The following is a 144179-nucleotide window of genomic DNA, read 5'->3' on the forward strand; positions in this document are numbered from 1 at the left end:
TGACATATCCACCTTACTCCAAGGGCTTTAAGGAAAACAATGATTATCATGAGACTCATGAGAGTTGGCAACACTGAGTTTCATAGAATCCCAGGCCCAAAAAGGACAGTCTGACCCCCTCTATAACACAGGCCAGAGAAGTTCCTTGAAAAAATTCCTAAGGATTATCCTTTAGAAAAACATCCAACCTTGATTTAAAAATGGCCAGGGATGGAGAATCCAATATGACCCTTGGTACGTTGACCCAATGGTTAATTCTCTTCACTCTTAAATATTTACACCTTATCTCTAGTACATTGAAAGCCTTTACAGGTAACACTTTATATCTCAAATGCTTTAACAGTCCCTCCTCACCACTTTTTTCTGTCTTTAATAAAAGGTTGAATAGATGTGAATGACGGTTGTTACAACTGCAGTCAGCGGTAGTAGCTTGATGTGGACATTCCAACGGTGCCTTGTGGAGGCACCTTAAAGAACTGGCTGCAAGTAACTTGCCAAGAGTCACCTAGGAAATCTGTGGTGGAGAAGACAATCAAACGATGGTCTCCCAAGTTCCAGACCAGCACTCTAGCCATTGGCTCACACCAAAGATTTTATTTGCCTATCTGAAGAGGAAGGGCTGAGGAGGTAGCATCAACAAATAGTGCATAATCCAAAGGGATAGCCCTAGGACTAGACATGAAGATCAGTTATCTCTATACTCTCTTGCTCTCCAGAGGACTTTGGCTAGTAGTCACATTGCTTATCACCTTTCTTATATACAGGAAAGGGAGGCTAGTTGCAAGCTTTCCATTCTAACTGCTCTAGTAAATGCCTGCTAGTCTATTAATAGTGTGTGTGAGCCCATTCGGGTTGTTTTTTCCCTTAAAGCTTCAGCTCCTGGAGTCATGAGATCATGTGAGAACTTCAGATTTCTTTTATTTATTTTTTAAAATATTTTTAATTGCTCCTTGTTGCAGAGATAAGCTCATTATTTTTAAGACAGACTCATGATTTTGAGAGCCTTGACGCATGGTTTTTGGATTAGTGGAATTGGCCATACAGACCATTTAGACTGTGGAATTATAGGTCCAAATTCCAGCACGGACAACTCAGACCTTCACCTTTCCCAGACAGATAAATGGTGTCCCATGTACTTTAATGAGTGGGAGTAGTTTGGATGAGACCTTAAAAAGGAGGTCATCTCTCCTCTGTATGAACATTAGAGATTTTATCACACTTTTTATAAGAGAGGAATGATATCTTTAGCCAGAATTTCCCCTCTTTGGGGAGTACTTTGAACTGGTTGGTTCCTGCCTTCCACCCCAGAAGTGGCTGCATTTCATTGGTGGCTACATGGTTAACATTTGCTGCTGGTACTTACACAAGATCAAAGAGTTTCTGTTCCAATACGGTTTCAGAGTAGCAGCCATTGTAGTCTGTATTTGCAAAAACAAAAGGAGTATTTGTGGCACCTTGGAGACTAACAAATTTATTTGAGCATAAGCTTTCATGAGCTATGATCCAATGAAGTGAGCTGTAGCTCACGAAAGCTTACGCTCAAATAAATTTGTTAGTCTCTAAGGTGCCACAAGTCCTCCTTTTCTTTTTGTTCCAATACGCCGTTAAAACATGCCCATAATTTGCCAAATTTTTCATTTTGGTGACTCAAATTTTCCACAGTGGCTACCTTCTGGAAGGTCAATTTTTTGCAAAGTTTGGACAAAATCCCATCAGCAGTTGTTGAAATATTTGTGGGGGGGAAACACTTTTCTGCGTGTAAACTGCCCCCCCCCATACTACCTTTATAGGTCAGGACGGCAGTCAAAACAATTGTGGCTTGATACTTGCCATGGCTTGCCGTCTAGAAAGGACAAATGCTTTTGTTCCATTTTGATTTACCAAAGTTATGGAGAGCCATTTTCAAGGCTTTCTGTGCAACGAAAAGGGCTAGAAACATGGTAAATGAAACCTGAAGTTAGCCTTGGCATTTCTAGCATCCTGTCCCCGCAAGCCAGTGGCTGGAGCACGGCTATGGGCTTCAGCACAGATGATCAGCACAGATGTGAGCTTAATTATAAATATGGCCCTACCAAATTCACAGACAAGAAAAACATGTCACGGACTGTGAAAATGGTCTCACCTGCATGAAATCTGATCTTTTGTGTGCTTTTACCCTAAATTATACAAATTTCACAAGGGAGACCAGTATTTCTCAAATAGGGGGTCCTGACCCAAAAGGGAGATGCAGGGGGGTCACAAGATTATTTTAGGGGGTTTGGGGTATTGCCACCCTTGCTTCTGTGCTGCCTTCAGAGCTGGGTGGCTGGAGTGTGGCGACTGTTGGCCAGGCACCCAGCTCTGAAGGCAGAATCCTGCCAGCAGCGGTGCAGAAGTAAGGGTGGCAATACCATACCATGCCATCCTTACTTCTGCGTTGGTCCTAGGGGTGGCTCAGCCTTCAGAGCTGGGCTCCCAGTGAGCAGCCGACGCTCTACAGCTGCCCAGCTCTGAAGGCAGCGCTGCCGCCAGCAGCAGTGCAGAAGTAAGGGTAGCAGCACTGCAACCCCCCCTTACAATAACCTTCTGACCTCCCCCCAATACAACTCCTTTTGCGGTCAGGACCCCGAGAATTACAACACCATGAAATTTCAGATGTAAATAGCTGAAATCATGAAATTTATTACTTTTAAAATCCTATGACCCTTGAAATTGACCAGAATGAACCATGAATTTGGTAGGGCCCTAGCTATAAACTCTCACCAAACATCAGCAAGCAAACAAGGTCTCCCTTCCAAGCCCTAAGCAGCCCCGACCCTACTTTGCTTCTGAAAGCAGACATGTTCAGGGTAGCACGGCCGGAGATAGTAAATGAGGTGAAAAATTACAAATCTTTATGTAGTTACAAGAATCCCTGAGAGGCCATCATGAGGGCCCTTATTCACCATTGCCCTACACTGTGTGCAATCCTTCCTCCCTGTGCAAAGAGGGTGTCAAACGGTACCGAAGAACAATGGTGGCATTTTACGCTCATTTTGCACTTTAGCAAATGATGTCATAAGGTGCAAAGTCCTCAGTGGAGCACAGGATCGGGTCCAAGAGGTGACTATAGCTGGACTGCTTGGTAATAGTGACCATAATATAATTAAATTTAACATCCCTGTGGTGGGGAAAACACCAGAGCAGCCCAACACTGTAACATTTAAACCCCCATGAGTTTTTAATTAGTCATCCGGATTTGGGCAGAAAGATTTATCGCCAACTGGAACTTTTTCACAGGATGGAGCTTCTCTGTGCGGGCCAGCTGCACTGGTGACCCCCCCCCCCCCCTCCCTCTCTCTGCACCTAGAAGGCAGGGAGCAGGTCCCCACCCTATTTGCTGTTGAAACCCGGTATGGAAAAGGTTAAGAATTACCCGATTAGACAATAGAGTAGTGATTTTCCACCGCTGGTGTCTGGTTTATGCAGTGTATTAACCATCACCTTGTGCAAAAGCTTTTGGCACAGGAATGCTTTAATCCTCCTGCATTTCGTCCTCCCTCCAGACTGCCGCAGGGAAAGGAAACCAAAAACAATTACATTTCTTGGGGCACTGCATTCTGTTAAGACTCTGAGCCTTGTTGTTTCTGGCTGCTCTTGAACTAAGAAAAAAACCCACGAGATCTCCTGTCTCCTCCCCGCGAACTTCCTTCACAGGAAGACAGCTAGATCCTCATTGATAACCAGCCCCCCAAGAAGCAGCTGCCTTTCTGTCCAGGCCGAAGATGAAGGCTTTTCTTCTCGTCCTGCTGGTGGCAGTTCTGCATGTGGAGCAAGGTGAGATGCTGCTCATGATTCCTCTGTGCCAGACAAAGAGCCAGGGAAGCGGCTAGAAATGGCAGGGGCAGAGGGGGATTTTTGCAGCACCGTGGGCAAAGAATCTACCTTTAAGTGGGAGCTGGCACTTCTGCAAACCTCCCTTTGCAGCCAGCTGCTTGGTAGTGCGAAGCAATGGCTGGTGTGTTGGCTGTCTTTTGAGCACTAGTTTGTGTGGATGTAATAAAAATAGCTCAGTACAGGCACAACAAATTATCTCCATTTCATGATGCTCAGGGGGATGCAGTGCTCTGCATGCAAGAGGGAGCACAGTTCTGTGGATCTGATTTCCTTCAAACAGCAGCATGTCTTTGAAGGCCTAGAGGGGGATGGGGGGGGGGGGGGTGACTAGCCCTAGAGACCTGTCTAGTCATCTCTTAAAGAAATCTTTTATACAGGTATTCTCTGAGCTAGGCTCTTTTATTCAGGGCAATCAGTGCTTCTCAGCATTACTTTCTTGCATCCATAATTTTTGCAAGTTCTTTTACTGTAATCAGCTAAAAACATAAGGGTCTGCTTATGATGTCAGATACAGTGGAGTAAATCAGGGGTAACTGCACTGAATTCAATTAATTTGGAGGAATGCATAAGTGAGATCAGATTCAGGCCCTACGATTTTACAATGCTGTAGTGGAATCCAGTAACACTGGAGGGGGGATCACAGCAGTAGGTTCCGGTTGGAGGAGCCACTGGTTGATTCTTTATGGAGGATAATTTTACTCCTCCAACTCTTCCTGAGCTCATCTGGTTTTAAAAATAAGGAGGTCTGGGGTGGTTTGATATTTGGATGGGAGACCTCCCGGGAGAAAAGATGTTTGTGGAACGGGATTTTATTTATTTAATTCTTTGCCACTAAACCTAGGAAGAACAGGCTCAGTTATTAACCAACGAATGTTCACTTGTTCGAAGGATTCCCCATTTATATTCTCCCAGATGTTGTTGTCTTTTGATCATCTATATAAATGTATTAATTCCCTCTTTTATTGTTTACTTACATTAATGTACATAAATAAGTCACCCCAAGACCTGCATAAGGTGCCAGGGTAAACTACAGCCTGAGCCCAAGGGAACAGACCAGCTCCAGCCACCTGGGTTTCTGGTTCAGAAATCAAGAACACTTCCAGCTCCATGGGGTCCACAGTGAAAAACAACAAGTTGGTTTCTTGCTGCTCTTAAAATAATCTTAGCTGCCCCCTCTAGATACTCACTCTGGATCCCAAGCCGCAGTCTCTAAGCACATTGTGATGTCAATGAAGTAGACACAGGGAGTGTGTTATTTTCCCAGTCCCAGTCTGTATGTGATCAAATTAAGCCCAGAGCATGAGAGAAATCTGATGGCCCTTGTGCCTGGACAGTAGACACCCTTTGCCAGTCAAATGGGGTTATTACAGGTAGCTTTGTCCCCAGAGCTTTGTTCTCAATATTCCTTTTGCCACACAAGGAGCCTCTCCCAAGAAAAAAGAAAAGGAGTACTTGTGGCACCTTAGAGACTAACAAATTTATTAGAGCATAAGCTTTTGTGAGCTACAGCTCACTTCATCGGATGCATTTGGTGGAAAAAACAGAGGGGAGATTTATATACACACACAGAGAACATGAAACAATGGGTTTATCATACATACTGTAAGGAGAGTGATCACTTAAGATAAGACATCACCAGCGGGGGGGGGGGGGGGGAGGAAAACCTTTCATGGTGACAAGCAAGGTAGGCTATTTCCAGCAGTTAACAAGAATATCTGAGGAACAGTGGGGGGGTGGGGTGGGGGGGAGAAATAACATGGGGAAATAGTTTTACTTTGTGTAATGACTCATCCATTCCCAGTCTCTATTCAAGCCTAAGTTAATTGTATCCAGTTTGGCCAATGTACATGGCAGAGGGGCATTGCTGGCACATGATGGCATATATCACATTGGTAGATGCGCAGGTGAACGAGCCTCTGATAGTGTGGCTGATGTGTCCAAACTGGACAGTCTCTACGTAAAAGAATGAATAGACACAAATCAGACGTCAAGAATTATAACATTCAAAAACCAGTTGGAGAACACTTCAATCTCTCTGGTCACTCGATTACAGACCTAAGAGTGGCTATCCTTCAACAAAAAAGCTTCAAAAACAGACTCCAACGAGAGACTGCTGAATTGGAATTAATTTGCAAACTGGATACAATTAACTTAGGCTTGAATAGAGACTGGGAATGGATGAGTCATTACACAAAGTAAAACTATTTCCCCATGTTATTTCTCCCCCCCCGACCCCACTCCCCACTGTTCCTCAGATATTCTTGTTAACTGCTGGAAATAGCCTATCTTGCTTGTCACCATGAAAGGTTTTCCTCCTTCCCCCCCCTTCCCCCCCGCTGCTGGTGATGTCTTATCTTAAGTGAACACTCTCCTTACAGTGTGTATGATAAACCCATTGTTTCATGTTCTCTGTGTGTGTATATCAATCTCCCCTGTTTTTTCCACCAAATGCATCCGATGAAGTGAGCTGTAGCTCACAAAAGCTTATGCTCAAATAAATTTGTTATTCTCTAAGGTGCCACAAGTACTCCTTTTCTTTTTGCGAATACAGACTAACAGGGCTGTTACTCTGAAATCTCCCAAGAAACTCCCTTTGCTTTAGCTGGCTACACACTAACCTGCCTTGAAGACATCACGTGGTGTTTAAGTGCTGAGTACTGTTGAAGGAGAGCAGTGGCTGCGTGGAGAACACAGACAGAGCTGGCGTGGACACTAACGGCTTGATCCAAAGCCTAGTGATGTCAGCGGGAGTCTTTCCACTGACTGCACTGGGCTTTGGGTCGGGGTTTGAAAGCCTTGGCCGAGCTCTGCTCTTTGCAAGGTCAGATTCCACAGGTCTTATCTAAGGCATTTCCTAAGGGTTGTGTTGTACCTCATGAGTTGGTCAGCATCTCTAGTAGCTGAGCACCAAAAGCTTCTTCCCCTGGCAAATTGTTCCATTATCTGATTGGTGGCAATTGGTTTTTGCTCTTGCATTGCTTAGGTTCTTTGTTCTGTAGTTTCAGTCACTGACTCCTTAAATAATTCTTCCCTCTTCATTACGTTTTCTATTTTTAGACATTTTTCATGAACCCGTTGTTTCTGTTTTTTGTCTGTAATGTACTAACTAGTACTGGCATTTGACTTGGTGCCGTGTGATATTTTGATGAAAAAACTAGACTGATATAACATTAGCATGGCACACATTGACTATGGCTATGTCTACCCTAGTGTGCTTACAGTGGCACAGCTGTACCGATGCAGCTGTGCCTCTGTAAGATCTCTCGTGTGGCTGCTGTATGCTGACTGGATAGAGCTCTCCTGCTGAGAGAATTAAACCATCCCCACTGAGTGGTTGTCGCTGTGTTGGTGGGTGAGTGACATAGCGGTGTCCACACTAGAAGTTAGGTCAGTGTAACTGATGTCTCTCCGGGGATGGGAGGGGGGTTCACACTCGTGAGCAGCGTAAATTTTGCCGACATAAGTGGTAGTGTAGACCTGGCCTAAAAGCTGGCTCACTGATAGGTGTCACAATGTAATTATCAATGGGGAATCGTCAATGAGTGGGTGTGTCTCCAGCGGGGTCCTGCAGGGATCAGTTCTTGGCCCTACGCTATTTAACATTTTTATCAATGACCTGGAAGAAAACAACATCATCACTGATAAATTTACAAGTGACAGAAAAACGAGGGGAGTGGTAACTAATGAAGAGCACAGGCCACTGATAGAGAGCAATCTGGATCGCTTGGTAAGCTTAATAATGGGCTCTTCAATCTTCAAGAGAAACCGATAACAAGATCCATTGTGTGGAAGTTGAAGCTGGACACATTCAGACTGTTAATCAGGCAGACATTTGTAACAGTGAGGGTCATTAACCATTGGAACAATTTACCAACGGTCATGGTGGATTCCCTATCACTGGCAAATTTTAAATCAAAATTGGGTGCTTTTCTAAAAGCTCTGCTCTAGGAATTATTTTGGGAGCAGTTCTCTGGCCTGTGTTTTATAGGAGGTCAGCCTAGATGTTTAAAATGATCTTATGAATCTAGGAATCTAGTATAGACATTGTTTATTGTACGTATTACAGGAGGAGGCAGAAGCCACAGTTATGATTCGGGGCCCATTTTGCCGGCTTACAGACACACTAAAAAGCAGTCCCTGTCCTGGTGAGTTTACAGTCTAAAGTAAGACACAGTGTAATAAGGGGGTTGAACACATGATTGGATGGGGGCTCGGTTAGGGTTACTCTGCTAGGAATGCAGATTAGCCAAATAACAATTGCACACTTTCAAATCAAAGGACATTTTAAAAATGCACCTATAAATATATCAGAAATATTGAGATTAATAATTGCTATGGGCAGAAATACAACAGTGTTGTAAATTGCACCTAACTACTCAACAAGAGTATTTGGAATTATCATAAAGAATTCATTTTCACTCTTCTTTAACCGTGTTTGCCAGCATAGCTCTGGGAGAGGGAGTGGAGCTGGATTCTCTTCTGGCTCACACATCTAGGCAGAATTGTTTAAGTGAGATCATAAAATGGTTATTAGTGAGAGGAAGGATGGTCCGGCTGATCGGGCCCTAGAGTAGGACTTGGGAGACCTAGGTTTAAATTCCTGTTCTGCTACAAACTTCCTGCATGTCCTTGGGCAAGTAACTTAGCCTCGCTGTGTCTCAGTTTCCCCATATGTAAAAACAGGGGTATTGTGAGGGTAAATACATTGAAGATTCTGAGGTTCTCAGATGCTATGGTACTGGGGGGGGCGATATAAGAACACCTGTGAAGAGCTAGATTAGTGATGGAATGATCAAGGTAAAACTTGTGGCACTGATGATTAAAAATGCAAACTGAACTAAGATCATCTGCCTTAGAGTCACTAAGGGCTTGGCTACACTTGCGAGTTAAAGCGCATTAAAGCAGCCCTGGGTGCACTAGCTCACTACCCGTCCACACTGGCAAGGCCCGTAGAGCGCTCTGACTCCACGGCTAGAGCGTTCCTGGTACTCCACCTCGGTGAGAGGAATAATGTTTGCTGAGCCTTGGCTACAATGCCCAGGTATCAGTGTGGACGAGGTGTTGCATTATTGCCCCTGATCAGCCTCCGGAAATGTCTCATAATCCCCTTAAGTCAAGTGGCCACTCTTGTCATTGTTTTTGAATGCTGCAGAAATGCGGATATGCCCTTTGAAAGCTCCATTTCTGACAGCCGGCTGCTTATCTGCTCTGAGACAAAGCAACCATTAGTGTGGAATGCTGTGTGTGAGAGAGAGAGGCAGTGGGAGGGGGGGACTGCTGCTTTCTGAATTTATAAGACAGCACGCTGACATGCTCTCAGCCCCCCAAAAACCCAATCTCTCTCCCCCCACATACACACAACACACTCCCTGTCACACTCCACCCCACCCCCCACCCCCATTTGAAAAGCACGTTGCAGTCACTTGCATGCTGAGATACCTGCCCATAATGCACCGCTCCCAATGCCGCTGCAAGTGCCGCAAATGTGGCCATGCCAGTGCACTTGAAGCTTTCAGTATGGGCAGACTGCAGCACTTTCCCTACTGCGCTCTACGAAGGCTGGTTTAACTCAAAGCACTCTACATCTGTAAGTGTAGCCATGCCCTGAGGGACAATCAATGTGGAATCTTTGTGATGCCATTTGTACTGACTCAGAATTGAACCATCAAATCAATTCACTGATTCATGGGCTCCATAGAGGACCGTGCCGTCTGAGGCTGTGTCAATGGGAGGCTTTCCTCTGGCTTCCATGGGATTTGAATCCGACCTGTGGCTCTGAAATCCTGCCAGGTAGCTGCAGTTTAAACTGCTCTGCAGACTTGCTAGGAAAGCAGACCCTTCCTTCAGGATCAGGCCGTGACATTTTGACCCGATGATGCCATGCGTGTAACTACATATTCTTGCTATGAAATGATGGGGGTAGAGCTGTTTGAAAACGGGTCTTGGCTTATTCTAGCTGCATTCTCCAGACCTCCCACTCATGTAGTTCAATTAGTGTCTCTTGATAAAGCATCTGTTGATTTTTCTGCTTTGACCCTGGACTCCTAGGAGCCTTAGTAATGAACCAGGACTGCATTACGCCAGGTGCTGTATAAACACAGCACAAAGATCTTACACTCTGGGTGCTCAGTAATAATAAACAGTGAATTATGCAAAGTGCATGTAGCCGTTCGAGTGCAGCTGGACCAATAAGCCAATAATCCCAATGTCTATATTAAAATGACGGAACCGTCAAGAAGCACCCGCACCTGTGTTCAGCTGCTGATCAGAGCCCAGGTCTCTTGCCTTTGCTCACTTTACTGAGGAGCATTTCAATATCTCGCCCGTCTTTTCATCAGATGTAGAAGAAGCAGAAGAGAAGGTGCTGGCTTCACAGAGGGTCTGGGAGACGTCATGCTGATGGAGGGTGTGACAGGTTCCCCCTGGGGTGCCACTCGGAACTGGGGTACCACTGACCCGCCAAGCTGGGCTCCCTTTACACTGTACTGCTGTGACCAGCCTGCCAAGCCCTCTTCCAGGCTCTGGCCTGAACTTTCTCCAGCACACATATAGGTGGGGACACACCCAGAGGCAGTTACATGCAGATGCTGCAATCAACTCTGCATGGGAAGGCTCCAGCTAAGGTACTGGCCACATGCTCAAGCATGCACCCCCTCTGGAGTGTAAACCCAAAATTATACCGCCTTGCGCTGCACAGGGAACTGTACAGCATAAGCTCATGAAATTCACCACCTCCTTCAATGCAGAGAGGAGTATACAACAACTTTTTGCCCCAAGTTATGACTCCCTCAAACTGGTTTTAGACAAAGCAAAACCAAGTTTATTAACTACAAGGGATAGATTTTAAGTGATTATAAGGTATAGCAAACAGATCAAAGCAGATTACCTAGCAAATAAACAAAAATGCAATCTAATCTTAATATACTAAATATGAACAGAATATGAACAGCAGATCCTCACTCTAAGTGATGATACAAGCAGGCTGAAGATTCTTAAGGGGAAAGCTGCACTTGCTTACAGCTTAGAATCCCCCAGGTGTTCCATTCACAGGCTAAAAATCCCTTTAGCCTGGGTCCAGCACTTCCCCCAGTTCAGTCTTTGTTCCTCAGGAGATCCAGGAGTCTCTTTGGGTGAGGAGTCAGTGAAGAACCACGATGATGTCACTCCACGCCTTAAAGAGCTTTTGCATATGGCGTGAACTCTTTGTTTGAAAGCTTAGTTCCCACGCCAGTCTGTGGAAAAACACTGATATCCCAAAATGGAGTCTAGCACCAGGTGACCTAGTCACATGTCCCTGTAGTGTCATAGCGGCCACGAGTCTGAGGCTGTCCGCAGCGTCCTCAGGAAGGCCTCCAGGTGGGAGATGAGCCTTTTCTAAGGCCTATTGTTGTCTCTAATGGCCCTTCCGCACCCAGCTTTTCAGAATGAAAGCATCTGGTCTAGTGGGCGTTCCCCAGGTGTAAACACATTTGTAATACAGCTACATACTCACTATTCCTAACTTAAGATACAAAAATGATAAACGCATGCAAATAGGATAATCATATTCAGTAAATGGATCCAAGGATCCAATGATCTCTCACATGACCTATCTGGCATAAAAGACATTATAATTATGCCATAATCATATCATAATATTTCTATGAAGGATATGGGGTGCAGTGTCACAGAGGGCAGGCTAGATCAAGGTGACTGGTGGGGGAGAGCCCAGTGTTCACCACCTATCGCATGTATGCGGTGGGGCCAGTGGCCTAATCATGCTCCCGCTCTCACTGGAACTGTGGGGTGTTAGTGGGTGTTGTAGCCAAAGCCAAGATTGGAGTGTGCCCTGCCCACTGCTAGGTGGGTGTGCTGACAGAGCTGGAGAAGAGGTTCTCTGCTCCCCACCTTTGCTTAGCTAGCTGTCAACTTTAAAAAACAATGAGCAGTTGCAAAGAGCACTTTACTCCCCACCTGGCCCCACTGGAGTCGTGTGAGTAAGGCACTCCCCAGTGTAGATGGAGCATGTGCTTGTAAAATCCGTGTTGCATCCTCTTCTAGTGTCTGGGCCGCAGAGAATAATAGCCCACTACAGCTTCTAGTTGGAGTTATTTGTTCTCTGCCAGTGGTCAAGGTCTGTGTTGTGCTGCTGAAAGGCCTGGGTTCAAACTCTGCTGGTGACCCTTGGAGGTGGAGGGATTGTTATATAAAGGTGGCAAAATCAAGCCCTGGGATGAACTTAATGCTTCAGATCTTGTTCTTCGTTAACCCATCCCCTCCTTCTCTTTCTCACCTTTACGCATCACTTCCTGTCCAATTTGCACTATAAACTCTCTAGGACAGTATTGGGCAACCTGCATCCCGTCAGGGTAATCCGGTGGCAGGCCACCAGACAGTTTGTTTACATTTTCACGGCTGCCTGAAGGTCCCAGTGGCTGCAGTTTGCCACTCCCAGCCAATGGGAGTTGCCAGAAGCGGTGGCCAGCACATCCCTGCAGCCCATGCCGCTTCCCGCATCTCCCATTGACTGGGAACGGTGAATCGCGGCCACTCGGATCTGCAGGCAGCCATGCAAATGTAAACAAACTGTCTGGTGGCAGATTACCCTGATGGGCCGCAGGTTGCCCACCACTGCTCTAGGAAATGCACCTTGCCTCTCCATTTGTTTCTATAAAGCATCTAGCATGTTTCTGACACTGTAATAATAATAACCAAGCCTGTTTGGTAAGTCAGAATGAATTCTTTGGTCTTCCATGTGATACCCATCTATAAATAACACATCATGTCATTCAGATTTCATTTGTCAGAGCCAATGTGAGCTCATATCACGATGACCACCCACCATCGATTGGTACCTGTCTCTTTGCAAATTAGTCCTTAAAAAATTTTGGACCTGCTCTAGCCAGGAAGCAGTTGTTTCCCCCATCCATATTAGCCCAGGTGCACTGTGGATTTTTGTGCCTTCCTATGATGCATCAGGCAATGATTACTGCAGAAGGTAAGATGCTGAACAACTTGAACATATGGTCTGATCTGGGATGGCACATCTTCTGTATGTAACACTTATTAGGGGCTTATTCCTTCACCCACTCACTTCCCTGGTCCTTCTCGCATGAACAGAGAGCAACAATATCCAAAGTCCAAAGGTGCAAATAATTCAATGTTTATTGGGGTGAACTTCCAGCAAGCATGATTCCAGTTTCCTTCCTTAGTGTCCCCCTTCCCAGCTCTGACACCACAGAGCCTTACACCTGTATTTATCCCTGTTCCCATTCCTGCCCTTAGCAAAACATGATTCCAATTTCCCCACCCCCATTTCCTGTTCCCATTCCCGCCCCCCACACACCCACTTCCTGACTGACTGCAGACTATATAGTAAAACTTGAGTTCTGCTTAGCTACATCTTCACCAATCATTTTCCTGAAATTTAACTAACTAATCTTAACAGATTATAACATGATTATTTAACCAATTATATCCCACCACATTAATTAATTTACACCCAGCAAAATTAATTATACAGCAGACAGAAACAATCACAGAACCAGAGATTATACAGACAAACAATAGGGAAATGAGGACTACAATGATAGAACAACACAGAAATTTCACATCCCAGCTATTGATAAGTGAGTTCTTGCCAGGCAGGATGCTCTCAAACTAAGTTTCCTTGTACAACCTCTAGGCTCTTCCCTTTCTCTGGAGGCGATGGGTGTAATCAGGACAGGATTGTATCCTAACAGCCCCATAGCACCTTCTTTCAATGTGACGAGGTTGGAATGTGAGGAGGTGACCGGTCGCTTCCCAGCTTATGGCTGCCTCTGTTGCTTAGCCAAAGGCCTTAGCCTAAGAACAGGGTCTCAGATGGTCACAGTGAGAAAAGGCCTTTACACCGGCAGACAGTGATTTTGATTCTCTCTTTTATACGTCTAGAACGAGCCAAGTGATAAGAATACACCTACATTCTTAAGAGTCTAGGCCTTTACAGACAGACCTGAATATCTGTATCCTAACAACACTGACTATGTAATAGAGACATGGTAATCAGAGAGGACTGAACCTAGGTTCTTGAGCTCCAAACTGTAGGCCTGTATCACTCAAACTAAAGGAGAACACTTTTAGCCATAAGAAGGTTTCAGAGTAGCAGCCGTGTTAGTCTGTATTCGCAAAAAGAAAAGGAGGACTTGTGGCACCTTAGCGACTAACAAATTTATTTGAGCATAAGCTTTCGTGAGCTACAGCTCACTTCATCGGATGCATTCGGTGGAAAATACAGACTTGATTAGCAACATCTTCCGAGCAGGACACTCATTTTGACAGGATTGTTTAACGTTTGTAATTGACAGAGAAGGCAGGAAAATAAAAAAAAACAAAACCTCAGAGATGTTCCAATAAGCCTCTTTTACAGACTAGCCTCCTTTTAATCTGGGTCCAGCAATCACTCACACCCCTATGGTTACTGTCCTTTGTTCCAGTTTCTTTTAGGTATCCTTTGGGGGTGGAGAGGCTCTCTCTAAGAAGAAGGTTGTTGAAACTGCTTGGACCAACCCGTAGAGGGAGGCATGCTCACTCTCTTAGCTAGTGTCATAGAATCACAGAAATGTCGGGCTGGATGAGACCCCAAGCGGTCATTAAGTCCAGCCCCCTACGCTGAGGCAGGACCAAGTAAACCTAGACCATCCCTGACAGATGTTTGTCCAACTTGTTCTTAAAAACCTCCAATGACTGGGATTCCACAACTTCGCTTGGAAGCCTCACAGTTCAGGTTTTCTAAACCTTTTATCATTTTTGTTGCTCTCCTCTGGACTCTCTCCAATTTGTCCACCTCTTTTGGTGCCCACAACTGGACACAGTACTCCAGCTGAAGGCTAACCAGTGCCAAATAGAACAGGACAATTACCTCCTCTGTCTTACCTACAAGACTTCTGTTACTAATATTAGCCTTTTTTGAAACTGTATCACTTTGTTGACCCATATTCAATGTGTGAACCACTATAACCCTCAGCTCCTTTTCAGCAGTGCTACTACCTATTGTTCCCTATTTTGTAGGTGTGCATTTGATTTTTCCTTCCAAACCGTAGTACTTTGCACTTAACTTCCTTGAATTTCACTTTGTGGATTTCAGATCAATTTTCTAACTTGTCAAGATATAAGGGGACTCGGCCCTCTGCGGGGTGGTGGGACACCATCCCGCCTCACTACACCCTCTCTGCTGGGTGGGGGGAATACTCAATCTATGGCTCAGACCTTCAGGCAGGGCCCCACAAGCAGTACATTATAAGCCCAGGCCCTGGGTCAGGACGGGCAGCAAATAAATAGTCACAGGTTCAGGTCCTCAGACAGGGACTGAGCAAATAGTTCAATATAAGCCTGGACCCTGGATCAGGGCAGGGCCTGCAAACAGACAGTCAGAATCTCAGGCCCTCTGGCAGGGACTGAGCAAATAGTTCAACAGCAAACCCCAGGCTCCTGGCTTTGAGTGACAGGGAGAGGGGAAGACGGCCACCCTCGAGGTGGGTAGCAGGGGGGATGCAGGCCCACCCACTCCACTGCATCCCAGACCAGGGACCTAGAAGTGGCCGAAGACCTGCTGCTGTGTCAGTGGGGATCCTGGCTGCAACACACTGACATGGGTTGCGGCAGTGCTGCAGCCAGACTAGGGTCGGCTGCCCCCGGGCTACTTCCGGACTCCCCCTCTTAGGTACCTGGGTCAGGGTGGTGTCCTCAGAGGGTTCCAGCACCATGGGTTCCTCTGGATAGCTGGCGATGAGTAGGCTTGGCAGCTCCTCCATGCACCTATCGGCATTAGGCATTGGCCGGTCTGGCCAGTCCTCGGATCGTCCGTGGATTGCCGGGGTCTCCCAAGCCAGAGCCAGGCCACAGGCGTATAGCCTCTCTGGCGGCTACGGCCCAAGTGAGCTCTGGGGTTGGGCTTTTATACTTCCTGTCCTGCGCCTTGACCTCTGGGGGTCGGGTGCAGGATCCACTGGCTCTGCCCACTTTGGTGTCCAGGGAGGTTCTTCTCTCTGTGGGCTGGTGGGGCACCGCACTGCCTCGCTATACAAGGGCATTTTGAATTCTTATACTGCCCTCCAAAGTGCTTGCAACCCCTCTCAGCTTGGCATCAAATGTAATAAGCATACTCTTCACTCCATTGCCCAAATCATTAATGAAAATATTGGACACTACTGAACCCTGTACTGGCCTCTGCGGGACCCCACAGGATTCACCTTCCCAGTTTGACACGGAACCACTGATAACAGTCTTTCAGTCAGCTGTGCACCCGCCTTATCGGAATTTAATTTAGAACACCTTTCTCTACTTTGCCTATGAGAATGTCATATAGGACTGGGTCAAAATCAAGCTATATCATGCCTACCGCTATCCCCCGATCCACTAGGCTAGTTGTCAAAGAAGGAAATTAAGTGGGTTTGGCATGATGATTTCTTGAGAAGTCCATGCTTATTTTTTCTTATAACCCTATTACCCTGTCTGTAACATTATGCCTTTGGAAAGGAAGATGCTGAGAAGTTATTTACAAATTGGTGTCACAGAGGGTGTTGGGGGAACTTTTCAGAGGCATAAATAGCAGTTGGATGCCCAGCTGCCATTTCTGCCTTTGAAAATTTCCTCCTCTGTGTTTTGGGTCCAATCCTGAAGTCCTTACTCAGTCGATACACAGGGAAACCTATCATTTGGCCTGAAATAGTGGCTGAGAACATCAGGATATGATCCACTTTGGTGCTCATTAGCAGCAGGCGACAGGGATGGGGACTGTAGACCAGGAACAAATAACATATTCCTGCAAGCCTCTAACACGGGCTGTGTTTTCCTTTTGCAGCTCACTCGCTGGTGTGCTTCACCTGTACGGATGCATCCTCCAACTGGGGTTGTCTGACATCAGCTGCATGTCCCAGTGATGCAAACTACTGTGTGACCACATATGTTGGTGCAGGAATTGGTAAGTTTGGGCATGTTCTGCCTATTGTCTTTCCATAGCTCTTTCCCAGTTGATATCCTGCTCCCGTTACAGATCACTGGGTTTTCCTTCCTCCTTTCGCTGGAAAGATGGGACATTGCTGATGTGTAATTGGGAATCACTCCTTGAAACTGAATGGCAGGAGAACTTTGCTGGGATGCGCTAACTGGGCAGGGGCCCCCATACTCACTACTGAGGTTTGCAGAGGAGTGAATGACTGAGAGGAGGGCAGTGCAGGCAATGTCAGGCTTCCTGTACATCAATATGGGGGCTCCATATCTACCCCTCCAGCATTGTCTGAAGTCATGAAATGAGGCTCTTTATAGCCCAGTCCTGAAGCTGCTCCCCAGCCATGCAATGCTTTAAGCACCAAACATCTGATGTGCTGGTGCAAGGTTCCACTACTGGCATCTGCACATGAGAGAATTAGCTCATTCCAATCCCAGTGCCTGGCTGGTTGTGCATGCACAAAAGGAGGCCGGGTTGAAACCTTTTGGGGAATATTGGTGTCTGCTTCTTAATGAGCTCTGCTGTGACCTAACTACTACCAGCTCTTTAAAGCTCTGGGGCTCAAGAGCAAGAGAAAGGACTCAGTCAATTCTGTGCTGCATGGGCAGCCCCACAGCCCCCACTGAACTCCCAAAGCCCTGTCCCAGCATGTAATGGGCAGTGTGACAATCTGGAATGGATTCTCAGGGTTCTTTGGCTGTCCCCATGTCCTGGCCAGGAATCTGAAGGGGATGTTCCCAGATTGTTACATACGGGTCTGTAACTGCTAGGAAGAGACTAGTGCTGCTTTTATGGTATATAATAGCAGTAGTGACCTCTAATGGCTGGGCATTCACTGGCAGAGATAAGGCTGTGAGGCCATTAACTGCTGAGAAATGGCCTCCTCATCTCAGGATTGCGTAGTTACATCGGTACAATTATCTCGTTTGCAGAGCTAAGGAGCTCCTGTCCGAACTCTGGGAAACATTTTAATCTTGAGTCTCTTTCTTTTTCCGGTTCAGGCGGACATTCCAGGCAGAGCATCTCCAAGGGGTGTTCTTCAGTTTGCCCCAGCGGTGGGATAAACATAGGGATAGCAGCCGCCTCTGTTTCCTGCTGCAGTTCATTCTTGTGCAACACCAGTGGGGCCAGCAGTGTGAAAGTCAGCTACTCGGTGCTGGCCATGGCGATCTTGGCCAGCTTCGTCTATATCAGGGCTGGACTGTGATCGGATCAGGAAAAAAGAACTTGACGCCCTGATGAACCTGCTCAGGCTTCTCCAATGAGACACCAAACCCCCCTCTGTGCAAAGCTATACTGGGGTTACCAATGGTGCCCTTTCTTCCAAACTCTCTCTCAGATCCCATTAGACAATACCTGCCCTCTTGCCATTCACAAGGAAATCCTGCTGCTGTCACTAGGTGCCCCTCTGTGCCTCTCAGCAGATCTGGATTGCTGCTCCCATGGGTTTGGGTGTAGGAGGCCTGGGAAGCTCAAATGAACAGTGCTGCCCCACTGGGGAGATGCCCGCTTGCACTCCTGACCGATCAGGAAATACTAGATAATGTTGGCAGGGTTTCTGCTTTTATACCCGTAGTCCCAGTTGATGGGGCTGATTAAAAAAAAAAAGTCAGGGCTAACCAGGAAATGTTTATCCCAAACCACCTCCAAAGCGGAATACTTAAACACCCCTGCCTCTTGCTACCGCAGAGACATTTCCCATCCACGTCACGCTCGGGATCAGTGCCAGACTGACTGCTGGGAAGGCATGATCCAAAAAGAAACCTCAGACACATTCACCCCTGGTTGGATTCTGGTTTTTCACATTGTTTTCTTTATTCTGCTCCTTGGCTGACTTTTCTTATGTAAAATGAATGCAGTGTTCGCACCGTGAGCATCACACCTGAATAAACACGTTCCCGTTCTTGCCTGAGCCCAGATGTATTGTGTGTCTCTTTGCTTGCTGGAAAAACGGGGGGTGTGAGGTGCCCTTAGCCGAAAGATCTACTCATGGGTGCGGCACAACTGCTCCTTGGGACAGCGGCTCTGTGGTTCTCATCAGCGCCCTCTCTCTTGTCACTTTTCATCCTAACACAGACCTTTACTTCCCATGCCTGCCGCCATCCCCCCTATGGTATGGGCCCTCATGAACGAACATGTGTTCTTCCCAGCTGTGGTGGCTGTAACTTGTCCCAAAGACCAGATGCTGCCTTGTATTGTTTCATTCCCTAAAAGCCCTTTCGGATTCAGTCCGTATGACTGAGGCTGGACAGGATGAAGCGTGAGTGTCTGGTCAATCATAGACGTGCCATATGGGACAGGAGCAAACACTATGGGAGCAAAACCGCTGCGGGGTCAGTCTGTAGGTTAGATATTAGCGTCTCTGATTCCTGCCTTCCATCGTCAGTGAGTGATGACGGAAAAGCCTGTGTCTATATTTAAAAACAGCCTTCATGAGCAAGCTACTTTAACCCCTTGTCGTCATTCCAGAGCACCCCCGTGCAGCCAGGTGTGGTGTTGCAGGTGAGCCCTTACTTTGTTTTCCCCTCACCCAGGGTAGTGGCAAGTCCAAACAGCCGTTAAATGCTAAACAGCACCTCCTAATGGAGGGTGTTATTTATTAACAGAAAAGCCCAGGGAGAACATCAACAAAACTTTCACCCCAACATCCTGGCGGGAGACTGGGTTATCTTAGTCCATATCCCCAACCTGATTCCTATGTTCTCCTCTTCCCTTGGTGCCAGTCTCCGTCCTCGGGTTGTGCCTCTTGCCTCTGCTGGAGGAACGTCCTTCTCTGGAGCCAGTGGGTCGGAGAAATCCGTCCATTGTGACCCTTCTCCAGGTAAAGCAGGTGATCCATGCGAGGCTGGGCTTCCAGCCGATGTCTGGGTGACCACTGGCTGAGACCAGGTCCTTTTGGGTGCCTGCAGACTGCCGCCCTCTATCTAGGAGGTGCCTGTCTCCATTAGCGCCTTTGAGAGGCTTGCTGTCCCGATGGGTTCCCCAGAGAGCCCTCCTCAGCCCTCTGGCTCAGGTTTCTCCTGTGAGCTGCCCTCCCGTCTCCCTTTGGAGCTGCCCTCTAACTAAGCCTGGGTAACCTTTATTAATTAACCACCTCAGGCAGCCAGTCACCCCCCTCATGGGGCCTTCATCAGGCAGTCGGGGCAGACTGGGCCCTGGTTCCCCATAAAGAGCAGCTAACCCCATGACACCCCTTGAGCCAATTCCCCTTGCATCTAACAATGCAGTGGACCTGATCCTTCCTTGAATAAGTCAGGGTCTTCAGGATCAGGCCCTGGTTAGGAAAGGAACAAAGAAGGGATAAGTGGAGGCCAGTGTCAGGCAGTTTGTGCAGGGTGGCCACTGAGGACCCCCAGAATACAGGACATCCCCTTGGCTGCATGGGTCCATCCCCACCGGTGTGACCCAGTCCCTGCTTCTGTGACCTCACATGCACAGGGCATGCAAGGTCATGCTGAATGGAGGATGCCTTTTTGCAGGGTGCGCCACCCCGCCTTCATTGATGTAACTTTGCATGCACGGTGCATGCAAGGTCATGTCACATGAAAGATGCCATTTTGCAGAGTGACACAGGTGTGACCTCGCAAATGTGGTGTCTCTGAGGTCATGCTGGTGGGGACATAGATTCATAGATACTAAAGTCAGAAGGGACCATTTTGATCATCTAGTCCGACCTCCTGCACAACGCAGGCCACAGAATCTCACCCACCCACTCCTATGAAAAACCTCACCTATGTCTGAGCTATTGAAGTCCTCAAATCATGGTTTAAAGACTTCAAGGAGCAGAGAATCCTCCAGCAAGTGACCCGTGCCCCATGATACAGAGGAAAGCGAAAAACCTCCAGGGCCTCTTCCAATCTGCCCTGGAGGAAAATTCCTTCCCGACCTCAAATATGGCGATCAGCTAAACCCTGAGCATATGGACAAGATTCACCAGCCAGATACTACAGAAAATTCTTTCCTGGGTAACTCAGATCCCACCCATCTAATATCCCATCTCAGGGGATTAGGCCTATTTACCCTGAATATTTAAAGATCAATTAATTACCAAAATCACATTATCCCATCATACCATCTCCTCCATAAACTAATCGAGTAGAATCTTAAAGCCAGATAGATCTTTTGCCCTCACTGCTTCCCTTGGAAGGCTATTCCAAAACTTCATTCCTCTGATGGTTAGAAACCTTCGTCTAATTTCAAGTCTAAACATGCTGGTGGCCAGTTTATACTCAGTTGTTCTTGTGTCCACATTGGTGCTGAGTTTAAATAATTCCTCTCCCTCTCCGGTATTTGTCCCTCTGATATATTTATAGAGGGCAATCATATCTCCTCTCAACCTTCTTTAAGCAAGCTCCTGGAGTCTCCTTTCATAGGACAAGTTTTCCATTCCTCGGATCATCCTAGTAGCCCTTCTCTGTATCTGCTCCAGTTTGAATTCATCCTTCTTAAATATGGGAGACCAGAACTGCACACAGTATTCTAGGTGAGGTCTCACCAGTGGCTTGTATAATGGTACTAAAAACCTCCTTATCCCTACTGGAAATGCCTCTCCTGATGCATCCCAAAACCGCATTAGCTTTTTTCACAGCCATATCACATTGGCAGCTCAGAGTCATCCTATGATCAACCAATACTCCAAGGTCCTTCTCCTCTTCCGTTACTTCTAATTGATGCGTCCCCAGCTTATAACTAAAATTCTTGTTATTAATCCCTAAATGCATAACCTTACACTTCTCACTATTAAATTTCATCCTATTACTATTATTCCAGTTTACAAGGTCATCCAGACCCTCCTGTATAATATCCCGATCCTTCTCTGAACTGGCAATACCTCCCAGCTTTGTATCATCTGCAAACTTTATTAACACACTCCCACTTTTTGTGCCGAGGTCAGTACTAAAAAGATTAAATAAAATTGGTTCCAAAACTGATCCCTGAGGAACTCCACTGGTAACCTCCCTCCAGCCTGACAGTTCGCCTTTCAGTAGGACCCGTTGTAGTCTCCCCTTTAACCAATTCCTTATCCATTTTTCGATGTTCATATTGATCCCCATCTTTTCCAATTTAACTAATAATTCCCCATGTGGCATGGTATCAAACGCCTTACTGAAATCTAGATAAATTAGATCCACTGTGTTTCCTTTGTCTAAAAAATCCGTTACTTTCTCAAAGAACGAGATCAGGTTGGTTTGGCACAGTCTACCTTTTGTAAAACCATGTTGTATTTTGTCCCATTTACCATTGACTTCAATGTCCTTAACTATTTTCTCCTTCAAAATTTTTTCCAGGACCTTGCATACTACAGATGTCAAACTAACAGGCCTGTAGTTACCCGGATCACTTTTTTTTCCTTTCTTAAAAATAGGAACTATATTAGCAATTCTCCAATCATATGGTATAACTCCAGAGTTTACAGATTCATTAAAAATTCTTGCTAATGGGCTTGCAATTTCAGGTGCCAATTCCTTTAATATTCTTGGATGAAGATTATCTGGGCCCTCCGATTTAGTCCCATTAAACTGTTTGAGTTCCTCTTCTACCTCAGATATGGTAATATCTACCTCCATATCCTCATTCCCATTTGTCATGCTACCTTTATCCCTAAGATCCTCTTTAGCCTTATTAAAGACTGAGGCAAAGTATTTGTTTAGATATTGGGCCAGGCCTAGATTATCTTTAACCTCTACTCCATCCTCAGTGTTTAGCAGCCCCACTTCTTCTTTCTTAGTTTTCACCTTATTTATATGGCTATAGAACCTTTTACTATTGGTTTTAATTCCTTTTGTAAGCTCCAATTCTACTTGACTTTTAGCCTGTCTCACTTTATCCCTACATGTTCTGACCTCAATAAGGTAGCTTTCCTTGCTGATCTCTCCCATTTTCCACTCCCTGTATGCTTTCTGCTTCTTCTTAATCACCGCTCTGAAATGCTTGCTCATCCAGCTTGGTCTACAACTCCTGCCTATGAATTTTTTCCCCTTTCTTGGGATACAGGCTTCCGATGGCTTCTGCAGCTTTGATTTAAAGTAATCCCAAGCCTCCTCTACCTTTAGATCCATAAGCTCTTCAGTCCAATCCACTTCCCTAACTAATTTCCTTAATTTTTGAAAGTCAGCCCTTTTGAAATCAAAAATCCTAGTTGCAGATTTATTTTTGTTAATCCTTCAGTTCAGTTTGAACTGAATTAGCTCATGATCACTTGAATCAAGATTATCCCCCACAACCATTTCTTCTATGAGGTCCTCACTACTCATCAATACCAAATCTAAAATGGCATCCCCTCTAGTCAGTTCAGCAACTACTTGATGAAGGAATCCATCAGCTATCGCATCTAAGAAAATCTGAGCCCTATTATTATTACTAGCACTGGTCCTCCAGTCTATATCTGGGAAGTTAAAGTCTCCCATGATCATGCAGTTTCCATTAGTATTTACTTTATTAAAAACATTAAAAAGGGCTCTATCCATATCCAAATTAGATCCAGGCAGTCTATAGCACACCCCAAGCACTATCGTAGTGGAGGCTCTACTAGTTTTCTTTCCCAATGTAATTTTTGCCCACACGGACTCTGTCTTATCCATTGCATCGCTTCTTATTTCTTTACATTCTACCTCATCATTGATATACAATGCTACTCCACCCCCTTTACCTTTGTTTCTGTCTTTCCTAAACAGCACATACCCTTAAATACCTGTAGTTCAGTCATGACTACTATTCCATGTTTCTGTTATCCCTATAATATCTGGTTTCACTTCCTGCACCAGTAGCTCTAGTTCCTCCATTTTATTACCTAGGCTCCTTGCATTGGTGTACAAACTTAATTTTTGCTGTTTGGCCTTGTTCACATTCTGTACCTGATTAGGCACAGTCATTCTACAGCCAGTATGATCTATTAGACTGGTATCCACACTGCCCTTCCTCCTTATGTCCATTCTCCTACCCACGGCTGTATCCTTTCTTACTTCATCTTCTTCCCTCTCAATGCTAAAATCTGGCGTGGAGATTACCTGGACATCTCCCAACCATCTCCCCCAGATTCCTAGTTTAAAGCTCTCTTAATCAGTTGTGCCAGCCTCCATCCTAGAAGTCTATTTCCTTCCCTACTCAGATGAAGTCCATCTCGAGAGAACCGTCCTCTGTCTGTGAATGCCTCCCAGTGGCATACATCCCAAAGCCCTCCTTATAGCACCACTGCCTAAGCCATCTGTTAACAGTCATAACCTTGTCACACCTTTGTTGCCCTTCTCTAGGAACAGGCAGAATCCCACTGAAGATCACCTGAGCCTTGATTTCCTTAAGCGTCTTCCCCAGCCTAGCATAGTCTCCCTTAATACTTTCCAGCGAGAATCTAGCCATAACATTTGTTCCCACATGAAGGATAATTAGGGGATTCTTTTCCGCTCCCTTTAGGATCCTTTTCAACCTCAGGTCTACATCCCGTATCTTAGCACCTGGAAAACAGCACACCTTTCTATTCTCTGGATCAGCTCTAGTTACAGGCCTGTCTATTCTTCTCAATAAAGAGTCCCCGATCACATAGACCTGTGTTTTCCTAGTGACGGTGCTATTCTCCAATCTCTCCCCTGTTCCCTCTGGCTGCAAGTTCTTTCCATTCCTATTTCTCTTATAATCCTCTTCAACCCATCGTGTATCCTCCTGGGGCTCATATTTGGTGTAGTCTCCATTGACTCTTCCCCTTTTCCTATAGGACTAGCCTCTTTTCTCTTCTTTCTTGCCCTTCCACCTTCAGCAACTGCCTGCTGATCCCCTTCTTCATTTTCCAACTCTGCAAACCTGTTCCTAAGCTCTATTTCTCCTTCACTAGTCCGTCTTTTCCTCTGCCTGGTTCTTTTAGTCACATGCTTCCACTGACCACTTTCCTCACCCAGTCTCCCCTCAAAATTTCCCAGCCCTGCTTCCATCTATAAGTCTGAGCTTTTCCCTTCAGATATCTCATGTCTTTGCTCCATCATCTGCTCAAACCCTTTCCTAAACTCAACCAGACTTTCCACCTGCCTCTCCAAACCTCGGATCTTCTCCTCCATCAGCTCTATCAGACGGCATTTCATGCAGAAAAAACTCTTACCGGTTCCCCCCTCCAGGATCATGTACATACCACAGCTTCCACATCCAGTCATCCTCAATGTGTCTTCCATTACATGAGTCACTCCCACTGCTGCCTCTGTATATGTCACAGCCTTCCCTCCTAAATCCTGTTAATCTGGGAAACACAAACCACACCAAAGCACCACCACCCACAGCAAAAACAAACCCCAAACAAGCACCACAATACAAACTCCCCTTGCAAACTCCCACTCAAACTCCCCTGTTTACAGCTCTGTTTGCTAGCTCCTGTGCCACTGCAGCTGGGACAGAACAGCACACTCTGCAAACTGCCTCTTCAGTGCATCCATGATGAATCTGGACAAAAAGGACATGGGGTTTTATATCAGTACTAGAGAGGGAAAAACTTTACAGAAACAAGACTGACCAGCTTCAAACTGGCTGAATGGCTTGACTTGGTTTCTGTTAAATGTAGTATAAATGAATTTCCTGAGTTTCTAATATTTGGGTTTTTTTTTTTATAACTACAGAATTGTAGCAATAGTTTTTAACCCTTACGAAACTGATATGCACTTTCAACCTTTACTGCAGCTTAATGAAGATATCTGCATAGAAATTCTAACTCACCCTTGGCTTTCCTGACGGCTCAGAAACAATGGAAGAAGGCAGAGGATCTTCCAGGGCGAAGGCTCAGATGGGAGGAGTATAGATAATTTTGTGGTTAAATCACTGGCTTGGGGATTCAGAAGATCTGGGTTCAACTCCTGGCTCTGCCCCAGACTCCCTGTGTGACCCTGGGCAAGTCATTTCACCTCTCTGTGCCTCAGTTTCCCCATACAGATGATGATACTGGTTGAGCAAAGGCCTTTTCTCTAAGTTGTTCAAGGTAACGCAAGTCCAGCTCACCCGGTTATGTAAAATTGTTTAGGAAAGCCTGTACAAATTGAATTGTTTTGAGTTCATTACATGGAAGAAGTGGGATGGGTGGACTGGAAAGAGTGAACGTCACCTTCAAGTGTGCCACCCCACCATCTCCTGTTGCTCCAGGACCCACCAAGACACTGTTGGACCTTCGTCATCCTGATCCTGAATGGCCTCCTGATCAGACTGAGCCAGAGAGCCTTCAGTATCTCCACCAGCTTCAGCTAATTCCCGAACAATACCAGGGACATGAGACTCAAGCTCCTGCTGTCCTCCAGGGTTAGTTTCCTGTCTCTCCTTCTCTCTTCTGTTTTCTATTCCATGCTTTTTGCCTGCTGGCTGAGCTGGCCAAATCTATGCCAACTTTTGCAATATTACTGCGAGCCTGTGACCATTAAGACAAGCGGAAAGCAATGCAACCCTGCCCTCCCAACCAAATATCAGATTCTGATAGCACCAGTAGCTCCAAAACAACTACACTAACTGTTACTCTTTTCCCCAAGAAGAACAGCTATCACTGCCCCAAACGACTGCCAAGAAGAAGCCTCTCTCTGTATAAAAGGCTCCATATAGCTCAAGGAAAAGGGAATAAGGGGTATTGGTTGTTCCCAGTACTGCAAACCCCAAATGCTCAAAAATCATAAGTCAGGCTCATCAAAAAACATGAGACTGGCTTTAAAATCATGAGATTATGTAAACATACCAGATTTGAGGTTCTTTTTATTTGTCTTCCACTTTTGGAGCCTTTAGGGTGCAATGGGGTCACGTTTTGAAACTTTCTCCACAGCCACTAGGGCTAGAAACTTGCCTTTTCTTTAAGAATGTAGGCTGAAATCATTACATATCCACCTGAGTCCAGGAGCTCGGACTTTGAGGAAAACAATTATTATCATGAGACTCATGAGAGTTGGCAACGCTGAGTTTCATAGAGTCCAAGGCCAGAAAGGGACCATTGTGATCATCTAATCTAACAAAAAACAGAGAAGTTCCTTGAAAAAATTCCTAAGGATTATCCTTTAGAAAAACATCCAATCTTGATTTAAAAATGGCCAGGGATGGAGAATCCAATATGACCCTTGGTACGTTGTCCCAATGGTTAATTCTCTACACTCTTAAATATTTACACCTTATCTCCAACACAATGAAAGCCTTTACATGTAACACTTTATATCTCAAATGCTTTAACAGTCCCTCACCACCATTTTTTTCTGTCTTTAATAAAAGGTTGAATATATGTGAATGATGGTTGTTACAATCACAGTCAGCGGTGGTAGCTTGATGTGGACCTTCCAATGGTGCAATTTAAAAAACTGGCTTTAAGTAACTTGCCAAGAGTCACCCAGGAAATCTGTGGTGGAGAAGACAATCAAATGATGGTCTCCGAAGTTCCAGACCAGCACTAGCCATTGGCTCACACCAAAGACTTTATGTGCCTAGCTGAAGAGGAAGGACTGAGGAGGTAGCATCAACAAATAAAGCATAATTCAGAGGGAAGGCCCTAGGGACTAGACATGAAGATCAGTTATCTGACTACTCTCTTGCCCTGTGTAGAGGACTTTGGCTACTAGTCATATTGCTTATCACCTCTCTTAAATACAGGAAAGGGAGGCTAGTTGCAACCTTTCCATTCTAACTGCTCTAGTAAATGACTGCTTGTCTATTAATAGTGTGTGTGTGCCCCTATATGGGTTGTATTTTTTCTTAACACCCCAGGTTCTGGAATCATGAGATCATGTGAGAACTTCAGATTTCATTCATTTATTTTTTTAAATATTTTTAATCCAACCTCGAGAGGGGCCCTATACTAAATTGAGGGAAGAAATAAGAAACTGTCCAGGAGAGCCTAAGCCAGAAAAGTCTGTAGCCATGATAGAATAGAGATCAACCATTAAGAATGCAGCAGGGGAGATACAGTCAGAGCAGACACAAATAATTCCTGCGAGTTCTTCAGACTTAGAGTTGATGGTAAAGTCATTAGGCCCAGTGAATATGAAAAGTTTAGCTACATGGCTGGTACAGTGGGCAGAATTAGGAGGAACACAGAATTTAAATATGAATGAATCTTAGAGGTTAATCAGGGCAGCTACCACTCGAGAGATTAGACAGGCAGTAGATTGACTGAAAAATGCTTTGGACCGGCAGCCAGAAGCACACCATCTGATACCACGATTTATTATGTTGTAGGGAAAAGAGAGAGGTCAAAGACCCATGAAGGTGTTATCCAGTGCAGATTACATGAAGCCTGGAGATTCACCCAGGAATTACCTGTTAAGAAGAATAACTGGAGAAATAAAACCGGTGACTAATCCCAGAGCGGAGATCGCCAGACGTGTCACAGTTGATTCTTTGATGGCAGTTAATTTGAATCAGAGGGAATTTTGGAATGATGTGTTTGAAGGACTGGACAGAAATTTATGAGCGATGTCTACTAATCTGGAGAACCAAGCAGCCCAGGATGAGGGGTTCACTGTTATGGATGCACTGAAGCACAGGATAGTATCCAACAAATGATGAAAGGGGGAAACCAGGTAGAAGGATTGAAATCTAGAGTACCTTTTGTTGAAGCAATAACATATTCAAATGAGAGTGCTTATAGATCAGGATACTGTGAGAGAGGAAGAGACCGTGGTAGAGGACAAAACACCCCACCCCAAGGAGGTAGGGTGTGGAATTATCAAAATGAGCCCTAGAAGTGAGTAGATATGATTCGGAATATCGCTTGGAGGTATTTGAAATTGAGGGGAGTAGACATGGAGACATGGGATGGGAGACGTACTGATGAATTGATCAAAGAAATGCAAAGGATGGAAGAAGAAATGTTTAAGGAGCAGAAAAAGGTTGCAGCTCTGCAAGCTGAGGGTTCAGAGAAACCTGCTCTATAGGGAAGCCCTGATGACCAGTCACTCCCACTGGAAATACGTCCTCCGGAGTGGGAGATGGTAACTAGATTAAGATGGGATTCAAACGGGAGGCCTAGGACAACTGTCATTGTCAGATAATGGACCCAAAGATGCCCCATTGGATAGGAAATCTATCTATGATTGGTTGAAAAAACACCAAGGAAAATTAAGAGTAAGACATATTAAAGGTCATCAAAAGCGAGAAGGGAATGACAAATATTGGAATGATAAAGCAGATGCTTTAGCTAAATTAGCAGCAAAGGAACCTTTGGGAGTTATGGTAGTTACTAGAGCTCAAGCCATAAAACAGGAGGTTAAACCTGAGGAAAGGTGTGGAAACTGGAATATGCAAGGTGGATATGTGGTGCATAAGAAAACAGAAGAAGTGGGTACCTGACAAACTTCAAAGAGAAGAGATTATTACACTGTGTCACTCTATGGCCGACTAAGAAATAGAGAATACTCTCTTTAAGGTAAAACAAATTGGAATATGGTCTAAGTTGCGAGAGGACATAGAAAACTTTGTTAAAAACTGCATAAGGTGTGCAGCAGATGGGAATAGATCACCAAAGAATTGTGGAGCCATGGACTAGAATACAGGTTGATTACATTGATAAATTGCCTAAGACCCAAAGGGGGAATCAGTATTTATTAGTGCTAGTAGATTCCTTTTCTGGATGCTTGGAGGCAATTCCCACCAGAAATCATACTGCAGAAACCACTGCCAAAAAGTTGTGGGAAGTAGTGTTTAGTAGATCATAGAATCATAGAATGTCAGGGTTGGAAGAGAACTCAGGAGGTCATCTAGTCCCATCCTCTGCTCAAAGCAGGACCAATCCCCAACTAAATCATCCCAGCCAGGATTTTGTCAAAATGGGCCTTAAAAACCTCTAAGGATGGAGATACCACCACCTCCCTAGGTAACCCATTCCAGTGCTTCACCACCCTTCTAGTGAAATAGTGTTTCCTAATATCCAACCTGGACTTCCCCCGCTGCAACTTGAGACCATTGCTCCTTGTTCTGTCATCTGCCATCACCGAGAACAGCTGAGCTCCATCCTCTTTGGAACCCCCTTTCAGGTAGTTGCAGGCTGCTATCAAATCCCCCCTCACTTTTCTCTTCTGCAAACTAAATAACCCCAGTTCCCTCAGCCTCTCCTCGTAAGTCATGTGTCCCAGCCCCCTAATCATTTTTGTTGCCCTCCGTTGGACTCTGTTCAATTTGTCCACATCCCTTCTGTAGTGCAATACTCCAGGTGTGGTCTCACCAGTGCTGAATAGAGGGGAATAATCACTTCCCTCTATCTTCTGGCAATGCTCCTACTAATATAGCCCAATATGCCATTGGCCTTCTTGGCAACAAGGAAACACTGTTGACTCATATCCAGCTTCTCATCCACTGTAATCCCCAGGTCCTTTTCTGAAGAACTCCTGCTTAGCCAGTCAGTCCCCAGCCTGTAGCAGTGCATGGGATTCTTCCGTCCTAAGTGCAGGACTCTGCACTTGTCCTTGCTTAACCTCATCAGATTTCTTTTGGCCCAACCCTCCACTTTGTCTAGGTCACTCTGGACCCTATCCCTACCCTCCAGCATATCTACCTCTCCCCACAGTTTAGTGTCATCTGTGAACTTGATATGCAATTTGATTTGCTTACTGATGTCTGGTGAGAGTTTATAGCTAGGGCCCTACCAAATTCACAGTCCATTTTGGTCAATTTCAGGGTCATAGGATTTTAAAAGTAATACATTTCATGATTTCATCTATTTAAATCTGAAATTTCAGTGTTGTAATTGTGGGGGTCTTGACCCCAAAAGGAGTTGTGGGGGGAGATCACAAGGTTATTGTGGGGGGAGCATGCGGTGCTGCTACCCTTTCTTCTGCACTGCTGCTGGTGGCGACGCTGCCTTCAGAGCTGGGCAGCAGGAGAGCACCGGCTGCTGTCCGGGAGCCCAGCTCTGAAGGCAGAGCTGCCGCCAGCACCAGCGCAGAAGTAAGGGTGGCCTGGTATGGTATTGCCCCCCTTACTTCTGCGCCGCTGCTGGCAGGGCGCCGCCTTCACAACTGAGTCCCTGGCCAACAGCCGCCACTCTCCAGCCACCCAGCTCTGAAGGCAGCACAGAAACAAGGGTGGCAATACTGCTGTTGGATTAAATGGGGCCAAAGAACCGAAGAAGAAAATAACAACAAGCCGTCACTGCTGTGCCATCTGCCTGAAGGACTTATCATTTCAAACGTGAAAACAGTGATTGATTATCACTTCAAATGTGAAAACAGCATGACGAAGCAAACCCTGTGGATTTGAATGAGGATGAATTCCTATAAAGACAGACTCTAAAAACTGAGAACTTTGAGTCTGGTTCCGCAACCACCCTCCAGAAGCATCGAATATGCATCTGACAAGACTTGGTATTTACTTGTGATTATAAATTCGTTTTCAGGATGGGTTAAAGCCTTCGCCACAAGGAACAACAGCTGCCAAAAAGCTGTTTTCAGAAGTGGTATGCAGATATGGAATGCCTGCGTTCATTGACTCGGATAACGGAGAGGCATTTGTAGGGGACTTGTGCTCTGGGAATTACTCATAAATTCCACATACCCTACAGGCCTCAATCTTCTAGCGAAGTGGAAAGAATGAACCGCACTATCAAAGAAGCCCTGAGAAAGGTCGTAGATAACACTGGCAGAAACTGGCCTGAGAAGCTGACACTTATTCTGGTTGCCATTCGTAGCACTGATAGGCCGAGGACTAAAATCCAGCTGCACCAAATTCTCTTTGGGCAAGCGATGAAATTGGTTATCGACCCAGAGCAACCTGTGGAATTGGCAGGGAACAACCCCACTGGGACTCATGAGCACTGGCAATGGCTGAAGCAGCTGCAGGAAGATAAAAGCACCCTACAGTACAGAGTGAATCAAGCTATTAAGCGAATAAAGAAAAAAAAATGGATCAGCAAAAAGCTGGGGACTCTCAACTGTGGGAAGCAGGAGATCAGGTAGTGTATTTAAAATTGGGCAAAAGGGATCACACACTGGAGTCAAAGTGGACTGGTCCCTACTCCATAGTTGATCGCCCCAGCCCTCTCATTTACCGCATTGATAAAGATGGTAAATTGAAGTGGGTTCATGTTTCACAGATTAAATTGCTTGCTTGAATTATGATTTAGGCACAATGCCCCGATGCCGACTGGATACCAGGCCCTGTGGACGTGGTGTGTTTTTATTGTCATTTGCACAGGATTGCTGGGTGCCGAATTGCGCTGCAGCTACTCCCCCGGCTGTGGGTGCGCGTTCTCCAGCAGGTCCGGATTGCACATTCGGTTCTTCGGGAAAGCTGTGAGAAATGACATCGGAAAAAAGCCAAATGGCATTCCAGTCAGCATGGGGAATGAAGCCACAAGTGGCGCGGTGTTCCTTGATTTGAATTAATTTACTCGCGTACACAGTCACAGCAGAGGAGCAGCAACAGCACCCATGTTCCAGTACCCCTGGGAGAAGGTCGAACAATCCTAGCTGTTACACTGTTAGGCAATGGCTCAGAATCAAAAAACACCCCATGGATTCCCTTCTATGCCCCGGCCATCCGGATAACATGAATTGATCTGAATACCAGCATTACTTTAAAACCCCTAGGAAGCACTCATGTCTATGTGGGGGAGGGAGAATTGGGATGACAGGCAAACATCTCAGTCCCCAGGGGGAGGGAAAGTAATTGGATAGTGGGGGTACAAGCCGAAGGCTATTTTGGAGATACCACCATGATTGCAGACTACCCCTTACTCCCCTACATTTGACAGATTTCAGAGGAGCAGCTATGTTAGTCTGTATTTGCAAAAAGAAAAGAAGGATTTGTGGCACCTTAGAGACTAACAAATTTATTTGAGCATAAGCTTTCGTGAGCTACAGCTTATGCTCAAATAAATTTGTTAGTCTCTAAGGTGCCACAAGTCCTCCTTTCTTTTTTCCCCTGATTTCCTGTAAAATCAGGAACCTTGGTAACAGTTATTGTGGTATATTGCCCGGAATACACACACACACGGGCATTCCAAAATAATTGTGCGTAACAGTAAAAAAAAAAAAAGTACGTATTTATAAGTAATACACTAAAGTCCATGAAGAAACCTGCATTATTCAAGGTCCAGACCACACCGGTGACGGTTTTAGTAAGCCCCCTTCTGGTAAACATAAAAATTAACATGGATTGTACATAGTTAAATGTTTCTAAAATAAAGCCCAAATGTATACCTTACTCCCTTCCCATTCTTTCAGCGTGGATAAGAACACACCAGCATTCCCCTCCCACTAAAGCCAAAAAAGATCTTATGGGTACAATGATGGGGAGATTTGGGGTGGGAGCAGGACTCATGAATTTAAAAGCAATTAAAAATAAATTAAGTTCTCTGTCCCACCTACAGGACAGCCTAATACAGAAACAATACATGCTAATGTGGATCTAGTTGAAATAGATCTTGATAATTTAAAAGCTAAATGGAACCTATGGTAATGGCTCAATGCTACCACCGGGCTGTTGCATAAGAAACAGATGAAAATGCAAAACCATACTGCTATAGCCAGAACAAGATAACAACAAGAAGTCACTGCTGTGGCATCTGCATGATGGATTTATTATTTCAAACGTGAGAACAGTGATTGACTATCACTTCAAGAAGCAGAATAGAAGGTGCTGGCTTCCTGGAGGGTCTGGGATCTGCTTGGGGGTAGGGCTAGATCAAGGTAACTGGTGGGGGAGAGCCCAGTGTTCACCACCTATGACATGTATGCCATGGGGCCTGTGGCTTAATCGTGCCCCAGCTCTCACTGGAACTGTGGGGTGTCAGTGAGTGTTGTAGCCAAAGCCAAGATCAGAGTGTGCCCTGCCCACTGCTAGGTGGGTATGCTGGGAGAGCTGGGGAAGAGGTTCTTTGCTTCCCACCTTTGCTAGGTTAGTTGTCAACTTTAAAAAATGATAAACAGTTGAAAGAGCACTTTAATCCCCGCCTGGCCTCACTGGAGTTGTGTGAGTAAGGTACTCCCCAGTGTAAGTGGAGTATGTGCTTGTAAAATGCGCTTTGCATCCTCTTCTAGTATCTGCAGAGGACAACAGCCCACTACTGCTTCTAGTTGGAGTTATTCCTTCCCTACCAGTGGTCAAGGTCTGTGTTGTGCTGCTGAAAGGCCTGGGTTCAAACTCTGCTGGTGACTCATGCAGGTGGAGGTATTGTTACATCAAAGTGGCAAAATCAAGCCCTGGGATGAACTTAATGCTTCAGATCTTGTTCTTCCTTAACCCATCCCCTCCTTCTCTTTGTCACCCTCACACAGCACTTCCTGTCCAATTTGCACTATAAACTCTCTAGGACAGTGGTGGGCAACCTGCGGCTCATCAGGGTAATCCACTGGCGGGCCACCAGACAGTTTCTTTACATTTGCACGGCCGCCCGCAGCTCCCAGTGGCTGAGGTTTGCAGGCAGCTGTGCAAATGTAAGCAAACTATCTGGCGGCCCGCCAGCGGATTACCCTGACAGGCTACGTGTAGCCTGCGGGCTGCAGGTTACCCACCACTGCCCTAGGAAATGCACCTTGCCTATCTATTTGTTTCTATAAAGCATCTGGCATGCTTCTGACACTAATAATAATTTGAATTTTTCTTCTGAACTGTAGTACTTCACACTTAACTTCCTTGAATTTCACTTTGTGGATTTCAGACCAATTCTCTAATTAGTCAAGGTCATTTTGAATTCTAATCCTGCCCTTCTAAGTGCTTGCAACCCCTCCCAGTTGGCATCATCTGCATGTATTACATCTGCAAATGTAATTGTAACCCTTCTGCCCAGTTGGCAGCAACAAGGGCTGGGTTCAGTAATTAGGGATTCCATTTCAATACACAAAGCAAAACCGGCTTGAGCCTCCACCCAGTGACCTGGGACAAATATATACCGCCCCCACTGGCGCCTCCAAGAGGCACCCCTCTCGCAAGCACAGAGTCTGAGTGTAGCAAAAGCCTTTTAATAACAGAGAGAAACAATGTGGCATTATGTTGGGGAAACACCACCAACAGGATTCATAACACAACCCATGAGCAAAAACCCACCCCAAGCAAATTGGGGCATGTCCTTTCCCTTTGGTTCTTGAGTCAAGCAACCCAAAATCACCCAAAGTCCCACAACCCAAAAGTCTCTGTCCCTGGTCAGTGCAGCCCCAGAGTTCAAAAGTTTATCTGCAGAGTTTTACCTCCCAACCTGAGGTGGAGATGGGGGGGGGGGTTTAGGGGTACCTTACGTGGTCCAAAGCTGATTGCCCCACCTCTCCATGGGGCTCTACCAGCCCCGCTCCACCAGCCATCCCACGAGTCGCTTCGTTCTGCTCTGCTCTGCTCTGGCAGCTTCCACTCCATCAACCATCCCTTGAGCTCCTCCAGCCATCTCACAAACTATTCCACTCCACTCCACCAGCCATCCCACAAACTGCTCCACAATATAGCTTTAGCCCCCCCCCCCCACTTAACACAACAGTTAGTGATTTCAGCTTGTAGTAGGGGAGCCTCAGTGCTGGTGCACCATTGACCCAAAGTGATTTCAGCTTAGCAGCCTGTAACTAGACTCCTCTTAAAATCAAAACTAGTTCGGATATTCACAGTAGAGAGAAGATAATACAATTAGCATGTAGAACCCTCACCAGGAGACCCATATCAGGAGATATTAATACCTATTCCCAACCTCTCTCCATTCACTGGGCGTTGGAACCCATGACCCTTGCCTAGCGAGTGCTGCTTAGTTGATGGTGAGTCCCTCCATCATAACAAAAGGCCAAGTACAGTTCCACAGTCCTTGATTCACATAATCAGGATAATAACAGTTTATTCCTGCCCCAATAACCAAGAAACTGGGGCTCCTACAGCAACCAAAGTGACCATCTAGGCAGGGTGGGTGGGCCTATGCAAATGAGATCAGCCCCTGAAGTTGTTTTCCACAACCCACCATGACTCACCACCAGATGTCAGGCTAGAGCTCATCCTGACTCTGCTTACATCATAATCATACTCATGTAGCTCCCCTTCTCCACCCAGTTACCTTCTTTAATGCCAATCTGTTTACAGGTTTTGATAGACAGGTCTGGGTTCTTTTGGATCCCACCACTCACTCAGCAGGGTGTATCTTCTTTATTTTTCCCTGTGAATTTATTTGGCGGTGCCTCCACCCCCTTCGGTCCTTCCTGGCAGGGTCCCCAAGGCAGTTTGGGAGGAAAATTCTAACCACAGGGTAACCCCCACTTACTTGCCAGATAGTTGGAGACTCCCAAGAATATATTCAACACAGTCATTATATTAAACAGGAGACAAATATAACATAACAGGGTAAAACATTATTCTTAGGGGCACTGGTGCCCACACTGATAATATCCATGACTTTCCCCAGTCACGGGACCTGATGTAGCAAATGTAAGATCAGTGTCCCATTGGTACGTGTACTTTGTTGGGGTCCTTGATGACCTATGACCACGATATCTTATCTGCATGGTTTAGCATGGTGGCTGACTGGGTTCAGTACAGCCCAAAGGACTCACAAGTGGGAGAAGGTGGCAAGTCCCTCCACAGGTTTAATACACAGCAGGTTATAAAATCCTCAACCCCTTACTCCCTGTCTTGAGGACATAGTTCAGGGAGTAGGGGGTCCCCAAAACAATTTCCCTGACTGACTGACTAAAAGATGGCGCACTCACAAACTCCATGAATGATCCTCAGGTTCAGAGGTGACTCTGGACTCCTGGGTCACTGCAGAGGGGCTGATCTCTGCTGGCAGGGATCCTCTTCAGGCAGGAATCAGGCTGCTTCTGGTCCCAGGATTTCCCCTCACCACAAAGGGGTGCAAGGCTCAAGGTGCAGATTACACAACTACACTAAAATCCACCTGTCGTCTCCTACTCCAGAATCCAGACATTCCCATCAGGCAGCAGCCCTGGACTAGCAGCCAGAGCAGAGCTGACCATGTGGTGACGGGTCTCACTTAGGGAGCTGGAGGGCGAACTCAGCCTGGCTGGGGATGTTTCCCAGCAAAACTCTACAAACTGGGAGTCCTCAGTGGAGAGGGAAAAGCCCAGCGGAGGGATCTTGCTGTCAGGTCCCTAGAGGCTAGTTCTCAGGGGGAACCCTGCATGCAGGCTTGGGATTCATCAGCTCCCCACACAGCCAGTCCTGTCCTTGCCCTGGCTGGCTCCAGACTGACTCTAAAAATGGCTTCTCTCCTTCTCTGAGCTCCCCGGGAAGTGCATCTCACTCCCTAGTGCTTGCCGGGCAGATTATGAGTCTGCCTTGGCTCCCCCTCCCTACCAGGGACAGCGGGCCGCTCCCGGAGCTGCCAGCAGACAGAGCCCCAGGAATCTATGAAATCTCCTTGGGGCTTACACTCAGGACTGCCCTCTGCGGGACCCCCCGGGTTCGCCTTCCCAGTTTGACACGGAACCACTGATAACAGTCTTTCAGTCAGCTGTGCACCCACCTTATCGGAATTTAATTTAGAACACCTTTCTCTACTTTGCCTATGAGAATGTCTATATAGGACTGGGTCAAAATCAAGCTGCATCATGCCTACTGCTTTCCCGCATCCACTAGGCTAGTTGTCAAAGAAGGAAATTAGGTTTGGCATGATGATTTCTTGAGAAGTCCATGCTTATTTTTTCTTATAACCCTATTATCCTGTCTGTAACATTATGGCTTTGGAAAGGAACATGCTGAGAAATTATTTACAAATTGGTGTCACAGAGGGTGTTGGGGGAACTTTTCAGAGGCATAAATAGCAGTTGGATGCCCAGCTGCTATTTCTGCCTTTGAAAATTTGCTCCTCTGTGTTTTGGGTCCAATCCTGAAGTCCTTACTCAGTCGATACACAGGGAAACCTATCATTTGGCCTGAAATAGGGGCTGAGAACATCAGGATATGATTCACTTGGTGCTCATTAGCAGCAGGCTCATTAGGGATGGGGACTGTAGACCAGGAACAAATAACATATTCCTGCAAGCCTCTAATATGGGCTGTGTTTTCCTTTTGCAGCTCACTTGCTGGTGTGCTTCACCTATAGTGATGCGTTCTCCAGCTGGGGTTGTCTGGCCTCAACTACATGTCAAAGTAGTGAAAACTACTGTGTGACCACGTATCTTGGTGCAGGAATTGGTAAGTTTGGGCATGTTCTACCTATTGTTTTTCCATAGCACTTTACTTGAGGACATCCTGCTCCAGCTGCAGATCACTGGGTTTTCCTTTTTCCTTCCACTGGAAGGATGGGACATTGCTGATGTGGAATTGGTGAATCACTCCTTGAAACCGAATGGCAGGAGAACTTTGCTGGGACGCACTAAGGGGGTGGGAGCCCCTGTGCTCATTAGTGAGGTTTGCAGCCGAGAGAGTGACTGAGAGGAGGGCAGTGCAGGCAATGTCAGGCTTCCTGGACGCCAATGGGGGGCTCCATATCTAGCTCCAGTGTTGGCTGAAGTCCTGAAATGAGGCTCTTTATAGCCCAGTCCTGCAGCGGCTCCCCAGCAGCGGGTGCTGCTACTGCTGAAGTGCGCGAGGGCTCAGACTGAGTTCCCACCCGCTCCTCGGCGGCCCTGCAGGGGCTGCCATGGGTGTCAAAGGGAAGGAGGCTGCCTGCCTGAGTGGCTGCCAGCCTTGAACGGCGTGAGGGAGCAGCTAGAAAGGGCTCAGTGGATCCTCTACTTCTCAGCCATGGTTCTCAGGGAGCAGCCTCCTCTGCTCTGCTGCATTCTTGTGGCATCCAGCCCACGCCCCTTTCCCTCCGGTTTGTTGGGGGCAAAAGATGCTGCCTTTGTCCCTGAACTGCAGGGGAAAGGACGTCTCCCAACTGTGCCCCTCCTGCGCCCGATTGCACCCAGCAGCAATTATACACAAGTGTAAATGTCATTGCCAGGCTCTGCATTTTGAGCGGACTGCGAGTAGCCAGTTCATGGGGAGGCGCACTGATATCACTTGCCATGTGGTTCAGTTAACAAAAGTAGTGCCAGGCTATTGAGTTGTGCAGGGATATCGCCCAGGGGATGTGACCAGTTGTATTGCAGGCTGTTGTAACTGCCCTGCATAACTGATCTTATGGGCCTTGCTTTCCCAGTCTGGCCTTCTTTCACGCCTGGGGAAGCCAGGTGATGGTTTAAGCACCAAATATCTGACGTGCTGGTGCAAGGTTCCACTATTGGCATGTGCAAGTGAGAGAATTTGCATGCTCCAATCTCAGTCCCTGGCATGTACCAAAATACAGCTGGGGGTATATAACCCTCTGAGATATGCAACACTGTGAATGATTTCCAGCTTCCTTCTGCTGCTGGATCACTTGATGATTCCCTAATCTGTTCATTCCCTCTGAAGCACCTGGCATTGACCAATGTCAGAAGACAGGATACTGGGCTAGATCGAACTTTGGTATGATGCAGCATGGCTGTTCTCATGTTCTTAATGAGCTCTGCTGTGATCTAGCTACTACCAGCTCTTTAAAATCCTGAGGATCAACAGCAGGAGACAGGACTCAGTCACCTCTGTGCCGCATTCCCACAGCCCCCACTGAACTCCCAAAGCCCTGTCCCAGCATGCAGTGGGCAGTGTGACAATCTGGAATGGATTCTCAGGGTTCTTTGGCTGTCCCCATGTCCTGGCCAGGAATCTGAAGGGGATGTTCCCAGATTGTTACATACGGGTCTGTAACTGCTAGGAAGAGACTAGTGCTGCTTTCATGGTATATAATAGCAGTAGTGACCTCTAATGGCTGGGCATTCACTGGCAGAGATAAGGCTGTGAGGCCATTAACTGCTGAGAAATGGCCTCCTCATCTCAGGATTGCGTAGCTACATCGGTACAATTATCTCGTTTGCAGAGCTAAGGAGCTCCTGTCCGAACTCTGGGAAACATTTTAATCTTGAGTCTCTTTCTTTTTCCGGTTCAGGCGGACATTCCAGGCAGAGCATCTCCAAGGGGTGTTCTTCAGTTTGCCCCAGCGGTGGGATAAACATAGGGATAGCAGCCGCCTCTGTTTCCTGCTACAGGTCATTCTTGTGCAACATCAGCGGTGCCAGCAGAGTGGAAGTCAGCTATCCGGTGCTGGCCATGGCAATTTTGGCCAGCTTTGTCTATATCAGGGCCAGACTGTGATCGAGCCAGGAAAAAAGAACTTGATGCCCTAAAGAACCTGCTCAGGCTTCTCCATCGAGACACCACACCCTCCTTTGTGCAAAGCTCTATTGGCGTTACCAATGGTACCCTTTCTTCCAAACTCTCTCTCAGATCCCATTAGACAATACCTGCCCTCTTGCCGTTCACAAGGAAATCCTGCTGCTGTCACTGGGTGCCCCTCTGTGCCTCTCAGCAGATCTGGATTGCTGCCACGTTTTTGGGTGCAGGAGGCCTGGGAAGCTCAACTGAAGAGTGCTGTACCACTGGGGAGATGAAAAATTATAAATGAAATGAGGTGAAAAATTACAAATCTTTATGTAGTTACAAGAATCCCTGAGAGAGGTCATCACAAGGGGCTTTATTCAGCATTTCCCTACACAGTGTGCACTCATTCCTCCCTATGCAAAGTGGGTGTCAAATGGTACCAAATAACAATGGTGGCATTTTACACTCACTTTGCACTTTAGCAAATGATGTCATAGGGTGCTAAGTCTTCAGTAGAGCACAGGATCGAGTTCAAGAGGTGGACTGCTTGGTAGTAGTGACCATAATATAATTAAATCTAACATCCCTGTAGCGGGGAAAACAACAGAGCAGCCCAACACTGTAGCATTTAATTTCAGAAAGGGGAATTGCACAAAAATGAGGAGGTTAGTTAAACAGAAATTAAAAGGTACAGCACAAAAAGTGAAATCCCTGCAAGCTGCATGGAAACTTTTTAAAAACACCATAATAGAGGCTCAACTTAAATGTATACCCCAAATTGAAAAACACAGTAAGAGAACCAAAAAAGTGCCACCATGGCTAAACAACAAAGTAAAAGAAGCAGCGAGAGATAAAAAGGCATCCTTTAAAAAGTGGAAGTGAGGAAAATAGAAAGGAGCATAAACTCTGGCAAATGAAGTGTTAAAATATGATTAGGAAGGCCAGAAAAGAATCTGAAGAACAGTTAGCCAAAGACTCACAAAGTAATACCAATTTTTTTTTTAATATATCAGAAGCAGGAAGCCTACTAAACAACCAGTGAGGCCACAGGATGATTGAGATGCTAAAGTAGCACTCAAGGAGAATAAGGCCATTGTGGAGAAACTAAATGAATTCTTTGCATCGGACTTTACAGATGAGGATTTGAGAGAGATTCCCACACCTGAGCCATTCTTTGTAGATGACAAATCTGAGGAACTGTCCTAGATTGAGATGTCATTAGAGGAGGTTTTGGAACAAACTGATAAACTAAACATTAATAAGTCTCCAGGACCAGATGGGATTCACCCAAGAGTTCTGAAGGAACTCAAATGTGAAATTGCAGAACTACTGTAACCTATCATTTAAATCAAATGATTCAAATGTACCAAATGACTGGAGGATAGCTAATGTGATGCCAGTTTTTAAAAAGGGATCGAGAGGGACCCCAGAAATTACAGGCCAGTAAGCCTGACTTCAGTACTAGGCAAACTAGTTGAAACTATAGTAAAGAACAAAATTGTCAGATACGTAGATGAACATAATTTGTTGGGGAAGAGTCAACATGGTTTTTGTAAAGCGAAATCATGCCTCACCAATCTACTAGAATTCTATGAGGGCATCAACAAGCATGTGGACAAGGGGGACCCAGTGGATATAGTGTACTTAGATTTTCAGAAAGCCTGTGAGAAGGTCCCTCACCAAAGGATCTTAAGCAAAATAAGATGTCACGGAATAAGAGGGAAGGACCTCTCATGGATTGGTAACTGGTTAAAAGATAGGAAATAAAGGGTAGGTATAAACAGTCAGTTTTCAGAATTTTTAAAAACATCTATAAACTTTAAATCCCTTATCTTGAAGAAAACTCCAAAACTTGGTGTGGTAGATCCAGCATACAAAAGAAGTGTTAATGTTATGATTTCTGTTTGTAAGTTATCTACACAAATGTCTTTGCAGGCATAAAGTGAGTGTGCTGTACATAGGCCAGCACCTGCAAGGCCTTATAGAAACAAGATAGACTAGTCACCTGAAAACCTTGGAAATAATCGTCAATAATTTGGAAGAGAGTCAGAGTATTCAGTCAAATGGGAATGTATCTGATGACCTGTCCACTGAAGAAAGAGGGCTATTGGAAGTGACAGAATCATCCAAATGCTTGATCTTAGCTAGGGTGGGAGAATGTGTGGCACTGCACCCCATATTCTTCACAGTGACATTATGATGAGATGATTATGCCATAATTAAAATGTATTTTATGCCAGATAAGTCATGTGAGGTGTCATTGGGAAAAGTTATGATTTGCTGAATAGGATTATCCTATTTGTATGCATGTATCATTTTTGTATCTGAAGTCATGAACATCGACTATGTATCTGTATTTCAAGTGTAATTACACACAAAGAATTGCTTCAAACCCCTCCAGTGTTCCACAGGCTATAGTTTGAGAACCACAGTATTCAAAATATAGGGTGTATCCGAAGCTGATTTGCCCGTGTACAAGATGAGGTTCAGTTGTGTGAATGCGGGGAACACTGGTTATAGTTTACAACAATTGGTCTTTTCTTAATCCTTCAGGTTACTTGCGCCCTACCTGTGGCAGGGCCACAAATAGGGTCAGTGACCTATCTGAGTAATTTTCTATCCCATTCACAAGATCTGAGAACAAATGTTGAGGTAATAGGGAGAATGGGAAGTTAGGTCAGTCCCTAGCATATGTGAGCTATTACGATATCTAGCAATTTCCTGTTTTTCCAGGGAGCCAGTGTTCAGGAGTGTCCAACCTGCTTTTTTGCCTGGCACATCCTGGAGACTGAGTACATGATGGGAATAGAGTGGTGCTAACACTTCAAAGAGATTGTGACCCACATTCCCTTTCTGGCTTTCCTATAAATCTGGTTACAAGTGTAGTTACCCTTAGACAAGATGCTTTCAGTCTAGATAGTGGGTGGAGAAGGGCCTATTCAGGGCAATGGGCCATTAGGAAAAAACAATAGGCATTAGGAGAAGCTCATCTGTCACCAGGTGAGCCTTCCTGAGAACACTCCCAACAGCCTGTGAGTAATGGGTGCTATGACTCTGCAAGGACATGTGATCAGACCACATATCTCTGGACTCTATCTTGGGATGTCATTATTTTTCCACAGACTGGTCTGGGAACAAAGCTTTGAAAAAAAGGGTTCTTGCCATATTCAAAAGCTATATAAGGCAGGGAATGACATCATCAGGTGTTCTTCACTCCCCACACAAGAAGACTCTTGGAACAAAGACTGAACTGGGGGAAGTGCTGGACCAGGATAAAGGGATTTCTAGCCTCTGAATGAAACACCTGGGGATTTCAAGCTGTAAAGCAAGTGCAGCTTGCCCCTTAAGAATCTGCAGCCTGCTTGTATCAACCCTTAGGCTGAGAATCTGCTAATTCATATCCAATTTGTTTAGTATATTAAGCTTAGTTTGTGTTTTTTGTTTATCTGCTAGATAATCTGCTTTGAGCTGTTGACTTTCACTTATAATCACTTAAAATCTCTCTTGGTAGTTAATAAACTTGTTTTTGTTTTATCTAAACCAGTGAGTTGAAGTGAAGTGTATGCACATCTTAGCTCAAGGGGCAAAGGCTGATTGCATATTCCGCTCCACATTGAGGGAGGGGGCGAACTTTATGAGTTTACACTCTACAGTTCCCTGTGCAGCACAAGATAGTATAATTTTGTGTTTATACTCCAGAGGGGGTGCATGCCTGAGGAGCTGTGAGTTGCCTTAGCTGTAGCCTTCTGATGCAGAGGCTGGTCAGAGAGTCTGCATGTAACTGCAGCTGGGTGTATCCCTACCTGTATGTATGCTGGTGAAAGTGCAGGCTGGAGGGCTTTGCAGCTTGTCACAGCAGTACAGTATGAGAGGGAGCCCAGGCTGGTGAGTCAGGGGTTCAGTAATACCTCAGTTCCAGGTGGCACCCCGGGAGGATCTTGCCACAGAACGATTTTGAAAATTTTTGCTCCTATGAACAATTACCTTCTGAAGGAACTAACACACCTTACTAAAGGAGTTGAACTGATTAGTTACCTTTGAAGAACTTAAATAAAATAAAGAGACATTTGAAGGTTTTGTCCTCAGAGATTTCATTCAAGCCCTCTGTTTTGAAAGATGCATGTGATGAAGCATCAACATTCGGTTGTGCCAGCAAAATAGCCAAAATACTGCACCCAAAAATATCAATAGTCATGGAGCACTTGCTCATTGACACTTTGGAATGCGGGTACCAAACAGAGGTCTCAGATTCATCATGAACTGATTGATGAAACCAGGGGTGAATTGCAAAGGAGATTCTCTGAGAGGAACTACAAGTTTTACAAAAGTTTGTCAGCAATCTGTTCCACCAGCTCTCCAGATGTCTTGAAATTGAAATCACTGTGTGCTTTGATTGACTTCCGTGGATTAGATATTGAGAAAGCAAAAGTTGAAATGGCTGGATTTAAGCCACTGATAAATAAGAGAGATTGCAAAGAATGTGATGAAGGTCTAGGTACTGGCAAGGAATTAAAGGAGGCTTTCCCATGTATGTTTGAAATGTTTATAGTGGTCTTGTTGTTTGGAGCATTAACTGCAGCATGTGAGAATTCCTTGTCTTGTCACAGGTCCTTATGCATGGCAGATTCTTCCCTGAACTGATTTGTAAGGCTGCAGCCTCTCCACCTACCAGGCTCATTGCTGCCACAGCACCTACAATACACTAGCCAGTTTGCGATGGCTTGGCTGAGCGGTGGCTGGCACCTCCGGCAGAGAGAACAGCTCTTGACCCCCAGGCCTGCCCATGCGTGATCACAAGCCGACATCACTTGTGACCAGCGGCCGAACTGTGGGACATCTGTTTTGTGTTGCATGTTGTGCTGTAATTGATTAGGACGGTTATTAACTATGAACCCTATTGCTAGGGATGTTTACTCACTCTGTCAAACTAATAGATCAGCAGGAGTCATGCCCAGTGGTGAAAGCAGGAGTCAGTAGCCAGGAGTTGGAGCCAAGGATCAAAACCGGTTACTTGGAGTGAGACAAGGAAGGAAGTAGAAGCTGCTGGGCTTAATAGCCAGTCTTCAGACTCTTCCCACCAGTGGGGCGGGGTAGCCAATCAGGCAGCCTACCGCACGCCAGCTCATGTGCTCATTAAGTCGCCCAGAGCCTGGCCCTGCGGCAGGCCCTGAGTCAGTCGGTTACAGAAAAGAGGAAGGTCCTAGTCAAGGGGCTTGGGGATTTCGGGAGAAGGTCCCTGCCAGGGGTATCAGGAGGAGGGAAGTGTAGAGAAGGAAGAGTGGTCCCCGCTTCGTCTGCCCCCAAATTCTATTAATGCCTCCCCTGGCCCCAATGCAATTAATGCTGCTGTCCCCCACCCCAAGTCAATTAAGTGGGATGAGGGCTGCCCGAGGGCTCTTTTCTTGCTGTGGCTGCCCTTGCCCCCCTTAGTACCTCCTCCAGCATCATCCCTGTGTCTTGATTGGGGTCCCTGGGTGCTACCGTAATTTAAATCTTAAATAGCTCACCCAAGAAACTACATTAAAGTTGCAAAGTCAAGCACTCGAAAACTAGCAAATGCCAAGTAGGTTTTTAGTTGCCCTAGCAACTTAATTCTCCCCCTGTGTGTCCATCCCTGGATGTACTGAATGAGGCACTTCTCCTGTGGGAAAAAAACCCTGGGCTGCCAGTAGCATGCCAGGTGTGCTGTGACTTGGAGTCAAGCAGTGTAGGTGCTGCAGCTGCTAGGCTGTATAGCTGCTAGCCCTGGTGGGTCCCAATAACCGCTCTGAGGAATGGCTACGGGAAAGGGTATTTTACTAGGCCTGGCAGGAAAGGGAAGGTTGCAAATACCCTTTGTGCAGTTACAGTTCACAGTGAGCAAGAGCAGTTCTTGTTTGAGTCCCTGGGACAGTCCACTCAAGTCAGGTCTCATCAGACCAAGTGCATGTGGTGCCCTCTCCAGTCCAGTCTGTTTTCAAGCAAATAGGAGCCCCCAGGTTTCCAGGCCAGGTTCAGTTAGTGTCTCTCATTGGGGCCCCTCTGCACTGGCTCCTTGCCCAGCTGCTGCTGGTGCCCCGTAAGCCCCACACAGACCAGCACCCGACTGCAATGCCCGGCAGGCAGCTTGTTCCACACCTAGCTCTGCAGACAGTTCTTTGCATCCTGCTTCCCTGCAGCTCCCGGTTAGCCATGCGGCTGCTGCCTCCCATAAGTGCCCCATCATTTTCTGCTCAGGGTCCTTCCTCCTACCTGGCCTGGAGAAAGGGAAGTGTCATGGGGAAGGGACTGATGGGAGTTGTAGTCCCCTGGAGTAGCAGGTTCATCACACCTAACTTTCGCGTGCTTGACTTTGCAAACTAAATAAAGGAAAGGTCACAGGAACCCATTTTAATGGACAAGCCTCAGGCAACAAAAATACGGAGGCCAGTACATCTGCCCCCGGTAATTCAGCACTAAATAATAATAAATGATGAGAGAACTGTAGAAACTTAGAATCTTAGAATCATAGAATATCAGGGTTGGAAGGGACCTCAGGAGGTATCTAGTCCAGCTCCCTGCTCAAAGCAGGACCAATCCCCAACTAAATCATATTCTGGGACATTTTGAACCAGACTGGAGAAAGCCAAGAGAAGTATGCAGTCTCTTGGGAAGGAAATGGGTTTAAATTAGGAGTTCCCGCCCGGGCTGGGGTTTGACAATGTCAGAATGTTCTGTAAAAAGAAAAGGAGTACTTGTGGCACCTTAGAGACTAACACATTTATTTGAGCATAAGCTTTCGTGAGCTACAGCTCACTTCATCGGATAAAGTGAGCTGTAGCTCATGAAAGCTTATGCTCAAATAAATGTGTTAGTCTCTAAGGTGCCACAAGTCCTCCTTTTCTTTTTTGCGAATATAGACTAACACGGCTGCTACTCTGAAACCTGTCAGAATGTTCTGTGGGAACATGTTGATTTGGCTGAAACTTCTGAGAGAAACCGGCCTGACTTCCTGCCAGCTCACCACTCAGCTCTTCAGCAGCTCGCCTGTAGGGAAGTATTGGAACTGGGGTTTCCCAAATCCCCGGGCAGCCATCTCCCCAGGCTGTCTGCTACCCATCCCTGAGGGAGCTGGCTCCCCTATCACCGGACAGCTGGATGGCTCTGTGGTTCTCCTGACTCCCTACCTGGTGGGCTGCCCCGATCCCTGGAGCCCCATGCTTGCTGACTCCCCAGGTGCTGCCTGGGGACTGCCAGACTGCCTGAGTTTCCTCACCGCTTACTCCCCAGACAGCCAGATTCCTGGTCTGCTCAACAATTCCCACCTGCCCTGCTCCTTGAAACTCCTTGCTGCCTGTCTTCCCATCCGCCTGCCTGGCAGGCTGCCCCACTCCTTGAGCTCCCCAATTCCCAGTAATGCCTGCCTCCCGCTCTGCGGGGCTGCCCCACTCCTTGGTGCCTTGGGCTGCACAGCCAGCTGGGCCGATGGGGAGTCGGGCAGCTGGAGGCATCATGGAGCCAGGGCAGTCCAGCACCCTGCCAGGCCGGAAGGTAGGTGCCCTAGGGTGCTGGGAGTTCAGGATGCTGAAGAGCGGGCTAGCCAGGCATTCTGGGAACGTGTTTTGCTTTTTAAAAACTATTTTTAAAAGTCTGATACATGTTAGACTTTTCAGTCCCCTCCCTACACACCCCCTTGAGCTTTTAACTTTTCATCCAGATTTGGGACAGAAAGATTTATCACCAACTGGAACTTTTTCAGAGGAGGGAGCTCCTCTGTCCTGGCCAGCTCCACTGGTGAGCCCCATCCCTCTCTCTGCGCCTAGAAGGCAGGGAGCAGGGTCCCCACCCTCTTTGCTGTTGGGACCCGGTATGGAAAAGGTTAAGAACCACCGGATTAGACAATAGAGTAGGGATTTTCCACCGCTGGTGTCTGGTTTATGCAGTGTATTAACCATCACCTTGTGCAAAAGCTTTTGGCACAGTAATGCTTTAGTGCTTGTGCATTTCCTCCTCCCTCCAGACTGCAGCAGGGAAATGAAACCTAACACATTTACATTTCCTGGAGAACTGCATTCTGTTAAGACTTTGAGCCTTGTTTCCGCTGGCTGCTCTTGATACAAACCCACGTGAGCAAACTCCCCTGCACATCCCACACCCAGCCATCAATCTCCTGTCTCCTCCCCACTAACTCGCAGTCTTTCCATGCGCTGCCTTCACAGGTAAACGCCAAGATCCTCATTTATACCCAGCCCCCCAAGAAGCTGTGACGGCAGGCTGAAGATGAAGGCTTTTCTTCTTGCCCTGCTGGTGGCAGTTCTGCATGTGGAGCAAGGTGAGATGCTGCTAATGATTCCTCTGTGCCAGACAAAGAGCCAGGGAAGCGGCTAGAAATGGCAGGGGCAGAGGGGGATTTTTGCAGCACTGTGGGCAAAGATTCTACTTTAAGTGGGAGCTGGCACTTCTGCAAACCTCCCTTTGCAGCCAGCTGCTTGGTAGTGCGAAGCAATGGCTGGTGTGTTGGCTGTCTTTTGAGCACTAGCTTGTGTGGATGTAATAAAAATAGCTCAGTAGTGCAGGCATAACAAATTATATCCATTTCATGATGCTTAGGGGGATGCAGTGCTCTGAATGCAGGAGGGAGCATGGTTCTGTGGATCTGGATTTGTGCTTGTTCCAACAGCAGCATGTCTTGAGAGGCATAGAGGGGGATGAGCGGGGGCTGACTAGCCCTAGAGAACTGTCTAGTCATCTCTTAAAGAAATCTTTTATACGGTTATCCTCTGAGCTAGGCTCTTTTATTCAGGACGATCAGTGCTTCTCAGCATTGCTTTCTTGCAACCATAATTTTTGCAAGTTCTTCTACTGTAATCAGCTAAAAACATAAGAGTCTGATTATGATCCCAGATACAGTGGAGTAAATCAGCAGTAACTGCACTGAATTCAATAAACTGGCGCAGTGGAACATCGCCACAAGTGAGATCAGACTCAGGCCCTGCGTTCTTACAATGCTGTAGTGCAGAGGTGGGCAAACTACGGCCCGCGGGACCATCCTGTCCAGCCCTTGATCTCTCGGCCAGGGAGACTACCCCTGGCCCTTCCCCCGCTGTCCCCCATCCGGCGCGGCAGCAGTCAGGCCCACCGCTCCTGTTGGGCAGCGTGGCAACGTAGCTGGCTCCGGCATGATAAGGAGGCGGAGAACGGGGGGTTGAATAAGAGGCAGGGGGTCCCAAGGGCCAGTCAGGGGACAGGGAGCAGGGAGCAGTTGGATGGGTCGGGAGTTCTAAGGGGGGCAGGAAGTGGGAGGGGGTGGATAAGGGGCAGGGGCCAGGCTGTTTGGGGAGGCACAGCCTTCCCTACCCGGCCCTCCATACAGTTGCGCAGCCCCGATGTGGCCTGCGGGCTGTGGTTTGCCGACCCCTGCTGTAGTGGAATCCAGTAATAGTGTAGGGGGGTCACAGCAGTAGGTTCTGGTTGGAGGGGCCACTGGTTGATTCTTAGTGGAGGATAATTTTACTCCTCCAATTCTTCCTGGGCTCATCTGGTTTTAAAAATAAGGAGCACTGGGGCGGTCTGATACTTGGATGGGAGACCTCTAGAGAGAAAAGGTGTTTGTGAACAGGCTTTTATTTATTTATTTCTCCCCCCCCACTAAACCTAGGAAGAACAGGCTCGGTTATTAACCAACGGATGTTCACTTGTTTGAAGGTTTTCCCATTTATATTCTCCCAGATGCTGTTGTCTTTTGGTTGTCTATACAAATGTATTAACCCCCTCTCTTACTGTTTACTCACATTAACGTACATAGATAAGTTACCCCAAGATCTACACCAGGGGCCAGAGTAAACTACGGCCTGAGCCCAAGGGAACTGACCAGCTCCAGTCACCAGGGTTTCTGGCTCAGAAATCAAGAACACTTCCAGCTCCATGGGGTCCATAGTGCGAAAGAACTAGTTGGTTTCTCGCTGCTCTTAAGATCATCTTACCTGCCCCCTCTAGATACTCACTCCAGATCCCACACCGGAGTGTCTAAACACATCATGATTTCGGCGCAGAGGTTGGATGGGGAAGAGGTTCGGGGGGAATGTCAGGGGACAGGGAACGGGGGGGGGTTGGATAGGCATGGGAGTCGCAGGGGCCTGTCAGGGGACAGGGAGCGGGGGGGGTGGAAAGGGGGTGGGGTCCTGGGGGGCGGTTAGGGGTGCGGTTCCCGGGAGGTGGCAGTCAGGGGACAAGGAGCAGGGGGGATTGGATGGGTTAGGGATTCTGAGCGGGGCAGTCAGGGGGTGGGAAGTGGGAGGGGGCAGATAGGGGGCGGGGGCCAGGCTGTTTGGGGAGGCACAGTCTTCCGACCCAGCCCCCCTACTGTTTGGAAACCCCGTTGTGGCTCTTAGGCCAAAAAGTTTGCCCACCCCTGTCCTAGAGCAACAGGAATATTCCTTTTGCCATGCAAGGAGCCTCTCCCAAGGAACTCCCTTTGCTTTAGCTGGCTACTCACTAACCTGCCTTGAAGACATAATATAGAGTTTAAGTGCCAAGTACTGGGCTGTTGAAGGAGAGCAGTGGCTGCGTGGAGAACACAGACGGAGCTGGCGTGGGCAGTAATGGCTTTGTCCAAAGCCCAGTGATGTCAGCGGGAGTCTTTCCAATGATTGTACTGGGCTTTGGGTCAGGGTTTGAAAGCCTTGGCTGAGCTCTGCTCTTTGCAAGGTCAGATTCCACAGGTCTTATCTAAGGCCTTTCCTAAGGGTTGTGTTGTATCTCACGAGTTCTTCAGCATCTAAGTCACAATGTAATTATCAATGGGGAAACGTCAATGAGTGGGTGTGTCTCCAGTGGGGTCCTGTAGGGATCAGTTCTTGGCCCTATGCTATTTAACATTTTTATCAATGACTTGGAAGAAAACAACATCATCACTGATAAATTTAGAAGTGACAGAAAAACTACATCCGATGAAGTGAGCTGTAGCTCACAAAAGCTTATGCTCAAATAAATTTGTTAGTCTCTAAGGTGCCACAAGTACTCGTTTTCTTTTTGCGGATACAGACTAACACGGCTGCTACTCTGTCATCACATGATATAATCTTTAATTGAAATTTAATCTTTAATTCCTGGAGACTCCCGGACAATCCTGGAGAGTTGGCATCCCCCATTCCTCCTTCCCCAGTTGTCCTTCACCCATTGCCATTCCATTTGCTTTTAGTCTTCTTGAGAAGATTGGCCACAGTCCTCTATATAATTATATATTCCAATCTTGCTAGGGAGAATGGTAAATAATGAAGAGCACAGGTCACTGATAGAGAGAAATCTGGATCGCTTGGAAAGCTGGGCACAAGCAAACAATCTGCGTTTTAATATGGCTAAATGTAAATGTATGCATCTAGGGACAAAGAATGTCGGCCATATTTACAGGAGGGGGGACTCTCCCTGGGAAGCACTGACTCTGAAAAAACTTTGTGGGGCCATGCTGGATAATCTGCTGAACATGAGCTCCCAGTGTGACACTGTGGCCAAAAGGGCTAATGTGATTCTTGGATGTATAACAGGAATTTTGAGTAGGAGTACAGAGGTTATTTTACCTCTATATTTGGCACTGGTGCGACCGCTGCTGGAATCCTGTGTCCTGTTCTGATGTCCAGAATTCAAGAAGAATATTGGTAAATTGCAGAGGGTTCAGAGAAGAGCCATGAGAATGATTAGAAAAAACCTGCCTTATAGCAGTAGACTCAAGGAGCTCAATCTATTTAGCGTAGCAAAGAGAAGGTTAAGGGGTGATTTGATCACAGATTGTAAGTGCCTACACAGAGAACAAATACTTAATAATGGGCTCTTCAATCTAGCAGAGAAAGCGATAACAATATGCAATGTCTGGAAGTTGAAGCTGGACAACTTCAGACTGGAAATAAGGCATACATTTGTAACAGTGAGGGTCACTGACCATTGGAACAATTTACCAAGAGTCATGATGGATTCTCCATCACTGACAAATTTTAAATCAAAATTGGGTGTTTTTCTAAAAGCTCTGCTCTAGGAATTATTTTGGGGGGCAGTTCTCTGGCCTGAGTTTTATAGGAGGTCAGCCTAGATGTTTAAAATGATCTTATGAATCGGGGAAGCTAGTATAGATATTGTTTATTGTACGTATTACAGGAGGAAGCAGAAGCCACAGTTACAATTCAGGTCCCATTTTTCCAGCTTACAAACATTAAAAAGCAGTTCCTGCCCTAGAGAGTTTACAGTCTAAAGTAAAAAGAAAAGGAGTACTTGTGGCACCTTAGAGACTAACAAATTTATTAGAGCATAAGCTTTCGTGAGCTACAGCTCACTTCATCGGATGCATTTGGTGGAAAATACAGAGGGGAGATTTATATACACGCACAGAGAACATGAAACAATGGGTTTTATCATACACACTGTAAGGAAAGTGATCACTTAAGATGAGCCATCACCAGCAGCGGGGGGCGGGGGGGGAGGGAGGAAAACCTTTCATGGCGACAAGCAAGGTAGGCTATTTCCAGCAGTTAACAAGAACATCTGAGGAACAGCGGTGGATTGGGTGGGGGGGAGAAATAACATGGGGAAATAGTTTTACTTTGTGTAATGACTCATCCATTCCCAGTCTCTATTCAAGCCTAAGTTAATTGTATCCAGTTTGCAAATTAATTCCAATTCAGCAGTCTCTCGTTGGAGTCTGTTTTTGAAGTTTTTTTGTTGAAGGATAGCCACTCTTAGGTCTGTGATCGAGTGACCAGAGAGACTGAAGTGTTCTCCAATTGGTTTTTGAATGTTATAATTCTTGACGTCTGATTTGTGTCCATTTATTCTTTTACGTAGAGACTGTCCAGTTTGACCAATGTACATGGCAGAGGGGCATTGCTAGCACATGATGGCATATATCACATTGGTAGATGCGCAGGTGAACGAGCCTCTGATAGTGTGGCTGATGTGATTAGGCCCTATGATGGTGTCCCCTGAATAGATATGTGGGCAGAGTTGGCAACGGGCTTTGTTGCAAGGATAGGTTCCTGGGTTAGTGGTTCTGTTGTGTGGTGTGTGGTTGCTGGTGAGTATTTGCTTCAGATTAGGGGGCTGTCTGTAAGCAAGGACTGGCCTGTCTCCCAAGATCTGTGAGAGTGATGGGTCATCCTTCAGGATAGGTTGTAGATCCTTGATGATGCATTGGAGAGGTTTTAGTTGGGGGCTGAAGGTGATGGCTAGTGGCGTTCTGTTATTTTCTTTGTTGGGCCTGTCCTGTAGTAGGTGACTTCTGGGTACTCTTCTGGCTCTGTCAATCTGTTTCTTCACTTCAGCAGGTGGGTATTGTAGTTGTAGGAATGCATGATAGAGATCTTGTAGGTGTTTGTCTCTGTCTGAGGGGTTGGAGCAAATGCGCTTATATCGTAGAGCTTGGCTGTAGACAATGGATCGTGTGGTATGATCTGGATGAAAGCTAGAAGCATGTAGGTAGGAATAGTGGTCAGTAGGTTTCCGATATAGGGTGGTGTTTATGTGACTATCGCTTATTAGCACCGTAGTGTCCAGGAAGTGGATCTCTTGTGTGGACTGGTCCAAGCTGAAGTTGATGGTGGGATGGAAATTTTTGAAATCATGGTGGAATTCCTCAAGGGCTTCTTTTCCATGGGTCCAGATGATGAAGATGTCATCAATGTAGCGCAAGTAGAGTAGTGTAATAAGGGGGTTGAACACACAATTGGATGGGGGCTCAGTTAGGGTTACTGTGCTAGGATCACAGATTAGCCATGTAGCAATTGGACAGTTTCAAATCAAAGGACATTTTAAAAATGCACCTATAAATATATCAGAAATATTGAGATCAGTAATTGTTATGGGCATAAATACAACAGTGTTGTAAATTGCACCTAACTACTCAACAAGAGTATTTGGAGTTATCATAAAGAATTCATTTTCACTCTTCTTTAACCGTGTTTGCCAGTGTAGCTCTGGGAGAGGGAGTGGAGCTGGATTCTCTTCTGGCTCACACATCTAGGCAGAATTGTTTAAGTGAGATCATAAAATGGTTATTAGTGAGAGGAAGGATGGTCCGGCTGATCGGGCCCTAGAGTAGGACTTGGGAGACCTAGGTTTAAATTCCTGCTCTGCTACAAACTTCCTGCATGTCATTGGGCAAGTAACTTAGCCTCGCTGTGTCTCAGTTTCCCCATATGTAAAAACAGGGGTGTAAAAACTCCGGCAGGAATGTGGAAGTGGCCCTTTCAAAGCTCCAATTAGGAGTTTGCCGGCTGCTTATCAGCTCTGGGAAAAAACAAACAGCTAATGTTTGCTTTGAGTGAGCGAGAGAGAGGTGGGGAGGGAGAGGGGTCTGTACTTACAAGACAGCATGCAGACACACTCAGCACCTCAAAAACCCACTCTCTCTCCCCCACATACACACAACACACTCTCTCCCTCCCCTCCCCATTTGAAAAGCAGGTTGCAGCCCCTTGAACGCTGGGATAGCTGCCCATAATGCACCGCTCCCAATGCAGCTGCAAGTGTTGCAAATGTGGCCACGCCAGTGTGCTTTCAGCTGTCAGTGTGGACAGACTGGAGCGCTTTCTTTACTGCGCTGTACGAAGGCTGGTTTAACCCAAAGCGCCCTACATCTGCAAGTGTAACCAAGCCCTTAGAGTCACCGAGGGACAATCAATGTGGAATCTCTGTGATGCCATTTTTACTGACTCAGAATTGAACCATCAAATTAATTCACTGATTCATGGCCTCCTCGGAGAACCATGTCATCTGAGGCTGTGTCAATGGGAGGCTTTCCTCTGGCTTCGTGGGATTTGAATCCGACCTGTGGCTCTGTAATCCTGCCATGTTTAAACTGCTCTGCAGACTTGCTAGGAAAGCAGCCCCTTCCTTCAGGATCAGGCAGTGACGTTTTGACCTGATGATGCCATTGGTGTAACTACATATTCTTGCTATGAAGTGATGGGGTGGAGCTGTTTGAAAACCCGTCTCGGCTTGTTTTAGCTGCATTCTTCAGACCTCCCACTCATGTAGTTCAATTAGTGTCTCTTCATAAAGCATCTGTTGTTTTTTTCTGCTTCGACCCTGGACTCCTAGGAGCCAGGACTGCATTATGCTAGGTGGTGTATAAACACAGCACAAAGATCTTACACTCTGGGTGCTCAGTAATAATAAACAGTGACCCGTAAAGTGCATGTAGCCGTTCAAATGCAGCTGGGCCAATAAGCCAATAATCACAATGTCTGAATTAAAAAAATGACAGAACCGTCAAGAAGCACCCGCACCTGTGTTCAGCCGCTGATCAGAGCCCAGGTCTTCTGCCTTCGCTCACTTTACTGAGGAGCATTTCAAAATATTGCCCGTCTTTTCATCAAATGAAGAAGAAGCAGAAGAGAAGGTGCTGGCTCCATGGAGGGTCCTGGAGCCACTTGGGGGTAGGGCTAGATCAGTGGTTTCCAAACTGGGGTTCGCAAAATGTTATAGGGGGTTCTTGGGAAAAAATTCCCTAATGGCGGACAGAGCTGTCCCTATGAACCCAGAGCAGTATGGGGCTAGTAGCCTGGAGTCCCTGGACTTCCAAGAGCTAAGCAGATCAAAGCAAATATATCTATCATGCATGAAATTTAAACTTCAAGACTCCTTATAAGAAATGGAAAGGGAGGTGGATATTTTTTGCTGTTTTTAGAATTAAATAGGCAGCTAGTTTTGTTTTTAAAATTATTATAAAGAACAAGTTTAAGCTTTGTTGTAACGTGTGTTGTTTGCCTGGACTGCTCAAGACCTGAATGCTTGTGTAGGAGGAATTCTTTGAGTTGGCTTCTTAAATACCTTTATGCTGTTTCACATCTGATACTCCTTGATGAAAAATAGGAGCCTTGTCTTAGAACAGGCTTATTCAAAGTGATACAAGTTACAAAAGTGAGATATTGGAAGAGTTTCAGAGTAGTAGCTGTGTTAGTCTGTATTCGCAAAAAGAAAAGGCGGACTTGTGGCACCTTAGACACTAACAAATTTATTTGAGCATAAGCTTTCGTGAGCTACAGCTCACTAGAGTGTTGCTGTTTTCATAATGTAATAAAAATACTGTAATTATAAATAATTAATAAGTAATATGTAATAAGCATGTCATAAAAACAAATTTTTTATTTCCAAGATCACTGCTTTTATAATTTATACTCAGGTAAAAGAGAAAATCCCTGGAAATATTCGTTTTTAGGAGAGGGTTCGCGAGACTTAACATTTTAGTGAAAGGTTTCAGAGTAGCAGCCGTGTTAGTCTGTATTCGCAAAAAGAAAAGGAGTACTTGTGGCACCTTAGAGACTAACAAATTTATTAGAGCATAAGCTTTCGTGAGCTACAGCTCACTTCATCGGATGCATTTGGTGGAAAAAACAGAGGAGAGATTTATATACACACACACAGAGAACATGAAACAATGGGTTTATCATACACACTGTAAGGAGAGTGATCACTTAAGATAAGCCATCACCCACAGCAGGGGGGGGAAAGGAGGAAAACCTTCCATGGTGACAAGCAGGTAGGCTAATTCCAGCAGTTAACAAGAATATCAGAGGAACAGTGGGGGGTGGGGTGGGGGGGAGAAATACCATGGGGAAATAGTTTTACTTTGTGTAATGACCCATCCATTCCCAGTCTCTATTCAAGCCTAAGTTAATTGTATCCAGTTTGCAAATTAATTCCAATTCAGCAGTCTCTCGTTGGAGTCTGTTTTTGAAGCTTTTTTGTTGAAGTATAGCCACTCTTAGGTCTGTGATCGAGCGACCAGAGAGACCGAAGTGTTCTCCAACTGGTTTTTGAATGTTACAATTCTTGACGTCTGACTTGTGTCCACTCACTCTTCCACGCAGAGACTGTCCAGCCCGGCCAACGCACATGGCAGAGGGGCATCGCCGGCACATGATGGCATATATCACATTGGTAGATGCGCAGGTGAACGAGCCTCCGATAGTGCGGCTGATGTGATCAGGCCCCATGACGGTACCCCCCGAACAGACATGTGGACAGAGCCGGCAACGGGCTCCGCTGCAAGGACAGGCTCCCGGGCCAGCGGCTCCGCCGCGTGGCGCGTGGCTGCCGGCGAGTATTTGCTTCAGACCGGGGGGCCGTCTGCAAGCAAGGACCGGTCTATCTCCCAAGATCCGAGAGAGCGATGGCCCGTCCCCCAGTACAGGCTGCAGATCCCCGATGATGCGTTGGAGAGGTTTTAGTTGGGGGCTGAAGGCGATGGCTAGTGGCGTTCTGTTGTTTTCTTTGTTGGGCCTGTCCTGCAGCAGGCGACCTCCGGGCACTCCCCCGGCTACGCCAATCTGCCTCTTCACTCCAGCAGGTGGGTACTGTAGCTGTAGGAATGCATGACAGAGACCCTGCAGGTGTCTGTCTCTGTCTGAGGGGCCGGAGCAAACGCGGCTATATCGTAGCGCTTGGCCGCAGACAATGGATCGAGTGGTATGACCTGGATGAAAGCTAGAGGCATGCAGGCAGGAACAGCGGCCAGCAGGCTTCCTGCAGGACAGGCCCAACAAAGAAAACAACAGAACGCCACTAGCCATCGCCTTCAGCCCCCAACTAAAACCTCTCCAACGCATCATCGGGGATCTGCAGCCTGTCCTGGGGGACGGGCCATCGCTCTCTCGGATCTTGGGAGATAGACCGGTCCTTGCTTGCAGACGGCCCCCCGGTCTGAAGCAAATACTCGCCGGCTGCCACGCGCCACGCGGCGGAGCCGCTGGCCCGGGAGCCTGTCCTTGCAGCGGAGCCCGTTGCCGGCTCTGTCCACATGTCTGTTCGGGGGGTACCGTCATGGGGCCTGATCACATCAGCCGCACTATCGGGGGCTCGTTCACCTGCGCATCTACCAATGTGATATATGCCATCATGTGCCGGCGATGCCCCTCTGCCATGTGCGTTGGCCGGGCTGGACAGTCTCTGCGTGGAAGAGTGAGTGGACACAAGTCAGACGTCAAGAATTGTAACATTCAAAAACCAGTTGGAGAACACTTCGGTCTCTCTGGTCGCTCGATCACAGACCTAAGAGTGGCTATACTTCAACAAAAAAGCTTCAAAAACAGACTCCAACGAGAGACTGCTGAATTGGAATTAATTTGCAAACTGGATACAATTAACTTAGGCTTGAATAGAGACTGGGAATGGATGGGTCATTACACAAAGTAAAACTATTTCCCCATGGTATTTCTCCCCCCACCCCACCCCCCACTGTTCCTCTGATATTCTTGTTAACTGCTGGAATTAGCCTACCTGCTTGTCACCATGAAAGGTTTTCCTCCTTTCCCCCCCTGCTGCTGGTGATGGCTTATCTTAAGTGATCACTCTCCTTACAGTGTGTATGATAAACCCATTGTTTCATGTTCTCTGTGTGTGTGTATATAAATCTCTCCTCTGTTTTTTCCACCAAATGCATCCGATGAAGTGAGCTGTAGATCACGAAAGCTTATGCTCTAATAAATTTGTTAGTCTCTAAGGTGCCACAAGTACTCCTTTTCATTTTAGTGAAAGGGGTTCACAGGTTGTTAAAGTTTGGGAACCACTGGGCTAGATCAAGGTGACTGGTGGGGGAGAGCCCAGTGTTCATCACCTATGCCATGTATGCTGGAGGGCTTCTGGCCTAATCATGACCCCGCTCTTTAGGGGGCTTATTCCTTCACCCACTTACCTCCCTGGTCCTTCTCGCATGAACAGAGAGAAACAATACCCAAAGTCCAAAGGTGCAAACAATTCGAAGTTTATTGGGGTGAACTTCCAGCAAGCATGATTCCAGTTTCCTTCCTTAGTGTCCCCCTTCCCAGCCGACACCACAGAGCCTTACACCTGTGTCCCTGTTCCCATTCCCCCCCTTAGCAAAACATGATTCCAATTCCCGCCCACATTCCCTGTTCCCATTCCCCCCCCACACCCCCACACCCCCACTTCCTGACTGACTGCAGACTATATAGTAAAACTTGAATTCTGCTTAGCTACACCTTAACCGATCATTTTCCTGAAATTTAACTAACCAATCTTAACAGATTGTAACATGATTATTTAACCAATTATATCCCACCACCTTAATTAGTTTACACCCAGCAAACTTAATTATACAGCAGACAGAAACAATCGCAGAACCAGACAGAGATTATACAGACAAACAATGGCAAAGTGGGAACTATAATGACAAAACAATACAGAAGTGAGGATTTCTCATCCCAGCTATTGATAAGTGAGTTCTTGCCAGGCAGGATGCTCTCAAACTAAGTTTCCTTGTACAACCTCTAGGCTCTTCCCTTTCTCTGGAGGCGATGGGCGTTATCAGGACAGGATTGTATCCTAACAGCCCCATAGCACCTTCTTTCAATGTGACGAGGTTGGAATGTGAGGAGGTGACGGTTCGTTTCCCAGCTTATGGCTGCCTCTGTTGCTTAGCCAAAGGCCTTAGCCTAAGAACAGGGTCTCAGACGGTCACAGTAAGAGAAGGACCTTACACCAGCAGACAGTGATTTTGATTCTCTCTTTTATACGTCTAGAACGAGCCAAGTGATAAGAATACACCTAAATTCTTGGAGTCTAGGCCTTTACAGACAGGCCTGGATATCTATAGCCTAACACCGCTCTCACTGGAACTGTGGGGTGTTAGTGGGTGTTGTAGCCAAAGCCAAGATTGGAGTGTGCCCTGCCCACTGCTAGGTGGGTGTGCTGGGAGAGCTGGAGAAGAGGTTCTCTGCTCCCCACCTTTGCTTAGCTAGCTGTCAACTTTAAAAAACGATGAGCAGTTGTAAAGAGCATTTTACTCCCCACCTGGCCCCACTGGAGTCGTGTGAGTAAGGCACTCCCCAGTGTAGATGGAGCATGTGTTTGTAAAATGTGTGTTGCATCCTCTTCTTGTGTCTGGGCCACAGAGGATAACAGCCGACTACTGCTTCTAGTTGGAGTTATCAGTTCCCTGCCAGTGGTCAATGTCTGTGTTGTGCTGCTGAAAGGCCTGGGTGCAAACTCTGCTGGTGACCCGGGGAGGTGGAGGGATTGTTATATAAAGGTGGCAAAATCAAGCCCTGGGATGAACTTAATGCTTCAGATCTTATTCTTCCTTAACCCATCCCCACCTTCTCTTTGTCACCTTTACGCATCACTTCCTGTCCAATTTGCTCTATAAACTCTTTAGGAAATGCACCGTGCTTCTCTGTTTGTTTCTATAAAGCATCTAGCATGCTTCTGGCATTGTAATAATAATAATAATAACCAAGCTTGTTTGGCAAGTCAGAATGAATTTTCTGGTCTTCCATGTGATACCCATGTGACATCTATAAATAACACATCATGTCATTCACACTTCATTTGTCAGAGCCAGTGTGAGGTCATATTTTGACTGCCACCCACCATCCATTGGTACCTGTCTCTTTGAAAATTAGGCCTTATGAAATATAGGCTCTAGCCAGGCTCTAGCCAGGCAGGAGTTGTTTCCCCCCATGCATATTATCCCCTACTATGTAACCTAAATCTCCCTTGCTGCAGATTTAACCCATTACTTCCTGTCCTACCTTCAGTGGATATGGAGAACAATTGATCGCTATTCTCTTTATAGCAGATCTTAATATGTTTGAAGACTGTGATCGCTCCCCCCTCAGTCTTCTTTTCTCAAGCCTAAACATGGCCAGTTTTGTAAAAGTTTGTAAAAAGTTCAGGTTTTCTAAAAAGTTTACAAAAAAGTTTGTAAGGGCTTGGCTACACTTACATTTTATAGTGCTCTAACTTGCTGGCTCAGGGGTGTGAAAAATCACCCCCCTGAGCGCAGCAAGTCTGAGCGTTTTAAAGCGCTAGTGTAAACAGGCTCTGAGCACTGAGAGCTAATCTCCTCGTGGAGGTGGAGTACCAGGAGCACTGGGAGAGCTCTCTCCCAGCACTCGCGCCGATCACACTCGCACTTCAAAGCGCTGCTGCGGGAGCGCTCCCTCAACAGTGCCTTGAAGTTTCCAGTGTAGCCATGCCCTAAAAAATTTACAAAAAAAGTTTGTAAAATGTTCAAGTTTTCTAAACCTTTTATCATTTTTGATGCTCTCCTCTGGACTTTCTCTAATTTGTCCACATTGCTTGGTGCCCAGAATTGAACACAGTACAGCATTGGAGGCCTCACCAGTGCCATGTACAACAGGACAGTTATCTCCTCTGTCTTATATACAACACTCCTGCTAATCCACCCCACAATGATATCAGCCTTTTTTGGAACTGTATTACATTGTTGACCCATATTCAATTTGTGATCCACTATAACCCCCAGCTCCTTTTCAGCAGTGCTTCCACCTAGCCAGTTGTTCCCCATTGTGTAGCTGTGCATTTGATTTTTTCCTTCCAAACTGTAGTACATCGCACTTAACTTCCTTGAATTTCACTTTGTGGATTTCAGACCAATTCTCGAATTTGTCAAGGTCATTTTGAATTCTAATCCTGCCCTCCAAAGTGCTTGCAACTCCTCCCAGCTTGGAGTCATCTGCAAATGTAATAAGCATCCTCAGTACTGGCCACTGCGGGACCCCACAGGATTCGCCTTCCCGGTTTGACACTGAACCATTGATAACAGTCTTTCAATCAGTGCACCCGCCTTATAGGAATTTCATCTAGAGCACCTTTCTCTTCTTTCATTATAAAAATGTCATATAGGACTGTGTCAAAATCAAGATATATCACGCCTACTGCTTTCCCCTTATCCATTGGGCTTGTCAGAGAAGGAAATTAGGTTGGTTTGGCATGATTTGTTCTTGAGAAGTCCATGCTGGTTTTTCCTTATGATAATTTGTGTAACATTATGGTTTTGGAAAGGAACATGCTGAGAAAGTATTTACAAATCGGTATCACGGAGGGCGTTGGGGGAACTTTTCAGAAGCATAATTAGCAGTTGGATGCCCAGCTGCAATTTCTGCCTTTGAAAATTCCCCCCTCTGTGTGTGGGTCTAATCCCGAACCTTAATCGATGCACAGGAAAAACTATCACTGGGTTCAGTGAGAGTTTGGCCTGAAATAGTGGCTGAGAACATCAGGATATGATCCACTTTGGTGCTCATTAGCAGGTGACAGGGATAGGGATCGTAGACCAGGAACAAATAACATATTCCTGCAAGCCTCTAACATGGGCTGTGTTTTCCTTTTGCAGCTCACTCGCTGGTGTGCTTCGCCTGTAGTGATGCGTCTTCCAACTGGGGTTGTCTGACACCAACTACATGTCCCAGTGATGCAAACTACTGTGTGACCACCTATCTTGGTGCAGGAATTGGTAAGTTTGGGCATGATCTGTCTATTGTCTTATCCTAGCGCTTTCCCAGACGATGTGCTGCTCCCATTCCAGATCACTGGGGTTTCCTTCCTCCTTCTGCTGGAAGGATGGGACATTGCTGGTGTGGAATTGGTGAATCACTCCTTGAAACCAAATGGCAGGAGAACTTTGCTGGGATGCGCTAAGGGGGCGGGAGCCCCCGTGCTCATTAGTGAGGTTTGCAGCCGAGAGAGTGACTGAGAGGAGGGCAGTGCAGGCAATGTCAGGCTTCCTGGACGCCAATGGGGGGCTCCATATCTAGCTCCAGTGTTGGCTGAAGTCCTGAAATGAGGCTCTTTATAGCCCAGTCCTGCAGCGGCTCCCCAGCAGCGGGTGCTGCTACTGCTGAAGTGCGCGAGGGCTCAGACTGAGTTCCCACCCGCTCCTCGGTGGCCCTGCAGGGGCTGCCATGGGTGTCAAAGGGAAGGAGGCTGCCTGCCTGAGTGGCTGCCAGCCTTGAACGGCGCGAGGGAGCAGCTAGAAAGGGCTCAGTGGATCCTCTGCTTCTCAGCCATGGTACTCAGGGAGCAGCCTCCTCTGCTCTGCTGCATTCTTGTGGCATCCAGCCCACACCCCTTTCCCTCCGGTTTGTTGGGGGCAAAAGATACTGCCTTTGTCCCTGGACCACAGGGGAAAGGACGTCTCCCAGCTGTGCCCCTCCTGCGCCCGATTGCACCCAGCAGCAATTATACACAAGTGTAAATGTCGTTGCCAAGCTCTGCATTTTGAGCGGACTGCGAGTAGCCAGTTCATGGGGAGGTGCACTGATATCACTTGCTATGTGGTTCAGTTAACAAAAGTAGTGCCAGGCTATTGAGTTGTGCAGGGATATTGCCCAAGGGATGAGAATATTAGGCTCTGATAGAGGCCTCCCTACAGGATGGGGGAGCAGGCAGATACCAGAAACAGTGTTCGTATATAATACTCTAAATATTTGTATTGATCACAATATAAACCCCACTCAGTCCACATTCACACTCCTTTCATACTACACCAGAATCAGAAGATCCGAAGGACATCCCGATGGCCAGCTGAAATTGAGTCCGATCACAACGCATGGGCAGGCTGCATAATCCAAGACATTTCATTTCCCCCAATTCTTGCATAACTGCAGAGCTGGTGTTATTCCCTTCCTGCTAATTCTTCCTATTCCCCATGGACATAAAAGTTGTTTTTGTGCAGAGAATTCTTGACCGCTTATAACCTTGAATCCTTGCTTCAGTGCCAGCACTCAACTCACGTTCTCATGTCAAACACACAGCATTTATACTAGGCCCATATGGCTTATCGGGCATTATAACATATACATCACAACAAGACCAGTTGGATTGCAGGCCGTTGTAACTGCCCTGCATAAGGTCTTGCTTTCCCAGTCTGGCCTGCTTTCACGCCTGGGGAAGCCAGGCGATGGTTTAAGCACCAAACATCTCACGTGCTGGTGCAAGGTTCCACTATTGGCATGTGCAAGTGAGAGAATTTGCACGCTCCAATCCCAGTGCCTGGCTGGTTGTGCATTCACAAAAGGAGGCCAGGTTGAAGCCTTTTTGGGTATATTGGTGTCTGCTGCTTAATGAGCTGTGCTGTGACCTAACTACTGTTGTAGGAACAGCAGTGATCTGTATGCTCTGTGTGATTATGCTCTATATAACCTCTATGCTCAAAAGGTCTGTTACACTTCCCCCCCTCCCCGTTTTGTCTCCTCTCCCTCTTTGAATAACTGTGAAGTGGCTTTCTCCCTCCCCCTTCCTCCTTGAATGCTTGTGGGATGAATGGGCTGGTTGAACAGCTGGAAGATCAGAAGAGTTCCTAGGTAGACAAGGTGTCTGGGACTCTAATTAGGCAGCGATCACACACCCAATGCATGAACCTTGCTTGGATACTGTCTGAGGTGGAGTGTGAGCAACCAGATGCGGCCAAGTCATCTCTAGTCGAAGGCCATGAGGAGCAGGTCCTTAAAAGGGGAAGGGATCATGTGCTCAGGAGTGCACTCACCAGCCTGTACCTCCCGAGAAGGCCCTTCGCCCGGACCGCCTGGCCAGTGGTTCGCCGCATTGCATTCCATCATACCTCGGGAAGACTGACCTTCATACACTTACTTTGAAGAATCCTGACATCTCCAGTGATGTCTGTCCTGGGAGTGTGAGTATGCGAGTGTGAGTGTGACACTCCTCCCCCTGCCCCTTCTTTTGAGCTTAGCTATCAATATAATAAACATGCTGCTTTCTGCCAAACTCTGGTGGGTCATTAGTCCTCCCTAAGCTGACTAGCTGGCCCAAATTCGGGTAACAACTACTACCAGCTCTTTAAAGCTTTGATGCTCAAGAGCAGGAGACAGGACTCAGTCACCTCTGTGCTGCATCCCCACAGCCCCCACTGAACTCCCAAAGCCCTGTCCCAGCATGCAGTGGGCAGCGTGACAATCTGGAATGGATTCTAAGGGTTCTTTGGCTGTCCCAAGTCCTGGCCAGAAATCTGAAGGGGATGTTCTCAGATTATTACATACGGGTCTGTAACTGCTAGGAAGAGGCTAGTGCTGTTTTCATGGCATATAATAGCAGTAGTGACCTCTAATGGCTGGGCATTCACTGGCAGAGATAAGGCTGTGAGGCCATTAACTGCTGAGAAATGGCCTCCTGATCTCAGGATTGCGTAGCTACATCGGTACAATTATCTCCTTTGCAGAGCTAAGGAGCTTCTGTCCGAACTCTGGGAAACATTCTAATCTTGAGTCTCTTTCTCTTGTTTCTTTTTCCGGTTCAGGCGGACATTCCGGGCAGAGCATCTCCAAGGGGTGTGCTTCAGTTTGCCCCAGCTTTGGGATAAACATGGGGATACTAGCTGCCTCTGTTTCCTGCTGCAGTTCATTCTTGTGCAACATCAGCGGGGCCAGCAGCGTGAAAGTCAGCTACTCGGTGCTGGCCATGGCGATCTTGGCCAGCTTCGTCTATATCAGGGCTGGACTGTGATTGAGCCAGGAAAAAAGAACTTGATGGCCTGAAGAACCTGCTCAGGCTTCTCCAACGAGACACCAAACCCCCCTCTGTGCAAAGCTATACTGGGGTTACCAATGATGCCCTTTCTTCCAAACTCTCTCTCAGATCCCATTAGACAATACCTGCTCTCTTGCCGTTCTCAAGGAAGTCCTGCTGCTGTCACTGGGTGCCTCTCTGTGCCTCTCAGCAGATCTGGATTGCTGCTCCCATTGGTTTGGGTGCAGGAGGCCTGGGAAGCTCAAATGAACAGTGCTGCCCCACTGGGGAGATGCCCGCTTGCACTCCTGACCCATCAGGAAATGCTGGATAATGTTGGCAGGGTTTCTGCTTTTATACCCATAGTCCCAGTTGATGGGGCTGATTTAAAAAAAAAAAGTCAGGGCTCACCAGGAAATGTTTATCCCAAACCACCTCCAAAGCGGAATACTTAAACACCCCTGCCTCTTGCTACCGCAGAGACATTTCCCATCCACGTCACGCTAGGGATCAGCGCCAGACTGAGTGCCAGGAAGGCATGATCCAAAAACAAACCTCAGACACATTCAACCCGGTTGGATTCTGGTTTTTCACATTGTTTTCTTTATTCTGCTCCTTGGCTGACTTTTCTTATGTAAAATGAATACAGCGCTTGCACCGTGAGCAACACATCTGAATAAACACATTCCCGTTCTTGCCTGAGCCCAGATGTATTGTGTGTCTCTTTGCTTGCTGGAAAAACGGGGTGTGTGAGGTGCCCTTAGCCGAAAGATCCACTCATGGGTGCAGCACAACTGCTCCTTGGGACAGCGGCTCTGTGGTTCTCATCAGCGCCCTCTCTCTTGTCACTTTTCATCCTAACACAGACCTTTACCTCCCATGCCTGCCGACATCCCCCCTACGGTATGGGACCTCATGAACGAACGTGTGTTCTTCCCAGCTGTGGGGGCTGTAACTTGTCCCACAGACCAGATGCTGCCTTGTATTGTTTCACTCCCTAAAAGCCCTTTTGGATTCAGTCCGTATGACTGAGGCTGGACAGGATGAAGCGTGAGTGTCTGGTCAATCATAGACGTGTCATATGGGACAGGGGCAAACACTGTGGGAGCAAAACAGCTCCAGGGTCAGTCTGTAGGTTATATATTAGCGTCTCTCCGATTCCTGCCTTCCATCGTCAGTGAGTGATGACAGAAAAGCCTACGGCTATATTTAAAAACAGCCTTCATGAGCAAGCTACTTTAACCCCTTGTTGTCATTCCAGAGCACCCCTGTGCAGCCAGGTGTGGTGTTGCAGGTGAGCCCTTACTTTGTTTTCCCCTCACCCAGGGTAGGTGGGAAGTCCAAACAGCCTGTTAAATGCTAAACAGCACCTCCTAATGGAGGGTGTCATTTATTAACAGAAAAGCCCATGCAGAAAATGAACAAACTTTCACCCCAACATCCCGGCGGGTGACTAGGTCAACTTAGTCCATGTCCCCCACCTAAGTCCCATGTTCTCCTCTACACAGGGGTTCCCTTGGTGCCAGTCTCTGCCCTGGGGTTGTGCATCTTGCCCCTGTTGGAGAAACGTCCTTCTCTGGAGCCAGTGCGTCGGGGAAGTCCGTCCGCTGTGACCCTTCTTCAGGGAAAGCAGGTGATCCATGCGTGGCCGGGTTTCCAGCCTATGTCTGGGTGACCACTGGCTGAGACCAGGTCCTTTTGGGTGCCTGCAGACTGCCGTCCTCTGTCTCATCTCCATGAGCTCCTCTGAGAGGTCCTGATGGGTTCCCCAGAGAGCCCTGCTCAGCCCTCTGGCTCAGGTTTCTCCTGCAAGCTGCCCTCCGCTCCATAGGAGCCTCCCATCTCCCTTTGGGACTGCCCTCTAACTGAGAATGGGTAACCTTTCTTAATTAGCCGCTCGGGGCAGCTGATTATCCCCAGTGGGGCCTTCATCAGGCAGTCAGGGGCAGACTGGGCCCTGGTTCCCCGTAAAGAGCAGCTAACCCCGTGACACCCCTTGAGCCAATTCCCCTTGCATCTTACAGTATAGCGGGCCTGATCCTTCCTTGAATGAGTCAGGGTCTTCAGGATTGGGCCCTGGCTAGGAAAGGAACAAAGAAGGGATAAATGGAGGCTTGTGTCAGGCAGTTTGTGCACTGCTGTCATTGCAGACTTTGGGGTTTCAAGAAATTGGCCACTGAGGCACCCCTAGAATACAGGACATCCCCTTGATTGGATGAGACTACCTCCGCTGGTGTGATCCCGTCCCTGCTGCTGTGACCTCATGTGCACAGGGCATGCAAGGTCATGCTGCATGGAGGACGCCATTTTTCAGGGCGTGCTGTCCCGCCCCCATTGGCGTGACTTCGCACGCCCGGTGCATCCATGGTCATGTCACATGGAAGATGCTATTTTGCAGAGTGACACCAGTGTGACCTCGCAAATGCAGTGTCTCTGAGCTCATTTGCTGGTGGGAACAGAACAGCACACTCTGTGAAGAGCCTCTTCTGTCCGTCTATGATGATACTGGACAAAAGCACATTTGGTTTTATATCAGTACTAGAAAGGGACAAACCTTATAGAAACGAGATTGTCCAGCTTCAAACTGGCAGAATGGATTGCCTTGGTTTCTCTTAAATTTAATATAAATGAAGTTCTTGAGTTTCTAATATTTGGGTTTTTAAAAATAACTACAAAACTGTAGCCATGTTTTTTAATCCTTAAGTTACTGAGATGCACCTTCAATCTTATCTCCAGCTTAATGAAGATAGTTGCCTGGAAATTCTAACTCACCCCTGGCTTTCCTGACTCCTTGGAAACAATGGTATAAGGCAGAGGATTTTCCAGGGCAGTGGCTCAGATTGGTGGATTAAAGATGATTTTGTGGTTAAATCACTGGCATGGGACTCAGAATATCTGTGATCAGTTTCTGGCTCTGCCCCTGACTCTTTGTGTGACCTTGGGCAAGTCATTTCACCTCTCTGTGACTCAGTTGATGATGATACTGGTTGAGCAGAGGCCTGTTCTCTAAGTTGTCCAATGTAACAAAAGTCCAGCTCAACCAGTTATGTAAAATTGTTTAGGAAAGTCAGTGAAGACTGATAGAAATTGGATTGTTTTGAGTTAGAAGTTGGGGGGCAGAGTCACTACATGGAAGAAGTGGGATGGGTAGACTGGAAACAGTGAACGTCACCTTCAAGGTGGTCACCCCCACCATCTCGTGATGCTCCAGGACCCACCAAGACACGGTTGGACCTTCGTCATCCTGATCCTGAACGGCCTCCTGATCAGACTGAGCCAGAGAGGCATCACCATCTCCGCCAGCTTCAGCTAATTCCCAAACAAAACCAGGAACGTGGGACTCAAGCTCCTGCTGTCACATTCCCCCTCCAGGGTTAGTTTCCTGAACCCTCCTTCTCTCTTCTGTTTTTTTTTTCCGTGCTTTTCGCCTGGTGGCTGAGCTGGCCATATCTACGCCACCTTTTGCAACACTACTGCGAGCCTGTGACCATTAAGACAAGCTGAAAGCAATGCAACCCCACCCCCCAAATCTAAATCAGACTCTGATAGCATCAGTAGCTCCAGACCACCTACACTAACCTTTACTCTTTTCCCCAAGAAGAACAGCTATCACCCCCTCTAAAAGACAGCGAAGCAGAGTTCTCTATCTGTATAAAAGACACAATTTAGCTCAAGGAAAAGGGAATAAGGGGTATTGGTTGTTCCCAGTACTGCCAACCCCAAATGCTCAAAAATCATGAGTCAGGCTCACCAAAAATCATGAGACTGGCTTTAAAATCATGAGATTGTGTAAACATACCAGATTTGGGGTTCTTTTTATTTGCCTTCAGGGTGCACTGGGGTCATGTTTTGAAACTTTCTCCACAGCCTCTAGAGCTAGAAACTTGTTTTTTCTTTAAGAATGTAAATCATCACATATCCACCTGAGTCCAGGAGCTGGGACTTTAAGGGAAACAATAATTATCATAAGACTCATGAGAGTTGGCAACGCTGAGTTTCATAGAGTCCAAGGCTAGAAAGGGACCATTGTGATCATCTAATCTAACAAAAGCCAGAGAAGTTCCTTGAAAAAATTCCTAAGGATTATCCTTTAGAAAAGCATCCAACCTTGATTTAAAAATGGCCAGGGATGGAGAATCCAATATGACCCTTGGTATATTGTCCCAATGATTAATTCCCTTCACTATTAAATATTTACACCTTATCTCCAGTACAGTGAAAGCCTTTACATGTAACACTTTATATCTCAAATGCTTTAACTGTTTTTCGCCTGTCTTTTCTACCTTTAATGAAAGGTTGAATAGATGTGAATGACGGTTTTTACAAACGCAGTCAGCGGTGGTCGCTTGATGTGGACATTCCAATGGTGCCTTGTGGAAGCACCTTAAAAAACTGGCTGTAAGTAACTTGCCAAGAGTCACCCAGGAAATATCAAACAATGGTCTCCCAAGTTCCAGACCAGCTCACACCAAAGACTTTATTTGCTTAGCTGAAGAGTAACTTTGAAACTCCCCTTTCTGTTTTCTTGGCAAGTGCTCACTTATCATCTGGCCAGGTGACAATGGCTGCTCCATGGAGCAAACATCCCCTGCCTGGAGCAATGGTGAGCTACTGGAGCTGATCAGTGTTTGGGGAGAGGGGGCTGTGCAGGGATCCCCTTCCCACAAGACCGATTGTCAAACTGGAGAGAGCTGCACTGTGGGATAGCTGCCCTAAAGCGCTGCTCTCATTGGTGATGGAAGTGCTGCAAATGTAAACACTCTCGGACGCCTGAGGAATGAAGTGAGTACCCAAATCAGCGCTTTCCTTTCACTGGTTCCCTATCACTGGTGAAACTGGCAGTGCAAAAACTCTGCAAGTGTAGATATACCCGCCCTGAGAGAGGCCAGACAGAGCTAGAAGAGTACCCAGAAGTCACCTACTACAGGACAGGCCCAACAAAGAAAATAACAGAACGCCACTAGCCATCACCTTCAGCCCCCAACTAAAACCTTTCCAGTGCATCATCAAGGATCTACAACCTATCCTGAAGGACGACCCATCACTCTCACAGATCTTGGGAGACAGGCCAGTCCTTGCTTACAGACATCCCCCCAAACTGAAGCAAATGCACTCCAGCAACCACACACCACACAACAAAAACACTAACCCAGGAACCTATCCTTGCAACAAAGCCCGTTGCCAACTGTGTGCATATATCTATTCAGGGGACACCATCATAGGGCCTAATCACATCAGCCACACTATCAGAGGCTCGTTCACCTGCACATCTCCCAATGTGATATATGCCATCATGTGCCAGCAATGCCCCTCTGCCATGTACATTGGTCAAACTGGACAGTCTCTACGTAAAAGAATAAATGGACACAAATCAGACGTCAAGAATTATAACATTCACAAACCAGTCAGAGAACACTTCAATCTCTCTGGTCACTCGATTACAGACCTAAAAGTCACAATATTGCAACAAAAAAACTTCAAAAACAGACTCCAAAGAGAGACTGCTGAATTGGAATTAATTTGCAAACTGGACACCATTAAATTAGGCTTGAATAAAGACTGGGAGTGGATGTGTCATTACACAAAATAAAACTATTTCTTCTTGTTTATCCCCCCCCCCCAACTGTTCCTCACACGTTCTTGTCAACTGCTGGAAATGGCCCACCTTAATTATCACTACAAAAGGTTTTTTTTCTCTCCTGCTGGTAATAGCTCACCTTACCTGATCACTCTCATTACAGTGTGTATGGTAACACCCATTGTTTCATGTTCTCTGTGTGTATAAAATCTCCCTACTGTATCTTCCACTACATGCATCCGATGAAGTGAGCTGTCGCTCACGAAAGTTTATGCTCAAATAAATGTGTTAGTCTCTGAGGCCTTGGCTACACTTGCGAGTTACAGTGCAATAAAGCCACCTAGTGCGCTGTACCTCACTCCCCATCCACACTGTCAAGGCACGTACAGCGCTGTGTCTCCACGGCTACAGCGCTGCTGGTACTCCACCTCCCCGAGAGGATTAACAGCTCTTGCACATTGGCTGAGACGCTGCAGCTCCAGTGTAAACGGGGAGTAACGTTATTACGCAGTGAGTGACCTCCGGAAGTGCCGTTTCAAAGTTCCTTTTTGGGGAGGCTTATCAAAAAAACAACCACAGCTCCTGTTGGCTTTGAATGAGTGAGAGGCAGGCAGGCCGTTTGGAGCACCGACAGCTTGTGTTTGCTTGAAGAGAGAGCGGGTGCGGGGGGGTTGGGGTCCGTTTTGGCGAGCAGCTGCTTATCTTGTCTATGAGAAAAAAAGAAACAGCTGCCGTTTGCTTTTCGTGAGTGAGAGAGAGGCGGTGGAGGGAGGGGAGTCTGTACTTACAAGACAGAATGCTGACACACTCTCAGCACCCCAAAACCCTCTCTCTCTCTCCCCCCCACCGCTCCCTGTCACACTCCACCCCACCTCCATTTGAAAAGCAGGTTGCAGCCACTTGAATGCTGGGATAGCTGCCCATAATGCACCGCTCCCAATGCAGCTGCAAGTGCTGCAAATGTGGCCACATCAGCGCGCTGGCAGCTGGCAGTGTGGCCAGATTGCAGCGCTTTCCCTACTCAGCTGTACGAAGGCGGGTTTAACTCACAGCGCTGTACATCTGTAAGTGTAGCCAAGGCCTAAGGTGCCACAAGTACTCCTTTTCTTTTTACGAGAGGCTTTGTTCTCCATTGCCCTGCACAGGGTGCAACCATTGCAAAGTGGGTGTCAAATGGTACCAAAGAACAATGGTGGCATTTTACACTCACTTTGCACTTTAGCAAATGACTTCATAAGGTGCAAAAGGCAACCCATGAATCAGGCCCTAGAATTTCCTGCCATCTAAAAGTCATTAGAGAGACAAGATGGGTGAGGTAATATCTTTCATTGAACCAACTTCTGGTGGTGAACGAGACAAGCTTTGGAGTGACACAGAGCATGTCTTTATAGCAGAAACATGATGATCTTTTTCAAGTTCTAACATTATAGAATGAGAAATTTGTCAAACGACTGTAATTGCAAGGTTTCCACGCCTCTAAGTGTCAGCCATGCCAAGGAGCACAACTTTTAAGCAAATAATTATGTGCAGGCCAAAGAATCATAGAAATTAGAGGTGGAAAAGATGTATTAATTCATCCAAGCTTGTCCCTTTGCTATTGACAAGAGGAATAAAATACAAGCACACACAATAGCTACACTTGATTGCAAATGTTTCAAGGGATCAGTTTCCATCAAAAAATGCAGTTTCATTGAAATGATTTGCAGGTATATGTCAACTTTGATGAACTTTTTGAAAGGAAAGAAAAGGTTTAAATGTTTCATTAGCCAATGTTGAAACGCTTAATTTCATTTCAGCTTTTATCTTACAGTAAAATATTACTTTTAATGTCATACTTATATACTTTATTTATTATAATAGATATAGTATTTGATATTTTAGTTCACTATGCAAGTCTAAATGAAATGAATCAAAATTAATAAGTCAAAATGAAATGTTTTGATGGTCCTGAATTATTTTTTTCCAGAATTTTCATTATGCAGGAAATTTCTAAATTTTAGCTTTCTGTTCTGCTTCAGAACAATCATTTTTTCGGAAATGTTGGAATTTCCAGTGGAACAGCAACTCCAGGTCCCAACCAGCTCCAAAATAAAGCTCAGTTGTAGTAGGACGAGAACCATAAACAACATTGCTTCAGGCACTTGAGGTCAAGGGTAGTACAGCAATTATTTCAAGTTTCGGCCACAAATAAAACTGAAGAGAGGGGAGTAATTGAAAAGAAAAATGAATTTATATCCCCATATACTTTTGGGTTTTTTTTGTAAGCAGTTACTTTGCATCCTTCCCGGCCAGCCTCTCCACTTCCACATATAGATTTCTAAGACTCATTGGGTGAAATTCTGACTTCACTGAAGTCAATGGCAAAACTCACCTTCACGTCACTGGGCGCAGAATTTTACCCATTGTGCCCGGCATATGTATTGGACTTCCAAAGGTCATCCTGAGCTTCAAACGAAAAGGCAGGGTGCAATCCTGGTAAGGGCCTGGTACGGTTATGAAGCGGGCCTATCTGTAAGGACAGTAGGAAGTCTGCCATTTAAATCACAGGTCTGAAGTTCAAGAGACCAGCATTCAGTTTTCTGCAACGGATTCCCTAGGTAACCTTGGAAAAGCCATTTAATCTTCTCAGTTAAATGAGGATAATGGTCCTTAACTGCTTCATGGGGAAGCCTGTGACTGAGGCCAAGTTCATTTGTGTCTGGAAAGTGTTTTGACGTCAGGAGATGGGCAAACAACTGTGAGCAGTCTGGGAAGGGAAGTGAAAATCGGTTCAGTCTGGGGAAGGACTCAGTGATTAGAATCCTAGACTCCAGATAGAGCAGGTCGGGTAGGCTGCTCCTGAGGGTTTATACTTATCATGTCTGCAAATTGACATGGGGTCAGCAGGGCTTGAATTAGGATTGCCACCTGTCCAGGTTTTCCCAGGAGCGTCCATTTTCTGAGGTAGCTGCCCTGGGGTGTCTCAGTATACCTTTGTACAGGCTCAGGATCATCCCAGATATCTGGTATTTTTGTACCACCGAGGGGGGCGACCCTCACACAAACTGGGGCAGGGAAAGGGTTGTTTTAATCCTTTTGCCACCCCCAAGGGCCACAGTTGGGTTGGAAATTCTTCCCTACGGGGGCCCCAGGGGCAGCCACAGCCAGAGAGCAAAGGTCCCTGATGGGGGCCAGAGATGTGCCACAGGATGGGGCTTCAGCATCGATAACCTTGGCCTCCCACAGATCCCTGGTCATCCACCAGCTTTGAGACCCAGCTGGACCCTGTATCCCTTTTTGTATGTGTATGTGGGAGGGGTAAACATCACTCCTCAATGGAGCAATCTGCAGGGATCTCCATGAGGGAATCTTTGCAATAGCCCCCCCTCCCATCCTATGGGTTTCACTTGGGATGGGGTAGTCTGGGCCATTATGTAATATTTGCGTGATGGTTACACTCAAATGCCCCCATCAGGACTGATGCCTCATTGTGCTGGGTGCTATAGAAACATGCTCCCTGCCTCTTGTACAATCTAGGGCCTTGATCCTGCAAGGACATCCCATATTGGCAGATCCCTGAGTTCATTGCAGGACTAGAGTCTGTGACAACAATAAATAGACAGGATGGGGGAGAGGGAAGCAGAGTCACTATAGTACAAGTTTTATCTCAGCATGCCTACACATTGTTTTTAATAAACAAATGCACAACAGTTACGCCTGACAGCCTCTCCTGAATTAGCTGCCTAGTACTTGTGGACATAATAATAACACAACCCCTCTATTTCAGTGATTTGGTAATAAACCTGAGGACAGCACCGTGTCCTCCGCTTCACACCTGACAGCAAGAAAAATAATGAAGTGTCACAATCCATCCTTCCTGTGGTTGGCAACAAAACTCATGTGATGGTTTGCTAAGGATAAACTAGAGGCAGGTGTCAGGCACGTGGAACAAATGCCTTGATGGCAAAGGAGCAAAAAAGCTTGGGTGTGACTCATTTGTGAGGCTCTGGGAGCTGCTGTATCTTTTTAAAGATAACTCAGTTTTCATAGTAGGCAGGGCCGGATTAACCTTTTGTGAGCCTGGCACCAAACATATTTGTGGATCTCTATGGGAAATGATTGTAAAAGACAGGAGATTGACACCAAAGTTGTCTTTGACACAGCACACAGCTTCACAGGCTATATTTACAGAATTTACAAGGTTAAGTTGCAGATGGAGGCGGCTGTGACTGGAGCACCAGCAATGGAAGCCCTAGGGCAAAAAGAACACACACCCGTGTACGTCAAATACACGAAGCAAAAATACAAAATATACACAGTGGGTAAAACCAGCTCACAAAAGCCAACGCTGACCAAAACACCAGCCATGTGCTGCTCCCACCAAAAGGGAGCCATCACACTCTCTCACCCTTCACATTTCTTATAGGAACTACCAGGGCTTGAATTACATTTTTGTATGAAATTGGGGAGGATTTAAAACATTTTAAAAATTAAAAAAAATATGAAAAGCTTTAATACATTTTATTTACAGCATCATTATTCATACTCATCTTGCTTGGCCTTCCTTGCAAGCAGAGAGGCAGAGACTAGAATCATAGAATCATAGAATATCAGGGTTGGAAGGGACCCCAGAAGGTCATCTAGTCCAACCCCCTGCTCAAAGCAGGACCAAGTCCCAGTTAAATCATCCTAGCCAGGGCTTTGTCAAGCCTGACCTTAAAAACCTCTAAGGAAGGAGATTCTACCACCTCCCTAGGTAACGCATTCCAGTGTTTCACCACCCTCTTAGTGAAAAAGTTTTTCCTAATATCCAATCTAAACCTCCCCCATTGCAACTTGAGACCATTACTCCTCGTTCTGTCATCTGCTACCATTGAGAACAGTCTAGAGCCATCCTCTTTGAAACCCCCTTTCAGGTAGTTGAAAGCAGCTATCAAATCCCCCCTCATTCTTCTCTTCTGCAGACTAAACAATCCCAGCTCCCTCAGCCTCTCCTCGTAAGTCAGATGACAGAACGAGGAGTAATGGTCTCAAGTTGCAATGGGGGAGGTTTAGATTGGATATTAGGAAAAACTTTTTCACTAAGAGGGTGGTGAAACACTGGAATGCGTTACCTAGGGAGGTGGTAGAATCTCCTTCCTTAGAGGTTTTTAAGGTCAGGCTTGACAAAGCCCTAGCTGGGATGATTTAACTGGGACTTGGTCCTGCTTTGAGCAGGGGGTTGGACTAGATGACCTTCTGGGGTCCCTTCCAACCCTGATATTCTATGATTCTATGATTCTATGATTCATGTGCTCCAGACCCCTAATCATTTTTGTTGCCCTTCGCTGTACTCTTTCCAATTTATCCACATCCTTCTTGTAGTGTGGTGCCCAAAACTGGACACAGTACTCCAGATGAGGCCTCACCAGTGTCGAATAGAGGGGAACGATCACGTCCCTCGATCTGCTCGCTATGCCCCTACTTATACATCCCAAAATGCCATTGGCCTTCTTGGCAACAAGGGCACACTGCTGACTCATATCCAGCTTCTCGTCCACTGTCACCCCTAGGTCCTTTTCCGCAGAACTGCTGCCGAGCCATTCGGTCCCTAGTCTGTAGCGGTGCATTGGATTCTTCCATCCTAAGTGCAGGACCCTGCACTTATCCTTATTGAACCTCATTAGATTTCTTTTGGCCCAATCTTCCAATTTGTCTAGGTCCTTCTGTATCCTATCCCTCCCCTCCAGCGTATCTACCACTCCTCCCAGTTTAGTATCATCCGCAAATTTGCTGAGAGTGCAATCCACACCATCCTCCAGATCATTTATGAAGATATTGAACAAAACGGGCCCCAGGACCGACCCCTGGGGCACTCCACTTGACACCGGCTGCCAACTAGACATGGAGCCATTGATCACTACCCGTTGAGCCCGACAATCTAGCCAGCTTTCTACCCACCTTATAGTGCATTCATCCAGCCCATACTTCCTTAACTTGCTGACAAGAATGCTGTGGGAGACCGTGTCAAAAGCTTTGCTAAAGTCAAGAAACAATACATCCACTGCTTTCCCTTCATCCACAGAACCAGTAATCTCATCATAAAAGGCGATTAGATTAGTCAGGCATGACCTTCCCTTGGTGAATCCATGCTGACTGTTCCTGATCACTTTCCTCTCCTCTAAGTGCTTCAGGATTGATTCTTTGAGGACCTGCTCCATGATTTTTCCAGGGACTGAGGTGAGGCTGACCGGCCTGTAGTTCCCAGGATCCTCCTTCTTCCCTTTTTTAAAGATGGGCACTACATTAGCCTTTTTCCAGTCATCCGGGACTTCCCCCGTTCGCCACGAGTTTTCAAAGATAATGGCCAAGGGCTCTGCAATCACAGCCGCCAATTCCCTCAGCACTCTCGGATGCAATTCGTCCGGCCCCATGGACTTGTGCACGTCCAGCTTTTCTAAATAGTCCCTAACCACCTCTATCTCTACAGAGGGCTGGCCATCTCTTCCCCATTTTGTGATGCCCAGCACAGCAGTCTGGGAGCTGACCTTGTTAGTGAAAACAGAGGCAAAAAAGCATTGAGTACATTAGCTTTTTCCACATCCTCTGTCACTAGCTTGCCTCCCTCATTCAGTAAGGGGCCCACACTTTCCTTGGCTTTCTTCTTGTTGCCAACATACCTGAAGAAACCCTTCTTGTTACTCTTGACATCTCTTGCTAGCTGCAGCTCCAGGTGCGATTTGGCCCTCCTGATATCTTTCCTACATGCCCGAGCAATATTTTTATACTCTTCCCTGGTCATATGTCCAACCTTCCACTTCTTGTAAGCTTCTTTTTTATGTTTAAGATCCGCTAAGATTTCACCATTAAGCCAAGCTGGTCGCCTGCCATATTTACTATTCTTTTGACTCATCGGGATGGTTTGTCCCTGTAACCTCAACAGGGATTCCTTGAAATACAGCCAGCTCTCCTGGACTCCCTTCCCTTTCATGTTAGTCCCCCAGGGGATCCTGGCCATCTGTTCCCTGAGGGAGTCAAAGTCTGCTTTCCTGAAGTCCAGGGTCCGTATCCTGCTGCTTACCTTTCTTCCCTGCGTCAGGATCCTGAACTCAACCAACTCATGGTCACTGCCTCCCAGATTCCCATCCACTTTTGCTTCCCCCACTAATTCTACCCGGTTTGTGAGCAGCAGGTCAAGAAAAGCGCTCCCCCTAGTTGGCTCCCCTAGCACTAGGAGCAGGACCAGTTGTGCCCCCAAAAGACCGGCCCAACCCTCCAAATCCAGACCCACATCCTCTTGCACAAGACCTTGTCATTACTTCTATTGAGTGTAGTAGTCTAGGATGGTCAAGAAGGATGAGGTTTTAGGGTAACTAGATCCCAATCCATTAACTGCTTTGAATTCAGGAATTTGCATTGTGTTCCATGATGAATAGGGCATTAGTGGAGCTCAGAACTCAAGAAAATCTTGAATTGCCCATACACTAATGCTAAGAGCCTGGGTAATAAACAAGAAGGATTGGAATTGATCATTGATGAGCATACATTTGATCAAGTTGGCATTACTGAAACCCGGTGGGATGATTCTGGAGTGCTACCGTGAATGGTTATAACCAATTTAGGAAAGATCAAGTGAGCAAAAGGCATAAGGAGCGGCACATTGTAAAAAATGGCATTATCTGTTTCCAAGTCACTGATAACTCAGAAGACAATGATCTGCAATGCCCATGGATCAATGTCCTAACAGATAAATCACAAGATGGGGTATTAGTTGATGTCTGATACAGACCCTCAAATCACACTTGGGAGCAGGATGACTGCCTCTTCACATGCCTATCTATAATGTGGGGGTGGGGAAAAGCTGTGTGAATACGGGGGACTTCAATCTGAGTGACAGATGCTGGAGGTCTCATGGTGCCAGTACTAGAACATCCTTGGAATTTTTAAATATTATAGATGACAATTTCCTAACTCAAAAAGTGTTGCAGCCAACATGGGGGAAATCTACATATTATCTTGTCCTAACAGAGAGGAACTGATCATAGAATCATAGAAGATTAGGATAGGATGAGACCCCAGGAGGTCATCTAGTCCAACCTGCCGCTCAGAGCAGGACCAACGTCAACTAAATCATCCCAGCCATGCTTTGTCAACCGGGCCTTAAAAACCACTAAGGATGGAGATTCCACCATCTCCCTAGGGAACCCATTCCAGTGCTTCACCACCCTCCTAGTGAAACAGTGTTTCCTAATCACAGGTTTCAGAGTAGCAGCCATGTTAGTCTGTATTCGCAAAAAGAAAAGGAGTACTTGTGGCACCTTAGAGACTAACAAATTTATTAGAGCATAAGCTTTTGTGAGCTACAGCTCACTTCATCGGATGCATTTGGTGGAAAAAAAAAAAACAAACAAACAAAAAAAAACAAAACCTTTTTCCACCAAATGCATCCGATGAAGTGAGCTGTAGCTCACGAAAGCTTATGCTCTAATAAATTTGTTAGTCTCTAAGGTGCCACAAGTACTCCTTTTCTTTTAGTGTTTCCTAATATCCAACCTAGACCTCCCCCACTGCAACTTGAGACCATTGCTCCTTGTTCTGTCATCTGCTGCCACTGAGAACAGCCGAGCTCCATCCTCTTTGGAACCTGCCTTCAGGTAGTTGAAGGCTGCTATCAAATCCCCCCTCACTCTTCTCTTCTGCAGACTAAATAAGCCCAGTTCCCTCAGCCTCTCCACATAAGTCATGTGCCCCAGCCACCTAATTATTTTCATTGCCCTCCACTGCACTCTCTCCAATTTGTCCACATCCCTTCTGTAGTGGGGGAACGCAAAACTGGATGCAATACCCCAGATGTGGCCTCAACAATGCTGAATAGAGGTGAATAATCACTTCCCTCTATCTGCTGGCAATGCTCCTATTAATGCAGGCCAATATGCTGTTAGCTTTCTTGGCAATGAGGGCACACTGCTGACTCATATCCACCTTCTCATCCACTGTAATCCCCAGGTCCTTTTCTGCAGAACTGCCGCTTAGCCAGTCAGTCCCCAGCCTGTAGCAGTGCATGAGATTCTTCCTTCCTAAGTGCAGGACTCTGCACTTGTCCTTGTTAAACCTCATCCGATTTCTTTTGGCCCAGTCCTCCAATTTGTCTAGGTCACTCTATACCCTAACCCTACCCTCCAGCTTATCTACCTCTCCCCTCAGCTTAGTGTCATCTGTGAATTTGCTGAAAGTGCAATCCATCCCATCATCCTGATCACTAATGAAGATGTTGAACAAAACTGGCCCCAGGACTGACCCCTGGGGCACTGCGCTTGATACCGGCTCCCAGCTATTATTATTATTATTATTATTATTATTATTACTATAGCACTTTTATCAAAAGTGCTTTACAATAGTTAGCTAATGGTACAAACAATGTTTGGAAAGATCATTAAGTGGTTTGCCAAGACCCGTAGCAATTTTCAAGTGGTCTGCAAAAAAAAGAAAGTGTGAGAACCACAGTTCTATAAGGTGCTTGACTTGATACCACTTGACATTTTGATTTAAAACAATAGAATGATATAAAATTAACATGGCACACAATAAATGGACTAAAAATGAGCTAACTCTAAACAGGGAATCCTCATTGAGTGTGTCCGTTTCCAGTGGGATTCTACAGGGATTGATGCTTGGCCCTAAGCTATTTAACATCTTTATCAATGACCTAGAAGGAAACATAAAATCATCACTGATAAAGTTTGCAGATGACACAAAAATTGGGTGAATGGTAAATAATGAAGAGGACAGGTCGCTGATTCAGAGCAATCTAAATTGCTTGGTAAACTGGGTACAAGCAAACTACATGTGATTTAATACATCTAAATGTAACTGTATACATCTGAGAACAAAGAATGTCGCCCATACTTACTAGATAGGGGACTCTTTCCTGGAAAGCAGGGAATCTGAAACAGATTTGGGAGTTGTAGTGGATAATCAGTTGAACATGAGCTCCCAGGGTGGCACTGTGACCAAAAGAGCTAATGCAATCCTGGGATGCATCAACAAGGGAATCTCAAGTAGGAGTAGAGAGGTTGTTTTACCCCCTGTATTTGGCACTGGTGTAACTGCTGCTGAAATCCTGTGCCTAATTCTGGTATCCACAACTCAAGAGGGTTGTTGATAAATTGGAGAAGAGCCGTGGGAATGATTAGAAAACATGCTTTATAGAAATGAGCTAAATAGATTGAGCTCCTTGAGTCTAACAAAGACAAGGTTAAGGAGTGACTTGATTATACCCCTTACTTACAATACTTACATGGGGAACAAATATTTAATAATGGGCTCTTCAATCTAGCAGAAAAAGAAACAACTCGATCCAATGGCTGGATGTTGAAGCTAGACAAATTCAGACTGGAAATAAGGTGTACCATTTTAACAGTCAGGGTAATTAACCATTGGACCAATTTACCAAAGGTTGTGGTGGATTCTCCATCACTGGCAATCTTTAAATCAAGATTGGAAGTTTTTCTAAAAGATCTGTGCTAGGAATTATTTTGGGGCAATTCTATGGCTTGTGCTGTTAAGAAGGTCAGACTAGATGATCACAGTCGTCCCATCTGGCCTTAGAAACTATTAAAACCACTGTCCTCTACTAGCTGGAATTAGAATGGCTCAGCTTTGTGTCACGGGCCCTATACTGCTCATGGGAATTCTCCTTGGTCTCAAGTGGCAGGAGCCTGAGTTTCTGGAGGAAGATGATCTGACTCTCTGTTGTTGCCCTGAAGTTCTGAGTGGCTGCTGCAAGCATCATAGCACCTATCTTGAAGTCCTTCCGGGGTATCAGGGGTTGGCTACAGCAAAGGTAGTACAGGGAAGTTGTTTGACTCAACTGCTCTGCCATATACATTGTAAGACTGATTTTCAGAGAGCTGCCTCCCTGCAGCTGCAACTATATGCACCCATGGCATGTGTGTACTCAAAGGGGGGGGGGCACAACTGCACATTCATGGCAGTGCAGCTCACTGAGTCCCAGAAGACAGCCTCTGTAGGACTTGTGGAGTTGGTGTTGTGTATAGCTCAGTCTGAAGCACTAAAGAAGCCCAGCCTCCTGCATCCATGAGACACTTTTCCCTGCAGAGGACCTTGTTTGTGATTCTAGTGGTTACCTTTGCAGCAAACCTGAGTGGGACTCTCTAGATGTCAGGAGTGGAGAGGATGGGACGGGCTGGGAGCTAAGCTGATGATGCAAAACATTTGAAGTGGCTTCTTGTTGTTCTTTTCAAATACACACGCATTTGATATGTGCAGAATAGACAGTATTGGGCTAGGCTGGCAGGGCACGGTGACTCACTGCCATTCGTAGGACCCAGCTGCCTTGATCTGAAATCCCCAGACCAGCGTCATGGGGCAGCACCATCGTCAACCCCTTGGGAAAAGGCTCAGTCGTTCCCAGGTTGGTATCGAGCTGTGTTACAAAGTCTCTGAAGGGTGCGGCTCGCCAGGACTTTGGAGAACAAGATGGGTAACAAATATCTCTCCAGTGTTGTCTTTCTATCATCCATTCATCTATCAGATCGATCAATCTTAGTTCATCTACCATACCCATCACTGGGGTTTATGAGCTCTAATGAAAGGTTCCCAGAGACAAACAGATTAATTCCCATTGGTACAACTAAAAAAACCATTGGATCTGCAAAAATACTTGCCAGTTGCTATTTATAAGTCTCAGGGAGCCTCTGTCACTTCCTCAATCAAAAGCTCATATAAGTGCCCTCTCACAGGGAGCATCCTTACCAATGTAAATATTAACTTGCTCTTTCACATAGCAAATAATGAAGTCACATTAAACTCTGGGCAGCTTTCACCAGAGCTCTTCCCTTATCACTGCAAGTCTGCAAGGAGAAACTGTGGAAGGCTTGAAACATAGGAGAGAAAATCAGGGTTGCGTCTGCACTAGGGAATTGGGGGGAAAAAACTCTCACCAGGATGCTACTTGCAGTTCAGCTGCTTCAATGAGAGCCCCTAGTATAGACAAGTCTCTGCAGGAATTATTACTACATGGTGATTGTCATGCTATATAGGCCACCTTTATGCTCGAGCCTCCTTTTTATTGCCAGTGTAAGTCTCCTAGGACAGATCTGCAATGTGGAATAAGTCCCCGATCTTGTTTTTGATGAGTTTTTGAGGAGCAATTCATTTAATGCTGCTGGAGACCGAGGGCCTGCTTCTGTTCTTTCTGACATCAGTTTCACCCCAGTGGAGTCATGCCACCATTGTTAGATCAGAATCAGGCCCTCACCTCCTTAGACCAGTGGCAGCATGGGCAGCGGCACTGCAAGCATCACACACATTGTGTCAGGGGAGGGTGGTCTTTGATCCTTGCTAGCAGCTGGTCTATTTGAGAGGTTTATGAGTCTCTTACTGCTTCCAGCTAGCGGAGTTACTCTGTTAGTTCAAATGGTAGAGGCTCGTGATTTGAGATCTCTAGAGGTTGAGACTCCAGTGTTGGCCAAGCTAGTAGGGTTAGACAAGTTCCAAATTCAACCTCCAAAGTGCTACGCATCGAATGCGCTTGCACCGGATTCATGATACAGAGTTTTCTGGCCAGGTGCAGATTGGAGGAGCAGAACACATCACAGACGAGAGAGCGCGAACACCTCTCCTTGTATCCTAGTGCTGCTGCCTTCCACAAAACCAGGAGGATCCTAGCTCTGGGCACCAGCCGTAGTCAAGCATGTGGTAAGGCTTGGAAGTGGGGCTGGATTAATTTTTACAGGGGAGGTTGGTCAGTCAAAAGTGGCAACCTGAGGATGAGCCGGAGCCAAGCTTTCAAGGCAATGATGGCCAGGTTATTGAGAAGCAGTGTTATTTAGTGGATAAGGCACCAGACTGGGACTCAGGAGATGTAGGTTCTATTCCTGGCTCTGCCCATGGCCTTGGCAAGTAGCTTTACCTTGCTGTACCTCCAGTCCCCTTCCTATCCCTTTTCTACTTAGATTATTTGGGGCAGGCACTGTCCCTAGTGCCTGTGCAGCACCAAGCACAGTGGGGCCCTGATCTCAATGGAGGCCTCAGGATGCCACTGTAATAGAATAATTATAACAACATCACTAAGGCATGGGAGTAACAGAGCAGAATCTGAAGAGGAAGGGGCTACGCTGGTGTCATTGAGGCTAGGATTTGGCCTGGAGACTATTGTTACTGGTGATAATGCATAAAAAGGACAAGAGCCCAGCTTGACTCTCAGATCTCAGGCCAAATTTGCAATTAGAAATAAGCATCTGTTTTTGGTTTGTATACTAAGTTTGACTGGGCATAACCGGGAGACAAACCTTTGATGCTGTTTTTACAGGGTCACTTTTTAGAGCGGAACTGCATTCAGGTATTTGCGCCCTGGATGTCAATGCACATTAACAACCGTAATTCCAGCTCGTTCCATTTTTGCCTGACAATTGCTCATCTGTTTGGATCAGGGAGTGCATCTGTATACATTTATGTAGCAACTAGCACAACGAGGCCCTGATAATAATTTGGGGCCTTGTGGCACTATAATAATCAGCTTAAATAATAAAAACTCATTCTCATCTAATACAGTTGAGGCTGTATCAGCGCGGAGCACAGCAGAAGAACTACTTCTCGTGTCTTGCTTACAACATTCCTGCTAATACATCCCAGAATGATATTCTGTTTTTTTGCAACAGTGTTACAGTGTTGACTCATATTTAGCTTATGATCCACTATGACCCCCAGATCCTTTCCCCAGTACTCCTTCTTAGGCAGTCATTTCCCATTTTAATGTGTGCAACTGTCGTGCTTTCCTAAGTGGAGTACATTGCATTTGTCCTTATTGAATTTCATCCTATTTACTTCAGACCATTTCTCCAGTTTGTCCAGATCATTTTGAATTTTAATCCTGTCCTCCAAAGCACTTGCAACCCTCGAAGTGAGCTGTAGCTCACGAAAGCTTATGCTCAAATAAATTTGTTAGTCGCTATGGTGCCACAAGTACTCCTTTTCTTTTTGCGAATACAGACTAACACTGCTGCTACTCTGAAACCTTCTCGGGTTGGTATCGTCCGCAAACTTTATAAGTGTACTCTCTATGCCATTGATGAAGATATTGAACAGAACTGATCCCTGCAGAAGCTGTTTGACATGATTTGTTCTTGACAAATCCATGCGACTGTTATGTATCACCTTATTATCTTCTAGGTGTTTGAAAATTGATTGCTTAATTATTTGCTCCATTATCTTTCCAGGTACTGAAGTTAAGCTGACTCAATCCTGAGTTTCTGCATCAGAACCCTGATTCTAAGAGTTATGCCAATCCAATCAGAAAACAGAATTATACCCTGTGACCCCATGTGTTCAGTCACAGCTGCTTGAATTCTGACTATCAGATTCTCACAATGAACTACTTGCGATCGAGTTACAGATGCAGTGTTGTTTGCAGAAATCTTTTGGGGATGGAATTCCCCCCTCTGGTGAGGGACCAGCGTATGGACAAGGCAACATGTACATCCCACTAAAGCCCTCATTTTAGACAAAACTTTTCATATTGGTGATGAAGTGTAGAAGGAAGGAATTCAGTTTGACTCCTCTGTGTATCTAGCCAGATATTTATGTGGCCCTCATCTCCATAGTATCTGAATGCCTTTGATTCCAGGCTGTGTTTGCAGGGCCCACAGTTAGAAAAAACATGGAATCCTTGTGAACTAGGTAAACTTGATCTGGGGTCATTGAGAGCCTAAGTGGGACATTAGTGGCACCTATGCCTTTTGCCACTCGGGTGACTGTCACCCTGTCAGTACATGGGAAGACCAATACATTTGAGAAAATCACTATTTTCTTTCACTGCACAATTTGTGACCAGGGAAGAAGGCAAAATTCTTCAAGGAAATGTTCTTATTGTAAATTACTCATCCAAATCCAGTTGACAATAAAACTTCTTGGAAACCAGAAACAATTTTCCTCTTTGGACAGTCTCCCATCAAAGATGTTTAATCTAAACTCTTAGAGACTACAGAGTAGCAGCCGTGTTAGTCTGTATTCGTAAAAAGAAAAGGAGTACTTGTGGCACCTTAGAGACTAACAAATTTATTTGAGCATAAGCTTTCGTGAGCTACAGCTCACTTCATCGGATGCATCGAAAGCTTATGCTCAAATAAATTTGTTAGTTTCTAAGGTGCCACAAGTACTCCTTTTCTTCTTAGAGATTAGAATCTCTTATAGAAATTCCTGCAGTTTCTGGGCAGTAGAACAGCACATAGTTGGAAAGGTGTCAGGATATTTCAGTTTATTGCAAGATGTTGCCCAACACCCTCTTTAACAGCCTTTTAAAGATCAGTGAGTATAAGAGTGAGGGACTAGTAATGAGTTATGATCCTTTTTTAACCTACACCACATATGCTCAAGATATGGCTGGTGGGTTAGATCCAAACTGCATGATACATTTATAGCCCTAAGCATTGAGAATACTGGGATTAAGCACATTATGGCTGTGACGTTGCACCCCATAAGGCTTTATGGAAATCTGCTTATGAGTGTAAATATGTCATAACTGGAATATGATTTATGCTAGATATGCCATGTAACATATCTCTGCAAAGGTTATGATCTACTGGATCTATTCATTCTATTTACATGCATGAATCATTTTTGTATTTGAAGTTATGAATATTGGCTATATACTTGTTTGATTTTAAGTAGCCTCAGTGAAGCAGTTGGTCAGCTTCTTGAGAAAAGACTATTCTCAGTAAGTGCCCAATCAAGAAACACTTAAGCTAACAATGAACTTTGAGAGACATGAGTCCACATCTGGCCTGTAAGGAACTGAGTCATGCATAGACATGTGACTTGCCCATGTGACTCCAAAACTCCATCTTGGAGCTGGATTCTGCATAGGAGAGGAGAAGGGGTTTCCACCCACAAGAGAGAACCTCTAAAAGCCCCTGGGAAAACCCCTCCATTTTGTCTTCAGCTGGCTCAAGAGATAGCCTCTCCACCCCAAAGGATACCTGAAAGAAACTGGAACAAAGGACAGTAAGTACAGGAGTGTCAGTGATTGCTGGAGCCAGACTAGGAGTAAGTCTAGTCTGTAAAAGAGGCTTATTGGATTTAAGGATGAGGATGAGATTTACCTGCATTTAGTTTTACTGTATTAGGCTTAGACTTGTGTGTTTTATTTTATTTTGTTTGGTAATTTACTTTGTTCTGTCTGTTATTACTTGGAACCACTTAAATCCTACTTTTTATATTTAATAAAATCACTTTTTACTTATTAATTAACCAGGAGTATATGTTAATACCGGGGAGGGGGAGGCGGTAACAGCTGTGCATATCTCTCTGTCAGTGTTATAGAGGATGAACCATTTATGAGGATAAAACAAATTTATTTGGGGTTTGGACCCCATTGGGAGCTGGGTAACAGAGTGCTGGAGACATGAGCACTTCTTAAGCTGTTTTCAGTTAAGCCTGCAGCTTGTGGGGGACGTGGTTCAGTCTTGGATCCGTGTTTGCAGCAGGCAAGAGTGTCTGGCTCAAACAAGGCAAGGTACTGGAGTCCCAAGCTGGCAGGGAAAATGGGCTCAGAGGTAGTCCCCTCACATCAGGTGGTAGTCCTAAGGGGGTTTCTGTGACCCAACCCGTCACAATGGCCTAGTCACATTCTCCAGAATCTCAGCTTATGTATTTTTTAAAAATGAAAGTTTCATGGTTGTGAAGAAAACCTTCCAAATGTGAACCAAGTGTAACCGACAGTGCCTGAGTTTGCAGACAGCCTAATACCATTTCTCTGAAGGGTGTGGCCTGCCCTGCTCCCCACAGGAATGTCATCCCTAAAGACCAACAATGACACTTCAGTGTCAACGTTAATGATCCACTGTTCGTCCTTCTACAGGATGGAGCAGAAAAGGGGATGGGAATGAAGTCTTGGGGGGGAGGGAAACTGAGAGTTGCTTCAGGGAAGTAAAAACATAGGGAAGAACAGAGGAGGCTTGCAAAGAAGGAAGGAGAGGGAGAGAAAGGTGGGTAGGGAAGGAAGAGAGAGAAGGCAGCAGTAGCAGTGACTTTACAGGGAGTAGATTTTCTTGCTGAATGTGACAATAAGAGACTGACTATATTAAAGTATAAGTAGGAGCATTGCCAGCAGATCGAGGGACGTGATTATTCCCCTCTCTTCTGCATTGGTGAGGCCTCATCTGGAGTACTGTGTCCAGTTTTGAGCCCCACACTATAAGAAGGATGTGGAAAAACTGGAAAGAGTCCAGCAGAAAGCAACAAAAATGATTAGGGGGCTGGAGCACATGACTTATGAGGAGATGCTGAGGGAACTGGGATTATTTACTCTGCGGAAGAGAAGAATGAGGGGGGATTTGATAGCTGCTTTCAACTACCTGAAAGGGGGTTCCAAAGGGGATGGATCGAGACTGTTCTCAGTGGTGACAGACGACAGAACAAGGAGCAATGGTCTCAAGTTGCAGTGGGGGAGGTTTAGGTTGGATATTAGGGAAAAACTTTTTCACTAGGAGGGTGGTGAAACACTGGAATGGGTTACCTAGGGAGGTGGTGGTATCTCCTTCCTTAGAGATTTTTAAGGCCCGGCTTGACAAAGCCCTGGCTGGGATGATTTAGTTGGGGATTGGTCCTGCTTTGAGCAGAGGGTTGGACTAGATACCTCCTGAGGTCCCTTGCAACCCTGATATTCTATGATTCTATGAAAGTTTAATCACGGCATGAAGGCTGTATTGTCCCCTTGAGCTCTGTGCAGTTCTCTACTGATACCAGGGGAGTGTGAAAGGGTGTGACCAGCCCTGCTCCCTATTGGAGTAGGGATGCTGTGGACTGAGGGGAGCATGAAGTCCTGAATGTATAGCCTGGGCCTTAATCTAAGTTCAAACATGGGTGTCAGCCAAATGAACGTGATGCCCTAGATTACACAATAAATTACTAGTTCAAATCCTGGGCTTATCTGAGTCCAGTTCTGGGCACCACATTTCAGGAAAGATTTGGACAAACTGGAGAAAATCCAAAGAAGAACAACAAAAATGCTTAAAGGTCTAGAAAACATGACATGAGTGAAGATTGAAAACATTGGGTTTGTTTAGTCTGGAGGAGAGAAGACTGAGAGGGGACATGATAACAGTTTTCAAGTACAGAAAAGGTTGTTACAAGGAGGAGGGAGAAAAATTGTTCTCATTAACCTCTGAGGACAGGACAATGGGCTTAAATTGCTGCAAAGGTGGTTTAGGTTGGACATTAGGAGAAACTTCCTAATTGTCAGGATGGTTAAGCACGAAATAAATTGGCTAGGGAGGTTGTGGAATCTCATAGACTCATAGCTATTAAGGTCAGAAGGGACCATTTTGATCATCTAGTCCGACCTCCTGCACAATGCAGGCCACAGAATCTCACCCACCCACTCCTGCAATAAACCTCTCACCTATGTCTGAGCTATTGAAGTCCTCAAATCATGGTTTAAAGACTTCAAGGTGCAGAGAATCCTCCAGCAAGTGACCCGTGCCCCATGCTACAGAGGAGGGCGAAAACCCCCCAGGGCCTCTGCCAATCTGCCCTGGAGGAAAATTCCTTCCCAACACCAAATATGGCGATCAGCTGAACCCTGAGCATGTGGGCAAGATTCACCAGCCAGATACCCAGGAAAGAATTCTCTGTAGTAACTCAGATCCCACCCCATCTAACACCCCATTACAGGCCATTGGGCCTATTTATCATGAATAGTTAAAGATCAATTAATTGCCAAAATCATGTTATCCCATCATATCATCTCCTCCATAAACTTATCGAGTTTAATCTTGAAGTCAGATAGGTCTTTTGTCCCCACTGCTTCCCTTGGAAGGCTATTCCAGAACTTCACACCTCTGATGGTTAGAAACCTCATCTAATTTCAAGTCTAAACTTCCCGATGGCCAGTTTATATCCCTTTGTTCTTGTGTCCACATTGGTACTGAGCTTCAATAATTCCTCTCCCTCTCCGGTATTTATCCCTCTGATATATTTATAGAGAGCAATCATATCTCCCCTCAACCTTCTTTTGGTTAGGCTAAACAAGCCAAGCTCCTTGAGTCTCCTTTCGTAAGACAGGTTTTCCATTCCTCGGATCATCCTAGTAGCCCTTCTCTTGGAAAAGGTTAACAGACAAGGAGGATGGGTGGCAGGAGAGATGTTTTTTGGTCTTTGCAGATAGAGGAAGCTGCCTGATTGATAGCACTGAAGACTTCTATTTAGCCACAGAACAGGTATAGCAGATGCAGAACAATGCTAGCTTCTCCCACACTGCCCCAACCCTGACCGGGAGGGAGCAGCAATGGTATGGAGACGGTCTCCACAGACAATCCTCAGTCAGTCTTTGACCTCCTGCTGACTCTTAACAAGGAGGCCAGCAAGCGTCAAGGTTGGCGGTTGTTTATGTGTTGTGGACACCTGTGCTCTAGGAACAGAACTGAGCCCTGCCGAACTCATTTCATGAAGGACAGAAATCAGAACTCAGATGGTGAAGGACCCTCGTCACTACTGGAGTGGCCTGCATTAGAAGTGGTGACCCGGATGTGAACCTAACAAGGCCTAGAACTGACAAAATGCATCTGAAAATATTCGGGGGCCTGCCAATAACCACCTATCACACAAGACAATTCGTTCACACATCTCACAGACCAATGCTAATAGGAGGGGATAAGATAGGATTCTCTTCTATGTCATACAGAGAGTAGGGGGGAACAAGAAGACAAACCAATCCAGACACTGGATTGAGGATGATAGCATTAGATAAGGAAGGGTTCGCAGCAGTTGGGTTGGGGAGGGAAGAGAAGTTTGAATTGGGTGGGGTGGGATGTACATGGATTGATCCGCAGCTGAAAGGGGTTTACAGATCAATACACTGAATGGCAGACATCTCAGAGTTATAATGGAGCCCTTGCTAAAAGGAAATGCAATGAAAAAGGATGTAAAATCCCCTCTCCTGTTTTCTCTGCTTATGACAAAGGAGAATAATGCAAGAAAATATTGTAAATATTGTAAATGGAAAGGTAAATAAAAGACTCGCTTTATGAGGTATGCTCCATACCCTCTTCAGCCACCTATTGTCTCGCCTACCTGAGACCAAGCCTTTAAAACTGCTGTCCTCGTTTGCCAAGGCAATCTATCGTCCCTACTGGAGAAGCTGTCCTTTTCTCTGCAAGCTGAGAGGATCCCAAGAAGACAAAGGCTTTTCTAATAATTTTGCTGGCTGCAGTCCTGTGGGCAGAGAGAGGTGAGACTTCCATTGATAATAATGCTTTCCATCGCTGATCTCCCATACACTTATAATTATGGGCCTGATCCAAAGCCCATTGAAGTCAGTGGAAAGACTCCCCATTGGCTTCAGTGGACTTCCTTCCCCAAAGGAAGAGTTTACAGAAGCTAGGATGGGGAGAGAAAGGAACGTCAAACCCTAAGGGATAGTTTCTCATTATTTGCACATTCTGCCAGCTCCTCTTCTGTCCTGAGATAAATGATTTCTGCCACTCTTGCTGTTCTTTGTGCGGTCTGTGTTCACTCCACCTTGTACAGGATCATTCTTTATCCCCAAATATAAATGCTGATCTTCTTTGTAAAGATCCCACTGGTTTCTTTTCTACCTTGCCCATTAAAGTATCTGAAAAATCAATGGGAATGAAAGGTTTTCTGGATTTTAAGGCCAAAAAGGACCATTATGATAATCTGATCTGACTTTTTGTATAATACAGGATGAAAAACTTGGATCCAGAAATAATAATTACACCACTGCCTGCCTCTTATATAGCACGGTTCATCAGTAGTGCACAAAGCGGTTTACAAAAGTGATCAGAAGCATTATCCCCAGTAATTTCTGCATCACGCTCATAACTTCTCTTTGAGCTAAAGCAGATCTTTAGAAAGATGTCTAGCCTTGATTTAAAGACTGCAAGTGATGGAGAATCCACCACGTCCCTAGGAAATCTGTTCCAAGGTTGATTATCCTCCCTGATAAAAAATAGCGCCTTATTTCTAGTCAATTTCTAGTCTAGATTCAGTTTCCATTCATTGGATCTCTTTATCCTGTTTCTGTCCGTTTAAAGAACTGTCTCCTCTCAGAAATGTCTTTCCCATGTTGGATCAGAGCCTCTGATCAAGCCCCTGTTAGCATTCTGTTGCATAAACTAAATTGATCCTCCGTCATCTTAATGACAGGTTTCAGAGTAGCAGCCGTGTTAGTCTGTATTCGCAAAAAGAAAAGGAGTACTTGTGGCACCTTAGAGACTAACAAATTTATTAGAGCATAAGCTTTCGTGAGCTACAGCTCACTTCATCGGATGCATCCGATGAAGTGAGCTGTAGCTCACGAAAGCTTATGCTCTAATAAATTTGTTAGTCTCTAAGGTGCCACAAGTACTCCTTTTCTTTTTGCGTCATCTTAAGTGTCTCACTATAAAGGCAAAAAGAACAAGGGGTACTTGTGGCACCTTAGAGACTAACAAATTTATTTGAGCATAAGCTTTCGTGGGCTACAGCTCACTTCATCAGATGCATGCAGTGAAAAATACAGTAGGACGATTTTATATACACAGAGAACATGAAACAATGGGTGTTACCATACACACTGTAATGAGAGTGTTCAGGTAAGGTGAACTATTACCAGCAGGAGAGAAAAATACCTTTTGTAGTGATAATCAAGATGGGCCATTTCCAGCAGTGGACAAGAACGTGTGAGGAACAGTAGGAGGGGAAAATAAACATGGGGAAATAGTTTTACTTTGTGTAATGACACATCCACTCCCAGTCTTTATTCAAGCCTAATTTAATGGTGTCCAGTTTGCAAATTAATTCCAATTCAGCAGTCTCTCGTTGGAGTCTGTTTTTGAAGTTTTTTTGTTGTAATATTGTGACTTTTAGGTCTGTAATCGAGTGACCAGAGAGATTGAAGTGTTCTCCAACTGGTTTTTGAATATTATAATTCTTGATGTCTGATTTGTGTCCATTTATTCTTTTACGTAGAGACTGTCCAGTTTGGCCAATGTACATGGCAGAGGGGCATTGCTGGCACATGTTGGCATACATCACATTGGTAGATGTGGAAGTGAATGAGCCTCTGATAGTGTGGCTGATGTGATTAGGTCCTATGATGGTGTCCCCTGAATAGATATGTGGACACAGTTGGCAACAGGCTTTGTTGCAAGGATAGGTTCCTGGGTTAGTGTTTTTGTTGTGTGGTGTGTGGTTGCTGGTGAGTATTTGCTTCAGGTTGGGGGGCTGTCTGTAAGCAAGGACTGGCCTGTCTCCCAAGATCTGTGAGAGTGATGGGTCGTCCTTCAGGATAGGTTGTAGATCCTTGATGATGCGTTGGAGAGGTTTTAGTTGGGAGCTGAAGGCGATGGCTAGTGGCGTTCTGTTATTTTCTTTGTTGGGCCTGTCCTGTAGTAGGTGACTTCTGGGTACTCTTCTGGCTCTGTCAATCTGTTTCTTCACTTCAGCAGGTGGGTATTGTAGTTGTAAGAATGCTTGATAGAGATCTTGTAGGTGTTTGTCTCTGTCTGAGGGGTTGGAGAAAATGTGGTTGTATTGTAGAGCTTGGCTGTAGACAATGGGTCGTGTGGTGTGGTCTGGATGAAAGATGGAGGCATGTAGGTAAGTATCGTGGTCAGTAGGTTTCTGGTGTAGGATGGTGTTTATGTATAAAGGCAGGGTTTTCAGTCCTTCAATTCTTGTAGCTCTTTTTAGAACTCTCCCCAGTTTTCTGCCCTTTGCCAGTTATTATTCCTATTTGCTTCTCTAATTAGTTTTGCTTTCCTTCTTTTCTGCACATCTCAGTAACATTATCAGGTTCCCTTCATTTCCTCTGGGTGAAAGTCACCCCTGTGCAGAGGGCCAGCACCACCCATGGCTCACTTAAGTTCTTGGTTTAAATGGGTTTGGCTCCCGGGATGGAGATACACCAATTTACATCTGCTGAGGATCTGGCTCACCAACGTGTGTGTCTGGATAGTAGTGGGTCTGATCCTCAGCTGTGACATGCCTGCTGCCTGTTGCACAATTCTGGCTGACACTGAGCAAGTATTCATGACATTTCACTGGGAGAATAAGGCTGATTTCCTAGCCAATCAAATAAAATAAACTGTTTTGATAGCTGTTGGATATGCCGTGTTATCTTCCCTTCACAGTTTACTCACTGCATTGCCACATGTGTAACAGCACAACGGCGAACACCTGCACGAATCCCGTCAATTGCTCAAAGCTGATTGTTATTGCATGACATTTATTAGAAGTAAGTCCCAGCATTACCAGTGCTTAGGGCCATATTCTGGAATGGATCAGCACAGGCAGATCCCTATGCCCATGGTCTAATTGCAAGATCAGAGCCTTGCTTAGTGAGTAGTTGATTAAGGGGAGGGAGACAAGTAAGTGGGCAGAAATGGTCCCATTGAGAATACCCCATGTGCTGGGTGCCCCAGCTGGTGTACAACTGGAATAAGGGTCCTATGCTGTCCTGCTCTTATTCCCCAGGGTAGGACATGGGGGGGGGTCTTACCCAGAGTGCCCTGCACTATGGCTATTTTCTGCTTTCCAGAACCAATGGAAAATAGAGAGTAAGTTAGACCAGCCATGAGGCTGCTCTCCTTTCCCCTGGGGGCCAGGCATGCCATTTTGAGGAAATTTCTTGTTATTTTGTGGGTAAAAGTGATCAGAATAGGTGGCAGAACAAGATCATGGGGGGGCAAGGACCTCACTGTCTCTGTTAGAGGTCCATCTGATGATGTTCCCTGAGGTACTGGAGGAATTAGAGAACTTTGTCCCACAATCTGTGCTCGGGATCCATGTCTTTCCTGGCTGGTGAAGGCCAGTGGAGAAGTACTGGGTCCTTGGTTGTAGACATTGTCAATGCCTCACGCAGTGAGGACAGGCTTCCTGATGCTTCAAAGGACACATTAGTGCAGCCTTTGCTCAAGGAGCCATCACTCAACATATTGACAGCTTCCCTTCTTGGGTAAGTCTGTGGAGAAAGTTGTGATAAGACACCTCTCAGTGTCCAGATGCCTTAGATCTCCTGGGCCCTTCTCACTCTGGGTTTAGACCTAGTTATGGCACAGAGACTGCATTGGTCAATGATGTTCTCCTGGTGATGGATGAAGATCAGGTATCAGCTGGTACCATTTATCACAAAATGTTGGGCTCACTGGCAGACCCTGACAGGAGTGGAAAGGGTTCCTCCTCAATGGCTTTATTCTTTTCCCTCTGAGAGCTCTCAACAGATAGTTGTGGGAAGTTTCTCCTCCTCCTTCCCAAGAGTTGTTAAATCTGAGATGTCTCAGGGTGCTATTTAACTAGAAACAAATGGATAAATCCCCTAAGATAAATGGATGATTCCATGGCGTTATGATCCCAATGGGATTTAGGATAAAGTCAACGCTGACAGATACAGTCTTTGAGGAATCACTTGGGAACTTTTAAATGCTGATTTCCCCTTTCCTTTTCTTGTTTAGACAGCTCCATTCCTGACTATCTCCTGGAGAAGGGATGTTCCCCATCTTTCCCATTCTCTACAATGATGAAAACTCTTGCCATGCCCCAATCTTCTTTTCTCTGCTGCCAGGAAGATTTGTGCAATGGGGTGGGTGACATGAGAATCAGCTACCCGGCATTGGCAATGAGCATCTTTAACGGCTTTGTTGTCATCTTTGTCAGGACTGGAGTGTAAAGTGCTGGGCAGAGAGGGGATTTCCTCGCTGAAGAACCCGCCCAGGGAGAGGCTACATCTCCTCTTTGCAATGCATCCCATCGGGGTTAACACTGGGCCCTTTCTACCAATTATCATCTCATCACCAAGTCGCTTCTCTACCACCTTTCATGCCTCAGTCACTGGGTGGAACTCCATGTTGCTCAGCAGAACCAGAGGGTTTTCTCTCATGTCCTTGGGGCCGGGGACTTAGGAACGCAGCTGGACCATGCTGCTGCAGTCACATTTTGAGTTCTCTATTGGTGGCTGGGCACGTTGACCAATGCTACATAGGGTAGGTTCCTTTATTTAACCCCATCTGTCCCAGTGAATGTGCTGAAGAAATAACGCTCAGGATTCTCTGATGTTTATGTCCCTGAAAATGTCTGATTAAAAAAATGTCCATTCCTGGTGATGAGTTTCATTCTGCTACAGAGAAATGACTCATGAATATCCCAGCAGGGAGTGGTGTGCGGATGATCAACAGGCACGCATGATAGAAAACAAGCCACAATATACTAGAGATTGGGCCCAAACCAGAATGACTCATCTTCAGCCACCCACCTTCCCACATCCTTCCTCCAATGTTTAGTGTTTAGTGATGGGGCCATGCTCCCTACCATCCCCCCAACCCCGTTCTGGCACAGGCTCCCTCTGTGACTTTGGGCGAGTTCCTTAGGCCCAAATTTTCAAAACCACTGACCAACCCAAATTGTGAACGGGAACTCCAGGGGTTCATTACCTCTAAAAACAGAGTGCTCTCTGTCTCGGTTCCCTCATTTGTAGCATGGTGATGAGAGTATTTATTCTCCATTGTAAAGCAGTTGAAGAGCTGCAAATGAAACCCAATTCTGATCTTATTTACACCCTAGTAGCTCCACTGATTCTAGTGGAGTTACTTCTGATTTACACTGCTGTGGTGATCAGATTCAGTGTCTGACTATTACAGGAATAATAATAAAAATACTTCAAATAAATATGGACACTAAATAAACAAGCAAGTCTGAGAGCTACAAGCTCCTATGCCATAAGCTATTCTGCAATTTCCATCAGGTCTTTTGGGCCCAGGGACATCAGCCATTCAGCCTGCATATAACAGGTTAGAGTTTAACTCTTGAGCCATTCATGGATCCCGAGAACACCCATAGTTCCCCAGTGTTTTCCATATGATGGTGACTCTTTCTGAAGCTAACATGTTCTCCCAAAACACAGCGGGAGCAATCCGTACAGGCACAAAATCCCTTATTTGGAAATATCTGAAATGAACAAATAAAAGCAAATGGTCAGAATAACAACAATTTGCTCTTGTTTTCCTTGGGATTTTGGCTGGAGCGAAAAAACATTTCAATGTTCTTCTTTTGCCAACAGGTGGCACTAGCAAACTGTATTTGTCTTTGCAGGTGGGTGATCAGGCTTATCTGAGGAGTATCAGGAAATGGTCTAAGGGAACAAAACTGAGACTGGAAATTTACACCCAGTTATCTTGGGGACAGGGTCTCCAAGGGTAGAAAACCCACCAGGGGATGGGTGTGTTAATATAACAAACTGCAAGCTCCCCTCTGCTAATGGAGAAGGGGACACAGCTAGTGCTGCAAGGAAGTGGTTGTTTCTGCCTGGAGAGAAGGCATGATGAGCAAAATGCATCATTCCCCCTACAGCCTTCACTCTGCCCCATGTTGATGCCATGCAATTATAACCTACAGATAAGCACATATTACAGGTCCCCCACTGTGTCTGATCTGCAGAGGACGAGAGTTTGTTACAGCCCCCAGCTACATCACCTTGGCTTTCGAGCACCAGATGTAACTGCTCATGCTTTTAGTTCCGGAAGTCCCTGATTCAGTCCCTGGTGTTTGGTCAAGACAGTGGCCATCACACAATCAACATACAATTCTGATTAACACATGTCTTCTCAGCACCTAGCACAATGGGGGCCTGGTCCCTGCCTGTGGCTCTGAGGTGCTAGGATAATACAAATAATAAGAATAACTGGTTAAGAATAGTGTTTGTAGTCCCTGGTATATTAAACTGAATTTAAAGATACGAGTATTGTTTTCCCCTCCTGGTGCCCCATGGGGCTGAGTTAAGGTTGTTTGTTCCTTTCTGTGCAATCTGATGCCTTGATGCATGTGGATTCCTTTTAAGTGTAACCTTAACTGTGAATTTCCTGGTTTTGCGAGGCTTGTTGTAGGGATAATGACAGCATCCCTGTAACTAAGTTACTGATCTGTGCCCTCAACATTAACTCCATCTTAATGTTTTCTATTTTGAAATTTCCTTGTTTTTTAAGAAATTATTCAAAAGACCATATGTAAACACTAAACGAGAAACCAAGAGAGAATGCTAGCAAGGGATCTCATGGAGGGTGTTGGTAGCTACTCAGTAGTTAAGGTTGCATTGAAAGAAAGAGCTAAAGCAGCAAGTTGCTCTGCTCTTTCCACTTTTAAAACAAATAAAGTTTTCCTAAATATTGTCTCGTGCATTGAGGAGTCAGTGAAATCACACCCATTTTTATTTTATTTTAACAAAACACTCATCAAATCTGCTGCTGGGGAGATTTTTGCCTTGATGGTGTGCCCATACTTTTTCTCCTTCTGTAACTCTGCGATGGACACCTATTAACCCTCCACATTACACATATATATTCTCTTGCTCATTTGAGATTTATCAAAACATTTTGTTTCAACTAAATTGAAATGTTTTGTTCTGATTTTGACCTATAGTCCCCCTCCATTTTAAATTATATTTTATAACAAAATAAGAGAATTGAAAAGAAGGATTGTTTCAAAATGGAAAATAGAATAAAATAAAAATTCCCTTCCCAAGAGGTCAACATGGCATCTTTCAATCTTATCAGAATGCTTTCTTTCAACTTTGGTTCCAGAACAGATTTCCGTGAAAGCTAATATGTTTCTGTGAAATATTTAGTTTCCCATGAAGTGTCAACACACACGTATCACACGGCATCCTGCATCCTCACCTCCTTTCCTCTGAAGCGTCGGCACAACAGTCTCCCTATTTTCCAGCCCTCCTTGCCTCTGGCTTTCCCACCCCCATACTCAACAGCAGAGAGAATAAGTAATCAAAGATTGACCCTCCCCCACAGAAACTTTCATGGTCATGGCCAGCACTGGGAGAGCAGCTGAGACAAGAAACCATCAGAACCTCAGCTCTGATGGTAAATAATGGGGTGGAAGGAGGAGAAGTGAAAAGGGAGATAGGGAACGTGTGTGTGCAATTGAATGATATTTAGTTATTGGTATTTGCAAAGCACTGTGCAAACATTAAATAACCCTCATACTCCCCTGTGAGGTAGGTATCATTATCTTCCTTTTAGAGGTGAGGGAACACAGATGGCCTGATACTCACTCCCTTGCACCTAATGTCATCCTTTACACTGGTGCAATGGGAATGTAAAACATTGACAAATCAGAACCACTGAGATCAAGTGATTTGCTCCAAGTCCCACAGGGATCAGCAATAAATGCTGGATTGGGAGCTCCCAGCCCCATGCTCCTTCCACTAGACCCATGCATTCAGACACAGAAAATATTCCCAGTTAAGCAGCTGAGTTTTTTGTTATGATACATCGAACCTAACCACTCAAAATGCGAGATTCATCCATCATCACATGTAGCCATTTCTACCTTGAGAAGCCTGAAAAGAAGATATCTGGGTGAAGACTCCTGCAGCATGTCTAGAAAATGATCGGCAGCAAGGAAAGTTAAAGAGGTTCTCGCTGCTATCTAAGGAGCCCCAGGGACTTTAAAAAAGGCTGCTAGCACTGTAGCCTCTAGGACTTCAACCATGGCCAGAAATCTCAGCCTATACTGCAGGCTGTTATGCTAGGTGCTGTACAAACACACAACAAAAAGACCAGCTCCATCCCAAAGACCTCACAGTCTAAATAAACAGTGATATTCAAATTAGCATAGTCTCTAGTTTAAAGCTGTGCAGTAGAAATGGAGATTCCTGATTCCTTGGGCAAGTCATTTAGCTTCTCGGAGCTTCAGCTTATTCACTTCTGAAACGAGCATACTAATATACTCCTTACTGGGGTGCTGAGAGTCCTAAATTGCTGCCCATAAAGCGACAGACAGATTTTAAATTGGCACTGTGTCTAAGAGATCACTTAAAACTCCAGACTGAGGTCCCTGAGCAACAGTTCTGCTCCTCAGGCACAAAGGGTAGGATTTGTCAGTGCATGAGGTGAAGCTTTCTCGGAGGCCATTCCAAGACTTTGGCATGAACTCCCACAGCAACTAGGAACCATCACAAGCCACATCACCTTGCTCTCCAAGTGCAAGGCTCGCTCTTTTATGGATCGCTATAAAGGCCCCTCCCAATGTTCTCTGGGTGCTCTTGCAATAATTAAAGCCCCATTATCACTATGAAACAGCCCAAAGATAGCAAACTGCCCAAGCACTGCCAGTCAAAAATAACATCCATCGACCAAACCTATCCTGCTTGACTTTTTCATTTGTATGACAGCAGCACCTGGAGCCCTCAAAGAGATGGGAGCACATTGTGCTAGTTTCTATAGGTACATGTAGTGAGAAGGAGTCCTTGCCCTGAGGAGCTTACAAACTAAACAGACAAGGCAGACTGAAGGGGCACTTATCTCTTGAGTGCCTCCTTGTGGCTGGGTGTGGTATTTCAGTCCTTCACTTACCCCTGGTACCTCCACGGGCTGCTGGCCGACCCTGGCGGGTCTTCAGTGGCTTGGCTCTCTGGTCAAGTCACAAAGTCCGAATGAACTCCTTCTGGGGTATTAAAGAGTCCAATAAATAAACAGTCTGTTTGCCCTCACTAGGGTCTTCAGCCCCATCTCTGGGCCCTTTAAATTCAGCCCTTTGTTTAGGTTCTCAGATAAGCTCCATCCTTTTTGGGGGTTTATGCCACTGTACCTGTGGGGGAACCTTGGGCCCACCCACTACTCTGGGGTCCAGTCAAGGGACCCTATAAACAGCAGCCACATAATGCTTGAACCAATTCATTGCTGCTTCTTCCCATGTCAATACGAGCATGCTCAGTACAAGCCCAGCAGCAAATCTGTGGGGGCACATGACTCCGCGTGTCCTTCTCCTCTACGTCGTCTCTGGTTCTTAGGTCCAGACCTAAGAGGAGGGTGTTTGAGTGTGGAAATCTCACAGAAGCCTCCTTTGCTCTTGCTTCCAGTTGAAGCTGCAGGCAAAAAAACAAAAATAAAAAACCCAGAAGTGTTCAGCTGAGAATGCAGGATTGTTCAGCCACGGGATGTTGTGAAGGCCAAGACTATAAGAGGGTTCAAAAAAGAACTGAATAAATTAATGGAGGACATGTCCATCAATGGCTATTAGCCAGGATGGGCAGCGATGGTGTCCCCAGCCTCTGTTTGCCAGAAGCTGGGGATGGGCCACAGGGGATGGATCACTTGATGATTACCTGTTCCGTTCATTCCCTCTGGTGCACTGGCATTGGCTGCTGTCGGAAGACAAGATACTGGGCTAGATGGCCCTTTGGTCTGACCCAGTATGGCCTTTCTTATATCTTACATTTGCATACGCAAATGCCCTGTGGTTTCAGTGCATACATTTGTAACCCAGCCCTGAGGCATGGTTAAGCATTCTCCCTGTTGCCTGCTGCTTGAGACAGCTTCTCCCCTCTCCCCTCAAGAGCAGGGGTCCTGGATTCTTTCTCCTAGCACCTGGTGCCTCCACCTAAGGGGGACCCCTCCTAGTGCCTGGAACACAAGGGGTTCTGTCCCTTGGGAACATATTTATTAGCAAATAATATACTAGGAGTGTAATCCAATATACGAGGACAACAATCCCCAAAATGAAAAGGAGTACTTGTGGCACCTTAGAGACTAACAAATTTATTTGAGCATAAGCTTTCGTGAGCTACAGCTCACTTCATCAGATGCATTCGGTGGAAAATACAGTGGGCATCCGATGAAGTGAGCTGTAGCTCTCGAAAACTTATGCTCAGATAAATTTGTAAGTCTCTAAGGTGCCACAAGTACTCCTTTTGTTTTTGAGAATACAGACTAACACAGCTGCTACTCTAAATCCCCAAAATAACACTACAACAGGGGGTACTTTATTAATTCTAGGCAACAAAGGATATGGGATAAGGAAAGAACTGGAGTAATTAGGATAATAACAGCAACAATAGCTTAATCCTCCTCCCACCCCAACATTTACATGGGCCCAAATCACCCCCACTCCCTCCCAGCTCCTGCCTAGGCACATAGGGAGATGAAAGTCAGTTCTTGGAGGTGTGACACAGGGTTGTAATCGCTGGCTGGCTTAAAACTCAAAACGGGCATGGGATTTCTTACAATGTCTTCCCCCCTAAAAGGGTAGGATGTCTCCCTGGTCCGCAGTCCAATGGAAAGTTACTCTGGCTCTCCGCAGCCTGACCTGAAATCGGTCCTCAGCCTCCTGGATTGCTGGTCTCTGCTGGGCTGGTACTTTTCAAACAACCAGGTAATAACCACCAGAGTTCAATGTCTCCCTGTGGGTAGGAATGGGATGTTTAATAGGAACTCTCAGGCTGGGACGTCTCGTTCTCTGCTCCATTCCAGCAACAGCCAAAACCAAACCAAACCCTTTGCCTCTGAATTCTGGCTTTTTGCCGTAGCTTCCAGTGTGTCCAGTTGCGCACTGAAAGCTCTGCAACTTGTCCAGGGAGTGACTGCGTTAGCAAAATTTTGTAGGCATGCTCAGCAAAGAAGCCATTGAGCTGTAAAAAGCTGTGGATCGGTTTTCAGAAAGTCCGTCTCCACCCGGGACTTTTAGTACGCTGGGAAAGGGTGAACCTCTGCCACCATTAACACCATAGTCCAGGGCAGTATCCCCTAGAGGCACTGTACTCCAGGAGAATCCCCTCCAAAGATTTTTCACATTGCCGTGTGCAAGATTGGAATATATAATTATATAGAGGACTGTGGCCAATCTTCTCAAGAAGACTAAAAGCAAATGGAATGGCAATGGGTGAAGGACAACTGGGGAAGGAGGAATGGGGGATGCCAACTCTCCAGGATTGTCCGGGAGTCTCCAGGAATTAAAGATTAATTTTCAATTAAAGATTATATCACGTGATGACAGGTTTCAGAGTAGCAGCTGTGTTAGTCTGTATCTGCAAAAAGAAAAGGAGTACTTGTGGCACCTTAGAGACTAGCAAATTTATTTGAGCATAAGCTTTCGTGAGCTACAGCTCACTTCATCGGATGCATGCAGTGGAAAATACAGTGGGGAGATTTATATACATAGAGAACATGAAACAATGGGTGTTACCATACACACTGTAACAAGAGTGATCGGGTAAGGTGAGCTATTACCAGCGGTGGGGGGGAACCTTTTGTAGCGATAATCAAGGTGGGCCATTTCCAGCAGTTGACAAGAATATCTGAGGAACAATGGGGGGTGGGAGGGAATAAACATGAGGAAATAGTTTCACTTTGTGTAATGACCCATCCACTCCCAGTCTTTATTCAAGCCTAAGTTAATTGTATCCAGTTTGCAAATTAATTCCAATTCAGCACTCTCTCGTTGGAGTCCGTTTTTGAAGTTTTGTTGTTGAAGAATTGCTACTTTTAGGTCTGTAATCGAGTGACCAAAGAGATTGAAGTGTTCTCCAACTGGTTTTTGAATGTTATAATTCTTGACGTCTGATTTGAGCCAGAGCCTCGCGAACCAGCTGAGCGGCAGCGAACCAGCGGAGCAGCGGGGACAGCAGAGCAGCTCACAGCAGGAGTTTGCCTGGGACTGGTAAGTATCCGAGTGTGTGTGTTTGCTTGCTGAGGAAGTATCCGAGCGTGTGTTTGCTGGGAGGGCAGGGAGAGAGCCTGAGTGAGTGTCTGATTGGCTGCTAGCCTGCAGGGGGCGGGCATTAGGGTGTCTGTGTGTTTGCGTCAGGGAAGCCTGGCTGTTTAAAAATAGCCAGAGCCTCGCGAACCAGCTGAGCAGCGGGGACAGCAGAGCAGCTCACAGCAGGAGTTTGCCTGGGAGTTCGCCTGGAGTGAGCCCAGTGAGGCTTACATCTTGCCAACGTCTCTGAGGAAGCTCATAGTAGGTAGGTGATATGGAAGGGGGGGATTCAGCTGTTGTGACCTGCACTGGATGTGCCATGTTTGTCTTTCTTCCACAGGACAGAAGCGACTTTGTCTGTACAAAGTGCAAGCTGGTCTCCATATTGGAAGAGAAGATTGAAGGTCTGGAGCAACAGGTAACGACCCTGCGTTGTATACGAGAGACTGAGGATTTTCTGGACCAAACTCAGGATAGGCTTCTAGGGGCACAAAGCTCTAAAGATATAGAGCAGGTTGCACAGAGGAGCCAAGAGGCCAGTGAAGAAGCTTGGCAACATGTGACCTCCAGAAGAGGTAAGCGGAATGTCCGGGTTCCAGTAACACAGACACAGGTAACTAACCGCTTTCATGTTCTCTCCACAGGTACCAATGCGGAGAGTGGACCAGATGATATGTCTGGGGGGAGAAAGCGGAAGGAGACTCCGCTGGTTGGGAAGCATGAGATGCGATGTCCTGAGGTTGGGGGTTCCACGACCACCACTCCCAAGAGGAGAAGGCGGGTGGTGGTGGTCGGGGACTCTCTCCTCCGGGGGACTGAGTCATCTATCTGCCGCCCTGACCGGGAAAACCGAGAAGTCTGCTGCTTGCCAGGGGCTAAGATTCGTGATGTGACGGAGAGACTGCCGAGACTCATCAAGCCCTCGGATCGCTACCCCTTCCTGCTTCTCCACGTGGGCACCAATGATACTGCCAAGAATGACCTTGAGCGGATCACTGCGGACTACGTGGCTCTGGGAAGAAGGATAAAGGAGTTGGAGGCGCAAGTGGTGTTCTCGTCCATCCTCCCCGTGGAAGGAAAAGGCCTGGGTAGGGACCGTCGAATCGTGGAGGTCAACGAATGGCTACGCAGGTGGTGTCGGAGAGAAGGCTTTGGATTCTTTGACCATGGGATGGTGTTCCATGAAGGAGGAGTGCTGGGCAGAGACGGGCTCCATCTTACGAAGAGAGGGAAGAACATCTTTGCCAGCAGGCTGGCTAACCTAGTGAGGAGGGCTGTAAACTAGGTTCACCGGGGGAAGGAGACCAAAGCCCTGAGGTAAGTGGGAAAGCGGGATACCGGGAGGAAGCACAGGCAGGAATGTCTGTGAGGGGAGGGCTCCTGCCTCATACTGGGAATGAGGGGCGATCAACAGGTTATCTCAAGTGCTTATATACAAATGCACAAAGCCTTGGAAACAAGCAGGGAGAACTGGAGGTCCTGGTGATGTCAAGGAATTATGACGTGATTGGAATAACAGAGACTTGGTGGGATAACTCACATGACTGGAGTACAGTCATGGATGGTTATAAACTGTTCAGGAAGGACAGGCAGGGCAGAAAAGGTGGGGGAGTAGCACTGTATGTAAGGGAGCAGTATGACTGCTCAGAGCTCCGGTACGAAACTGTGGAAAAACCTGAGTGTCTCTGGATTAAGTTTAGAAGTGTGTGCAACAAGAGTGATGTCATGGTGGGAGTCTGCTATAGACCACCGGACCAGGGGGATGAGGTGGATGAGGCTTTCTTCCGGCAACTCACGGAAGCTACTAGATCGCATGCCCTGATTCTCATGGGTGACTTTAATTTTCCTGATATCTGCTGGGAGAGCAATACAGCGGTGCATAGACAATCCAGGAAGTTTTTGGAAAGCGTAGGGGACAATTTCCTGGTGCAAGTGCTAGGGGAGCCAACTAGGGGGAGCGCTTTTCTTGACCTGCTGCTCACAAACCGGGTAGAATTAGTGGGGGAAGCAGAAGTGGATGGGAATCTGGGAGGCAGTGACCATGAGTTGGTTGAGTTCAGGATCCTGACGCAGGGAAGAAAGGTAAGCAGCAGGATACGGACCCTGGACTTCAGGGAAGCAGACTTTGACTCCCTCAGGGAACAGATGGCCAGGATCCCCTGGGGGACTAACATGAAAGGGAAGGGAGTCCAGGAGAGCTGGCTGTATTTCAAGGAATCCCTGTTGAGGTTACAGGGACAAACCATCCCGATGAGTCGAAAGAATAGTAAATATGGCAGGCGACCAGCTTGGCTTAATGGTGAAATCCTAGCGGATCTTAAGCATAAAAAAGAAGCTTACAAGAAGTGGAAGGTTGGACATATGACCAGGGAAGAGTATAAAAATATTGCTCGGGCATGTAGGAAAGATATCAGGAGGGCCAAATCGCACCTGGAGCTGCAGCTAGCAAGAGATGTCAAGAGTAACAAGAAGGGTTTCTTCAGGTATGTTGGCAACAAGAAGAAAGCCAAGGAAAGTGTGGGCCCCTTACTGAATGAGGGAGGCAAGCTAGTGACAGAGGATGTGGAAAAAGCTAATGTACTCAATGCTTTTTTTGCCTCTGTTTTCACTAACAAGGTCAGCTCCCAGACTGCTGTGCTGGGCAACACAAAATGGGGAAGAGATGGCCAGCCCTCTGTAGAGATAGAGGTGGTTAGGGACTATTTAGAAAAGCTGGACGTGCACAAGTCCATGGGGCCGGACGAATTGCATCCGAGAGTGCTGAAGGAATTGGCAGCTGTGATTGCAGAGCCCTTGGCCATTATCTTTGAAAACTCGTGGCGAACGGGGGAAGTCCCGGATGACTGGAAAAAGGCTAATGTAGTGCCCATCTTTAAAAAAGGGAAGAAGGAGGATCCTGGGAACTACAGGCCGGTCAGCCTCACCTCAGTCCCTGGAAAAATCATGGAGCAGGTCCTCAAAGAATCAATCCTGAAGCACTTAGAGGAGAGGAAAGTGATCAGGAACAGTCAGCATGGATTCACCAAGGGAAGGTCATGCCTGACTAATCTAATCGCCTTTTATGATGAGATTACTGGTTCTGTGGATGAAGGGAAAGCAGTGGATGTATTGTTTCTTGACTTTAGCAAAGCTTTTGACACGGTCTCCCACAGCATTCTTGTCAGCAAGTTAAGGAAGTATGGGCTGGATGAATGCACTATAAGGTGGGTAGAAAGCTGGCTAGATTGTCGGGCTCAACGGGTAGTGATCAATGGCTCCATGTCTAGTTGGCAGCCGGTGTCAAGTGGAGTGCCCCAGGGGTCGGTCCTGGGGCCCGTTTTGTTCAATATCTTCATAAATGATCTGGAGGATGGTGTGGATTGCACTCTCAGCAAATTTGCGGATGATACTAAACTGGGAGGAGTGGTAGATACGCTGGAGGGGAGGGATAGGATACAGAAGGACCTAGACAAATTGGAGGATTGGGCCAAAAGAAATCTAATGAGGTTCAATAAGGATAAGTGCAGGGTCCTGCACTTAGGATGGAAGAATCCAATGCACCGCTACAGACTAGGGACCGAATGGCTCGGCAGCAGTTCTGCGGAAAAGGACCTAGGGGTGACAGTGGACGAGAAGCTGGATATGAGTCAGCAGTGTGCCCTTGTTGCCAAGAAGGCCAATGGCATTTTGGGATGTATAAGTAGGGGCATAGCGAGCAGATCGAGGGACGTGATCGTTCCCCTCTATTCGACACTGGTGAGGCCTCATCTGGAGTACTGTGTCCAGTTTTGGGCCCCACACTACAGGAAGGATGTGGATAAATTGGAAAGAGTACAACGAAGGGCAACAAAAATGATTAGGGGTCTAGAGCACATGACTTATGAGGAGAGGCTGAGGGAGCTGGGATTGTTTAGTCTGCAGAAGAGAAGAATGAGGGGGGATTTGATAGCTGCTTTCAACTACCTGAAAGGGGGTTTCAAAGAGGATGGCTCTAGACTGTTCTCAATGGTAGCAGATGACAGAACGAGGAGTAATGGTCTCAAGTTGCAATGGGGGAGGTTTAGATTGGATATTAGGAAAAACTTTTTCACTAAGAGGGTGGTGAAACACTGGAATGCGTTACCTAGGGAGGTGGTAGAATCTCCTTCCTTAGAGGTTTTTAAGGTCAGGCTTGACAAAGCCCTGGCTGGGATGATTTAACTGGGACTTGGTCCTGCTTTGAGCAGGGGGTTGGACTAGATGACCTTCTGGGGTCCCTTCCAACCCTGATATTCTATGATTCTATGATTCTATGATTTGTGTCCATTTATTCTTTTACGTAGAGACTGTCCAGTTTGGACAATGTACATGGCAGAGGGGCATTGCTGGCACATGATGGCATATATCACATTGGTAGATGCACAGGTGAATGAGTCTCTGATAGTGTGGCTGATGTGATTAGGCCCTATGATGGTGTCCCCTGAATAGATATGTGGACACAGTTGCAACAGGCTTTGTTGCAAGGATTAGTGTTAGTGTTTTTTAACACTGGCTTAGTGTTTTTGTTGTGTGGTGTGTGGTTGCTGGTGAATATTTGCTTCAGGTTGGGGGGCTGTCTGTAAGCAAGGACTGGCCTGTGTCCCAAGATCTGTGAGAGTGATGGGTCGTCCTTCAGGACAGGTTGTAGATCCTTGATGATGCGTTGGAGAGGTTTTAGTTGGGGGCTGAAGGTGATGGCTAGTGGTGTTCTTTTATTTTTTTTTGTTGGGCCTGACCTGTAGTAGGTGACTTCTGGGTACTTGACTGGCTCTGTCAGTCTGTTTCTTCTCTTCAGCAGGCGGGTATTGTAGTTATAAGAAGGCTTGATAGAGATCTTGTAGGTGTTTGTCTCTGTCTGAGGGGTTGGAGCAAATGCGGTTGTATCGAAGAGCTTGGCTGTAGACAATGGATCGTGTGGTGTGGTCTGGATGAAAGCTGGAGGTATGTAGGTAGGAATAGCGGTCAGTAGGTTTCTGGTCTAACATGGTGTTTATGTGACCATCGCTTATTAGCACCGTAGTGTCCAGGAAGTGGATCTCTTATGTGGACTGGTCCAGGCTGAGGTTGATGGTGGGATGGAAATTGTTGAAATCATGGTGGAATTCCTCAAGGACTTGTTTTCCATGGGTCCAGATGATGAAGATGTCATTAGTGTAGAGCAAGTAGAGTAGGGGCATTAGGGGACGAGAGCTGAGGAAGCATTGTTCTAAGTCAGTCATAAAAATGTTGGCATACTGTGGGGCCATGAGGCATATGTGGGGCCATCGCAGTGCCGCTGATTTGAAGGTATACATTGTCTCCAAATGTGAAATGGTTATGGGTGAGGACAAAGTCACAAAGTTCAGCCACCAGGTTAGCCGTGACACTATCGGGGATACTGTTCCTGACAGCTTGTAGCCCATCTTTGTGTGGAATGCTGGTGTAGAGGCTTCTACATCCATAGTGGCCAGGATGGTGTTTTTAGGAAGATCACCAATGGATTGTAGTTTCCTCAGGAAGTCAGTGGTGTCTCGAAGATAGCTGGGAGTGCTGGTAATGAAGGGCCTGAGGAGGGCGTCTACATAGCCAGGCAATCCTGCTCTCAGGGTGCCAATGCCTGAGATGATGGGGCATCCAGGATTTCCAGGTTTATGGAACTTGGGTAGCAGATAGATACAGCCAACCAAAATTGGCAACCCAAAATGCACCCGACTGAAAATGGAGAACTCATGATAGGGAATGAGAAAGAGGAACCATCAAAAAAGTGAAGAGGAGCAGGGACAACAGAAAGCTTTTGGGGAGCCCTTCCTCCAACCACGTAAAGGAGAAGGAGGATGATAAGGACGTACAAGGAGACTGTGAATGTGCTTCCATTTGTTCCTCCTAGTAATTCACTGAACAAACTGGCTATCACAAAGAAGAATCAAACAGGCTCTTGCTTTGGGCTTCTCATTTTAATATGTCGTTATTATGACAAGAACAACCACAGCAGCACTGAAGTCTTGTACAGCCGGTCCAAATGACCAGACACCATCTTCATTTTCATTTTCCCTTGTGGTAGTCCAGAACCCCTCCTCTACCCCACTTTCCTCTATGGAATAAAGGTGCAAGTCCTTCACGCTGAAACTGACTGCATTTAGTGACGGGATGTTTTCTGGAGGGTAATTTAACTATGTCAGAGGCCATCAACCCCCTTCTTTGTCTCTATAAATTGCCTCATATACAAAGATATCCTTCCATACCTGACATAGCATGGGACTTATGTTCATTTTTAGGCTAAATCCTCCTAGTTTAGGATCTATTGTCATCACGCATGGTGAACAGTAGGGCACAAGTTTCAGAGTAGCAGCGGTGTTAGTCTGTTTTCGCAAAAAAGAAAAGGAGTACTTGTGGCACCTTAGAGACTAACAAATTTATTTGAGCATAAGCTTTCGTGAGCTACAGCTCACTGCATCCAATGAGGTGAGCTGTAGCTCACAAAAGCTTATGCTCAAATAAATTTGTTAGTCAGTAGGGCACAAGAATGTTTGACACTCAGCACTGCCAGCAAGGGCTCTGATCCTGCTCTTGATGCCAGTGTCCAAATTCCTATCCGAGTTCTTTACCAGGTTAAAGCAGGTAAATGTACACAATGGGAGCAGGTGCAGGGCACAAGTTAACACAACGGATGTATGAAACAGGAGTGGGCACTCTACGAACGCTATTACCAAGGACCTATGTACTGTGTGGCCCCTTAGACCAAAGCTAAAGGATAAGGTCCCCTGGGTATGTGGCTGAAATAAATAAGTGCACCCCTAAGGTTCTGACTCAGCTGGAAGGTTCCTCCCCAGCTGATTGTCCAGCTGACAGAGGAGGAAGACAAATCCTACCAAACCAGGTGTGCCCTCCACAATGGTTTCACTCTCAGTACAGGAAGCTTCTGCTTTGCCTCCAGCCACGCCATTGACTGGTAGTAGAAGATCCTCCCACAACTGCAGGGTCCACACTTGGAGGATGGCTGGTTCTTTTTTACCTTTGCATCAGACCGGCTTTTCCCAGAATAGGTTTGCGGTGGTGGACAAACCACCATATCTAGCTGTCTGGGATGGGGATCCCACAGAAGCCTGGGCTATCTTTCTGCTGGATAGGAACCAGTATTGCTATCGCTGTCTTGCATGAGCCTGTTATTTCCAGCAGATGGAGATATACAACACTGCTGCAGTGCAATATGCAATTCGCTCTCCAGCTGACGCCATGGAAGATTGTGTGGCTGGTCGAGTCACAGACCTTAAAGGTGGAAGAGACCCATTGAGTCACCCAGCCCATCTTTCCTGGAGCCACCATAAGGTTGTTCCCTGTAGTGTATTCTCTCCTTTTTTGTCCCTTTGTCTTTTATCTTTAGCGACGTGACTTCCGCTGCTTCCCATGGGGAGAATATCCCACAGTTGTGTACTTCTCACCTTCAGGAGACTTCTCCCTATACTCAGCCTACCTGTCCCTTTATCCATTTTCCACCCGCATTAGCCCTAGCTGCAGCCTTCAAATACTTGTGGAGTATTCGCACTCCCATCCCCACCTACATTTATTAGCTGTCACTTAACCGGGCTACACGCATTTAGCACTTCTCATCTTTCCTGGTAACTTCCAGCTCCTGGGGCCATTGCCTTCCATTGGTCCAGTCCCCAATATAGTTTAGCAAAAAGAAAAGGAGTACTTGTGGCACCTTAGAGACTAACAAATTTATTAGAGCATAAGCTTTCGTGAGCTACAGCTCACTTCATCGGATGCATTTGGTGGAAAAAACAGAGGAGAGATTTATATACACACACACAGAGAACATGAAACAATGGGTTTATCATACACACTGTAAGGAGAGTGATCACTTAAGATAAGCCATCACCAGCAGCAGGGGGGGGAAAGGAGGAAAACCTTTCATGGTGAGAAGCAAGGTAGGCTAATTCCAGCAGTTAACAAGAATATCAGAGGAACAGTGGGGGGTGGGGTGGGAGGGAGAAATACCATGGGGAAATCCTGACAGCAGGATTGTCTGGCTATGTAGACTCCCTTCTCAGGCCCTTGGTTACCAGCACTCCCAGCTATCTTCGAGACACCACCGATTTCCTGAGGAAACTACAGTCCATTGGTGATCTTCCTAAAAACACCATCCTAGCCACTATGGATGTAGAAGCCTCTACACCAACATTCCACACAAAGATGGGCTACAAGCCGTCAGGAACAGTATCCCCGATACTGTCACGGCTAACCTGGTGGCAGAACTTTGTGACTTTGTCCTGACCCATAACTATTTCACATTTGGTGACAATGTATACCTTCAAATCAGCGGCACTGCGATGGGTACCCGCATGGCCCCACAGTATGCCAACATTTTTATGGCTGACTTAGAACAACGCTTCCTCAGCTCTCGTTCCCTAATGCCCCTACTCTACTTGCGCTACATTGATGACATCTTCATCATCTGGACCCATGGAAAAGAAGCTCTTGAGGAATTCCACCATGATTTCAACAATTTCCATCCCACCATCAACCTCAGCCTGGACCAGTCCACACAAGAGATCCACTTCCTGGACACTACGGTGCTAATAAGCGATGGTCACATAAACACCACCCTATATCGGAAACCTACTGACCGCTATTCCTACCTACATTCCTCTAGCTTTCATCCAGATCATACCACTCGATCCATTGTCTACAGCCAAGCGCTACGATATAACCGCATTTGCTCCAACCCCTCAGACAGAGACAAACACCTACAAGATCTCTATCATGCATTCCTACAACTACAATACCCACCTGCTGAAGTGAAGAAACAGATTGACAGAGCCAGAAGAGTACCCAGAAGTCACCTACTACAGGACAGGCCCAACAAAGAAAACAACAGAACGCCACTAGCCATCACCTTCAGCCCCCAACTAAAACCTCTCCAACGCATCATCAAGGATCTACAACCTATCCTGAAGGACGAGCCATCGCTCTCTCAGATCTTGGGAGATAGACCAGTCCTTGCTTACAGACAGCCCCCCAATCTGAAGCAAATACTCACCAGCAACCACACACCACACAACAGAACCACTAACCCAGGAACCTATCCTTGCAACAAAGCCCGTTGCCAACTCTGTCCACATATCTATTCAGGGGATACCATCATAGGGCCTAATCACATCAGCCACACTATCAGAGGCTCATTCACCTGCGCATCTACCAATGTGATATATGCCATCATGTGCCAGCAATGCCCCTCTGCCATGTACATTGGCCAAACTGGACAGTCTCTACGTAAAAGAATGAATGGACACAAATCAGACGTCAAGAATTATAACATTCAAAAACCAGTTGGAGAACACTTCAATCTCTCTGGTCACTCGATCACAGACCTAAGAGTGTTTCAGAGTAGCAGCCGTGTTAGTCTGTATTCGCAAAAAGAAAAGGAGTACTTGTGGCACCTTAGAGACTAACAAATTTATTAGAGCATAAGCTTTCGTGAGCTACAGCTCACTTCATCGGATGCATTTGGTGGAAAAAACAGAGGAGAGATTTATATACACACACACAGAGAACATGAAACAATGGGTTTATCATACACACTGTAAGGAGAGTGATCACTTAAGATAAGCCATCACCAACAGCAGGGGGGGGAAGGAGGAAAACCTTTCATGGTGACAAGCAGGTAGGCTAATTCCAGCAGTTAACAAGAATATCAGAGGAACAGTGGGGGGTGGGGTGGGAGGGAGAAATACCATGGGGAAATAGTTTTACTTTGTGTAATGACTCATCCATTCCCAGTCTCTATTCAAGCCTAAGTTAATTGTATCCAGTTTGCAAATTAATTCCAATTCAGCAGTCTCTCGTTGGAGTCTGTTTTTGAAGCTTTTTTGTTGAAGAAGAGTGGCTATACTTCAACAAAAAAGCTTCAAAAACAGACTCCAACGAGAGACTGCTGAATTGGAATTAATTTGCAAACTGGATACAATTAACTTAGGCTTGAATAGAGACTGGGAATGGATGAGTCATTACACAAAGTAAAACTATTTCCCCATGGTATTTCTCCCTCCCACCCCACCCCCCACTGTTCCTCTGATATTCTTGTTAACTGCTGGAATTAGCCTACCTGCTTGTCACCATGAAAGGTTTTCCTCCTTCCCCCCCCGCTGTTGGTGATGGCTTATCTTAAGTGATCACTCTCCTTACAGTGTGTATGATAAACCCATTGTTTCATGTTCTCTGTGTGTGTGTATATAAATCTCTCCTCTGTTTTTTCCACCAAATGCATCCGATGAAGTGAGCTGTAGCTCACGAAAGCTTATGCTCTAATAAATTTGTTAGTCTCTAAGGTGCCACAAGTACTCCTTTTCTTTTTGCGAATACAGACTAACATGGCTGCTACTCTGAAATATAGTTTAGAGCAGCCTTAGAATGGCTTTTAACTACCCCAAGGGTACGTCTACACTGCATAGAACCCAGGCTCTTACCTGGGGGTTAGCCTTCATCCCCCCAGAGAAAAACCCTCTGACTTGGGTTTGGAGGTGCTTTAAGGATGGGCTAGCTGACCCAGCTGGGGTGTAAGTCAGAGGCTGAAGTCTGCTCTCACTGGAGCTGGAACCCACCCACTTTGCAGTGAGGATGCAAGCAAAAATCATTGGACAGCTGATGTCCTCCAAGGCCTTCCCATAATTCCCCCTGAAGGACAGACAGATTCTCCTGCAATTGACACAACTGAGTGGGAAAAAACCCTAGAACATCTCAGCACAGAGAACCAGGCGTTATGTCCCCAGACACACCTGGGTCCATTCAGACACAGTAACTCAGGTAGGGCTCTTTAGTGGGGATGCTTATACCCGGGCTACGCTAATCCAGGTGCCAGCTCAACCCTGTGTGCCAATCACCTGGGTTAACTGTGCAGTGTGGACATTACCATATCTATAACAGTCCCCTAGTACAGGGGTTCTCAAACTGGGGTTCAGGACCCCTCAGGGGATCATGAAGTTATTACATGGGGGGGTTGTGAGCTGTCAGCCTCCACCCCAAACCCCGCTTTGCCTCCAGCATTTATAATGGTGTTAAATATATTAAAAAGTGTTTTTAATTTATAAGGGGGGGGTCACACTCAGAGGCTTGCTATGTGAAAGGGGTCACCAGTACACAAGTTTGAGAACCCCTGCCATAGAGGCTCTTATACTACCTAGGAATTGCTGGAGAGCATAATGTCCAGGCCAATATGCCTCCTGTCTTACACAAAATAAAACTATTTCCCCATGTTTATTCCCTCCCCCCCCCCCCGCTGTTCCTCAGATGTTCTTGTCAACTGCTGGAAATGGCCCACCTTGATTATCACTACAAAAGGTTCCCCCCCCCCCCCCCCGCTCTCCTGCTGGTAATAGCTCACCTTACCTGATCACTCTCCTTACAGTGTGTATGGTAACACCCATTGTTTCATGTTCTCTGTGTATATAAATCTCCCCATGTATTTTCCACTACATGCATCCGATTAAGTGAGTTGTAGCTCATGAAAGCTTATGCTCAAATAAATTTGTTAGTCTCTAAGGTGCCACAAGTCCTCCTTTTCTTTTTAAGTTCTTTTGTGTCACTGGAGTGGTGCAAAGGGCATTTCATGTGGCCAGGATCTGACCCCAGAATTTTGGAGTTCGGGTTCCATATAGCTCCAGGCATCATGAGAGTTCCAGCCCACGGTTTTTTGTTGTTTTACTGGCTTCACCTTGTCTCGGAGAAAGGGGGAAAAAAGGCTTATTATTTAAATATTGCATTTTTCTTGTAACAGAGTGGCTGAAATAAATGCCAGGGCTAAAAGCCAGAACACTGGATCCAAATCCCACTGTCCCTTGACTTTGGGGACATTGGGATTCTTAGCCCAGATCCAAAGGGAACCCCAGTTTAGCCAAGTTCTTAAGCACATGCCGAATTTAGTCCCAGGGACCTTATATGCCTCTTGCAGCCTCAGCTAGCTCAAGACCAGCTATAGCTCAGATCAAGTTTAAATCCTCATTGTTGGTATCTTTGGGATACTGCAGACTCAGAAATGAATGCAGCGTTCCAGCTACAGCTGCACAAGGGGCCCCTCTCCCAGAGCTTGCTGCTGCCGTGGGGAGAGAGCTGGGGTGAGTCCTGTTCTCTGGCCCCAGCCCCTTGGGATGATACAGAGGGATGATCATCTCCCATCCCAGCACTGTGATGCTGCTCCTGTGGCTGCTGCTCAAAATGGCATTGGCCTTTAATTGCAAATCCACATCTAGCTGGCTGCAAGTGCCTCCACCCGAAATGGCCTGTAAAAGTAGGTGGGAAGCTTGGAGAGCAGCAGAGAGAGGATATTTGATCGCTGCGTCTGTTGCAAAAGAAAGACCCCCCCCTTGCCCCCTCCACCCCAAATCTCTGCCCTGTGAAAGTACAGCGAGGCTAGGCATTGTTCTGGGATCCTTCCACGGTCACAAGCCCCCTTCTTGCATTTTTTCTCATGCCCACCTCCTTAGCCACAAGCTTCTCAGGGACCATGATGGACCTTCCTCACGTCTGCCTCTATTTACTTGATCTTGTGGCTTGGGTTCCTCTTTTATTTTGACAAACACAGCAGATCCAAAGCTGCTCTCCCATTGCCAATTTCACTTACACTGCAGCCTCAGCTATTACATGGGGCTTATGTAACGCAGGGATACCCAGCGGGATCAGAAGTGCATACAGGGTTTATTATGTCTGTAGCTGTAGGCGTTGTGATCACTGGGAATATCAAACGGTTAAAATGGACAAGAACATCAGAATAGCCATACCCTGTGTGGGGAGGTGTGATTGAAGGGGTTTGGGCTGCGGGAGGGAGGGGCTGAGGAAGAGAGTTGGGGAGCAGGGGTGAGGGCTGTGGGGTGGAGCTGCAGATGAGGGGTTCACAGTGCAGGAGGGGGCTCAGGGCTGAGACAGAGGGTTGGGGTGCGGGGAGGGTGAAGGCTCTGGCTGGGGCTGTGGGCTCCGGGGTGGGCCTGGAATGAGGAGTTTGGGGTGCAGGCTGCCCCGGGGCTGGGGCCAGAGAGGAGGACTCCCCCCAGCCCTTTCCCCACCGGCAGCAGCGAGCTCTGGGGGAGAGGCCCCTTGTGCCCCCCAGAAGCACACTCACCTCGCACCACTGCCACTGCATGTGCTCCTAGGGCCCCTCTCAGGTCCAGGAAGCCCCTTCACCTCCCCTGTGGTGGGTCTCGGGGGGGGGCTGCCATCACATGTGTGACTCCTCCCCTCCTGCTGCCCCTCACTGTAGCCTCACTGGGGTGGGGGGTGGGGCTGTCCCTTGCCGAGCATGGGGCAGGAGCGGTGACTGCGGGCGGGGGGGGGGGGGGGCCTGTGCTGGTGGAGAGTCCTGCCAGAAAAGGGAAGGGTCCATCCATCCGAGGTGGAAGGGCAGGGTCAGGGTCAGCCTGCCCTGGCACTAGTGGTTGGGGGTGCTAGGACCCTGCAGCGGGGAGCCGAGCGCAGTGTGGAGCTGCAGGGGGCAGCCACCCGCTGCCCAGGGCGCAGGCAGGGATGCTCGGGGGAGGCACGTGGGGCCGGGGGAGAGACTTGGCCCTGAACATTGGTGGAGCTGGGCCCTCGAGCCCTGAATATTGCTGGAGCAAGGGCAGCATGGGCCCATATAACTCGCCGCTGCTATGGGCAGAGTTATCCCTCTCTGGATACCAGGCGGTTCTCCCTTCTCCCTGGCTGTGTGGGCAGCTTCTGTTCTCTCTGGGTCCAAGGCCTGGCAGGTGGTTTCCAGTCTCTCTTCCTTGCCAATCCTGCATCCACTGATTCTAATCACAGTGGCTGACGTCATCTGCATCACACCCAGGATTGCCATCTCTTCCCAATTCATCCCCGGTAATGAGATTCTGGCCTCTGTGGGAGCCTGCTTGGCCAAGGCCATGGAAGCTCCAGCCTGGGCTTACGTCCACAGGTGAGTGGGGAGCACATTGCAGGAGAACAGGCTTTCCAGGGCTGCGATGGGACAGCCAAGCGCCGCCCACACTCTCCCATTACTTGGTGATGCACACCTGACCACGGCACGTAACGACACTGCTGGCTGCTGGGATGCCATCGACAGCACCTTGCTCCTCCCACAGTGACAGTGGTCTCATTGCTAGACAATTAATGCACCAGGAGAGGATCAAGTTCCAACTGGAAATCGGTGAATAGTTCTGTGTGCGAGACTTTCCCACTCTGTGGTCTCCGCCACATCTTTATCATAGGTGGGTCTGATCTCCCCCCAGGAGCGGCTGTGCAGGGTAAGAGGAAGTTCCTTCCCTCTCTAGCCTTTCTAGGACTAGCAGCTGGAGCCCGGAGCATGGTAGGAGCTCCCAGCTGGGATGCCCCATCCCTGTCCTTCCCCCTCCCCTACAATAATAGATTTCACAGGGGAGATCTGATTTCACAGTCTGTGATGCATTTTTCACAGCTATGAATTTGATAGGCCCCTAGTCATAAGGGGTAGGTAAGTTTGAGGCTTTGGTGCTTTGGTTGCCATTAAGCCACACCCCAGGAAGGGTAAGAATTGTTTGAAATAGGCTGGGGAAGTAGCACCTGCCTATACCCACCCTCCTAATCAGAGCTGGGGGCAACTTTTTGGCAAATAATAAATTTGCTGAAAAATACAATTTTGGGGGCACCAAAATGGATTTGTGAGTTTGGGTCAGATTGATGGATAGTTTCAGGCCAAAAACCCCCTGAAAACAAAGTTTGGAAATGGAGAAAAGGTTCATTTTGGAAAACTCAAAACTAACCATCCTGAAAATGTCCGTTTAGACATTTCATTTCAAACTGTCGCTTTGAATTGACACTTGAAATGTTTTGTTTCGACTTGAATGATTTCTTTTCAGTTTTTCATTCAGTGAGAAAAAACAAAAAAATTCAGGTTCTGTTTGAAACAAATCGATTTGTTTTCCTGACTTTTTTCGTTCGGTCCCCAGATCAAAAAGATGAATTATTCGTTCAGCTCTAATCCTGATCCTTACCAGCCTCTGAGTATCATCACTCTGCATGGGTTATTCATTCCTCCTTTCCCCAGGTTTAGTTGATGACTCAGGTATTTTGTTATGTTCTCCTTTCCCAGCTCAGGTCCTGCAGTGCTACATGGGAGGTGGTGACAAATGGGAGATGCCCACCCAGTGTGCACCTCATGATAAGTACTGTGTGAACTCACTGACATGTAAGTTTTGGCTTTACTCAGGCTTAGTTAGTATTGACCAGCACAGGACTCTTTGGTCTGCTTGCAGTAGGGTTGCCACTTTTCTAATTGCTGGTAACCAGACCCCTGAGGCCCTGCCCCGTGTCCCAAATCTTTCCCTCCAGGGCCACCCCAGCTCCACCTCTTCCCTCAAGGCTCCGCCCTTCTCCGCCTCTTCCCCAAGGCCCCACCCCCATCACTCACTCCTCTCCCCCCACTCTCATCGCTTGCTGTATTGTCTCCACCTCCCTCCCCACCCCACCTGGGCTCCCTCTGCTCCTGGGGCTGGAAACGGAGCTGCTGCAGCCCGACAAGGAGCCTTCCTGCAGGTAGGAGGCAGCCCCGGCTGACCTGGCGCCCCCCCCCACTCCCCTCCCATGGTGGCTGGATTTTCCGGTTGAAAACCGGGCACCTGGAAATGTTAAATGGCACCCAGACACACATGCCAAAAACTAGACTGTCTGGGTAAAACACAGACAGGTGGCAACCCTAGCTTATAGATATCCTCTAGTAGGATGCCAAATCATTATAAACAGTGCTTAGCCCTTGTCCTTGCTGTGTACACAGAAGGGAGTCCAGGAGAGCTGGCTGTATTTCAAGGAATCCCTGTTGAGGTTACAGGGACAAACCATCCCGATGAGTCGAAAGAATAGTAAATATGGCAGGCGACCAGCTTGGCTTAATGGTGAAATCCTAGCGGATCTTAAACATAAAAAAGAAGCTTACAAGAAGTGGAAGGTTGGACATATGACCAGGGAAGAGTATAAAAATATTGCTCGGGCATGTAGGAAAGATATCAGGAGGGCCAAATCGCACCTGGAGCTGCAGCTAGCAAGAGATGTCAAGAGTAACAAGAAGGGTTTCTTCAGGTATGTTGGCAACAAGAAGAAAGCCAAGGAAAGTGTGGGCCCCTTACTGAATGAGGGAGGCAAGCTAGTGACAGAGGATGTGGAAAAAGCTAATGTACTCAATGCTTTTTTTGCCTCTGTTTTCACTAACAAGGTCAGCTCCCAGACTGCTGTGCTGGGCATCACAAAATGGGGAAGAGATGGCCAGCCCTCTGTAGAGATAGAGGTGGTTAGGGACTATTTAGAAAAGCTGGACGTGCACAAGTCCATGGGGCCGGACGAATTGCATCCGAGAGTGCTGAGGGAATTGGCGGCTGTGATTGCAGAGCCCTTGGCCATTATCTTTGAAAACTCGTGGCGAACGGGGGAAGTCCCGGATGACTGGAAAAAGGCTAATGTAGTGCCCATCTTTAAAAAAGGGAAGAAGGAGGATCCTGGGAACTACAGGCCGGTCAGCCTCACCTCAGTCCCTGGAAAAATCATGGAGCAGGTCCTCAAAGAATCAATCCTGAAGCACTTAGAGGAGAGGAAAGTGATCAGGAACAGTCAGCATGGATTCACCAAGGGAAGGTCATGCCTGACTAATCTAATCGCCTTTTATGATGAGATTACTGGTTCTGTGGATGAAGGGAAAGCAGTGGATGTATTGTTTCTTGACTTTAGCAAAGCTTTTGACACGGTCTCCCACAGCATTCTTGTCAGCAAGTTAAGGAAGTATGGGCTGGATGAATGCACTATAAGGTGGGTAGAAAGCTGGCTAGATTGTCGGGCTCAACGGGTAGTGATCAATGGCTCCATGTCTAGTTGGCAGCCGGTGTCAAGTGGAGTGCCCCAGGGGTCGGTCCTGGGGCCCGTTTTGTTCAATATCTTCATAAATGATCTGGAGGATGGTGTGGATTGCACTCTCAGCAAATTTGTGGATGATACTAAACTGGGAGGAGTGGTAGATACACTGGAGGGGAGGGATAGGATACAGAAGGACCTAGACAAATTGGAAGATTGGGCCAAAAGAAATCTAATGAGGTTCAATAAGGATAAGTGCAGGGTCCTGCACTTAGGATGGAAGAATCCAATGCACCGCTACAGACTAGGGACCGAATGGCTCGGCAGCAGTTCTGCGGAAAAGGACCTAGGGGTGACAGTGGACAAGAAGCTGGATATGAGTCAGCAGTGTGCCCTTGTTGCCAAGAAGGCCAATGGCATTTTGGGATGTATAAGTAGGGGCATAGCGAGCAGATCGAGGGACGTGATCGTTCCCCTCTATTCGACACTGGTGAGGCCTCATCTGGAGTACTGTGTCCAGTTTTGGGCCCCACACTACAAGAAGGATGTGGATAAATTGGAAAGAGTACAGCGAAGGGCAACAAAAATGATTAGGGGTCTAGAGCACATGACTTATGAGGAGAGGCTGAGGGAGCTGGGATTGTTTAGTCTGCAGAAGAGAAGAATGAGGGGGGATTTGATAGCTGCTTTCAACTACCTGAAAGGGGGTTTCAAAGAGGATGGCTCTAGACTGTTCTCAATGGTAGCAGATGACAGAACGAGGAGTAATGGTCTCAAGTTGCAATGGGGGAGGTTTAGATTGGATATTAGGAAAAACTTTTTCACTAAGAGGGTGGTGAAACACTGGAATGCGTTACCTAGGGAGGTGGTAGAATCTCCTTCCCTAGAGGTTTTTAAGGTCAGGCTTGACAAAGCCCTGGCTAGGATGATTTAACTGGGACTTGGTCCTGCTTTGAGCAGGGGGTTGGACTAGATGACCTTCTGGGGTCCCTTCCAACCCTGATATTCTATGATTCTATGATTCTATGATTGAATTTAGTCTGGAATGCATTATACCCCCAGTTTATTCATACTCTTTCCTGCAAAAAACACAACTTTGGAGCAGATGCCAAGGGCCTGATCTGGAGCCCACTGACTGAGAGATCAGGCTTAATGGAAAGTCTCATTCATGCCAGTTGGTTTTGTGTCAGACTCTAATAAAAGAGAGAGAAAGCAAGCTGAGATTCTCACACAATAACATGACTCCAGTAACTGGGACTTTAAGAAACACATCAAATGTCATGGGACTCGGGCTAAAAACCTGCAATTGGCAGCATTGTTTTCAGAGGTGCTGAGAACCCACAATTCCAGCTAAAGTCGATGGAAGCAGCTGGTTCCCGGCACCTCTGAATATCACATCATAGTCTATTCTATTCAGGGAGCCTATGAGTGTGGTGTCTGAGTGCCTTTGGCTGAAGGAAGTTGGACATAAGCAGCGCACCAGTGAGATGTTGCTGAAAAGAGATGCCTTGCATAATGACAGGTTTCAGAGTAGCAGCCGTGTTAGTCTATATTCGCGAAAAGAAAAGGAGTACTTGTGGCACCTTAGAGTCTAAGGTGCCACAAGTACTCCTTTTCTTTTTGAAAAGAGATGGCGGATGACACAACAACTCTCCCAATATCTCCTGTTACAAAATATGAACACTTGCATTTGGAAAAAGCAGGGACGTTTTAATAACATGAGGCCTCAGTTATCACTGTGCCATGGACACCGGAACAAGGGGATCAAGAGCGATGCAGGCACCTCCCTCAATACGCATGCACTTGCCTGGGTAAACAGTGAATAAGGACAGGGCTTTGTTCCTGGAGTTTGGTTGCACAGTGCCTCCTGCATCGTCAGTGCTATGTAGCATTAATACAGGGCTAAATTGTCTACAAGATCTGCTCAGTGCAGGAGACGGGGTATCAGAGAGTCTGTTACAACACCCTAGTTCTGAGGGCTGCTCTGTGCCAGAACAAGGCATGAGCTAGAGGACCCTAGGAGCTGGATCTCAAAGTTGGGTTCAGCTGGCACAGAAATTGGCTACTCCAGCTGAGAACTCCTTTCACTAGCAGGAATTCTCAGCTGGCCAGTTATGGCTAGAAGCTGGTTCTTCCCATGGTCCCCAGATTGAGAATCTGACCCATCATCTTTTTATGGCATGAAATTCCTGCAAAATCCAGTTTTGGCTGCACTAATTTGCATTACGTTTTTTACTTTAACAAATGTCTTTTCCCAAACCCGTGTTGGCAGCTGGCCTTTTACTCTTCCAGATGTTGGCTTGATTTGTGGATCTTTTTTTGCTTTCTTATCAGTCAATGAAAGCAGAACACAACTAGGGTGTGATCTTTCCATGAGAGGGGATGTGTCCAGAATAATGTCAGAGCCGTATCTTTCCATGACAGAAAGTGTATTTGTGGTTTGCCAATATTGCATAACCATGGCATAGATGGGGTGGAAGAGGGAAACTGTTTCCGTTGCCACAGAGTGTGACTTATCTTTCTGCAGAGTTGAAAAAGGTCTGTATGACTGATTCTCGTAACATTCCTCTGTTTCAGAACCCCCTTCCTATTAGACACAGATGAGAGGCGATGAAACCATAAAATAAATAGGTTTCAGAGTAGCAGCCGTGTTAGTCTGTATTCGCAAAAAGAAAAGGAGTACTTGTGGCACCTTAGAGACTAACAAATTTATTAGAGCATAAGCTTTCGTGAGCTACAGAAGTGAGCTGTAGCTCACGAAAGCTTATGCTCTAATAAATAAAATAAATAGGATGTGATCTCAACAAAAAGGGCAGGCTTGTTCAACAAATATTAGAGTCATTAAACTTCTTCCAGCTGAAAAACCTGCTTAAATGAGATCAGATGTCAGGCATACAAATGAATCCACCTGTATAGCACATATTGTTCTGGACAATTTAATACCAAAAACCCAGTCAAATAATGCTTCCAATTCATTCTTTTCTGAATAACCAAACAGACACAGTCAGTACATTTCCACTTTGCTATAAAGTCTGTAAAGTTCTCAGCTTGGCAAATGGGAAAGCTGAGACATCCTGGAGCAGGGATATTGTACATAGTGAGGGGACACTGCAGTCTTCTTCACTAGATAGTCTAGAGATGGAGACAATTATTGGACATTCATAACCAACATAGTCAATAAAATGTTATCAAAATATTACAGTCCACTGAATTGACAGGAGAACGGTAGCTAAGAATTTACTGTAGATCATTCCGAAATGTCTTTCATAAGCATGGTGGGAGTTGAAGTTCACACAACCTCAGTTAAAGTTAAGGAGCCTGAGTGGACATACGTCAGTTTACACTAGCTGAGGGTGTGGTAGCTATTCGGAGAATAATTGAAGTCCTGAACCTTTTACTATTCTAGTAACTAACACGGTCCTAACCCAGGTTTCTAGCATAGTGGTTACTCTGATGAATGTTTTATTGTGTTAAACACTGGGTCCATATAATTTTAAACAACAAATGGGTGGCAGTGAATCCCTGGGAATTAATTCCATGGCAGGGTCCTGGTGACAACCTAAGGAATGAGAATTTAATAACCTTTGTGTGGCATTGTCTCGCTTCAGCTCAGCTATTGTTTTGTATTTATAAAATGCACCCCATGGGAATCGGAATCGGACTGGCTAATGAAGGCTCCAGCTGCAAAGTCATCTGGCAGAGCTAAACAGCAGGACCTGTTAACCAGTGACTGCAAACCTGTAAGAAGAACACATTGAAAACAGGAGCACCCCGCCTTCCAGTCAGAATATATTAAGCGCCAACATTGTGCTCAGCATGATACAGGACATACACTGCAGGCACAAGATAGACAAGAAAAGGCAGAACTAGCTGAGAAGACAGGGGAGAGTGGTAGTCTCTCAATTAGGCTTGATAAGTCCAACTCAACACTTTAAACTGCCCCTGGAAACCCAAAGGCAGCCAGTGCAGATCATGGGGCACTGGTTGAATACTCTCAGGGGAAGATAAGATTCTCCCTTTACTGTAGGCCTCTGCATTCTGCACTAGTATGAGATATCAGATGGTTTTATGTTAGTTATGTGATTATTATTTGTACCAGACACTAAAGGCATTTCACAGTCTCGTCTTTCGTATCAGACCCAGTGTGAGTTGACAGTCGGGTCTTCAAAGTTTCTCTTGAAGGATGAGGTGTCAAAGACGTTGGCATCAGCTGTGGTTTACAAAAAAAGTCGAAGTTCAATCCTCCTCATTTCAGCCACATCCAGCCTCTCTGAGGTTTAAGTCATCTGGTTTCTGAGTTCAAGTACCGTTTTGGGAATTAGCAATCTGTGGTTCTGGGCAGCTATACATGCAGCAGCGAATCAAGTTACAACCTTTATGTTGGATGGATGCCCATTCTCTCCCCCCACCCCTCCATGCCAAAGGAGATTTTGGGTTCTCATTTTTAAACAAATCTCTCACTCCAGTCTCCAATTTTTGCCTTCACACACCAGCCAGATGCCCGAGAGCTGAGATCTGCAGCTGCAATTAACTGCAGAATTCTAGGTACAGATTTTTGTGAGCACAAATTAGCATCTGCACAGCGACCCTTTGTGTGTATTTTGGAGGCTCAACATGGAACAGGGTTTGAATTTATACAATTTATTTGAGATGAAGTGAGCTGTAGCTCACGAAAGCTTATGCTCAAATAAATTTGTTAGTCTCTAAGGTGCCACAAGTACTCCTTTTCTTTTTGCGGATACAGACTAACGTGGCTGCTACTCTGAAACCTGAATTTAACCAGCTATTACACATGCCCCTTGCTGGTCTCACATGGTCTGCCACTTCTCAAGGGCAAAAAATGGGGAGGGAAATCTCGAGATTTAACCCCTTGCGGCCCACAGCTGCTGCCACTGCCTCTTAAAAGTCCCATTTGTCTTTACAGAAACTGTCCAGGTGCCACTAATTGCTAAAGAAAAGATGAAATGTCAACAAGGCCCATAGGAAGTTGGAGATGGCTGGGATTCAATAACACTCACTTTGTGTGAAGAACCAGGGGATGAATGGGGATCACACCTTGTTGCAAAGAAGGGGGACGTAATTAGCTTAGCTATTGTCTGCCATTCAAACCCTGACTGTCTTGCCCAAGCAGCATGAAAAATCTAAAAAAAAATGTACAGGAAAGCAGGAGGAGGGGCTCTGTAATTAGACATTTAATCCCTTTATGACTCAGACTTGCTTTTCCAGTACAGCTGGATCCCGGGGTGGGGAGGGGGAAAGGGGGAGAATGGTCAGAATCAGTAAAAGGAAAGACCCACCCAGAGGGCCCATTGATAAAGCTACCTGCAAGGAGCTCCAGGCTGCGAGGAGCTGCTCAAGATGAAGGGGCTTCTGTCTGTTCTGCTGGCTGCTGTTGTGTGCGTGGAGCTAGGTAAGATTCTGCTTTATTAACCAAGCCCTGACTGTGTCGCGGGGTAGGAAGAGTGAATGAAGGGACATCTGTGACAAAATGCCATTGACTTTAACTGCAGCACGATCTGTCCCTATGGGAACCTAGCAGTGAAGTCATGGTTGGTGGCCTGATGTGACATAGGTGCTCTTTGCAGCCTGCCCAGATGTTTCAGAGCATCGTTTACAAAAATAATAAGTTTCAGGCTGGGATCTTAAAATCATAGAATATCAGGGTTGGAAGAGACCTCAGGAGGTCATCTAGTCCAACCCCCTGCTCAAAGCAGGACCAATCCCCAACTAAATCATCCCAGCCAGGGCTTTGTCACGCCGGGCCTTAAAAACCTCTAAGGATGGAGATTCCACCACCTCCCTAGGTAACCCATTCCAGTGCTTCACCTCCCTCCTAGTGAAAAAGTGTTTCCTGATATCCAACCTAGACTTCCCCCACAGCAACTTGAGACCATTGCTCCTTGTTCTGTCATCTGCCACCATTGAAAACAGCCGAGCTCCATCTGCTTTGGACCCCCCCTTCAGGTAGTTGAAGACTGCTATTAAATCCCCTCTGACTCTTCTCTTCTGCAGACTAAATAAGCCCAGTTCCCTCAGCCTCTCCTCATAAGTCATGTGCCCCAGCCCCCTAATCATTTTCGTTGCCCTCCGCTGGACTCTCACCAATTTACCCACATCCCTTCTGAAGTGGGGGGACCAAAACTGGATGCAATACTCCAGGTGTGGCCTCATGAGTGGCAAATAGAGGGGAATAATCACTTCCCTCAATCTGCTGGCAATGCTCCTACTAATGCAGCCTAATATGACGTTGGCCTTCTTGGCAACAAGGGCAAACTGCCTGTCACGGTGCATGGGATTCTTCCTTCCTAAGTGCAGGACTCTTGAACCTCATCAGATTTCTTTTGGCCCAATCATCCAATTTGTCTAGGTCACTGTGGACCCGATCCCTACTCTCCAGCCTATCTACTCTCCCCACAGCTTAGTGTCATCTGCGAACTTGCTGAGGGTGCAATTCATCCCATCATCTAGATCATTAATAAAGATGTTGAACAAAACCAGCCCCAGGACTGACCCCTGGGGCACTCCACTTAATACCGGCTGCCAACTAGACATCGAGCCGTTGATCACTACCCATTGTGCCCAACAATCTAGCCAGCTTTCTATCCACCTTATAGTTCGTTCATCCAATCCATACTTTTTTAATTTGCTGGCAAGAATACTGTGGGAGACCATATCAAAAGCTTTGCTAAAGTCAAGATATATCACGTCCAGCACTTTCCCCATATCCACAGAGCCAGTTATCTCATCATAGAAGGCAGTCAGGTTGGTCAGGCATGACTTGCCCTTGGTGAATCCATGTTTACTGTTCCTGATCACTTTCCTCTCCTCGGAGTTCTTCAAAATGGATTCCTTGAGGACTTGCTCCATGATTTTTCCAAGGACTGAAGTGAGGCTGACCAGTCTGTAGTTCCCCAGATTCTCCTTCTTCCCTTTTTTAAAGATGGGCACTATATTTGCCTTTTTCCAATCATCCGGAACCTCCCTCAATCGCCATGAGTTTTCAAAGATAATGGCCAATGGCTCTGCAACCACATCCGCCAACTCCCCCAGCACCCTTGGATTCATTAGATCTGGACCCATAGACTTGTGCATGTCCGGCTTTTCTAAATAGTTCTTAACCTGTTCTTTCACCACTGAGGGCTGCTCACCTCCTCCCCATACTGTGCTGCCCAGTCTAGCAGTCTGGGAGCTGACTTTGTTTGTGAAGACCAAGGCAAAAAAAGCATTGAGTACTTCAGCTTTTTCCACATTATCTGTCACTAGATTGCCTCCCCCATTCTGTAAGGGGCCCACACTTTCCCTGACCTTCTTGTTGCTAACATACCTGTAGAAACGCTAACCCAGGATTTGTTCTTTTAGCAGCTATTAATGGCTGTCTCTCCACTGATAGATATTACTTAGCTTTATGTGTGATTTCTTTCATCCTCTCTTGGCTGTGCCTTTGCCTGATGCTTTAGAGGGTTTGTTGCTTTATCTTATTCCCACCCGCTGGTGTTCTTCTCTCCTGACACTCCTTTACACACTCTGCGTCAGCTGTCTTCTCCAGCAGCTTGTTTCATGCACCGCATGTGATTCATAGACACCTGGGCACTTAGAGATGGAAAGGATGGGCTCGGTCACCCGGTCAAGATCCCCCCCAGGACTGATTCACACAACTGCCGTCTGGAGGCTGTACCCCAGACCTCAGCGTAGGTGTAGTTTGACTTTTATATTTGGGGAGGGGGCAGCTTCAGTCAGGCCAATGGGGCCATGCACAGCGGGGGGGGGGAGGGCAGGGAGGGGGAATTCCACACCGGCCTGAGGCTTTCGATTTTGGGGGGGCAACTCCCCCTTGTCCCACTAACTACACCCATGCCTTACGGTGGTTTTCAAGCTGGCCTGCTGGCATTTTTTTTTGATTCACATCAATCCATCGCACGTCACCAGCTGCACTCGTGCTCCGGCAGCCTGTTACTCTTGCCACCCCACTCATGGGGTCACCTGTGCCACCAGGGGTGGGTTATGAGAGCACAGTCCCAGTCGGGTTTTCTCTGCTTTATTGTGACAGGGACATATGGCCACTTTTTTGCAGTGATGGCTGGGCAAGCCCTGATCGGCGTAATGTTCGGGGCCATTATGGCCCAGATCCCAGCCTGGGAGACATAAAATCCTCAGGACTTCGGTGAGCGGGAATGTCTCGAGCGGGAACCCTTTCCTGTCAGGGAAAGTCATGTTGCATCTGTGCGGGGGCCGGGACCACCCTGCTCATGGCCGGATATTGCCATCCATTCTTATCCAGACTAATAGGAGCCGCCATATTGTGTCCCAGGAGCCTTCATCTTCACCGCCTTCCTCCTCCCCCAGTGGGCTCAGGGGAAGGAGGGGAGTCCAGTTCCCCCCCCCCTCCTGCATCTCCCAGAGAAGCTATTGAGCTTTCCTCATCTCTTTTTGCCCCCTCTCAGTCCTTTCTCAGGGTGAAGTTGATCCCCCCCCCATTTCTCTCTCCCACCCTACAAGGTCCCCTGTTTCTCCTGCTATTGACATCCTGTTTCTCCCTCCTCCTTTCTGGGTCACCCCCTCCACTTGGCACCACCATCCCCACTATGGTGAAAGTGTCTCCGATTTGTGGCGCCAATTTTCTGTGCATACCCCCCCAGTAGTGGCCCCCCCTTCATGTGTGTTCCCTCCCATTTATGTTCCTCATCCCGTATCTATGCGGCCCCTCTCATTTGTCTCCCCCATCCCTCTTTCCTGGGTAGCCCCTCATTTTGGCTCTCTTTGTTTGCGTTCCCCTTCCATCTTGTTGTTTTGGAGGGGATGCAAGCAAAATATTTGGTGGGGAAAAAATTAGATCTGCAAATGCTTTCCAGGCAGGGAGGAGTATTAGGGGTGGGGAACAGGGGGAAAAAGGGTTTGGGGTTTTGGGGAGGGGGATAATGAGGAGTGGGCTAAATGGGGACGGGCGAGAGAGTTTGAGGACTCAGGTGAGGGTGGCATGGGGGTTAGGGAGAGTGTGGTGGGGTGGGACACTGGGAAGGGGGACAAGGGGGTGAGTGGCAGAGAATTGGGGGAGAATGGGGTGGGGGGCATCTCTCAGCCTCACATTCTCCTCCTCCATGTGAGTGCCCAGATCTGGGGGGTTCTTGCCCCTCTAGGGGCGTCTGAACCCCTCTCCCTCCCCTGCTCATATGAGCCAGGATATGGGAGCCTTGCCCCGCTTGGGGGGGGGGGTCTCTGAGCCCTGCTCACTGCCCCCTGTCTGTGTGCCAGGTTGGGGGGGTGGAGAGGGGGCATGTGCCCATCTACAGGAGTTGTCCCTGCCCCCCTCATGTGACCTGGCTTGTGGCGGGCTTGCCCTTTTGGAAGGCCCCCTATGTGACCCAGGGTCCAGGGAAGCCCTGCCTCTTTGGTGGGGAGCGGAGAACAAGCATCCTTCATGCATCTCACCTGGCTCTAAAGCACAGGAACGGGAGGGGAACACGCACTGAGGGGAATGGAGCCATTCACATGCCCCAAAGCTAGTGTTGCAGGTTGTATCATCAAAGCAGAGACCGTCCCACTGAGAGGGAAAGGGCCACTTCACACCTTTCCGAGCAGCCTGGGCTGCAGGTGGAGGTGTAGAGGAGCCCATGGGCTAGTCTTCCAGTTTAAAGGCCAGTGCTTCTCAGTGCTCTAAAATCTGCAGGATTTTCTTGAAATTTGTGGTGCCTCCTGGAAGTGAAAAATAGGGCTAGTGACCCAAATTTGAGGTCAATTGAGCAAGGGGTTCTGCAGACATAAACTCCCTCCATAGCCCTTTTTCAAAAAGTTCCTCGGAGGGTGTTGTTTTGGGGGTTCTTTCTGGGGTTTTTTTGCACGGAGCTAGAGATCGAACTATTGCTGAGATGCAGGTCAAATATCTCGATCGGTTTTTACCCACAAGTGCATGGCACCCACTATGTCTTTGGGGCAACCGCCCTGTGAGTGGTAATTAAGAGCACGTTCACGTCTTCACTTGCGTAGCTGTGCTGTCTGGAAGGATTATAGGGTGCCTGCGCCAATACATCAAACGAACGCGGGAGGTTTCCATGCAGACACTTTAAGCTTGTGTAACCCACACCCACCTGGGTGTGGGGTTCTGTCCCATCAGGTGGCACCGAGACCACTTAGACAGAGAGATAAACTGAGTCTGCTCTACAGCCTGTTGGCTTTTAGCTTATGCAGTTGAGCATGGGTGGGGAATAATTTTCCCAGGGGGGTCACACCACGAATTTTGGTAAGTCGTCACGGGCCACACATTAATACTATATTAATGGAGGGGGAGCGGGGTCTGGGAGGGAGTTTGGTGCAGGAGGGGGCTCCGGGCTGGGGCAGGGGATATTGGTGCAGGAGGGTGCGTGGGGTCTGAGAGGGAGTTTGGGTGCAAGAGGGTGTTCTGATCTGGGGCAGGGAGTTGGGGTGCAAGAGGGGGTTCTGATCTGGGGCAGGGAGTTGGGGTGCAGGGGGGGTGTGAGGTGCAGGCTCTGGCCGGGAGACACTTACCACAGGTGGCTCCCGGCCAGTGGCACAGTAGGGCTGAGGCAGGCTGCTTGCCTGCCATGGCCCCACGCCACTCCCAGAAGCGGCTGCGGCCGGCTGCTGCTGGCACGTCTCTGTGCGCCCCTTGGGGGGAGAGGGCAGCAAGTCTCCGTGCGCTGCCCGCTCCTGCAAGCATCACCCCGCAGCTCCCATTCACCAGTTTCCAGCCAATGGGAGCTGTGAGGACCGTGCTGGGGGCAGGGGCAGTGCACGGGGCTGCCTCCCCCCCGCCAGGGGCATGCAGCGATGTGCCAGCAGGAGCCAGCCACTTCCGGAAGTGGCGTGGGGCCACCGCAGGCAGGCAGCCTACCTGAGCACCCCGCTGTGCCGTGGGACTTTTAGTGGCTGGGACTCGGAGATCACGAGGGGGCAGAGGAGGCCGGACAGAAATGGTAGATGGGCACGCCGTATTTTGCCGACCTCTGTGGTAGAGGCTTATGCACTAAGCTCTAGAAGTCCTGGGTTCAATCCCGTCCACTGATGACCGGGGTCTGTCGGCATTACAAGTGGGGGCTCGTCCGGGATTTGGGAAGTCTCTGAAGCTTGGGGCGAGCTTCCTCAGCTAGGGGGAGTATGTAACCCACACACCTTCGGGGGGGGGGGGGTTCTGTCCTATCTTGTGGCACTGAGACCACTTGAGAGAGATATAAAATGAGTCTGCTCTGCAGCCCTAGCTAACAGCCAGTTGGTGTTTAGCTCATGCTGTAGAGGCCCATGCACTAAACTCCAGAAGTCCCAGGTTCAATCCCACCTGCTGATGACTAGAGTCTGTTGGTGTTATACTTGCCTGGGTAGTTTGAGGGAATGGGGTGATACCGTTGCCCTGGTGAACACTGGGCACTGACATTTCAAGTCTGAACCTTTGTACAACTGTGTAGTAAGGATTTATTAATAACACTGGCTACAAGTTGCCTTGGATAAATTTAACGTGTTTTTATTTTTTGGCGAGGTGTATGGTGAATGCAACAGAATAGTCAGCAGCTGGTCTTGTGTCAGGTAGGGAGGAACTGATGACAGAAGACGTTGTATGTGTCTGTAGGTGGGAGGAGGACGGAAGGACAGGGCGGGGGTTGTGGCTGTGCGGAGGAGGGGCAAGAAATGAGGATAGGCAATCGACAAGCCTTGGATGGATTGAATGAGGAAATCTGTGTTTTGCTAGTTGAGGGAAAATAAATATTTGCTGTGCCAGGGTTGGCAACCTGTGGATTCTGAGCGATGCCTGGATCGCGAGGTTGCAGAGGTTTGCAGGAGAGCAAACCATGCTGTGGGGGTTGCTGACTGCGCGCTGATTTGGGTGGAGAGGGGTGGCCTGCGTTGGCATCATATTTTGCCCAATCTGCAGCTTCTTCCTGGTGATTTAAGAGGTTATGATCTACTGGACATGGTGGTGATTCACACAGGCAGAAATGATCTGGGCCTTATTTCTAGTGTACACCTCACACGGTGGATGAGAGGCGATACGGACTGCATCTGAGATCGGTGTCCAGGAGCTGTGATGGTTTTCTCTGATTTGGCTGTGTCTGAATAATTGCTACAATGACAATAGGAAAGTTATTAATAAGAGTTGGAAGAATATGAATCAGGAAATTGAAGGGTTCGTGGCTGCCCAGAAGAAAGTGAATTGTCTGGCATAGAAACATGACAAACTCTCAAAAAGAAAAGCAGTACTTGTGGCACCTTAGAGACTAACAAATTTATTAGAGCATAAGCTTTCGTGAGCTACAGCTCACTTCATCGGACGCATTGGTGGAAAATACAGAGGAGAGATTTATATACACACACAGAGAACATGAAACAATGGGTTTATCATACACACTGTAAGGAGAGTGATCACTTAAGATGAACCATCACCAGCAGCGGGGGGGGGGGGGGGAGGGAGGAAAACCTTTCATGGCGACAAGCAAGGTAGGCTAATTAACTGCTGGAATTAGCCTACCTTGTTTTCCTCCTTTCCCCCCCCCGTGCTGCTGGTAATGGCTTATTTTAAGTAATCACTCTCCTTACAGTGTGTATGATAAACCCATTGTTTCATGTTCTCTGTGTGTGTATATCAATCTCCCCACTGTATTTTCCACCAAATGCATCCGATGAAGTGAGCTGTAGCTCACGAAAGCTTATGCTCTAATAAATTTGATAGTCTCTAAGGTGCCACAAGTACTTCTTTTCTTTTTGACATCTCACTGTTTCTCGGAGATGGGGTGCATCTACTAGAGAGAGGTCATAGGAGCTCTCTCTCAAACTTAAAACTGTCAGAATTTTGGAGCAGAAACCCTGGCTGGGCTTTCTCACGCCAGCTTTGCCTCAAACCCTACCCTCCAACCATTGTGAAACACGACTAGGAGCACCATTCCTCTGTATCATAGTTATCCTTTGCTCTGGGCCCAGCAATTGGAAAGGGACCAGGATGGAGTGGATTGTGCAGTGAATGGGTCTGGGGCATGGCTGGGGATCTGTGCCAAAGCAGAACTGGTGGGGTCCAGCTGATGAGGGACAGGGCTGCATGACTCTGTATGCAAATTGCAGGACATGATATGTACAACTGTCAAAATGACTGCTAACTACTACCAGCAACCTATAGTTTCCTGATTAAAAAAAATATATATATATAGGAAATTGAGAAGTAAAAACCGACGTTAAGGTTGCTTGGTGGTACGTTGGCCCCTTGCAGAATGCTGAGCTCAGCAAAACTCAAACTTCTGAAAACCAGGAAACGCCCATGTTTTCCTTTTTTGTCCTTAGATGGACTCCTGTGAGTGAGAGTGACTGGGCTGCCACAGGAGGGGAAGAGATTGTACATTTCGCCCATTGGTAGGCTGGCAGGGTAAAGATGTGTGTGTTAATGAGACATACGGGGGCGTTGCTGAAAAACATTGCATGGGCAACATCAGCTGGGCATTCCCCAGTTTTCAGAAGTTTGAGTTTTGCTGAGCTCAGCATTCTGCAAGGGGACAATGTACCAGCAAGCATCCGTAACTCTGTGTGAGCGCCGCTTTCTCGCCACTGAATAAATCATAATAAGTCACGGGGCAAGGAGATGAAATGGGTTCTCCCTACCGCATGCTATTCAAACTGCTTATAGCTCTGGGCACCTCAAACCCACAGGTCAATAAAGTGAAGGTATGTCAAAGAAAAGCACCTCCAATGATTATGAGGCTGGAGGAACTGGCTTGTCAGGAAAGATACCCTATTAGCTTTTTAGGCCCAGATCCTCACAGGTATGTAGGTCCTGAACTCCGACCGAAATCAGTGACAACTCTTTGCTCAGCGCTTTATAAGACAAACCTCAGGCATCTGCTTTGGAGAATTTACGGTGTAGAAGACGGACAGTAAGCAACAACATAAGTATTCTAGCAGTATACGATACAAATGGCTATATTCTTATCTCCTACTGTCCTAAGAACTCCACAATGATATGCCCACACACTAGATTTGCCATGATGCCTACGGAAAATTTGACAACAGCTGGGCAGCTGGTGTGCTGACCTGTCACGCTGACCAATACTGTCTCACTGTTTCCTGATGCTTCTGCTGTCTGAATCCACTCGTTGCCTCTTGTCTTTTACTTAGATTGTAAGGTCCTTGGGGCAAGGACCATCTTTGTCTTCTGCCTTTGTAGAGCACCTAGACAATGGGGTCCTAGTCTGTAATGGGAGCCTCTTGGTGCTACCACAATACAAATAACAAATAAAACTAACAGCTGCCTCAACTTCTGCCTTTCTCTTTAGTTACATAGATACTGTAAACTTGATCATGTTCCAGTCATTCTTATGTCCTAGACATTTCAGAGTCACATCAGTAACTCAGAGCGCTTCCAGCAAAATGAGCAACATTCACACAAGGCAAACAAATACTTTGGCCACTAGCCATTAAGTATTTTAGGCCATGATATATTTATTAATCGCGCTGAGCCAATTATTCAATGTGAATAATTTATTTGCACATTACCAGGATTCAATGTAATTGTTTTCATCAAAAGTAATATGATTTACATTACAGTGGCACCCAATCAAAATCAAGGTCCCATTGTGCTAGGCGCTGTATAAACATAAAGGCAATGCCTTACAGAACTTACTCCCAGAGGTGAAAGTAAGGAGGTTTAGGCCAATATGGCGTACTGGTAAAAGTTAGCTGCCAGTACCGGCCCGTAACGCAGACTTTAAAGCACTGCTGTGGCACTGCTTTAACATCGTTGCCCCTTTTGCCCCCCTCGTTGGCGGCTGGGGGTAGGGGGGGAAGTAGCTGTCCCAGGGCCACGATTTAAAAGGGCCCAGGCCAGGCAGCGCAGATGGGCTGGCTGGGGGTCACTGACCCCCAACCCCAACCCTTCCGTTTGAGGCCTTGCCCCTTCTAGGGGGGAGGGGAGAGCCGGCCCCACACCGGTAAGAGCTCAATTTTACTTTCAGCCCTGTAACATATTGCAGTCTTTTTGATCGCTCATGGACTCTTCACCGCTATTGACACTGGGTTTCTGGTGTGGTCTCAGCTCCCTGAACTTCTATAAACAGAAGGAAGGAATGCAATGAGATTTCAAGTTTTTCTTCTTCAGGCCACATCCTTTCATATGTAGTTATTATTGATCCATTTCAATAATAATTTTGCTTTCCAGAAACAAGCACTTCAGCAAAATAGAATACAATATTTGAACAGAAAAAGAGTTGCGAATTCTGAATTCTTGGGTTTTATTCCAATGAATTTCCATGAATATTTTTGGCAATATTTTCCCAGTTCTAGTTATTATAGAAATCATTCTCAGATTATCATCCATCAAACCCTATACTTCTTTAAAAAAAATAGCAACAATGTCAATTCCTGTCTGTGGATGTGAGCAGATGTCTCCCATTGAAGTCAGTGTGAGCTCTGGGCTTACATGTGATGACAGTATTTTGGCCAATCATTTACAGAAATGACATGACAGTGGGGTATAACTGTGGGGACCAGCTGCTATTGTTACCCTAAGGGTATTGGGTGTGGTTGGAGCGTTCAAATGGCCACCCTTCATATAACAACACAGCCGGATCTGTATGCTGATCCGGCAGAGAGCTGCCTGAGATCTGAATGCAGAGCAGAGCAGAGAGCAGCATGCAGTAGCTAGGAGCAGACTTTGCTTTGTTAGGTGAATAATATGTTAAGAAGAAAGGCGTTTATTTGTTTAACACAAGTGCGCCTTGTGTTAATGTGGAGAACACCACAATAACTAGGTGTATAGGCCCTTGTTTACTTGACGTGAGTAAAATATACATGTTGCAGGTGTTTTCTAAGATGCCAACCATTGTGCTGCCCAAGCACCCAATACAGAGACAAGCGATGGATGATCCATCACTGTCTAAGTTAAGGTGGGCAAAGCCTGTCAGAACTCGTGCCAGTTTGATGCTCTGTGTTCAATAATGAATTTTGTTGCCTCTACCCCTGATGGTTATGTGTTTTCTAATAAATGATGAACAGTTAGGGTTAAGTATCTCTCCTGTTCAATCACATTATTTGTCTGTATCTATTTTCATAAGATTATTTCATTACATTTCCAGCCATGCTCTAAACTGCACGGCACCCTGAGTTTCTGGCCAGGCAGGGCCCCTTTACCAGTAAGACAATAATAATAAACTAGTAGTTAGCTTATCCACCAATATTTGATGACATCTTGTGAACCCAAAGGACATTAATATAAACATATGATGCACACTCTCAGGGCCTAAAACTTATTGCTATGAAGATCCCTTTATACTTCCCCATTACTGACTCAGAGAAACTAAAATCCTGTCACTTTTACTCTGCCAGTAGTTAATAGGGTAGAAATCAAGGCCACTGGCAGAGCTACTACTCTAAGGCTAAGTTTAGTGCTTTGTTAAATACGGGAGCTGTATAATTTAACCTTCAAAGAGACCAGCCAGACCACGGTAAGCACCACAGCGTGTCCAACTCTACATTAGAAAGCCTAAGGGAGCAGCTGGGTCCAGTTTTCTAAGGGATCTTTTTGGGGTCTAATTGGGGTGGAATTAGCTCACCTGCAGCTTGTTTGGGCTGTTTCCTCCTAGTAGAAGGACTTGCTTATGGTATAATATTTGTCCTCTGTTTAAATGTGTAATTTTTTTAAAATAATGTGAGACCCACTTTCTGATGTGGAACAAACATCTCAGCACAGAACAGTCTTAGCCTGGGGCCTGCCTGACTTCCCTCATGCCCACACAAATCCCATGGGCCTTATTCTATCTCTCTACCCACTGCCCCAAGGTCTCTTCTGTGGTAAGTGCTGACCATGTGCTTAGCACTGGAGAAAGTGCTAAATAAAAACAACCCCTGGCCCAAAGAGCCTACAGGCTGAGGTCTGATTCTTACTTACAAGAAGGCTTATTTATGCTATTTATAAGGTGTCTTTACACCATTCTGGTGCAGACATGCCAAACCCGTGAAAAAAATGCAGAAATTGGGCTTGTTTTTGGCTTAATTGGCTTGTGAGTTGCTTGTTGGCTAGTTTGTGACTTGTTGCTTCTTTTTTGTGATTGGCTCCCGGCAAGGTAGGGAGAGAGTCAGGGGTGCAGAGCAGGCCCACCCCAGTCCCAGATTGCACGCCCAAGGTATCTAGTCACATAGAGTGTTGGGGTTCTTAGGGACTGGTTTGTTTTGAAGTGGGATTAGCTTGATTTTTGGCTTATTGTGAAAGTCGGGGTGCTTGTTTACCGCGTGAGAGTTGGCAACTGTGCTCTGGGGATGTAAAGGGGATGAGCACAGGGACTCTAGTGCAAATCAGAATCAGGTCTCAAGAGTGACCAGCCCACCAATGGAATGATCCCTGTGTCAACCAGTTCAGCCCGTCTATTATTCTGGATCTGGTTAGCTGGCTGAGGTTTCTGCCACTCAGATAACTGTGAGATGGGTCTTATTAGCTAATTGTTACAAAGCTGAAAGATGAACCTCTTCAAAATGATGCTCTCCAAGGAGCGGCTTAACCTCTGATACCCACATGCCTGGAGGCAATTTAACACTAGCCTGGCATTACACCGAAGGCATGGCATGTGGATTTAGCAGCATGTCCCTCCATGCATCAGACAAGATGTATAGGGAACTGCCATGTGCTCCGGCAGCACATTCTGATAACTACCTTAGGGGAGTGGTGCCGTGGCGGTTTCCCTAACAGGGGTGATATGGAAGGGCAGACAGCACCTCTTGATCCCCATGAAGGCAACCCTGGTTTGTTCCTCTTTGCAGCCCACACCTTGCAATGTTACACATGCCAGGAGCCGATGAGCGCCTCCCTGTGCATGACCATCAGCAACTGCTCCACGGATGACATCATGTGCAAGACAGTAATGTACTCCCAAGAAGAAGGTAAGGAAGAGACTCCTGGAGGGAGAAGCCTGTGCTCAAATTTAGGAAAGGGAGAAACGTCCATCCAGCCCCAACCCCAGGGTTAGAACTGCAGGGGATCAGAGTTCCCCTGTGATTCCTAGCGATGGACTCAGGCTGCAACATGGGTATTTGGGAGCTAGTTTTGGCTCTGCCATTGACTCAGTTGGACTCACATTGGGCGAGTCACTTAGGTCCAGATCCAAAAAGGGACTTAGGTGTTGCTACGCTCAGCATCACGGCGAGTAACTTTTAGGGCCCTGGCAAAGCACAGGAACAGTCCTGGGATCCACAAAGCCTGAGTTAGGGACCTAGGCTCCTGTACAATGAAGGGGGAGAGACGGGCGCCTTAGACTGCAATTCACAAAAGCCGGCACGCTAGGCGGGAACACACCTCTAGCCAATGGAGAGGCAGTTGAGAGGAGGGGTTGCTAAGTCCCGCTCCTCTTGGCAATAGGTGCAGGGAGGCCCCTCTCTCTGCTAGTGATTTGCAAACGGGAACCAACCACAGCTTAGGCATGTAAGGTGTTTCTTGCAGGAATGGGTTAGGTGCCTGCTATATGCCACACAAAGCAGCAGGAGGTTAGGAGACTTGCCTGGCATGTGGGTAACCCAGGTTCAATTCCCCTCCCTGCCACCAGGGGAGAAAGGTCTCCCACCTCTCAGATGATGCTCTAACCCCTGAGCTCTGGGGCATCCCGATGGGGGCAGCGTCAGTCTCTCCTGTTGCGGATAAATAACAAAAGAGCGATGGGAGCTAGTGGACTGGGGCCTACGTCTCCCACCTCCCTGGTGGGTGCCTGAATCACTGGGCTCTTAGGAGCCTAAACTGGATCCCTTGACTTCAGAGTGTTCTCTGCACCTCTCAGGACGAGGCCTGCGTTGGCCAATAGCTGAGCTTTGCCAAGTAAAAAGACGCTTCTCCAGAGAGAGGAGATGGGGCACTGTCTCTTCACGTGAATCCTTTAGACAGGGGTACCGGCTGAGCATAGGATGAGCAGCGATTAGAGATGGGATGTCGTGTCTGCAGGGAGACAGATGACACACAATGCACCCAGGTTTAGGTAAAGCCAGGGGCATGTGCCTGCCCTGCTTAGCTTCCAAGCAGAACTACCTGTATGTTCACCAAGCCAGAGGGAGACACGCAGGAAGGACACAGAGATGGGTCGTCACCCAAAGAGACAGAAATAGACCCCAAGGAATGTATGTACGAGATTCTCTACATAGGAGACCAGCAAAAGGTTTGGTGGTTTAGTTCCCAGCTGGTTCAATCCCTGAAGCTTTTTGGAATTGGAGCTGGAATCCAGTGGGACAGATGTTCAGTGATCCCTGCAGGGCTGGAGACACCCCACCCCCAAATCCTCCCTTTAATATCCTTTTCTTCTCTCTTGCTTTGAAATGTTGTAGTTTACCCCTTCATGGGCGACTCAACCGTCATCAAGTCGTGTGCTCAGAAATGCATCCCATCTGATGTGGATGAAATTGGGAGTTCTCGCCCCACCTTCTGCTGTAACTCTGACTTGTGCAACCAGGATGGGGCGGTCAGTGTACAAATCAGCTACGTGGCAATGGGGATTTCAGCCATTTTCCTCTGCGTCCTCCTCAGGACTGGGCTGTGAGGAGCTGGGCAGGTGAAGCCTTTACTCCCAAAGAACCACCCAACAAGAACCAAGCCTCTCTTGGCTGCGCTTGCCATCTGCATTCCCAATGGGTGGTCTTGGACACTTTTAGGAAGATGCTTCTTCGCTTTCTTAGACACAGTGGCCTCTTGGAAAGATGTTATCTCTGCATTCCTGTCCCTGCCGATAAAGGGACCTGGCTCAGGAACACCCAGTTGGACAATCTCTCTACCGGCTCCTTGCTAAATTAAATTAAATGCTAATCTGTACTGGAATGTCTTTGTTGTATCAATTAGTTGTGGAAAATTCCATGGCACACCCAGTTACTCAAGACCTAATGATTTGAATTAAGTGCATAAATTAAGTGCCTGACCATTGTGACCAACACCCCTAGCAAATAGCTATTTCACAAGCCCCTGTTCTATAGACATCATTGCTAAATGACCAGTTTGGGGTGAAATTCAGTGAGACAGTGCAACTCCTAGACACCATAGCTTTGGTGCTGGCTCTTTACACAGAGTAAATTCCATTCTCAGTGCATGATGAGTAAGGGGTCTTTGACCTAGCTCTGAAGCACAAGGCAGGAGTCTGGACTTGATGTGCCAATGATCCGATCGAAGTATGTGAAATTCTTCTGTTCTTTTGTGTCCCTGTTTAAGAGGAATAATAATGAGCAGGAATTAATTGCTTTATCAACCGTAATAATTAGTTATTTATAGTTCAACTTTTCTCTGCTGAAATCTACTCAAGGATTCTTTTTTTGAACTTCAGTTCTGGCTTGAAATGCTATTTGGGCAACAAGTGAAGTGAGTTCAGGCTCAGTTCTAAGCTGCGCACTCTGCAGGGCATGCGTAAGACTTTGGGGGATGTAAGCAATGTGGTTACGTGCTTTGCTGAATAAGGGCTTTATTTCAGAATCGGGTTTGGGAATCCCTGCCATTGTTGTCTGTCTTTCTTTATCTCCCTCCTGGCTCTCTCCCAGTTCCTTAGCTCTGACCTCTTCTGTCCTTTCATGGCATCTCAACAGCGCTGGTGGGATGAGAGCCTTTTCCCCTGCAGCTGATGCCTTCTCCAATAGCTTCCTACCATCTCTCCACCTCCTCCACTCTCCATGTTAATGTCAAGGTCCCTTTCCCTGGCCTCTCCTCCCTCCCCCATTTATTGGGAACAGTTATTTAATTCCTTAGTACCTGGCAAGGAAAGAGCAGGCATGAATGATGGGCTTCAAAATAAAGCTGCCTGGCAATGGATTGCATTAACTCATGAAACAGTGGCAGTGCCCTGAAGAAACACTCGTGGGTTGGTCGGTGCATTCCCCTTTCACTCCAGAGAGATTCCCTCCAGTTAAGGGAATTGTTGTCATCTTTCCAGTGCAGCGAGTGTGCTCAAGGGCTAGGGGCCACTTGAGTCCTATTGAAGTCTGTGGGGGACTTGAGTGGTGGTTTGACATTGTTTGGGCCTCTCTGCATGGGGTGAATTTCCCCCCTGGTGAATGCTGCCCTGGGAAGGATGGCACCTATAAATTGTACAGCGCCTAGCACAGTGGGGTCCAGATCTATAATGAGAGCCCCTAGAGGAATGACAATAGTAAACTAATATTATCATCCCTGGGGAGGGGGCTGCACTCCCAGAGAAGATCCAGTAAATAATGGGAGAGTTGGGCAGAAGGGATGGAAACAGGCAAGACTGACTGTGAGAATGGACAGATCCATCCAGGAAATGAGAGGAAGCTCCAGAGATTGAGAAACACCACGCAGAGGGGGCACTCATTGCTCAGTCGTCATATATCTCCCTCGTGAGTCCCAGTCTAACTTCAGTGTTGCTGTCCTTTCAGCTTTCTAGTGCAGGAGAACTTCCATGTATGGATCATATGTAAGACATGGGTAGGGGAGAGACAGCAGTATCAAGAGACAGCCCTGGTAGGGTAAACCTGAGAGGCAGAAGTCTGGGACTTTTCAGTTTGGAAAAGAGATGACGAAAAGGGGTCATAATAGAGGTCTATAAAACCTTGACTGGTGTGAAGAAAGTGACTAAAGAAGTGTTATTTACTCTTTCACTTAGCACAAGAACCAGGGGTCACCCAATGAAATTAATAGTCAGCAGATTTAAAACAAAGCAAAGGAAGTACTTCACACAACACAGTCAACCTGTGGAACTCATTACCAGGGGATGCTGTGAAGTGGGTTCAAAAAAGAACTAGATAAATTAATGGAAAATAGGTCCAGCAATGGCTATTAGCCAGGATGGTCAGGGATGCAGCCCCATGCTCTGGTTGTCTCTAGCCTCTGTTTGCCAGAAGCTGGGAATGGGTGACAGGGGATGGATCATTAGATGATTCCCTGTTCTGTTCATTCTCTCTGAAGCCCCTGGCATTAGCCACTGGCAGAAGATAGGATACTGGGCTAGATGGACCATTGGTCTGACCCAGTATGGCTGTTCTTATGTTCACAAGAGTTTGAAACAGCAGCAGAATTTATGTCCTCTGAGTCAGGTGCTGCTGTTCAAAAAATCACTTCTGAGAAGACCCGGTTGGGAATTTTTTGACAAACTTTTTTCACTCCCCAAATGCCAATTTGTTGAAATTGAAACTGTTCACAAAATGGGAACAAATTTCCAACAATTTTGGAAAAAAAGTTTTGAAATTGTAAAAAACATCCTGTTTTGACATTATGGAACTAGAAATTCTGGGTTCATTGAGTCAAAGCGAATTTTTGCTTAGCCATTTTAATACATTTAGACTCAAAGAAAAAAATGGTTACAAGCAAAATGAAATGTTTTGAAATTATCGACACAAAACATTTTGATTGACCCAAAACAAAAACATTTTTAGATTTTTGATACATGAAATTATTTGAGATTTTTGACATTCTTTCCTGATGCAGGACAGGAAGTTTTTTTTGATACCTTGAAAAATTTCACATGATGGGAAAACCATTTCCTGTCCACTTCTACTTATAAGCTTATGAAACATGATAATTTAAGGCAGTATTTCTGAAACTATTAAAAGCTGAGCCCCCTTCAGGAAAATAAAACCAAATTTGTCCCCCTGAAGAAAGGTCAACATTTCTGAATTTTTCTTAACATTTCTACATCTTCTCTGCTCCTTCATCCCCAAGTTTGGGAAATACTGGTGTAGATCTTCATAATCTCATCCTTCTTCTCCTTTCTTACCTGCTTTGATGAGCAGTGAAAGAATTAATAAAATTGGGAGTTAAAATAGCATCTCTGGCATTTAATCGCACCCATTGAAAGCAATGGGGTAGTTCACATCTCGGAGCTCTTGTTTCAGGCACCCTGCAAACTCAGGCAGATGTTGCTGCATCAGTTAAACTTGTGTCACATTTTGAAGGTTTTTTTCACAGTCATAAGAGCTAGAGACTAATTTTTTTACTAAAATGAAAACTGACTCTGGAAAACAATAGAGAGGTCTCTGCATACTGCACCCTTGTCAAGAGCTTCAATTTGTTCCCCACACTTTCAGAAATATCAATTTAAAATGAGATATACCAAATAGACCTCCTTTTCTGAGGTGTGCAGGTGAAATGCTCAGTTAAGGGGTCAGGTCTGCAAAACTGTACAGAAAAAAAAAAAGAATTATGTTCAGAAATGCACCTGCAGCACCCAGTGCAAGTGGCAGTTCTCTGCATGTGCTCTTTTGCACACTTAACTTCCCACTTGCACGCCACAGCTCATGCAACACATTTACATGCAAATCTCATCCTATTACTTTGCAGATTAATATATCTCCCGTCTAAGTCTATTTTGTGATCTCAATGCTGTTGATGAAGGTGGGGTTATCATCCACCGCTTTAGAGATGGGCAAACTGAAGCATACAGCAACTTGCCCAAGGTCACTAACGGTCAGGAATAGAACCCAGGCCTCTTGAAGCTGAATCCCACCCTGGCTCTAACCACTACACCCTGCTGCCTCTCAGTAACAGATATAGGAGCAATTCTATACAGCAGCGCTGTATTCTGTCTGGTGCTTGCTGTTTCTGTACTTTGACATGTCTCCAGAACACCCACCGCTTGTCTTATCTGAAGCTGTTTGACTGTTGTCTTTCACTGGAGTATATGAGCACCTTCTCGGTAAAATCAGTAGCAATGGGGACATTCCTAATGGACTTATTGGAGCCTCTGGGGTCTGGTTCTTGGTTTAGATTTTATTATTTTCCCCCCTTTTATAAAACCCCAAACCTGTTGGACACATATAATCATCCACAGGCCCAGACATGGCTCGGACATCACGGCAGAGGATGCTCTGAGAGTCTGCATGGGTGTGTCCTTATTGCACTCTGCACTGAGCATATTCTACATGCCAGCATGCCCCTCCTCTTGCAAATCGAACCCTTCAAATGACAGAGGTGACACTGTTACTGCCTCAGGTACCCCTTCTCCTCTCAAGCTAGAATTCCCTGGGCAATCCCCATCGCCAGACCACAGGGAAATTACAGCCCTGCAGAGAATGAAGCAAGAGGCAGCAAAGATTGTATCAAGCTGGAAGATCACAGCGAAGCGGTAACGTCTTTGTGGTTGCACAACTGGAGACTCGGAAGGGATCTCATGGAAATTTTCAAAGCTAAAACTGGAACCAATAGTGCAGGCAGGGTCATAATACAAATGCAAGGGATCCAGGAGCTAAGGGGAAATTCAGGCAAAGGGGAGCAGAAATGATGCAGGAAGGTGATTGATAGAGCTTGGATTTTTCAGTCTGCAAAGCAAATTTGGAGCTGACTGCTTTGGGGACTTGGCTGGGTCAGGGCTAAAC

The 144179-nt window shown here is 46.6% G+C and overlaps 2 protein-coding genes and 1 long non-coding RNA gene across 7 annotated transcripts; 2 read left to right on the plus strand and 1 right to left on the minus strand.

Moving 5' to 3' along the window:
• Positions 1-3545: 3545 nt before the first annotated feature.
• Positions 3546-65791, plus strand: LOC119851220 (lymphocyte antigen 6E-like). 5 transcript variants are annotated; one of them, XM_043507248.1, is made up of 5 exons: positions 34532-34537; positions 39700-39701; positions 48079-48149; positions 61962-62081; positions 64881-65791. In XM_043507248.1, exons 3-5 carry the CDS (start codon positions 48098-48100, stop codon positions 65084-65086), a joined length of 378 nt encoding a protein of 125 aa, XP_043363183.1. In that variant the 5' UTR covers positions 34532-34537; positions 39700-39701; positions 48079-48097; the 3' UTR covers positions 65087-65791. The 5 variants fall into 5 exon arrangements, with proteins under 5 accessions (XP_038246619.1, XP_043363185.1, XP_043363183.1 ...); XM_043507249.1 differs by lacking the exon at positions 39700-39701 and adding an exon at positions 42671-42672; XM_038391056.2 differs by lacking the exons at positions 34532-34537; positions 39700-39701 and adding an exon at positions 46278-46282.
• A 10209-nt stretch (positions 65792-76000) lies between these two features.
• Positions 76001-84333, minus strand: LOC122458416. The gene is made up of 3 exons (XR_006278465.1): positions 84199-84333; positions 79515-79518; positions 76001-76036 (listed from the first exon to the last, which is right to left on the minus strand). It is a non-coding gene; the product is annotated as an uncharacterized LOC122458416 (long non-coding RNA).
• A 53257-nt stretch (positions 84334-137590) lies between these two features.
• On the plus strand, positions 137591-139870 carry LOC119852274 (ly6/PLAUR domain-containing protein 2-like). The gene is made up of 2 exons (XM_038393440.2): positions 137591-137774; positions 139200-139870. Exons 1-2 carry the CDS (start codon positions 137591-137593, stop codon positions 139409-139411), a joined length of 396 nt encoding a protein of 131 aa, XP_038249368.1. The 3' UTR covers positions 139412-139870.
• The last annotated feature ends 4309 nt before the right edge of the window (positions 139871-144179 follow it).

Source organism: Dermochelys coriacea, chromosome 2 (genome assembly GCF_009764565.3).
Source record: "Dermochelys coriacea isolate rDerCor1 chromosome 2, rDerCor1.pri.v4, whole genome shotgun sequence".
NCBI lineage: Eukaryota > Metazoa > Chordata > Testudines > Dermochelyidae > Dermochelys > Dermochelys coriacea.

Coding starts and splice junctions, on each gene's coding strand:
- LOC119851220 (XM_038390691.2), top strand. CDS start 3,744: ATGAAGGCTTTTCTTCTCGTCCTGCTGGTGGCAGTTCTGCATGTGGAG. Junction 3,796..16,675: donor AGTTCTGCATGTGGAGCAAG/GTGAGATGCTGC, acceptor TTCCTTTTGCAG/CTCACTCGCTGGTGTGCTTC. Junction 16,796..17,823: donor ATATGTTGGTGCAGGAATTG/GTAAGTTTGGGC, acceptor TTTCCGGTTCAG/GCGGACATTCCAGGCAGAGC.
- LOC119852274 (XM_038393440.2), top strand. CDS start 137,591: ATGGAAGGGCAGACAGCACCTCTTGATCCCCATGAAGGCAACCCTGGT. Junction 137,775..139,199: donor AATGTACTCCCAAGAAGAAG/GTAAGGAAGAGA, acceptor GAAATGTTGTAG/TTTACCCCTTCATGGGCGAC.